This window comes from Chrysemys picta, chromosome 1 (genome assembly GCF_011386835.1).
Source record: "Chrysemys picta bellii isolate R12L10 chromosome 1, ASM1138683v2, whole genome shotgun sequence".
NCBI lineage: Eukaryota > Metazoa > Chordata > Testudines > Emydidae > Chrysemys > Chrysemys picta.
The window spans coordinates 285,082,987-285,227,165 of record NC_088791.1 but is presented as its reverse complement, the minus strand read 5'-3'; the positions used below and the strand labels follow the sequence as shown (position 1 = coordinate 285,227,165).

The following is a 144,179-nucleotide window of genomic DNA, read 5'->3' as shown; positions in this document are numbered from 1 at the left end:
CTGCCACTTTAAGCACCTGAATCCCAGAACTAGGCCCAAATGGAATATACAAAACCCCTCCTCAGCTGCCGCAGAATGCTGTATGCACCTAAACTTGCTCAGCACTTAAATATTTGCAGTAAAAGTTCCCTAGCTACCTATATTTCTGCCTCTGAGCATGCTCACTGCAGATCCAAGTCAGGTGTCTGGACCCTGAAACCCCAGAGCCATTCATGAACTGGGGAAAGTGAAACATAACTTCACCTAACTCACATGTGGTACACAATCCAGTAAGCGTGCTCAGTGCTTGCCAGATGGATGGGACCCTGTACATGAATTTATACAATACGACAGGAGCGAAGGCAGTTCCGTGTAACTTTTAGCCCAGTGGTTAGGGGACTCACTTGGGATGTGGAAGACCCCTGGCTCAAGTCCTGTCCCCCCCTCACACACACACACACGCACCTGAGAGGCAGAATGGATATAAAGCGAGAGAACTCATCATGCATGCTCTAGCCACTGGGCTATAGGACATTCAGATATGGGACTCCCTCATTCTTGTAGCCCTGTGGGCTAGTTTGCCTTTATTATATTTACTGCTTTGCATTATATTCTGCTTTGCCTTCTATTCATCAGTAATGCAAGAAACCTACAGGCCTGTATCCTGTAAGACATTAGCTTCAGCAAGTTAGCATATGGCCTATGAACTTTGAACAGATAAGTTTTGCACAGCTAAACTGCCTAATGGAAAACCCCAAGTATTTGGGGAGTTGAAAATAGAGTTAAAGGGGAAGTTCTGACCACAGGCACATGAGTCAACCACAGAAGTGTCCTGGCAATAGATGAATCTCATGTACATGTTATGTACGTCAGTTTAAGGCTAGCCTGCTTGCTTCCCTATATATTTTTTATGTTTTGTATTTTCTGATGGATTTGATTGTTTTATTATCATAGGTTTATAGATTTATATTAGAATATATTTTGGATATAACACAAGGGACCTGCAGGCCACATCCTGTATGTTGAGATATGGCAAGGTTAGCATACATATGTTTGGGATCTTTCAACTAGATACATGGTAATGAGCTAAAGCCTAAGGTCCATATATGGCTGTGACATAGAGGTTGCAGGTTGACATAGAGGCTTTCCTAAGTTCAAACTCTTATAAACTTAACAGGTACACTACAACTTGGAACTTGGGAAGAACCAAAATCACCAGTTAGAAGAGAAATAACAAATATGATACCTAACCACAAAAGGGCCATGGTAACGAATTAACATATATGATAATAAGTTGAGATCACTGATACACTAACCTATAGGAAAAAGACACCTCAACATTAGTAAGGTGAGGAAATACACATAAGGAAAAGGGGAACAATTCCCTACTTGAATATGGATTGAACATAACGACATCAGCGTAACATATTATAAAAGTGGCACCCTAGCCTAGGGCGGTAGGAGAAGGAGACATAGTCTTTGGGAGGTGCCATAATGATGGCCACTGGTGATGACTGGGAAGGTGATGGTGAGGAGGAAGATGATGGCTAACATTTCAGGTTGTTCTACAAGGGATGGTGGGAGTATATGGATGTGCAGATGTACATTCTGTAGTATCTCTATCTACCTTACTGGTTTGGGGTGTTTGTGACTGTGCTAAATGTATTAATAAACTGTATTTGTAAATAATAAAGAGTTCTTATAGTGTGTGTTGCAATTGTCCACATCAGGGTTCTCAACCCTATATAATAATTTGAATAGTACTGGGCCTGATCTTGGGGCAAGAACCTGTCAACCCTCAAAGTGATAACTGGGGATTCTTAAGTAAGCAATATAATTAATACATAATCTAAAGATCAGGCAACATTCTCACTTCTGTGTATAACTAATTTCAAAAAGTTAGTGGAGTGGGGGACTGGATCCTGGGTCTTCCAGCCATCAGCAGAGTACTCAAATCACCAGGCTACATGGTCATTCTCATGCTGTATAGCTTTCATGATGTCTGTCCCAATAACTTTTCTAATTATTTAGTCACAGTGGAACAGGTATAACTGGAGTAAGTAAGACTGGAGGGAACCCCACTCAGAACATCATAAAACCCAATGTCTAGGGCACTCACCTGAGAGGTGGCAGATCCCTGTGCTAAAATGTATGAGGAAAGTTCTCCTTGTCCTTTCTCCTCCTCTCCCCAGCTTCTTGACAAAGCTGCATAGGTCCTAACACCAAAAGGAGGTTCAGACCCGAGAAAACCCAACAGAGGGAAGTGACTGTCTGCAGCCCCAACTTAGATGTCTTTCTCTGAGAGAGGTGTGGGACTTAGCATACATCCCTTGGCTTGGCACTTCCCATTGGCTAGCTTAGGCTGGACACCACCTAGCACAGGGGTGGGCAACCTCTGGCACGTGGCTCGCCAGGGTAAGTACCCTGGCAGGCCGGGCCAGTTTGTTTACCTGCCACATCGGCAGGTTTGGCCGATAGCAGCTCTCACTGGCCGTGGTTCACTGCTCCAGGCCAATGGGTGCTGCGGGAAGCAGCGCGAGCCGGGGGATGTGCTGGCCGCGGCTTCCCACCGCCCTCATTGGCCTGGAGCGGCGAACTGCGGCCAATGGGAGCTGCAATCAGCCGAACCTGCCAACGTGGCAGGTAAACAAACTGGCCTGGCCCACCAGGGTGCTTACCCTGGCGAGCCGCGTGCCAGAGTTTGCCGACCCTTGACCTAGCATGTTAACATTGTGAATCCCATTCTGAGGTGCCTACCCCTCCACATTCACTGTATAGGGAGCCTAGATGCCAAACTCAAGTTGAGTGAATTTGACTCATTTTCCAGGCTTCTAAAAGTTGAGTGTTGCCACACTTAGCATGACCATACATGTTCCTTTGTGAATCTATTCCTAAGTGACTTGGACAAGGTCACATAGGGAGGCCAATGGAGAGCTTGGAACTGCACCCAGGTCTTGTGAGTTCCAGGATAGCACCTTAAGCACTAGATCATCTTTCCCCAACCCACCTTTATTTGAGAAATGGAACCATTTTTGCATAGAAATAGACTTAGTTTTGACTGCATAATTTACATACATTGATCTCCATCAATAAGACATGATAATTCTAGTTATACAGTCTGGTTTGTGAAATACTACAAGTATCTTCTGCTTTAACTAAAGGGAATACCGTGGTATCACTGATATCCTGGTCCCTGGACTCAAAATTGACTTTTGAATAGGAAGCACAGAAGTCTGAACAAAGGAAACTCAAACAGCTGATCTTTAGTGCTCCCTTCAAGAAGACACTGAAGATACATAAGGAAGTCCTGGGATTCTTGGAGAGGCAAGCTTATGCACAAAGCACGCATACAGGAGGCAAGGAAGAAAATGGTGAGTAAACCAGGTTGCCATCAAGAGGAAAACATATGTAATGGTGCGGGTGCTTCAGAGGAGGAAGTAATATGCATGAGAGTGGGGCTCGTAGGACAGAGCACATGGGAGTGTCCTACTAGGGAATGTGAACAATCTATAGAGTAGCTGTTTCTATGGATAGAAAGAGACATCAGCCATGACACTCTCTCCTACAATTATCCGAATTTCTCGGAGGGTGATGGAACAACTAGTAACTGCCAATCACCCACAGTCGCAGAGCCTACATATTGTTTAGATTCTGTTTTATTCTAGGATTGTAGCATATTTTGGGGAGAGGGGCTAAAGAGAAGGACATGTAAAGTGGAACATTAATCTTTTTCATAATTATCCAGTGGCACATTTTCTACTTATGGCTGCAGAATAAAAAAAACACAATACAATTCAATGGCACATAACTCTATTCAGTTTTGCAAAATCCATCTCTTCCTTTCTAAATTTCATCCAACACTTTTGGATTCCTTTATTTAATATACATATCCTTACTTCTGTCTCTCTTTACTATGCTAGACAGACAGAATTTAAAGGAGGTGAGTGTCAGCGCTTTGACCAGCTACAGTAAAAGATTAAACTAAAAGCTTATGCCTCAACAGTTTAGTATTATATCCTCTCTGTTAAAGCAAATCAGCATTATGGAATTCCTTTCATGTATCAAGATAAATTGATTTCCCCATATTTTTTTACTTCTCATAAATAATTTGTCAGGCATCATTTTTTCATGTAGCGTTATTCTTTTTCTTCCACTGCATTTGCCTTCAAAGCAAAAAATCAATGATAGCAGCTAAAATTGCAGTTAACATTTCAAATTCTCTTGTTTTTGCCAACCTACTTCTGTTTTTCCCATATTCCTATTTGAGAAGTTATCTATTAAAAAGTCTCCAAGCTGGTCCAATAAGAGATATTTCTACTCTAATTTATGGATATTTTGATTCCTATTTCTATATTGACTTCCTAGATTGTGTTCCTAACAAAAGTTGCATTTTCCCTGCCATCTGCAGTTTTAAATATCCCATAGAATAAAATACCCTCCACCAGGTTTTAAATCAAAATTACCTCCAGTAGCCAATTACTGGCAATCAGTACGATCTAATTAATTCATTATGGCAGCGTTGTGTGTTCTCCCTATGTTTTTATTAAATAATTAAAGTTTATAAATCCCATCTCTTTATGTCATTCTTTTTGGTTACAGTCAATAAAAGTGGCCCCAAACTTTTTATGTCACGTCCCACCCTACCCTGTCTGCGACCCGTCCCCATGAAGCCATGGTTGGAAGCCAGGCCAGGAGTGGAGCCACGGCTCCTGGGGGTGTGTGGACAGGGATAAGGTGGCTGAGGTTGGGGCCAGTGCCGCAGCTGGTCCAGGAGCCAGGGGCTGTGCCAGAGCTGCAGTGGGAGTTGGGTCTGGGGCCGGGAGCAGAGCGGCCTACAGGTGCAGAGGCTGGGGACACGGCTGGGGCCAGAGCTAGGGCCAGGAGTAAAGCCATGGCCAGGCTATGGTCAGGGCTGGCAGCTGGGGCTGCAACCGGGTGTGGAGCCACAGCCAGACAGGGATCCAAGGTCTGGGGCCGGTGATCGGAGCAGAGCTGTGGCCTGGTGCCAGGGCCGTGGCTGGGCCAGAGCAGAACTGGGGACAGAGCAGGGATGGGTGGCAGTCCCTCCCTGCTCCCCATGGGGGCTGGCCTTGGTGCTACCACACCCCCAAAATGTTCCTCCATGACCCCTTGTGGGGTGTGCCCCAGTTTGGAGACCACTGGGGTATAGTGCGTCAAGAGGTTTTTAGTCCTGTGTTATGGTAATAAACATTTTTATTGTTCAGTACTTCATAGTTAATGATCTATATATAAATTATATACAATCCTCCAACATACACTTTGAAGCAGAAATATAATTGTAGCCACCTTGCATTAAGCTCGTTGATAATTTACCACTATTTCCATTTTAGACAACCATAAGTAATAAAATACCAATACAGCTTCTTAAGTGAATTTCTGTGGCTTAGACTACTTGCAACAAAACCAGTTGGCTAGGGAGGTAGGGAGCTGAGACTTCTACTTTTATGACAAACTCTGTTTATTTATGGTTACCTCTTGCTTTTAAACCCAAGCCTGCACCATTTGTCCATCTCCATGTGTCTGTCCCTTCTATCCATTGTGCAGTATCTATAAGCTTTCTGGGGGAGGCATTGTCTTTTTTTGTTAGCTCTTTGTACAGTGTCTAGCACAATGGAAGCCTGATCCTGTTTGCGATTCCTAGTTCCCGCTGTAATACAAACTATAAATAATGTAGTGCAATATGTGCTGCAGCTAACAGGGATGTAAATCAGGGAAGAATTTGGCCTATACAATTTGTGTGTATAGTTAGGTGTAAGTGAGTCTCTGATCATGTGTTTCTGGCAGCAAGTACTTACTGCTCTTCATCTCATTACTTAGTGCAGTGCAGGAAAGTCTCTCTTTTCATGCTCTTATATATAAAAATCATGCATTTTTATTTAGCCATAAATTATTCTCCATGCTTTTCCCAAATATTTGGTCTCAGCAACAATTTAAGGAAATGTTGCTTTTTAACAATCCCACAATAATATTCGTTCTTATTCTGCATTCTTATGTTTCTGAAACATTTGTAATTTACCTTTGACAGGGTAGCAGTCCTGATTTGTGCCTTTGTTAGACTACTCCCACACCATTGTAATCCAGCTCTCATGGAGCTTCAGAAGAAATCTATTCATCAACTGCATCTTGTTCAACATCCCATAGCAGGATTCTTAAACCACAACAAAAACCACATTTCAACCCATTCTGTCAGACCTTCACTGGTTTCCAGATTGCAACAAAATTGATTTTATGGGGCTTTATACAACCCCCCTTCCCCTTTCCTTACTTTACTACCATATGTTTCTACCTTCTCACTTTTAATCAACCTCACAATATACTCTGAACAATGAAAATCCAAATTGTTGTTTGGCTGTTCAGTCATACAGAAGGTTGGTTGGGGTCCCTCACTGATGCAGTTTTCACCATTATTGTATATAGATAGCATTTTCTGAAACAATAAGTCTCCATGACTTCAGCTAAATTGACAGTTTGATTTTCAGCTTGATATTGATCTGATATCAAATTATACTTCTATGATGTGAAACACTTTATTGTAAAGTATGTCAATGGAAAGCAATGTCCCGGGCTGTTTATTTACTGGTACAATTAAAACAATCCATAATATGAGAAGGGGTGAAGGGGGAGAGAGTGAAGAGAAGAAGGCCAAGGACTGCCCAAAGGAGGCAAGAGGAAAGGACTAGAGAAATATTCAGCAGAAAATATTGGAAATGATTTCTAAATATAGCAACTACATATGCACCGCCCTTAGCACTATCACAGAAACAATGAATCAGTCAAGGAAGCATTTTGAACAACATTGAATTAATTGAGAAATTTTGTTATGAAGAACAGACACTGTAATGTTAGAGCATCCTATTTAATGAATGCTTTGAAGTATAGTTACATGTGAAGACACAAACAGCTTACTACTTGGCATTGATAGTAAATATACTTTATCCTGAATGACTGCGGGGGTTGTGTGGCAGAGGGATTAAGATAATTGGCAAGACTCAAAAGTAGCAAATCTCCAGGATCAGACAGAATTCAAGACAGGGTACTTAAAGGACAGCAGAGTGTTTACCAACAATAGAGAGCTTTCAGGAAGGAGCTTTGCTGATTTTTCATAAATTGTGCATTCCCAAATAGGCATTACTTTCTCCATTCAGGTTGTTTTTTCTAGTACAATCTATATACACAATCTGCATTATATAATAAGTGCTTCTGAATATTAGCGTCTAAAGCACACGACAAAACACAAAATACTTACCAGACTAATTTAAAAAAGAGTCTTGCCAAATCTAACAAACAAGAGGGAGTACTTTGTGTGGTTTTGGCTAAATTGCTTTGCTGCTTTAAACATATTTTATTGCAACGCCTGATAAATATTATGATTTTGTTATAATAATAGCAATATAGACATGGAGCAAAAAACGAAGTAACAAGAATCTTAACATTATGGAGCACTTAATAATTATCACTTAATCAGTTCCCTGCCATTGTGGGGGACTTGGACATTGGTGCACTTTGCTCCCTCATATTCTCTTCCAGTGAGCTGTAATATTTTGGTCTCATTTCAGTTGATGGGTTTAGAGCAGTAGTGGGCAACCTGTGGCCCACAGCCCGTCAGGGTAATCCGCTAGCGGGCCGTGAAACCATTTGTTTACATTGACCGCCCACAGGCACAGCCACCCGCAGCTCCCAGTGGCAGAGGTTTACAGTTCCCAGCCAATGGAAGCTGCAGGAAGCGGCGGCAAGCATGTCCCTGCAGCCTGCGTCGCTTTCTGTAGCTCCCATTGGCCGGAAACGGCAAACTATGGCCACTGGGAGCTGTGGGCAGCTGTACCTGCGGACGGTCAACATCCGCAAAATGTCTCGCGGCCTGCCAGTGGATTACCCTGATGGGCCGCATGTGGCCCCCTGGCTGCAGGTTGCCCACCACTTGTTTAGAGGGTGAGTGCGGAGTGGTGTTGATGGCCAGCAATATACAGGGGGTATACTAGCAATATACTAGATGATCTGGTTTTCCCTTCTGGCCTTAAACTCTGATGGTATGACTCCATGATTCTATTCTGTAAATATGTCAGGGCTCAACCCCCTGGAGAGAACAACAAATTAAAGAAACTGAAAAGAAGTCTGAAAAAATCCACAAAATTTAGTCAGCGTCTCATGAGAATATTGTGTTCCTAATGAAAAACTATAGTATGGATAATGATTAGGTAGTTGGCAAGTTGTGATGACCACAGCAATATAGCTGTGCCAGTACACCAAGGACCACATGCTTTGCCTGCAGCAGACCAGAACCAGACTTCTCCCTCCTCAGAGCACTGTTGATCTAAGGTGCAGTGCTACAGCACACTTCCCCTTGCTCAGGGCTCATGGCAAACCCGCGATTTAGTAGTAAATAAATAATACATTTTACAATTTTGTGAGGTGTGCAAGTACATGTCCATGTAGCACAAAATAGTTACAGGACGGTAGAAGAAATTAATTATTTTCAGACATGCATGTTGTTGCCTTTAATAAGTAAAAATAGAAGCTCCAAGTTAGTTTATATGAAATGGCATGTAAATCAGTGTACTTGTTTCACGAAAGCCTTGGCCTCTAACTCATTGGCCATTTTTTGCTTGTGATCTGATTGCACCTAAAACTCCCACTGGTTTGATGAGTGGAGCAAACCTAATAGTCATACACATTCACCAATGGGAGTTTGGCATTAATTGTGAAATAAAATTTCCAGCATATATTTCCAATGGTTCTGCTCTAAACTCTCATTATGTTTGCAGCATAAATTCAGGTTGTTCAAACTGCTCATACTGAAGTCCTAAAGTGTATGAAGGTGGTTTCATGCCTAGGTCACATTTGTACACTATATGTGGCCTGATTCTTCAACATCTTTCCGTTCATGTAGTCATCTACACTTGTGCAAAATGAATGTAAAACCCTACCAAATCAAAATGGTGTAGCTGACAAAGGGTGAGACAGCAGAAAAATAAGGTGTTTTTTAAAATTTAAACATATTATATACAAGTCCACTTTTTAAATCAATGTTGAAAGCACGTTCTTTTACTGGATTTTTTTCAGGTGAAGAAATGAGCAAGCATATCTGTTTGTTTTCCATTTTCACAGAGCATGCATTGCAAACTTCCATCCTCAAGTGAGAATTATGTCTGAACACAGTACTAATATGTTAGCTATGTCATATCTTTACCAATCTGTTATGATAATTCAGTCCGCGATGACTCCAGCCATCCCTCATTCAAATCAAGAAAAAGCAGCAAAAACTGTATTGTTAAGAGAGCTCTGATTTACATTTACCACTGAGAGTTTTCTATAATGGTTACTTATCCATGATGGCTTATATATAATCAAAACATTTCTAAGGCAAGCCCATAATCCTCAGCTCTTTTTTATTATATTGTGCATCCAATAAAACACACACACAAACAACTGACTTTAACATCCCACTATTGATGGTGCATTACATCTGGCATAGCATTTTCATAACAACGTAGAAAATATGAGTTACTGGGTTGTAATTTCCTATTTATCCAAATGTGAATGTCTGTGGAAAGTTTGGTAAAATTAGGTTTGACCATTTCTAAGATGTCTGATCATGAAAACCAACAACAAAAACCCAGGTGTTTTAAACTTGTTTAAGGATCAGAGCTACAATCCTCTGCTGGAAGGACTCCCACTGTTAGCAATGGGAATTCAGCACGGGGGACCTGACATCTAAACCTGCAAGCTATTCCACAAAGTGATGAGCATCTCCTGTTCTCAGTGGTGCTCAATGCCTGGTGGGTTCAAACTTTGAATGCCTGAAACACTCATGAAAATCAACAAATAGTTTATTGTTTTTTAAAATGTCAAGCCTTTTCATGGCATTATTCCTTAAAGAAGTCAACTTCCTTTACTATGCACCATCATTTTCTTTCCAAATTAATACACTTTATTGATTTTTGATCACATAAAATATTCAGATAAAAGCTCCAGCAAAACTTTTCAGGCACGATCAGCTGGGGCCGTCTTTGAATTAGAATAGCATTACAATATACCATTATCATTAACAATATAGCAACTAGTCAAGAGACAAAAAATAAAGCCTAAAAAGAAAAGGATCACGTAGTAAAGAAAATAGACAAGTAAGAATTTAGATCTCTGGATTTTGACGGATTTTGTAATTGATGAAGCCAAAGCTGACTTCAGCTTTGCAAAATGTTGTGAGATACTTAGCATGAGTGAACAAGGGTAAGCATGATACCATTCTAATATAAAGTTTTGTGCTAACATTATATATGATGTGTAATACATATTAACATAGGCATTGGTTAGCCAGCCCCTGCTTAGCCACACGATTATTATTAAATCAGGATGGCACTTTTTCTAAATTGATATATGAGACAGATATAAGAGCATTTGTGTGAGATTTATGTTGTTTTAGCAAACTGAGTAAGCATCCATAAATAATTAAAGCTATTACTCCTTGAACTGGAATAGGAATTAATACAGTGTGACCCACAATGTTACATACTTGAGGAGATAAAACAGAAATTTGGAGTAGTGACACTACAAGTAGGTTTACAAACATATTTTTATAGTTAGATGCTACACAGTACCATTTATCTATATTATAGGTTACCCTTACAGATCGTTGTTGCCAATTGGTGAGCTTCAAAGGACAGAGACAGAAGTCTAGTTTTTCTGTCTCATTGTACTGGTCGAGGCCGTCATGACCACATACTTGAGTTGCAATGTCAAACACATTGCATTTAGATATATATTGATATCTCTTAATAGAACAGCAAGCCATCATCTTAGTGTATGCACAACATGCCTCAGGTGGCACGTGACCAGGATTAATCAGTGAATCCTGAGTTGATTGTATCTAGTTTGCATATCAATTCCAGCTCAGCGGTCTCTACAAGCTATCAGGAACCTATCCTTGTAACAAAGCCCGATGCCAACTCTGTCCACATATCTATTCAAGTGACATCATCATAGGACCTAATCACATCAGCCATACCATCAAGGGCTCATTCACCTGTACATCTACCAATGTGATATATGCCATCATGTGCCAGCAATGCCCCTCTGCCATGTACATTGTCCAACAGTGGTTGGATCATTAGCTTCCCTACCCCGGGCCAGGTATTGATGGGGAGTGCGACGTGAACATGTGTGGATCCCAAAGGTTTGTGTTGGTCAGTAATGCACAAGTAGATGAGGTACATCCAGCCGTTCCTTGTAGATGCTGTCTTCCAGGAAACCTACCGAATAGACAGTAGCCAACATATTAAATTTTGAGGAGTCAGGATCCAATAGGGTTAAAAATACTGCAGATGAAATATATGTGGTATCCAGCACTGAGCACACTTGTATTAGAACATAAGTATGGCCATACTAGGTAAGACCAATGGTCCACCTAGCCAGTATCCTGTCTTCCAACAGGTTTCAGAGTAGCAGCCATGTTAGTCTGTATCCGCAAAAAGAACAGGAGTACTTGTGGCACCTTAGAGACTAACAAATGTATTAGAGCATAAGCTTTCGTGGGCTACAGCCCACTTCTTCGCATGCATATGTGGAACATATATTGAGGAGATATATATATACACACATACAGAGAGCATGAACAGATGGGAGTTGTCTTACCAACTCTGAGAGGCCAATTAAGTAAGAGAAAAAAACTTTTGAAGTGATAATCAAGATAGCCCAGTACAGACAGTTTGATAAGAAGTGTGAGAATACTTAGAAGGGGAGATAGATTCAATGTTTGTAATGGCTCAGCCATTCCCAGTCCTTATTCAAGCCTGAGTTGATCGTGTCTAGTTTGCATATCAATTTCAGCTCAGCAGTCTCTCCTTGGAGTCTGTTTTTGAAGTTTTTCTGTTGTAAGATAGCCACCCGCAGGACTGACATTGAATGGCCAGACAGGTTAAAGTGTTCTCCCACTGGTTTTTGAGTATTATGATTCCTGATGTCAGATTTGTGTCCATTAATTCTTTTTTGGAGAGACTGTCCGGTTTGGACAATGTACATGGCAGAGGGGCATTGCTGGCACATGATGGCATATATCACATTGGTAGATGTGCAGGTGAATGATCCCCTGATGGTATGGCTGATGTGATTAGGTCCTATGATGATGTCACTTGAATAGATATGTGGACAGAGTTGGCATCGGGCTTTGTTACAAGGATAGGTTCCTGATAGCTTGTAGAGACTGCTGAGCTGGAATTGATATGCAAACTAGATACAATCAACTCAGGATTGAATAGAGTATGTATTCTCACACTTCTTATCAAACTGTCTGTACTGGGCTAGCTTGTATGTGTGTATATATATATCTCCTCAATATATGTTCCACTCTATATGCATCCAAAGAAGTGGGCTGTAGCCCACGAAAGCTTATGATCTAATAAATTTGTTAGTCTCTAAGGTACCACAAGTACTCCTGTTCTTTTTGTCTTCCAACAGTGGCCAATAACATATAACTCAATTAGGATGTGATGTCACTTAAATTCTGAGTGGTGCTAATGTAATTTGCCTGCATGATTTAACTCATTGTAAATTTACAACAGCCTCTATTATACACAGAGGACATGTAATTCTGCTAATTGCTTATCATTAATAAGATCCAGCAACTTCCCCCTTTTTCAATATTTCTAATGAACTGTTGTTATGGTAGCTAATACATAATTCTTTTAACCAGTGCAAATAATTGTTCTACCCACACAATTTTCCCTTGTTTTGCTCTATTTTATGATTAATTTATTCATTTTTACTTGTGTTTGGTTAAAAAATTTAGCAAACTTGACTTGTTCAGCTGTTGGATTTTGTGCATGTTCCTAGTAAAATGGTATTATATCAATTAACAATGACACATTTGCTTTTACACATTAAACGAATTCAGCCATATTTCAGTGATAGAGACTTAAAGTGACAGGTATATACATAAACTCACTTTGCTTCATAATATACAGTTTAAATAATCGACCTGGCCCGGTTAGTGGTCTTTATAATGTCTCTATAGCTGATTGCTTTAACTATGTCAAAATTGAGGGCACCTTTCAGTAACTTGAGGGTAAAAAAAAAAACATAAACAAGAGAGGAGAATTGTAATTATCTGAAAACCAAGCATTACATCTGAAGGAAATACCAAGTTAAGGTTACAACAAAAAGACATCCAGACCTTTTTTTAAATATGGACATGCCCTGTTAAGGCCCTAAAAAAATCTTAACTCTGACATGTAGTGACATCATTACATAATCACAACTAAGGCACTTTTTTCATCCCAGATTGGATGAGTCTGATATTTAAAGGCACATTAGGGTTTGTTTGTTTGTGAGGGCAAGGTGTTCATTTTTTCCCCTCTTATGGTGTTCACATTGGTGCTACATTATTAAATAAACCAGTTTTTAAATTCATTTTATATATATATAGTAGGGCTGTCAATTAATCACAGTTAACTCACACGATTAACTCAAAATAATTAATCATGATTAAAATAATTAATTGTGATTAATCACAGTTTTAATTGCACTGTTAAATAATAGAATACCAATTGCAATGTATTAAATATTTTGGATTTTTTCTACATTTTCATATATATTGTATTCTGTGTTGTAATTGAAATCAAAGTGTATATTATTTTTTTGCTTACAAATATTTGCACTGTATAAATGACAAACAAAAGAAATAGTATTTTTCAATTCACCTCATACAAGTACTGTAGTGCAAGTTTGTTGTGACAGTGAAACTTACAAATATGGGGGGGGGAGGTTGTTACATGACTGCACTCAAAAACAAAACAATGTAAAGCCTACAAGTCCACTCAGTCCTAATTCTCGTTCAGTCAATCACCTGTTTACATTTGCAGGAGATAATGCTTCCCTCTTCTTATTTACAATATTATCCGAAAGTGAGAACAGGCATTTGTATGGCACTTTTGTAGCCAGCATTGCAAGGTATTTACGTGCCAGATATGCTAAACATTCGTATGCCCCTTCATGCTTTGGCCACCATTCCAGAGGATATGCTTCCATGCTGATGACACTCATTCAAAAAAATAAGTGTTAATTAAATTTCTAACTGAACTCTTTGAGGCAAAATTGTATGTCCCCTGCTCTGTTTTACCTGCAGTCTGGCATATAGTTCTTGTTATAACAGTCTCAAATGATGACCCAGCACGTGTTGTTCATTTTAAGAACACTTTCACTGCAGATTTGACAAAAAGCAAAGAAGGTACCAATGTGTGATTTCTAAATATAGCTACAGCACTTGACCCACGGTTTAAGAATCTGAAGTGCCTTCCAAAATCTGAGAGGGATGAGGTGTGGAGCTTGCTTTCAGAGTCTTAAAAGAGCACTCCGATGGGGAAACCACAGAACCCGACCACCAAAAAAGAAAATCAACTTTCTGCTGGTGGCATCTGACTCAGATAATGAAAATGAACATGCGTCGGTTCGCATTACTTTGGATTGTTATCGAGCAGAACCCGTCATCAGCATGGACACATGTCTTCTGGAATGGTGGTTGAAGCATGAAGGGACATGTGAATCTTTATCACATCTGGCACGCAAATATCTTGCAACGCCGGCTACAACAGTGCAACAAGAACGCCTGTTCTCACTTTCAGGTGACATTGTAAACAAGAAGCGGGTAGCATTATCTCCTGCAAATGTAAACAAAATTGTTTGTCTGAGCGATTGGCTGAACAAGAAGTAGGACTGAGTGGACTTGCAGGCTCTAAAATTTTACATGTTTTATTTTTGAATGCAGGTTATTTTGTACATAATTCTACATTTGTAAGTTCAACTTTCATGATAAAGAGATTGCATTACAGTACTTGTATTAGGTGAATTGAAAAATACTATTTCTTTTCTTCTTTTTCAGTGCAAATACTTGTGAACAAAAATATAAAGTGAGAACTGTACACTTTGTATTCTGTGTTATACTTGAAATCAATATATTTGAAAATGTAGAAAAAACAAAAATATTTAAATAAATGGTATTCTATTGTTTAAAATGCGATTAATCATGCGATTAATCATGATTAATTTTTTAAGCGCTTGACAGGCCTAATATATACTATTTAACAGATTTATCTGTAAAGTCTCAGAACATTTATGCTGTACAAAAGGAGTGAGCCGCTATACTTCTGGGACAGATAAAGTATTTTTTATACCTAACAAAGAGGTTGAATCCTTGCATTACGTGCAAAATGAAATTCAGCTTTAACTATGGAGCTCCAACCAATGCCTCCCAGATTGTGCAATCAGTCATAGTCTCCTTTTTTTTTCTTCAAAATAAGGAAAACAGGGCTATGAACTGTAGAACCTCAGATTAAGAGTCAGATACTCAATCACCTGAGCTATGCTAGTGCCAGCACAGATAGCGGCCATCTCTACATGAGAAAATGCAGCTAAGGTATTGCCAAAGACTCCTCCAGACCCCAAGCCCAACATAGTGCCAGCACAGGAGTGCCTCTGAGATGTCAGAGAAGAAGACAATCAGCTTTCACTGCCTTTTGTGAGGGAGGAACTTTGACTGGACAGCACAGGAATGAGGAAATTCCTACCTCATGCATGGCTATGTGATGGCTGCCTCTGCAACCTGCCCCTTCTCTGGTTCTGCTTAGCCATTGGCTGGGTAAGTGGGAACAGGACCAGCTGACTGGTTTCTGGGGACACCCCTTTGCCTGTATGAGCCAAACCCCAGGTTTGCAAAAACCTCTTATCTTCAGTTAGCTCAGGCATGACTGGAACCAGGAAACAGATTGGCTTACTGGAAGTCTCTGGGGAACAGAGCAAGCACTTGGCGGTTTGGTAGTACCAAGGGCTGGGAGTCTTGCCACATATGGGGCAAGGCATGGTTGAGGTACAATAGGTGTTTTAAAAGAGAGCGGTGGGTGGGGGGTTATGGAAAAAGAAAAACAAGGCTTTGTCACTTGAATCCTTAATTCCACAATTTTTTAGTGCTAGCAAAAGAGAGTGACAAGTTGAATGTTTATTTTGATTTTAAGGAAGGAAAATGTTTTTGCTCCTTTTGTAGATACATGCACACACATAAGCTTCAAGGCTGGCACTATTTGTGTTTGCTTTAACAGATGGACCACTGTGCTGGGATCAGCTCTCCCCTCTGCTGCTCTTGTTCAAGGTTGCGATACAGCCACCTGATGTCTTGATTATTCATCTGGGTGAAAGTGACCCAGGGAATTGCACTGTATTAAATTTAAGAATTAAGATATAAAGGGATATGGACTTACTAACAATTATGACCTCACACATGATTGGTTTGGCCAGAGTTGCTCACAAGATGAGTTTGGCAGGGTAGCCACCGAGCCAGCCTGGGTTGACTGGTCTTGGAAAAATGTGAACCGAGAGGTAGCCAGGATAATTTTGGGTGTTTGGGGGCAGTGATAACACATAGTGACATCCAATACAATGGTCCTGAGCTCTTTAGGGAGGATGAAATGCATCTGTCAGATGCTGGGGTTGACATTTGGCTTTCTGACATTAGGGATTAGGTCAGGCAGGAGATGAGTATCAGGCATTGTGGGTCCAGGGTGCATCCATGCTAATAGCTAGTGCTCCCAGTGGCTGGTGTCCAGTGTAGGGAAAGGCAAAAAAGGACAGCTTCTATAGGTAAATGAGAACTGGGATTGTGCAGTTGGACCTTGAACTTATGGAGAGAGGACTTGATGTCTTTGCAGACTAAGATGCCCTCGAGCCTTATGGGCTCTAGCACTCCATCCCAGTTACACATGGGGAAAGGGGTTTCATAAATGAACTTAGTTTATAGATAGACTGAGAGGGACCTACCCCAAGTTATTGTTTGGTTTGTGGTGAAAGTCCTGTAACTTGGACTGAAACCAATTAAATGCCTGTTATATGAGTGCTGAGGTAGCTAATGTAGGGCCCCTTCCCAAAGTATAATTAACAACGTTGCAGCCTGCCGTTTCAACTCATGCCCTGTGTCTGTCAATCATTTGCCTGCTTGTCTTGGTCAATGTCATAGAATCAAGAATTTCTTCCTTCTACTTTTCTCAAACCAGATGGGCTGAGTCTGAGTCCTGCCACTCGTAAGAAAAGGGTATGATGACAGCCATACTTTTTTGCAATTTAATGGCAACTGTTTGAGGCATAAGTAGGCTTCAGCTGTGATGTGACCTCCACTGGCATAGTTTTCCTGTGTTTTTTGTCCTTTCATCTTTTCATTGTCTATTAATTTCTTTTTAGTTTACTAAACACTTTAGAGATTTAATTGTCCCACCTATCAGGTGAATTAGATATATTACCTGCAGTCTTTAAAACACACAAAGCCACAAAGTTGGATCTTTTATCAAATAAAGCAGTCCAATACTTCCAGCAAATACTCATATGTTCAGTGAGATATTTTACTAGGAAAAGACTATTTAAGAAATATAAATTTCAGTATCACAGCTCGAGATTCTTGGCCTCCTCAAAACTATCAACAGCACTTCTTAATGTCTGAAAAAAATACAATGAATACATTAAAAATCCTAATTCTAATTTCAGTTTGAAGATGGAATCTCAGACCATCAAGATCTTTTAAAACATCTGTTTGGTTAACTATGAGTGAAAAACAAAGAACAGTAGCTAAAATTCTGGCTCCGCGAAAATGAATGGAAGTTTTGCCACTGGCTTGCATGGGGTCAGGATTTCACGCAGTGTAAAGGACTACACTGAAATGCTGCATGAGAACTTTTCACGTCCTGTTTCCCATTTTGAAAGACCTATATAGTCTAACTAACTGTATGGTTATTACATTCATAGAATTAAGGTTTCATGCCCTCAGATTTGGGCCTATACTAATTGTATATGGAAAATTATGTGAGCTTCCCGCCCCCCCCAAACTAAAATTAAAACTCCAATCCTGCAAACAATGGTACACAGGAGTAACTTATTAAAGTAAATGTTTTTGGTTCTGACTAATAACTTTTATAAAAATCTTGCTTGGAGGTTACTTGAGAAAGTAATATGAACTATTAAAGGGATATTTTATTGAAGAAAAATCTTAATTGATGTTTAATTATTCATTTAATTTATATGGTAAAGGTATAATTAACCATATTATTAAGGCACTTAGTTAATTTAAGGCAAATTTTGCCATTCTTGCTAAACCGAGTATTACCTTACTCTACAAGTGGTTGTGTGTATTATTTAGCCAAAGTAATGATATCAGAATCTGGCCATTAGAGAATTAATATTAAAATTCATCATTAAATACATTTTTTTTACTTGAGCAAATCTTTTTTTAAAAACACAACCCATTATAACTAAAAATAGTCAGCAAGATTCCTCATGGGTGGTATTTTCAACCCTGAATCTCTGCGTGTAACCTCTTTCTCTGCATGTTCACCTATTGATTTCAGTTAGACTATTCAAGAAGTAAGTTACTACACACTGTGAAGTGACATATGAGTAAAGTTATGTGTAATTGTTTCTAGGAGTGGGCCCTAAGACATATCAATGCTTCTCCAACTGTTCCATAGCAGGACCTCTTACTTCAACTATCTCAACCCCACACTACCATTAGCAATATGAGAAGGACATGATGTTTGCATTTGTGAAATCTCTGGGGATTTGACCCTTTGGTTGAGCACCCATGGCTTAGCTCAGGGATCGGCAACCTTTGGCACATGGCCCATCAGGGAAATCCGCTGGGGGGCCGGGACGGTTTGTTTACCTGCAGCGTCCGCAGGTTCGGCCAATCGCAGCACCCACTGGCCACGGTTCACTGTTCCAAGCCAATGGGGGCTGCGGGAAGCAGTGCAGGCTGAGGGATGTGCTGGCTTGGAACAGTGAACCGCGGCCAGTGGGAGCTGCGATCGGCCAAACCTGCGAACGCTGCAGGTAAACAAACCGCCCTGGCCCGCCAGCAGATTTCCCTGACATGCCGCGTGCCAAAAATTGCCGATCCCTGACTTAGCTCATTACTATTGAACTGGATGTAAAGTTTCAGTGTGAATATACTAGTAAATCCCATTGTTCTTACAATGCCAATTTTGTTAAAAGAATATTAAATCTGTAATTTTTCTTTTAAAGCCTGAAGAAACTAAAAACAAATAGAAAAAAAAATCAAACCTGTCTTATTTGTCAGGGTTGGCCAAGGAAACCTTGTGATCCATGACCTTCATGAGCTGAGTAAGACTGCATATTTTCCTTGCTGAGCCTAAGGCAAAGCTGAATATTCTCTCGGTTCCCCTTTCCTCTTCTGGTTTTTATGTTAAATTGCTACAATATATTATGTTCAATGACACTTGAGACTTGAATAGTGGATTCTTAATGTCTACAGAGGGAAATAGATATGTAGAGAATAATAAAAAAACCCACACTTCAATATACTAAGCATAATATTCAAACAATTACATAGAGAAATTAAAAAGCCAGACAATTACATTTCTCTATTTAAAAATGCAGAGACACAATGATTTATTATTTATTTATTTCTCCGGTTAGTCCACTTAAATTTTGTTTAGGAGATTGGCAATGGGAAACTAATGAAGTAAAGTCTAAGGCGTGTTTGAGTGCATGTTCCTACACTAAAGAGGTATTGTAGAATTCTGCTACCAATAAAGACAATAGCAAAGCATCCATTGACTTCAGTGGAAGGAGGACCTGGTCCATAATCTGACTGATCTGTCTGGATATATTTTCATGGAAAATTAAATTTTAATAATATCCTTGCTTCACTTTTATCAGACCAAACTGGAGTGCAGCTGTTCAGTGTTTTGTGTCAGAGTGAGAGATTTCTCTGCCACCAGTTTTTCTCCATAGACTAGGCTAATTAAATACAATGGAACAGAGATTTCAACCCTAATAAATCTGCCTGTGTGTTAAGATACTGTGTCACTTTGGTACTTCTTTCAATAAAGTCAGGAGGGATTGATCCTAAAGACTTTTTAATCAGTGTTCATGACATTAGTAATATTTTTTCAATCCTGCGCTATTAAATGGATTGCTTAAACATGAACATCTACTACACTATATTAAGCAACATGAGCTGGACGGTCAGCACATAAAACTGACAGTCTATAGTATAAAATTCACTTATTTTTTTTTTCTTGGAAGTGTCACAAGAGAGACTGATTTTCATTGCTGCAGTGCCTAATAGATCATGACATTTTACCACAGTGTATAGCTGAAAATGTGATGCCCAAAAAGGAAGTACACCATTTTTTCCTTCTTGCTGATTTTAGAAAATGCCATTCAAAACACAGTGCAGAAAGTCCCTTTTTGTCCTTTTTTATAACTCAGTTTCACATTTATGATTTGATTGTATGTAACTTTCACTCTGGTAAAGAGACAGCTGTATGCACACTATTATGATATGATACCTCAAGGCCCTGATTCTACAAACACTTCTGCATGTGCTTAACTTTCAGCCTGGCAAGTAATCCCATTGACTTCAATGAGGGAAGTGACAGTGCCTACATTTAAGTACGTGCATGAATAAACCTTTTCAAGATTGGGGCCTAATTCTACAAATTCACAGAATACTTTCATTACGTTTCATCAATTAAAATTGTATCAGGTCGGTGAAATGCATATGTTATTATGTTTGTTAATTAAAAGGTTGCCTTTCAGATATTCCCAAATAAACCTGAATCAAGATTTTTGTTCAAAGGCCCTTATTCTAGAAACTGCTCCACAGTAGGGCACACTTTACTTGCAGAGTTTCATTCGCAGAATAGAAACCAAAAAGGTTAATCCAGCACCAAAACACAGTTGTCTTTTGGAACGCCGTAAGTGTAAGTCCTGAGTTTTCTTTTGTTCTTATTTTATTAATCAAGCATTGTGCTGTGTGCCTAGAAGGTACAGTAGCAAGAAGGTCTGAATAAAAATTCACACAGCTGAAGTGATGTTATTAACAGTTCTTCTGTTATCCTGTAGGTCACTTCATTTAGAGGACAAAGCTGTAAATCTAGTCAGGATCCCTCAGATGCTAAGTCAAAGGTTAAAACAGGCTATGGAAAATAAATGGCTAAACTGCTCCTGTGGGAGCTTTCTGTGTACAGTATGAGTTTCTATGGCTACCACTGAGCCAGTTCCTGAGTTTAATCCTAATATATTATGCTACATTACCTATAATTGGGCTTGGCAGAATGTGATTTTTATTTAATAATTTTGACAGATAATATCAATTTTTATTTTTAAACTTTTTTTCAATTTTTATCCATTTTAAATTTTCAAAGCTATGGGAAATTAGGGGGAGGTCAGACAATGGGAAGAGTTAGACCATAACTATTTCATGACAGTAGACACTGAAATTCAACAAGTTAAAGCTTTATACTTGTTAAAACACATTGTGAATATCACGTCAAAATATACAAAGTAAATATCCTTAAATCAGTCTCCAATAAGTTCTCAAGAAGCATTTTTCTTATGTTGCCTATCTGTCACTTTTGATTATCATTGATGGAAATATTTTTATAGGTTTGTGTGTACAGTGAAATTGATGTTTACTGACATTTACTGATAAATCTAATCCTTTCAAGCCTACCTATGATTTATTATGCCAAGCTAGTGTATTTGCATGGCCTCCTCACCCATTATGATATTGCATCTTTTTTTTTTTTACTTTACTTGTCTTACTTTACAAGTGGACTTTTAAGGTGCCTTATAAGCTGCATGAACTGTCAGATTTATGTATGTGACTAGCACTTACACAGCAGATAAACCAACATATCCCCCTGACCTTGGCAGCTTCAAGGACAATTTTCTTTACATGAAAATAAAATGTGTTGGAATAATTTCTACGAAGTATGTACTATAACCCATAGAAAAAAGGAGAAAAGCAGGTGTTTCTGCCCTTAAACAAATTTGTTGGGGACAAATGCCAGCTTACGGCAGGGGAAAACTATAATTAATATTATTGTTGATTTATTTATATAGTATCATAGAGGTGCATGGAATGTTATAAGCAAAGGGAAACACAGACAGGAAAATTAGATTCTGTTCTCTACTACATTGGTATGAATTTGGAACAGCTCTATTATCAAGATCTATATCACTAAATGAAATCAGACTTCAGCCCATAGTAGTAGCTTACCAAAAAAAAAAAAAAAAAAAAAAGTCCCTGATCCTATGAACACAATATTATTATGGTGCCTAAAGGCACCTACTAAAAACTGGAACCCCAATGTACTAAGTGCTATGCAACCACATAAGAAGAGGTAGTCCCTTCCCCCAAGACTTTTCAATGGAAAGAGAGAAGATAGACAAAGTGAGGAAGAAAAGAAGTATTGTTATTCCCATTTTGCAGCTGAGTGGCACAGAGAAAAGTGAGGCATGCATAGATAAGTAGCTTGATTAGACAAGGTTATGATCATGCTGGTCTGATCCAGTGAACTACTTAGGCTCATGCCTAACTTTAATTACTTCCAATGAATATTCCCATTAAAATCCACTGTGTAAGGTGGCTCATGATACAGCCCTAATGGTGAAATCCATTCCACTTGCACACAGACGAAGTGAATTTGATCCTCCCAACACAGCAGCAGTGACCAAGTGGGGATGACATGCACATTATTTGGGGGCACAGATCATGTGGCCTCTTCCCGGGAATATCCAGAGCACACATCCATCATGGCCTATGCAAGGTGGGCAAAGAGATCCTTTGAGTGGCACACAGGGAATACACAAGTATGACTGCATGTCTGCCACACCCAGCTCTACCCACATAGCACCATGACAGGATGAAGTGAGGCAGAGGGCAGAGCGAACAAGTGAGATTAAAAATATGCAGGAAATAGCAACATGAAATAAAGTTAATTTTGTAAAAATGCAAACTAATATACATGGGAAAAAACAATCTATAAAACCTCTACAAAATGGAAGAGAGAAGCATCAGTTCTGAAAGATCTACACTTTGGAGGAATATAGTAAATTAGACATTTGATAGACAAGGTTATATGATGATAAAACGAATCAGTGATTTTTTTCACTGTATATGTAAATATAATAATGTATTATATCACAAGGCAGGAATGCTATAGTCCCTGTCTAGAAGTTTCTGCTGTGGAAGTAACTGGTATATACTACATCCATTTCAGAGTGTCATATTAGTAAAAAGTATTGAACAATTAGAGAGAGTTCACAGAAAAGCTTCATAAATGACCAGGTACATGAAAACACTGACTGAAAGGAAAATTAAAAGAGCTCACCATAAATAGTTTGACTAATAGTCTGATCCAAAGACCACTTCAGTAAATGGGAGTCTGTGGCCTCCAGTAGAATTAGGATCAGGGGCTATAAGGCATGCAAAGGCACATTATAACATTTGAAGAGTTTGATTTCTAAATATGGAGATGTATAATTTAGTGTGGTCCATATATCCATTTTGGCCCAAGTTTCATTGACTTTCTCCTAAGAGCTTAAGTCACTTTTGGGAATGGAATTTAGGCTCCTCAGACACTTAGGCGCATTTGAAAATTTTACCCAGCATCCAACTGCAATATGCATTCCTCAGTTTATTCATTCAGGGTAGCACTTCTGAAATGTTGGGATGTCAGTCTAAAAAAATGGGCAACATTTGCTTGCTCCTTACATAAATTGAACAATGTTGGAACAAGATTATATCGGTCACAGATGAAAATACTATATTTATATCTCATTGTATCTATTCATCATTGTACAGGGATGAATCGTCAAGGGAGTATCATAAATCCACATAATGTTCTTGGATGCTATATTTTCCATTTAGATCTCTGATTTAGCTGAGATTCGTTAAAATCACATATTGCCAGAAAAATTCCCTAGCTGCAGGAATTTAAGTGTGAAATTTATTCCATTTAAGGTTGGCACGAACATATTCAGATTTACATTTTTGGGTGGTATAGTGCAGTTGTTTGGAGCTGATTCACTGCTAGGAGCATTTGCTTGAAAACAGTGCAATAAGTGTTAATGGGTTAGGTGTGTTAGATTAAATAAATTTGGACCTAGACTAAGTGAACTATGTCTCCGAGAGTATAAAGGGAGAATTCTTTCTTGAATATTCCTTGATATGACAAGGCCATTTGCTGAAACTTCCTATGGCAAGAAAGAGTCTTTTATCATTCCATTCTATATGGGATAAGGGTTTTTATAATTGTGTATGTGAATGTTTTTTGTTCACAAAGAAGTAGAAGGAAGTGGTGGCTCAGCTAATTTATTAAAGATAAATCTTGTGATGTAAGTTTTGGACTGGGACTTCAGAGACCTGAGTCCAGTTCCTGGAGTCTCTACAGACTTCCCATGTGACCTTGGAAAAGTCCCTCAATTACTAAATGTCTCTGTTTCCCGTCCCCTGCTTGTATTTTGTATCCCTTTCTTGCACTCTTTATCTGTTTTATCAATTTAAAATGTAGGCGCTTGAGGACAAGGACTGACTCTTACTATGAGTTTGTACATTTCTTAGCACATTGGACTCCTTATGTAGGTTGGGATCTTTAGTCAAAATTGAAACCTTTATTCACTGCTGCAGTACAAGTAATAAAACAAACAATAGAGAAGGAGGGAAATAGAACTCAGTGAGAAATAAATAAAATCTTGAACAGGAGACAGGAAGGGGACCTCCATGGGTACATCTACACTGCATGCAACTGGCAGTGCCATGTGGGATATGTGTAGTGACATGTTGCAGTGAAAAGCAGTCTGTGTCCACACTGCGGTGTGTAGGTAAAAGCAACTGGAATGGGGGAGACAGTGGGAGTGGGCTACAGGAGCAGGACACTACACTACTTAAAATATTAGTGTAGATGTGGGAGCTACTCTATGGGGGTGTAGCGAGCCAAATAGCGTACATACCCTACGGTTCTGGTGTGTCTGTACTCTACTCACCTAAGCAATCCCTCACTGTCTACATGAATATTTATACCCGTGCTAGTGGTGTGCACAGTGTATGTACTCTCCATGCCGCCATAAGAGTTGTGCAGTGTAGGCATATCCTGTGTGAGAATGTGAATTTGAGAGAACTGATCAAAAACAGATGTTGTCTCAAGTTAACATACATGCAGCTACAAAAGTTTTCATGTAGCTAAACAACAACAAAGAGAAGGAAAATGACAAATGTAGGTTGACAAACAAAAATATTCCCCCCAAAAGAATATGCTCAGCAAAGTCTGAGAACTGGTAACTTGGGGAAATACCCAATTTTCAGAGAAAGACACATCTCTACTTTATATTTGACCTTCTTTGAGGTGTTGCCCACTGAACCACAGAGGGAGCCAATCCAGTTCCTAAGGCCCAAAACAAGATGTGGGTGACCAAGACAAGGCCTGTAGAAAGAAGAACCCTGAATACCCTCTGTCTCCAGCCGAACTGCTGTTTGCCTTTGTGCCAATGACAAGTGTCTCTGGAGGGCTCACATGAAGTATATCAACACAAACATATATTCAAGTAAACATGTCTAGGTGTAACACATCTTGCTCAGACTCAAGTAACGTTTGGTAAAACAAAACAAAGCAAAACCACTACACAGCAACTCCACTTCCTCAGTTGAACTCTTACAGTTTTCAGAATCAATGAGAGACTGCATAAAGTAGTGCTTATGTTTAATCCAGCTGATTTGTTGAAATAACTCAAAAAGTTTTTTTTTTTTACATTTTAATAGTCACTTGGTTATTGGTATTTAAGTCTGTTAAGATGAAATCCCTTCATCCAACAATTATACTGACTTCATAATTCATGTAATATGTGATGTAACTCATGGGTGCAGGATGGTTGATTTTGCAATATGAAGACTGCTTTTATTAAATTATCTTTATTGAGGATTTGCCTTTTTATTTCTTGCTGTCTGGTGAGTGTTAATAAAGATAGAACCTTCTGTCTTGAATTAATATTCAGAAAATTTGTGCTGGATATGTTGGTGGTCTGCGGTATGCAGGAGGTCATATTACATGATATGGTGGTCCCTCATAACCTTGAACTCTATGACTCTAATTTGGGCTTCACTGCAGAGAAATCAGCCTACTGATAAAACTCTTCAAAGTTTAATAAGACTTTGTTTAGTTTAGTTCCCAAGTAACCTCCAGCACCTATTCCATTCACTTCTGGTCAAATCTCCCCCCCCACACACACACACCCTTTGGGTCCCTCCCAACACAATGGTGAAGATGTGCATGTCTGGAGAGGTTTCATCTATAATGGAGGAGAAGAACACACTAGTCAATCTTCAGTTAGATCAAAGGTTGATGTCAGCTTCTTAAACACATAAATAAAGCCAAATTTCAGAAATGAATGGTGCATATCTATGTGAGATTCACTGCTATGCAAAGAGCTAGCACAATGTCTTTGCACCTTGAAGACCCACTTAAGCAATATGTTGAGGTCTTCAGTGAGATTTTTGTGGTATATATGCTTTGTGCAGCCTGGGGTGTGGTGATTTTCTCCCATTTCTAAGTATTATTTTTCTAATATCTACACAAACTTTATGAGAGACAGAAGGCAAACAAGATATGATATTTTATTGGACTAACTTCTGTTGGTGAAAGGGAAAAGCTTTTGAGATTCAAAGAGCTCTTCTTCAGGTCTTGAGAAAATAATCAAAGTGTCTGAGCTAAATACAAGGTGAAACAGATTGTTAAGCATAAGGATTAAACATGTGCTGTGGGATACCACTTAAAATGAAGTGGGACATAAAGTATTAACAGGCAGCATGGCATGTTATACATTATTGTAATGAGCCATAAAACCAGTGGCTCTGTAAAGTTCATGTTTTTTACTGTCCTGCAGAGTTATGAATTTAAGATCCCAGGTTTGTCTTTTAAAGGTGTGCATATTTATGTTTAACAATCATATTTAGCTCTGACACTCTGGTTACTTTCTCCAGACCAGAGGAAGAGCTCTCTGAAGCTAAAAAAGCTTTTCCCTTCCCCCACAGAAGTCAGTTCAGTAAAAGATAATGCCTCACCTAACTTGTCTTTCTTATATCCTGGGACCAACATGGATACAACTACACTACAGACCACAAAGTTTATGTCAGGCAGTTTGCAACACATACTTTCTGACTTGAAAAAAAAGCAAAGTGAAATAAAATTTCTCAGTCTCCAGAACCTTTTAGAACTAGTAAAGATCTAATCAGCTCATATTGATAGTATGGCACAATATCCTGCTGCTTAATGACTAAGTCTGGTAGATTTCCACTTTATCAATCAAGACAAGGTAGTAAAAAAATAAAATAAAACAACTTTGTTTTTGCTTTGTGTCGCTGGGTTTCTACAATTGGAAAATGCTATGAAAAATGTGACTCTAAATACATGAGAAACTAAAATTGTAAGTAGTTAACTGTTATAATCATAGTACATTTAGAAGACAAATGAAAACTTTGATCAGTTAAATGTAACAGAGGGCCCTGTAATTTATGGACAAATCCTGAGATGCTGAAGGCTGTAGTGTTTTCCTGAAAATTCCCATTGATGTTAATGGGAGTTGCAGCTGCTCAGCAGGTGCTCAGGATTTCCTAGGATTCGGCCCTTAATTAGTATCTTGGACTATTTACTCCAATACACTTTAGTAAACCACCAAGTGCATAGGAAAAGGTACTACTGAACAGCTTTTAGATTATGATATTTTGTGGACAGGAATGGAATAAAACTTTTAATTAACTTGTTTTCCAGATGCTGTTGTATCAACAAATTTAAGAAATGGGGAAAGTAAGTCTGTAAATTTGTTTACAGATGAAGATTTGCTTCAGACTACTGAGATTATTAACATTTTATTCCATATCCAGTCAGGATCCAAATATAGACAGCAATGCGCAGAATTTGGTATCTGACTCCTTGGTGTCCTAAATTATTTACTTATAGATGGAAGCTGCACTGTCAGACAGACTTGGAATCTCAAATGGAAGGTATTCTGCTGACATATCAGTCCTGGGCTAGGCATATTTTTTTTTAAATGTTCAACCTAACAAATCAGAGTCTTTCCCTCTGATTTATTTCTGGAAGGTCAGCCCTGTAAAGTCATTCTTAAACTCTTCAAATGAGGAAAATACTTTCTGGTGCAAATTCTCTGCTTCACATCTTTCTCTTCGCATTTGTCAGGGTGCAAAAGGACCCCAAAGTTCTTAGCTGGGGAATAATGCTGGTTTGGAGCGGTCCACAGTAAATGGATTCTGACCAAGACAAGTAACTGAAACAACAGAAAGGATGTGGAAAAATTGGAGAGAGTCCAGTGGGAGGGCAATGAAAATGATCAGGGGGCTGGGGCACATGACTTATGAGGAGAGGCTGAAGGAACTGGGATTATTTAGTCTGCAGAAGAGAAGAGTATGGGGGGATTTGATAGCAGCCTTCAACTACCTGAAGTGGGGTTCCACAGGGGATGAAGATCAGATGTTCTCAGTAGTGGCAGATGACAGAACAAGAAGCAATGGTCTTAAGTTGCAGTATGGAAGGTCTAGGTTGGATATTAGGAAACACTATTTCACTAGGAAGGTGGTGAAGCACTGGAATGGGTTACCTAGGGAGGTGGTGGAATCTTCATCCTTAGAGGTTTTTAAGGCCCAGCTTGACTAAGCCCTGGCTGGGATGATTTAGTTGGTGTTGGTCCTGCTTTGAGCAGGGGGTTGGACTAGATGATCTCCTGAGGTCTCTTCCAACTCAAATCTTCTATGTTTCTATGTGTTGTCTTGGCAACTATACTGTTTTTGCTTTTTTTCCACAGTTGTCTGGAACCTTCTGTAACTTGTTTACTACATTCCTCCTCCTCCCTCTCCCCCCACTCCCCCCGCTGGTTCTAACTAGTCTCACCCAGTTTTATAATGTAACCTTCTGTAACCTAGCAGGCCCTGGACAATTTAGAGTTAGACTAACCCCTTTTAACAGTCTCCACTGGTTGAAAAAACACACCCACAATTGTTTCAATTCAGTCAAAGTACACTTGAATTGCTTGCTGACACTAAGCTCTCACACAGCTGTACCCATGAGTAACACTTCCTATCATCTCCAGTTGGCTAGGGGAGACAGCGTCATCCTGGTAAATGATGAGTTGACCTAAGTTATTCACACCTCTGTCACCTTTTGGCTGAACTACATCAATGTGATATACCAGGACATGAAGCTTTCAGCACTCAGGAAACTCCAACTAGCAGAGAACACTATAGTGCATCTCCTCAGCAATACAAGGTACCACAAGCAGATCAATCCTGTTGTCCAGTCTCTAAATTGGCTGCCCATAATATATCCAATCGAGTTCAAGGTCTTGGTTCTTATTAGTTCTTATTAATTATTATTATAATCATTATTACTACTACTACATCTAGGATCCCCAGTCATGGACCAAGACACCATTGTCCTAGTTGCTGCACAAACACAAAACAAAGAAAAACAGTTCCTGCCCCCCAAAACGTATCTTCAAGGTGTTCCATGAACAGAATAAAGCTCCAGTGTGAATAATGTGGTTGAAAACTTTGCTCCACAGGCACAATGGGACTCTCTACTATAAGGGTGAAGGAGACAGAGCATTTGAGAAGGAGACAGGTTCATTCCAAGACTGTGGAATGAACTACCCCAGGAACTAAGGACCATTTCAAATCTCACTATCTACGGCTTCAAGGCCCATTTGTTTGACCTTCCCTTCTCTAACATAAATACATAGCAACATGTGTGTGTACATATATACACATATATTAACAAAGCACCAAAAAAAAAGCCCTACCAAAAACAATATAGTCCACTGCACACACCTCTTTCTCTGGGGAGAGGATGAGAGAACAAACAACATGTGACAGATGCATATTCACATTGCTTAATGCACTATGGGAAAGCAGTTAGATATTATGGTGATGAGTGTGGTATAAGAACCCATAGAGAAGAGAAGAGAAGAGAAGAGAAGAGAAGAGAAGAGAAGAGAAGAGAAGAGAAGATCTATACAGCTAGCACAGCCAGTTACTACACCTGCTTCCACACAGCTCCTAGTGCAGGGAGTTGACAAGGTAGTGGTGGTGGTGAATGAGTGCAATGTGCTCTGGTGATCCTCATCTCACAGATGGTCCTTTGTGGGCCATTTCCAACTGGCACATGTAAGAGCACCTCCCAGAGTCAGGTAGAAAATCATGGAACTGTATCTGGCTCACTGATAGCCCCCCTTCTCTGATGTGCTCAGGAGAGGCTGGTTACAGCAGAGTATCTGGCCTTTTTACTACAAGGAGAAAAGTGAATGATTGGCATATCTCCACTTCTGTCACTATCCTTCCAAGTATTTCTAGTGCATCCATCACTATGGAATCAACACATGTGCCCTAATTCTTCAATGAAAACTATTCCATTTCCCTTTTGTGTGGCTATGTTGTTGCACACAGCCCTCTTCCAATTGTGCAGAATATTTAAAAGAAAAGTGGCAGAGTTCCAGCTACCTAGAGAGCAAAGAAGACTGGAGATTTGTGAGTTTCATGATGGGTTCCATCCTTATGGAAAGCAGTTGAGTGTGCTGGAGCAGCCCCAATGAACAACGCTTATGTGAAAAGAGTGTTCAGGGTTATATTGGGGGGCAAAGAAAGAAAACCTGCACAAGGCTGAATGAAATTGAATGTAAATAGAATTAGTGAAGGTTGAAATATACATATGCATGAACATGCAGATGAAGTGTGGTGGATTCTTTAAACACATTCAGACAAACAAGAGGCAACCAACTGCTGCCAAATCATCCTTGAAGTATTCCTTCCCAGAAAAGTCTCCTTCACTTCATGTGAGTAAATTCTGATTGCTTCACAGTGCTCTTTACCTTTCTGGTCTTTTAATCATTTTTTTAGTAGAAAACCATTCAATGTATTCTAGATATTTGTTGCACAAAATATTTATTCTGTTTTATTTATGATATATTTATTTTACAGGGCTTCTTTTAGATGAAAACTGAGTATTGTCTACACAATAGAAGGATCCACTTATCAATAGATGTACTATATCTAGGGCTAAATTCATCCTAGAGTAACTCCATTGACCACAGTAGAGTTACACCAGGGATGAATTTGGACCTTGGATTTAATAAATGACTTGATACAGTGCCTACTTGAAAAAAATATTTAAATTAGTTTGGATTCTCTCTACATTATTATTATTTATTATTTGTATAATGTTAGTACTAAGAGATACTAACTGAAATAGGGCTGCTATTTTGTTAGGTTCTGTTCAAACATATAATAAGAGACAGTCTCTTCCCCAAATAACTGACATTCCAAATAGCAAATCAGATGAAGAGTGAGAAGGGAAACAGAGGTACTGTGAATTGTCCTGGGCCACATAGCAGATCAGTTCCTAAATTGGGACTACAACATATGCTTCTTCAGTCCCAGCTCAGTGTGTGATATCTTTTGGATCACAGTGATGCTTTCTTATTGACTAAAGGACAGTAAAAGGGGTAGTTAAAATGGTTGTGGTGAAATATTAGTGCATTCTGTAGGGATCAATGTAAAGTCCATTATATATATATATATATATATATATATATATATATATATATATATATATATATATATAAAAGATCTGGAATTAAAAATATATAGAACATGCATAACATTATTGGATGATGCTTGAAAACCAAGATTGCCAAAGAGAGATCATCGGGCAATATGGGAGAGAAAACAGAGAATGACTTGACAAGAAATAGAGGGTCCTGTGGCACCTTTAAGACTAACAGAAGTATTGGGAGCATAAGCTTTCGTGGGTAAGCACCTCACTTCTTCAGATGCAATCTAGATGCAATCTGAAGAAGTGAGGTGCTTACCTATGAAAGCTTATGCTCCCAATACTTCTGTTAGTCTTAAAGGTGCCACAGGACCCTCTGTTGCTTTTTACAGATTCAGACTAACACAGCTACCCCTCTGATACTTGACAAGAAATATTATGTCTTAATGAGGTTTGGGATTACAAATTCATGAACAATGGTCTATCTCCATGAAGACTTGTATACTTCATCATTGTGTGACTCTGAGTTCCTCAGAACCAAAAAGTAGTCTGAAGGAAATTCAATTCCCCCCTCCCGCATCTATATGTAAGTAAATGGGGGGATGGTTTGTGAGGAAAGATAAAAAGCCATTGATTATGAATAGTGTGGCTAGTCTATGCTTGGGATATGATGATGACAGGTATTTGAAGGGTCTGAGGACTAAAGAGATAATGTAATTATTGAGGTTAATTAAAGGGGGTATAACTATGTGGAATAATGTACATGTGAACAAAGTAAAGTTTATACTGAATACAGAGTCAGAACTGAATAATAGAAATAGAAATTTGATCATAGAAACGTATCTTAAGTGAAATGGCAGCCTCATCACTTGAGTCATTCAAAACTACCAGAGAAAAACCACTCAAGAATCTATTATAGGGAACAATCTTGTACTGGCAGTGGGATTGACCAGATGACTGAATATTGAAGGTCATGCAATTTTTGATTTCTAAGAGATCATTTCACATTTCTCTACATTCATGGTCTTTATAGTTTGATGGGCTATTTTCTTTTTGTTATAGGTCAGCTGCATCATTTTCCTTCCAAGCAGCCCAAATCATTGACCCCCAAGGATATTCTGACATACAACTTCCCAAGATGGAACAGTCTTAACTTCCCAAAAAAAAACACCTTTTTCTACCTGACAAATCAGGAAAACCACAGAACTTCAGGTTTCTTGCTCTTTTCCATGGAAAAATTACTTCATTTTCTTCTCACAATCTGCAAGATTAAAGGGAATTGCTCAGGCCTGGCTTCTTTATGAATTAAGACTACTAAGCACATTTTTAAAATACTAACAACTACATGCACATTTTTATAGAGATATAAAAAAAAAAGCTGCTAATTTTTTTTCCTTTCAGCTTGGCCTTGGGATATTTTTAAAAGCTATAGAGTATAAAGATAATTTGAGATTTTTCTAAACATGACATAACTTTTGATGAAATTTCAATAGCTATCAATGTATTAGGAACTGAAAAGTCAACTGCTACCAAGTCCTGCAAAACAAAAAAAACCCAAGAACTGCGCACAGAAAACATAGTGTTCACTGCTTTGCTCATCCCCCAATATGTCTGCAATTTGAACATTAACATAAAAAGAGTTAATAAAAGGTAGAACATCACACAAGGAATGACACAAAGGAGGCAAATCTATGCATCTGAAATTTACTAAAATCTGTAAGGAGGTAGGAGACTTAAAGAAATTGTGTGAAGGTGATATCTAAAAGTGGGCAGGTAATTAATGAATAGATACAAACTTTTGGTTTTTATATAATATGTAGCTTCAAATTACAGCTCATCAAAAATGAAAAGAAGAAAAAAAAGAAAGAAAAAGGAAAGAAGGTTTTATTCCAGCGTCACATGAAATTAAACATGTAGTCCTGGCTTGACATGAGTAATTGGACATAAGAGAAAGCCTCATTTCTTGGAAAACTGGATTAGAGAAGTAAATAGGTCAGCAGGCTGAAAACAGAATATCTGTGCTGGTTAAGATAGGTAAATGGGTCAGTAAGCTAAGAGACAGAACTGTCTCTGTACTATCTAAGATAAGGGGGAACACCCAGAGAACCATTTACAACACAGAAAATAACAAGGAATAAGATAAGTCGGAAACGTAAAAATAAGGTAAAGAGTAAGTTATACATAGACAGTGTGTGGACAGAGCATGTTATACAGGGATTGGTTCCTACAAAGCAACCAAGACAAACTCAAAACTTGTCATCCAATGTATAATAAATATGATGTGTTAATGTATATTAAAGGAAGAGGGTTTCTGTGTAACTTTGTATATGCCCTATACCCACCCCCCTATATTTGGGTCTGATCAACTCAGTGTAGATTTGCTGTATGCCAAATAAAGGAACCTGAGTGATGAGACTGCAGTTGGACTGAATTCTGAGGGAACCGAGTGGAAGAGGTCTCAGGGGAACCCCAAACATGGCAACATAAAGATAATTTTAAAAACAAATCTCATCAAGATGAAACAATTTGGTAAGAGCAAAAGAAGATCACCTGCCACAAAGACAAACTGAAGGGGGAGGCAAGGGTGAAATGTTCCTTACCCTTCAGATTCATGCACAGATGGATTTGACTTAACAGAGGGATTATGATCCCTGTCAAACCTAAGGTAGAACTGATTTCCAAAAATGTTGTGCAATTGTTAAGTTCTGAAGCTCAGGCAGCAATCAGCCATAAATGATGAAGTCTGGCAACTAATCATAGAATCATAGAAGATTAGGGTTGGAAGAGATTTTAGGAGGTCATCTAGTCCAATCCCCTGCTCAAAGCAGGACCAACACCAACTAAATCATCCCAGCCAATGCTTTGTCAAGCCGGCCCTTAAAAACCTCTAAGGGTAGAGATTCCACCACCTCCCTAGGTAACCCTCCCAGTGCTTCACCACCTCCTAGTGAAATAGTGTTTCCTAATATCCAACCTAGACCTCCCCCACTGCAACTTCAGACCATTGGTTTTTGTTCTGTCATCTGCCACCACTGAGAACAGCCGAGCTCCATCCTCTATGGAACCCCCCTGTCAGGTAGTTGAAGGCTGCTATCAAATCCCCCCTCACTCTTCTCTTCTGCAGACTAATCATTTTCATTGCCCTCTGCTGGACTCTCTCCAATTTGTCCACTTCCCTTCTGTAGTGGGGGGATCAAAACTGGATGCAATATTCCAGGTGTGGCCTCACCAGTGACAAATAGAGTGACAAATCACTTCCCTCGATCTCCTGGCAATGCTCCTACTAATACAGGAATAAGGAAAGATGGCATGACATAATGTAAAGTGTATAGTTCGGAAAAATTCATTTGAAGACTTAAATGTGTTATAGAATTCAAGCATAAAAAGTAGTAACACTAGAGTGGTGTGAGCTTTATTGTTAGGCAGAGTCCATAATATATTACTAACACAAAAATTATGAATTTAAATATAACATTGGTTCAGACACTCTGGTACAGTGGCAGACAACTTGCAGCCCATCAGGGTAATCTGTTGGCGGGCCACCAGACAGTTTGTTTACATTTGCATGGCTGCCCACAGCTCTCAATGGCCATGTTTCATCACTCCCAGCCAATGGGAGCTGCGGGAAGCAGTGGCCAGCACATCCCTGTGGCCTGCGATGCTTCCTGCAGCTCCCATTGGCTGGGAACAGCGAACCACAGCCACTGGGAGCTGAGGGAGGCTGTGCAAATGTAAACAAACTGTCTGGTGGCCCACCAGCGGATTACCCTGATGGGACAGGTGCCGGACCACAGGTTGCTCACCACTGCTCTAGTAAGACATCACACACAGAGACCTGGTTAAAGCGAAGGCCACAGCTTTTATTAGGGACAACATAATAAAACTAGACAAGGAACCACCAACTGGTCCCTTCTCATACAAGCTACTTGGCAGGATAATTCCAGTGCAAGAGGAGCAATATTTCCCCCCATACAATATGGGTGTGATCAGGCCAATGAGGTGCCCACATGACCCATAAATGGTCCAATCAGCATGCAGGTTTGTGAACTCAGGGTACCCCGGGCTATGCTCAAGCCCAGCTCCTGCTCTAGGTTGCCATGCAGAGCGGGAGGGAACATCATTGATTCCTCTCCCTCCAGCCAGGATCCCATGTGTGTCTTTCCTCTGCCTGTTCAGTGAAATTTTGCTCTGGCAAACAGGGAGATCATGATGTGTGTGTGTGGTAGGGGAGCATAAGCATTAAGGCCCAGATTTTTTAAAGTATTTGGGGTTGTTGCTGCACTCAGCATTTCAATGAAAGTTAGGAGCCTAAATCTAATTTAAAAAGGGATTTAGGCACTTTGGAGCCTATACCTTATTGACTAATTTAGGGTCAGCAACTTCTAAAAACATTAGTACTCTGGACCCAAGTCCTTCAAAATGTTTGTTGGGGAGAAAAATCATACAGAAATGTTCTTCAAGTCTCTCAGGAATTCTGGGAGGTTTTCTCCTGCAAAACACCAAAATCAACATTACAGATCAGTAGCTTCCAAAATTTCCACTTTAAATATAAATCATGTCTCAGTTTTGAATGCACCAAAAAGCCTGATCAGCTGATCCCTCTGAATGCTATACCAGCCTCGTGTTCTGCATGCTTCTAAAACAAAGATGGACAGTTGGGGAGGCGGGGGGGGGGGGGAGGGGAAGCACCCATTTGCCTCTTTCAAAATCACTTCCAGATGGAAACTCAGTCTGCCAAGCTTAAGACTGAGGGTTCTGTAATTTTCTCTTTGAAGTCAATGGCAACTTTCTTAAACATTTCAATGAAAGCAGAAACAAACCTTTAGTGTATAAGTTTGACAGTCTGGAAGTATTGCCTGTGCTTGCAAATCCTGGACCACACTGAGGTTAGCTTCTGAGCAGATGTGCAAAGGGGGTGAAGATGCAAGAACTAATCGTATCCCTACCCCATCATACCTCCCAGTGCAGGGATCACCCACAATTACTATCCTGTTGGTACTAGCATCTCTAAAAGAGCTAAGGAGAAGACAGAGATGGGCCATAGTCAGGAATACTCTGCCCATTCCTAGGTAACAGCAGAAGCTGTTACTCCCCAGGAGCGCTGGGAAGCAATGATATTAAAAAAAAATAAAAAAAGATAAAGCAGAGGAGACCTTTTGAGAAGGAGCATGACCATTAGGGGCGGTTGCAGCCATAAATCTCACCTGCTACAATGGCTTGCTGAAAACTACATAAAAGACAAAAATGAGTCCAGAGGTGAACTCTTCTTATTTCAGGCATGTGCAGCTCAGTGATTCTCTCACTTTATGACCACCAGGTCAGATACTGTTGCTTGCCTTGAAGCAGCCACTCAGGCTTATACTGCAGATGATTTTGACGATGTCCTTTTATGATTTTCCTTTGGGCCTTGGCTACACTTACCAGCTAGTTCGACGGCTGGAAATCGAAGTTCTGGGTTCGACTTATCGCGTCTAGTCTGGACGCGATAAGTCGAACCCGGAAGTGCTTGCCGTCGACTGCGGTACTCCAGCTCGGCGAGAGGAGTACCGCAGAGTCGACGGGGGAGTCTGCCTGCCCAGTGTGGACCAAGGTAAGTTCGAACTAAGGTACTTCGACTTCAGCTACGTTATTCACGTAGCTGAAGTTGCGTACCTTAGTTCGAATTAGGGGGGTAGTGTAGACCAAGCCTTGGAGGTTTTTTTGGTTCGCTCACATCTGGATGGAAGATACAGTACAGCAGCTAAATTACTGTGAAGAAATTTCAGATGATTTGGGATTCAGAAATGGGACTTCTTTTTCACTTACCACAATATCTTGTCCAAACTTTTTTCCATTATAACTTGATAATAGATCCAGTGTTCCCCTGGTAATAAATTTTCATAATTGTTATGGACAATGAATAGCTTTACTTTCTTCTCCTGACAGTGTTGCACTAAGTACAAACAGTGTAGCATGTATAATATGTTCTGTAATTATTAAAACAGTGTTTATGGACTGCTGGCATACCTTCTTGCTAAAGCCGGAAAAAAAAGAGGGGAAGAGAAATAATTTTGCAAAAATTTCAATGTTATTTTCATATCAAAATGGAAGAATTTGTATTTCTTATTTTAAGAAAGAAAGAAAGAAAGAAAGAAAGAAAGAAAGAAAGAAAGAAAGAAAGATTTAAAAAACCCACAACTAATCAAAGATCAAAATGACCATTTCGATGATAATAGAAAATTTTGAAAAAGTTCCTGGTTTTGGAAAAAAATAATGCCATTTTAAATTTAAAAATGTTTTCAGTTAAAAAAATTCAACTAGTTTTACTTTTAAGTGTGATACTTTCTTGCAATACCATGGAAGAAATTAGAATTTAAAATGGGAATTTAAAATCTTCCCTTTGGCGCTACTTGGTTCTTAGCACCTTTGAAAATGAAGCCACTTAAACAAATATTTAGGAGCCTAATTTTAGGCACTAAATTAAAAAAAAAAAATTGTGTATAACCTTATTATTCTCTAAACTCCCCCACCAAAAACATTGCTCCGATTAACGTATCATGAAGCATATCAGTAAGTCCTGTATCCGAGGAGTATAGGCCTCATCCAAAGCCCATTAAAATCAAAGGATAGACTCTCATTTACTTCAGTGGTCTTTGGATCAGACCATAAATTGTAACTTTGCTGAGAGAAGGTCTCAAGGATAGAACTTTATGCATCTATTATTTCAATGCACACTAGTCTAAAACAAAAGAATGCCCATCCTAAGTGATGAGTATCACAATACTCCCTAAAAATAAACTCTTAACATAAACATTCTCTGTTAATAACCCCCTAATTTGTGCCTGGCTTGCCAGGGCTGAGTCCCGGCACCTTTAGGCTTGGCAGTTAATAGCCCCGGCACCTTTGGGCTTGCCTCCTCAGTTATGAAAGTAATAAAATTGCTTGAGCCCCAGCACCTCTTTCATTACAAATTAAGCACTGCCCTGCAGTAACATAAACATGACAAATATTCCATTTAAACTTCCTAACAGAATCCTCACCAGAGTTTTTTTCTATCTCTAAATACTATGGTTCTTTATCACTAAATGTTTTTATGTTTTATTACTTTGTATTTTTTGTAGTCGTTAAAAATATAGAAAACTTTTCTTTTCCAATGTATGAGTTAGTTTAAATGTATCGGATACGCTTAGTGTCAGATTCTGTATAAAAATGGGGTTACACAACAACAGTCACTGTTATTGGAATCAGAAGACAGGTTTTATTGGTTTTGTTTTTTTGTGTTTATATTGAATACTCAAATAACTAAATTTTAAGAAATGCAAATACATTCTCTTTATGTCATTATAAAGCTAGCAATATCAATATAATAAAAAGGTGAAAGGCTTACATTTGTAGACTACTAATTCAGTATTATACCTTCTGGAATTTTTTGTCATTTATTTCTGCTTAAGAATTTATAACCTGGAGTAGGCTGGTAATAATGGGCTCTAAACCTTACAAACTCCCAAACCACTGGATTAAAGAATCTACTGTATATGATGTAGTCCCTGAAGCACGTTTTAATGGTTTTGTTGAAAGGGGATCAATCATGGAGCAACCTCTCTATACATACAAAGTTGCAACCAAGCAGTCTAGCATGGCTGATAGTTCACATTTTTCCTAGTGTAATACAATTGTAAAATTAAGCACAGGATGCTCAACAATCAATAATAGCCTTAATATCCAAATTATTTAATCTGTATAATATAGTTCTTTTATCTATTTAATAAAATATCTGTGTTGTTTGTGTTGCTGTTATTTAAATATATTTATTAAGAGATATTTCCATAGGTTACCCCAGCTAACCTGGATAACTTGTTTCCAGATTTTCTAGACATAGCTGTAAATTGAAACTCAAATTAGATTTACTGGGGGTGATTGGGTTTTTGAGTATTCTTCACTTGTATTGGTCTCAAGCACATGCTTCCATTCTTACATTCTTGCCTAGTTCAAGGTTCCCCAAGTGAAATTTTGCAGGCTCTCAAACAAATGCTAGAGAAATACACATCTGCCCAGGGAACCTTTATCACCGTGACAGTTAATCTTCCAAAGGGGATTGCACACATCAGCACCATGGGTAAAATATTTTAAATGGGAGAAGCGCTGTGAAAATTTCATTCCTAATATGATTAAAAATGTAATACTTGGAAAAATACCCTCCATGTGGAATTACTCCCCAATAGCCCTCACAGATATCCCCTAAAGAATTTTCCAAAATATACAGTTTTTAAAACTTTAACTTTTTTTTTTATAGAGCATGAACAGCTATAATCCACCATAGTTCTGGGACATGTCAGGGTTGTGATATCAGTTCTCAATTACTAATAAGGTACTTACAAGCAGTTTAGACCTTTAATTTAATCTACATTATCTTGATGGGGTTTGTTCTCTGAATTCCCAATTCCATAGCTCTCTCTAAAAATTATACACCTCTCTGGCACTGACTCATACAGCACTGACTCATGCTTCTGACAATAATTACAATAGTGACAATAAAACCGTAGCCAAAGTTTCCAGTGAATGGGATGAAAATTATTTTAAACTCTGGCATTATAGTGTCAGCGAGATCATAATCCTATCCAGAGAGCTGTGGTGGTGAAGCTACTACTGATTTCTAATCTGTGAAGTAAGTGAAACAGAGCCATGTTGTTTAACCTCTTGAACCTTATACTTCTTACAGGGTTTTACATTAAATCAATTCACAGTGACAAAAAATCTATTTTAAAATATAGGTATGTAGTCCTAATTAAGATGTTGTTGTTTTTTAAATAGTCCCTTTGGTTCAGTATATTTCTACATTTTATGTTAGGTTCACTCCCTCTGGGGCACCTGGCATTGGCCACTGTAGGTAGACAGGATACTGGGCTAGATGGACCTTTGGTCTGACCCAGTACGGCCGTTCTTATGTTCTTATGTTCTTAAATAGTTGCATGTTCCTTTTGGCTCTGGGAACTGCCATCTCAGGAATGATATGCCCATTTAGATTGATGTACAGAAGGCATGCCAAACCAGTCAGTAACATTGAAGAGACCTATTGACACTTAAAACAGACCAAAGAAAGAAACCAAGCCACACCTCAGAGAAGGAGTCCCAGGAGTCTTTGCGTGTAAGCTAACTTTAAGGAGCTGTCTTTTACTAAGCAGTAACTTTAGCTTATTTTGAAATTGCTGCAATCAATATTTTAGTAACATTAGTCACAAGGTATGTGCAGAGGTATAACACATAACATCACCCCCCAAAAGGGAATAAACAGTGACTAATCATAAAGTGTTGAGGAAGCTGGAAAGTGAACAGGGAACTTGGAGAATAACCAAAGAGATGAATAAACATGGTTGTACCAAAAGAAGGACATAGATAAAGATTAGAATGATAAACAATAAAGAATAAGGGTATAATTACCCTTCCATACGGAAACAGGAGGGAGTCAGTCTGGAGATAGGATGCAGGCTGTCAGTGAACTACAGAGGACCTCTTCCATAGCTGTTGTCAATTGTACCCTTCTCTTTGCATGTGCTGTCTTTACTAAATGTTAAATCAATTAATCTAATCGAAGTTGACTTATCCAAGGTTTGTTATTATTGAACCAATCTGGATTTGAGTTATCCCCTCTCATTAAACATACAATCACAGTTAAAATTGTATCATTTATTGGTGATCAGTTATTTGGTTATTGATTATCTGCAATTACTAATGACCAATTATTAATTATCAATAGATCACAACTCCACATTGGATCACTTACTTCCATAGATTTTTTTTTCCTACTGGAGCTTACTTTTACCATGTTTCTCTGTTACTCTATAATAACACTTTACAGTATAAATCTCAGATAGCACTAATGTTATTCCTAATGGGCACAAATCGATTCAATTCAATATCTACAAGGATTTGAACTATGCATTTTTCTTTTGCTATACTATTCCATACAGATGTTGATTTGCACAGTCTAAAGTATCTTAAATTATTGATTTAATCCATCTGTGCACACTTGGAATTATACTTCTCTTCTGCTGTTTAATATTTTCAATAGCTAATTTCCAGCTGCAACAACCCTAGATTTTTTTTTATTGTGCTTTAATTATAATAAAATATATTTTCTGACCTGCTTTCTTCCTGAGGCTTCAGCATGGACTTGTCAGTAAGTGACAGAATGACTGGGGAAGTGACTTGTCAGCTCTCTCCATTTTATGAGAATGAGGAAAATTCCTACTACCTAGTGGTTATAGAATACATTTTTAAAGAAAAAAACTGGTCATTAGTTGCTAATCCCTCCTTGACTTTCAGAATATATTTTCCTTGCCATTGGTTTCACAATCTTCCAACTTTTTTAATTCTAAAAGACTGTCCTTTGTATTTCTTTGCACAAATCCTATAATTTAGGCCCTGATCATATGTTGGTACCCGTTAAATTAGTTGATTTCAATTGCAGTTGAAGCACTCATCAATCCACAGAGGAGCTGAATATGCACGTGATGAGAAACTTCCATTAAAGTCAATGGGTGAGATTTTCACTTTCATTCTAGTCCCTTTATGCCCCTAACAGCCTCAGATCTCACTGGTGGACAATTCCCCTAGTGTACAAACTATAGAAAACACCTACAAGCTATCGAGGACCCAGTCACAAGCTCTTGAGTAGGGAGCATTGTGGAGGTAGGGATGTGGGTCAGAGGGTTTGCTGGGCATAAGGCTTCATCACCTAATGCCGGGGTGATTCCAGACAGAGCTGTGGCCCACTGGACAACCTCTAGAAGCTGCTTTTATGTAGAGAGTCACCCCTTTATCCTTAGAGCTTTGAGGCACAGCACAGAATTTCACCCCATGGGAACCGAGGGTACTTAACTCTTGGCAGGATCAAGCACCACATTAGGCATTAAGGATGTAAAGAGGTTCTTTGGTACTGCAGTCCAGTGCTCCACTGTCACTATTATCATCATTTTCAAGTGACCATTCCTTGTCTCCAGGAATTATTTTGATCAGAATATTTAACATGTTGAAGTCATTTAAAAAGAAGGATTGATGGGCTAGTTTGAATGAAAAGAAGATTAGAACTGAATGTTTAATCTACTTTTATACTAAATATGAAGCCTCTCTCAGCACTTAAAAAAATAATATTCCTATGCTTAGTAAATGCTGTAAAATACCCTAACCACCCACAACTAAGGGATATGATTTTTCTGCTCATTTTGAAAATGGTAATTGTGCATGCATGCACTTTCAGTTTCAACACATAGGAATTAGTAGCAATTAAAGTATTCTGCACCTGGGTGAGGAAGAAGACACACCTGGAAGGTCTACACTTGTGGTTGTTTAGTTTATGGCTGCAATCAAATTTTCAAGATAATTAGCAATCTAATTGCACTTACTAATTAAGGGTCTGACTTGGGAAGCACTTATGCATGAAAATAACTCTACTTGAGTAATACCACATGGAGAATCGGGCCCTTATCTAAACTTGTAGCTACATTTCTACTCAGTCTAAGATAGTTTATTGTGCTACAGCAAGGGATCTGAAACAAACAACAATTTCCCAATATCTTTTCTGTGGACTTCTGCAAATTTGTAATTGCTTGTAGGTGTAAATTATAAAGTACATTCAAGAGCATATCAAGGTTTTTCTTCTCCAAAGAGATCAGATTTTTCTACCCAAATGCTCACTGAAGTGTTCCCCCTCCCCTAAATAAAAGGCCTGACCTGGAATATAGACATTAACATAAATACCAGATTAGAGCAATAATGGATTTAGCTTGTTAATGTGTTACCAACAACTCTGCCAGTACAGGTTGCTTCAGAAAGTGCAAGAAACATGCTGGTGGACAATTGTCAGAGAAGAGTTTTCCCTAAAACTGAACACCTAGTGGTTGACATATTCGCCAGCAGGATGGCTAACTTAGTGAGGAGGGCTTTAAACTAGGTTCACTGGGGGAAGGAGACCAAAGCCCTGAGGTAAGTGGGGAAATGGGATACCGGGAGGAAGCACGAGCAGGAGAGTGCAAGAGGGGAGAACTCCTGTCTCAGGCTGAGAAAGCGGGACAATCAGTGAGTTGTCTTAAGTGCCTATACACAAATGCAAGAAGCCTGGGAAACAAGCAGGGAGAAATGTAAATCCTGGCACAGTCAAGGAACTATGATGTCATAGGAATAACAGAGACTTGGTGGGATAACTCACATGACTGGAGTACTGTCATGGATGGATATAAACTGTTCAGGAAGGACAGGCAGGGCAGAAAAGGTGGGGGAGTTGCATTGTATGTAAGAGAGGAGTATGACTGCTCAGAGCTCCGGTATGAAATTGCAGAAAAACCTGAGAGTCTCTGGATTAAGGTTAGAAGTGTGAGCCACAAGGGTGATGTCATGGTGCAAGTCTGTTATAGACCACCAGACCAAGGGGATGAGGTGGACGAGGCTTTCTTTCAGCAACTAGCAGAAGTTACTAGATCACAGGCCCTGGTTCTCATGGGAGACTTTAATCACCCTGATATCTGCTGGGAGAGCAATACAGTGGTGCACAGACAATCTAGGAAGTTTTTGGAAAGTGTAGGGGACAATTTCCTGGTGCAAGTGCTGGAGGAACCAACTAGGGGCAGAGTTCTTCTTGACCTGCTGCTCACAAACCGGGAAGAATTAGTAAGGGAAGCAAAAGTGGATGGGAACCAGGGAAGCAGTGACCATGAGATGGTCGAGTTCAGGATCCTGACACAAGGAAGAAAGGAGAGCAGGAGAATATGGACCCTGGACTTCAGAAAAGCAGACGTTGACTCCCTCAGGGAACTGATGGGCAGGATCCCCTGGGAGAATAACATGAGGGGGAAAGGAATCCAGGAGAGCTGGCTGTATTTTAAAGAATCCTTATTGAGGTTGCAGTAAAAAAGACATCCCGATGTGTTGAAAGAACAGTAAATATGGCAGGCGACCAGCTTGGCTTAACAGTGAAATCCTTGCTGATTTTAAATGCAAAAAAGAAGCTTACAAGAAGTGGAAGATTGGACAAATGACCAGGGAGAGTATAAAAATATTGCTCAGGCATGCAGGAGTGAAATCAGGAAGGCCAAATCACACTTGAAGTTGAAGCTAGCAAGAGATGTTAAGAGTAACAAGAACGGTTTCTTCAGGTATGTTAGCAACAAGAAGAAAGTCAAGGAAAGTGTGGGACCCTTACTGAATGAGGGAGGCAACCTAGTGACAGAGGATGTGGAAAAAGCTAATGCACTCAGTGATTTTTTTGCCTCTGTCTTCACGAACAAGTTCAGCTCCCAGACTGCTGCACTGGGCAGCACAGTATGGGGAGAAAGTGACCAGCCCTCTGTAAGAAAGAAGTGGTTCGGGACTATTTAGAAAAACTGGACAAGCACAAGTCCATGGGGCCGGATGCGCTGCATCCGAGGGTGCTAAAGGAGTTGGCAGATGTGATGGCAGAGCCATTGGCCATTATCTTTGAAAACTCATGGCGATCAGGGGAGGTCCTGGATGACTGGAAAAAGGCTAATGCAGTGCCCATCTTTAAAAAAGGGAAGAAGGAAGATCCGGGGAACTACAGGCCAGTCAGCCTCACCTCAGTCCCTGGAAAAATCATGGAGCAGGTCCTCAAGGAATCAATTCTGAAGCACTTAGAGGAGAGGAAAGTGATCAGGAACAGTCAGCATAGATTCACCAAGGGCAAGTCATGCCTGACTAAGCTAATTGCCTTCTATGAGGAGATAATAGGCTCTGTGGATGAGGGGAAAGCAGTGTGTTATTCCTTGACTTTAGCAAAGCTTTTGATACAGTCTCCCACAGTATTCTTGCCAGCAAGTTAAAGAAGTATTGGGTGGATGAATGAACTATAAGGTGGATAGAAAACTGGCTAGATCGTCGGGCTCAATGGGTAGTGATCAACGGCTCCATGTCTAGTTGACAGCCAGTTTCAAGTGGAGTGCCTCAAGGGTCGGTTCTGGGGCCGGTTTTGTTCAATATCTTCATTAATGATCTGTAGGATGACGTGGACTGCACTCTCAGCAAGTTTGCAGATGACACTAAACTGGGAGAAGTGGTAGATATGCTGGAGGGTAGGGATAGGATACAGAGGGACGTAGACAAATTAGAGGATTGGGCCAAAAGAAACCTGGTGAGGTTCAACAAGGACAAGTGCAGAGTCCTGCACTTAGGACGGAAGAATCCCATTCACTGTTACAGACTAGAGACCGAATGGCTAGCAAGCAGTTCTGCAGAAAAGGACCTAGGGATTATAGTGGACGAGAAGCTGGATATGAGTCAACAGTGTGCCCTTGTTGCCAAGAAGGCTAACGACATTTTGGGCTGTATAAGTACGGGCATTGCCAGCAGATCGAGGGACGTGATCATTCCCCTCTATTCGACATTGGTGAGGCCTCATCTGGAGTACTGTGTCCAGTTTTGGGCCCCACACTACAAGAAAGATGTGGAAAAATTGGAAAGAGTCCAGCGGAGGGCAACAAAATAATTAGGGGGCTGGAGCACATGACTTATGAGGAGAGGCTGAGGGAACTGGGATTGTTTAGTCTCCAGAAGAGCAGAATGAGGGGGGATTTGATATCTGCTTTCAACTACCTGAAAGGGGGTTCCAAAGAGGATGGATCTAAACTGTTCTCAGTGGTACCAGATGACAGAACAAGGAGTAATGGTCTCAAGTTGCAGCGGGGGAGGTTTACGATGGATATTAGGAAAAACTTTTTCACTAAGAGGATGGTGAAGCACTGGAATGGGCAACAGAGGGTCCTGTGGCACCTTTGAGACTAACAGAAGTATTGGGAGCATAAGTTTTCGTGGGTAAGAACCTCACTTCTTCAGATGCAAGTAATGGAAATTTCCAGAGGCAGGTATAAATCAGTGTGGAGATAACGAGGTTAGTTCAATCAGGGAGGGTGAGGTGCTCTGCTAGCAGTTGAGGTGTGAACACCAAGGGAGGAGAAACTGCTTCTGTAGTTGGATAGCCATTCACAGTCTTTGTTTAATCCTGATCTGATGGTGTCAAATTTGCAAATGAACTGGAGCTCAGCAGTTTCTCTTTGGAGTCTGGTCCTGAAGTTTTTTTGCTGTAAGATGGCTACCTTTACATCTGCTATTGTGTGGCAAGGGAGGTTGAAGTGTTCTCCTACAGGTTTTTGTATATTGCCATTCCTGATATCTGACTTGTGTCCATTTATCCTCTTGCGTAGTGCCTGTCCAGTTTGGCCAATGTACATAGCTGAGGGGCATTGCTGGCATATGATGGCATATATAACATTGGTGGACGTGCAGGTGAATGAGCCGGTGATGTTGTAGCTGATCTAGTTAGGTCCTGTGATGGTGTTGCTGGTGTAGATATGTGGGCAGAGTTGGCATCGATGTTTGTTGCATGGGTTGGTTCCTGAGTTAGAGTTGTTATGGTGCGGTGCGTGGTTGCTGGTGAGAATATGCTTAAGGTTGGCAGGTTGTCTGTGGGCGAGGCCTGGCCTGCCTCCCAAGGTCTGTGAGAGATCATTGTCCAGGATGGGTTGTAGATCACTGATGATGCGTTGGAGAGGTTTAAGCTGAGGACTGTAGGTGATGGCCAGTGGAGTTCTGTTGGTTTCTCTTCTGGGCCTGTCTTGTAGCAGTAGGCTTCTGGGTACATGTCTGGCTCTGTTGATTTGTTTCTTTATTTCCTTGTGTGGGTATCGTAGTTTTGAGAATGCTTGGTGAAGATCTTGTATGTGTTGGTCTCTGTTGGTGTTGTGCCACTGGAATGGGTTACCTAGGGAGGTGGTGGAATCTCCTTCCTTAGAGGTTTTTAAGGTCAGGCTTGACAAAGCCCTGGCTGGGATGATTTAATTGGGAATTGGTCCTGCTTTGAGCAGGGGGTTGGACAAGATGACCTCCTGAGGTCCCTTCCAACTCTGATTATCTATGATTCTTTGCCCAGAAATGGAAGGGTTTATATCCCATGTACTTCTTTACAACCTAGAAAAATGTACCTTTGAATAATCTCACTATCCATATAAACGTCTAATCCAGGGACCGGCAACCTTTGGCACGCGGCCCGCCAGGGTAAGCACCGCCAGGGTAAGCACCCTGGCAGGCCGGGCCAGTTTGTTTACCTGCTGCATCCACAGGTTTATCTGATCGCAGCTCCCACTGGCCGCAGTTCGCTGCTCCAGGCCGATGGGAGTTGCAGGAAGCGGCGCGGGCCGAGGGATGTGCTGGCCCCTAGTCTAATCCTCTTTTTCCCCAATGTTACTAAGCCTTCAGTTCAATAATATCTTTTGGCAATGGGTTTTACAGACTAATTTGTTTTGTAATATAGTAAGATAGATAGTTAAGTTTAAAGATGACTGCAAAGACTTACAAAGGGATCTCACACTAACTGGGTGACTGGGCAACAAAGTGGCAAATGAAATTCAAAGGTGATAAAGGCAAAGTAATTAACATTGGAAAACATAATCCCATAAACATACAAAATGATGGGGTCTAAATTCACTGTTACCACTCAAGAAAGATATCTTGGACTTGTGGACAGTTCTCTAAAGCTATCTACATAATGTGCAGAGACAATCAAAAAAGCTAACATACTAAAGACATAACAAAAGCCAATGGTTCGAAGTTGAATCTAGTCAAATTCAGATTGGAAATAAGGCATGAATTTTTAATAGTTAGGATAACTAATCATTGGAACAATTTACCAATTGTTGTGATGGATTCTCCATGACTAGCATTTTTTTAAATTAAGATTAGATATTTTGTTTCTAAAAGATATGCTCTAGTTCAAAAAAGCATTATTTTTGGGAATTCCTCCAGCCTGTGTTACACAGGAGGTAAGAGTGGGTGATCGCAGCGATCTCTTCTGACCTTAGAATATATGAATCTTTTCCCCATCGTTCATTAGACATAGGAGTAACCCCGCACCTCCCCCCAAAAGAAACACCCAAAAAAAGAATTTTAAAGAGTATAACTAACAATTACTTCCTTATTAATTACTCAACTGTCAGTCTATTGTGATGTTATAGTTTCACTAGTTTTCTAGTCATTGTAGAGAGTCTTAGAGTTTTAGGTGCATTTAGAAATAAGCATGAATAAATATATTAATATGTTAGTTTGTATGTTAAGAGTAAGTTTGCTTCATAAAAAACTCTCTTATTTAACCTGAGGTTCTAATGTAATGTATAGGTTAGATTTCAGTTTTAGGGTTTTAATCTTCTGAGTAAGATACTCCTAGGGCTCATCTGTGTCTTTGCCATGACCCTCACACATAAGGCAATGTGTTAAACCTATTAATGGTGACATCTGAGTGCATAGAAGAGTATGACAGTGCCTGTTGGGAGGATAATTTGGGTTTATATGTGCTGAACCCTTCTGGTTTATCCTTTCTTTCAGTATGACATGAGAAGGTCACAAGAATTGGAAGTTCACTTCATGGTCTCATTGGTGTGGCAGATCAGAATCAATCTAGATAAAAGGGTGCTCTATGGGGGAGCAAGGGAACGAGTCATGAGAGACAATGTTTGGATCTGTAGGCACTGGGCCTCAGGCAGGTAACCAGTTCCCCTGGAATTTCACATTTCTGTCTCAGTGACAAGGTGAGTCTAAGTTGGCAGGGGCAGGGGGCATACCCTGCGACTAGCTGATGCTCCTCAGACACTTTGTGTCAGCTGTGAAACAACTGAAATTATTATTGCACACTTGGGTGAAAGCTTTGGGAATTTTTAAGGGAGGTGACTTAATCAGGACAAAGAGATTTATGGCAAATCCACAATACTTTCCCTGGGTTGACTGTAAACACGTCTGAAGTAATAGTATGGAGGGGAGCTGCCATGCCTCCACAGGTTGACAAGTCCAGAAGATATGAGAATCATTGGACACAGAAAGGCTTGGTTATTACCCATCAAAATTATAATCTTGGGTACCCACGTTATTCAGAGACAAAGGGATACACCTATTTGATAGGGAACAGATATAATTTTTGACAGTGTTAGAGAGACAACTGTTAACTATCTGGGAACCCTGCTGGATGTAGGGAGGGAGGCAGCCAAATTTATTGCTGATGCCTCCTATGACAGCTGTCCGATACAAGTTCTATAGGGGGTTGGATTCCCTGATCAACCAGAACTGGAACTGGATTTAGAGGAGAGCATCTCCTAAAGAAACTTGAGAGTAGGACTGAGGTTCCTTTCTCCAGTTCCTTCATCTTTATAGAGAGGGAGAATGGTGGGGTCCTAGCAATGGGCTGAGATCAACTGTGGCAGGGTGGGGGGTTGAGAGCAGCCCTAGATCAGATGGAAAAGATTAAGGAAGGAATCACGACCTGCACCGTTCAAGTTATTACCAAGTAGTTCCTAGATCAGTTAATAAAGTCGCGGCCTAATTAAACCACATCTTTTGCATCTTGTCTTTCTTCTTGCTTGTCTGGAATAAACAAACAAGTGTATATCTTACTAACAGAATCATGCCTGCGTGACAAGTCTATTTTATTTCGTTCTAACACAGCTGGCTGTTCAATTAAAGTGTTTGCTTAGGACATTCTGTACTGGATATTGCTGCCTTTTGAAGAGAATTGTTAGGGGGTAGAAGGGTAAGTTGGTGATTATAAGGTTATTTAATGAAGGAGTCTAGTTATTACTTTCATACAGATATTGTTGTTTTAAAATGTTGTTTCAAACCAAGTGCTTGAAAATGCCATGATAAAAGTTCAATAAGGAGCATAGAGGGAAACACAGTCCAGTTAAATTAAATTCAGAGTATGAAAATTAAACTCAATTTTTTTTCAAGGAGAACAGGGGTGAGTTTGATGGAAGGGTGGAGAAAGAAGGTCTCTGATCTACGGTTTCACTGATTGGAGATTTTTGTTTGTAGCTTCTTTAGTACACAATTATGCATCAAAGCAGTCATGCCTCAAAGGGCTTGCAAAAATAACATTAATAAGAGTCAGTGTAATAACAGCCATTAAGATCTACATTATTGGAAACAGGAGAAAGTAAAGAAGCTTCACGACGAACAAAAGAGAACAGATACTACAAATTTCACATCTAAAAGGCTTTGCAGAAATAATTTTATATATCATCCTTTTCAAGAATTGACTTGAGAAACACATTTTAAATATATACATCTGTAAAGTCTCATCAGTTTAATTTATAACTACCCAACAACAACATTCTAATACTTCAACCTGTCCTTGCAAGTTTCAAGGTTACCTATCAACAGATTACAGCTGTCAAGCCTCTATATAGTGCTTATAATGTAGTGTTCTGTTAAGGTTGCCTGTGAAACTATTAGCCTTTTCCTTTGACATTTCCTGTTCTGCATGGTTGAGTGTGTTTATGTTACTGTAAACCTAATATTGCTTCAAAGATAGTTTTAGCAGTGTTCAGGTTAAATTAGTTGCTAATAAGTTACATTTATTGAATTGTTTTTGTTTACACCACACACACAAATGTTATCGATGGTGGTTTCAAGGTTTCCTTTCAAATAGTTCCTGTATATATTTATTAATAATTTTACTCCTCATAGGGCTATTGAAAAATTATGATCTGGATGCTAAGAATACAGCTACTGAATGAATACATACACATTAGAAAAGGATTTCATTATATTGTTTTAAATTTGTTTCATTTAGATCTTTGGGGTATGGGGCAGGGGTGGAAACTCATTTCAAAGGCACATTCACAAGAAACAGTCTCTAGGAAGCTTCCTGTTGGGATCTTAATAGATGTTATTTTTTAGCATTTTGGAAAGAAAGGAAAATAGAAAGCAAAATACACTTATGAAGGGGGGAGACAGAACATTCAATTTGTACTGTTGTACATTTTATGTCCACCTGGAATTTGTTTAACAAAATATTTACAAGGAAACATGTTTCTATCTATAGCTTGAGATGTTTTTATGTTTATTTCCTATACATAATAATGGGAAATACTAATACAACCAGTGGAAACTTTAATAACAATAGGGTTTTTTTAAGTGTAACTACTGCATTCATTTTAGTAAAATAAAACAAACATACAAGAATCTTAAACAGATATGAAGTTAACACTTAAAATTGTGCCTCCTTAAATTTATATATATATATAGGCCCCGATCTTGCAGTCCTAAATCAGGCAAAACTTGCAGGGGCAGATTCTCCGCTGGTGTAAATTGTCATAGCTCCATTGACCTCAATAACACTATGAGAATTTACATTTAGTTAAGCATCTGTGGTGAGATGATTCTCTGGATCAGGAATGCAGGATCAAGCTTACAATATAAGAAAAAGTAAAATATAATTGTATTAACCAAGTCAGTGGACTTACTCTGACTGGCAACCATTTACTAACAATCTTCATTAACCTAATAAATGATAAACTCACTATAGTTGTTGCTTTCCTAAAGCTTTATGCTTTACTAGCATACTATTTGTAATTCTTCATGCCTTTGCAAGAGGCCAGTAGGTTTAAGCTACAGAAATCTTCATGTTTTGCACACGCTCTGGCTACATGTCATGATTTCAATATTTGCCTCTGTCTGTATTCAGTAGGCAATAATTCAGTGTGGAAAATTACACAACGCATACAGGTTGACACAGTTTAACATAATTGATGAGCTGCTGAGTGGCAGCCCCAGCTGAATTAGTTTGCACAGGGAGTAGCTCTTGTATCTCAAGGTCAAGCTGAGAACATTTCTGAAACCACAGTATGCAGAGGGTACAATAACTTTGCAGAGAAATTACCACTGTCTTTATCTTCACAATAAGTATCAAGTCTCCTGCATCTATTGTCTGAACAGTTAAGTGGCATAAGACATAAACAAATAAACAAAAAATGTAAATAACTTCTTTTATTAAAACATAAAGCTGTCTAGTGCGGGATTAAAGTAGTCATAACAAATTCATAATGTTTCTAAAATATTAAAATATTATTCAGCGGTTGGCACCAAAATACTGCAGGAGCTGCAAGAACCAAAGAATATATAGTGCCTTTTATTCTACATTTTTTCTCAGTAATTATATATCTCCTGTTCATGCATGAGCTCTATACTACATTAATAGTTGTATGTCTTTTGACAGTGCATAAAAATGAAAGGAAAGAAACATAATCAAAACCAGAGACATAGGAACTGCAATCATTTGGAAATGTTCTGTCATGTTTTATCCATCTAAATTAGAAAGGAAAAAAAAAAAACTTGGGCCTAGGGATTAACAACAATCTATACAGAGACTATCATGGGAAATATGTCAGGAATTATTTAAAATAGCTACTTTTTTAAAGCAATAGCAAGGTTAAGATGTGTGGTACCTATGTAAATAGTAAAGGTGGATGAACACCAAAAAATGACTCATTATTTTTGTGACTGAAATCCCCCAATTCAGTTTGATTTAAAGGCTCATATGAAAAGTGTTAAGGCAGGCATTACCACAGGGTACTCTTACACGTAGTCTTATGAATTCTTTTTCTTAGCATGTAAGCAAATGTTCAGTATTGGGAAGACATTATGTGTTATTGTTTTTGGTTGTGCAAGAGTCTGTTTAGAGACAGTGGGAGGGAGTTGTGCTAGCATTAGTCAAGTACAGTCTCTTCCTAAAGACAATGCTTGAGTCAGAGTTGCTCTCTGCAAACTGGACATAGGTGTTGGGTTGAGATTCCTGGTGGAAGAGATTGTCCTGCATTCTGCTTAACCACCTCATTTCAGGATTGGTATATACCTACAGTAAAGGAGGAGAAGCCTTGTACCCCTAAGGCTGGGAGGTCTGCTGCCACCACTGCGAATAGGAAACGTAGGGTAGTGGTGGTAGGAGATTCTCTGCTGAGGGGAACGGAGGCGCCCATCTGTCACCCTGACATTTCATCTCGGGAGGTATGCTGCCTGCCGGGAGCCCGTATCCAAAATGTTATGGAGGCATTGCTGAGGATTATCCAGCCCTCTGACTACTACCCCATGCTACTCATCCATGTGGACACAAATGATACTGCGAGGTTTGACACTGAGCGGATCAAGAGTGACTACAGGGCTCTGGGAGTATGGGTGAAGGAGTTTGGAGCGCAGGGGGTATTCTCTTCGATTCTTCCTGTCAAAGGTAGGGGCCCGGGCAGAGACAGATGCATCATGGAGGTGAATGCCTGGCTGTGAAGATGGTGTTGCCAGGAGAGCTTTGGCTTCCTTGACCACAGGATGCTATTCGAGGAAGGACTGCTAGGCAGAGATGGCGTTCACCTTTCAAGGAGGGGAAAGACCCTATTTGGACACAGACTGGCTAACCTAGTGAGGAGGGCTTTAAATTAGGTTTGAAGGGGACAGGTGATCAAAGCCCACAGCTGAGTGTGGAACATGGACACCTGGAAGATGGGTCAGAAACAAGAGGGAGTGTGGGCTATAATGGCAGAGAGAAAGGAGGGTCAGGGCAAAACTGGGAGGCAAGATCAAACCAGTATCTTAGATGCCTATATACAAATGCGAGAAGTATGGGTAATAAGCAGGAAGAACTGGAAGTGCTAATAAAGAAATACAACTATGACATTGTTGGCATCACTGAAACTTGGTGGGATAATACACATGATTGGAATGTTGGTGTGGATGGGTACAGCTTGCTCAGGAAGGATAGACAGGGGAAAAAGAGAGGAGGTGTTGCCTTATATATTAAAAATGTACACACTTGGACTGAGGTGGAGATGGATGAGGTGGAGATGGACATAGGAGATGGAAGTGTTGAGAGTCTCTGGGTTAGGCTAAAAGGGGTAAAAACCAAGGGTCATGTCATGCTAGGAGTCTACTACAGGCCAGCTAACCAGGTGGAAGAGGTGGATGAGGCTTTTTTTAAACAACTAACAAAATCATCCAAAGCCCAAGATTAGGTGGTGATGGGGGACTTCAACTATCCAAATATATGTTGGAAAAATAACACAGCGGGGCACAGACTATGCAACAAATTCTTGGACTGCATTGCAGACAACTTTTTATTTCAGAAGGCGGAAAAAGCTACTGGGGGAAAGCTGTTCTAGACTTGATTTTAACAAATAAGGAGGAACTCATTGAGAATTTGAAAGTAGAAGGCAGCTTGGGTGAAAGTGATCATGAAATCATAGAGTTTGCAATTCTAAGGAAGGGTAGAAGGGAGTACAGCAAAATAGAGACAATGGATTTCAGGAAGGCGAATTTTGGTAAGCTCAGACGGCTGATAGGTAAGGCCTCATGGGAATCAAGACTGAGGGGAAAAACAACTGAGGAGAGTTTTTCAAAGGGACACTATTAAGGGCCCAAAAGCAAGCTATTCCGCTGGTTAGGAAAGATAGAAAATGTAGCAAAAGTTCACCTTGGCTTAACCACAAGATCTTGCATGATCTAAAAAATAAAAAGGAGTCATATAAAAAATGAAAACTAGGACAGATTACAAAGGATGAATATAGGCAAACAACACAGGAATGCAGGGGCAAGATTAGAAAGGCAAAGGCACAAAATGAGCTCAAACCAGCTACAGGAATAAAGGGAAACAGAAGACTTTTTATCAATACATTAGAAGCAAGAGGAAGACCAAAGACAGGGTAGGCCCACTGATTAGTGAAGAGGGAGAAACAGTAACAGGAAACTTGGAAATGGCAGAGATGCTTAATGACTTCTTTGTTTCGGTCTTCACCAAGAAGTCTGAAGGAATGCCTAACATAGTTAGAACGTTAAAAATCACTTAGAAAAGCTAGATGTCCGCAAGTCACCAGGGCCTGATGAAATGCACCCTAGAATACTCAAGGAGCTAATAGAGGAGGTATCTGAGCCTCTAGCTATTATCTTTGGAAAATCATGGGAGACGGGAGAGATTCCAGAAGACTGGAAAAGTGCAAATATAGTGCCCATCTATAAAAAGGGAAATAAAAACAACCCAGGAAACTACAGACTAGTTAGTTTAACTTCTGTGCCAGGGAAGATAATGGAGCAAGTAATTAAGGAAATCATCTGCAAACACTTGGAAGGTGGTAAGATGAAAGGGAATAGCCAGCATGGGTTTGTAAAGAACAAATTGTGTCAAACCAATCTGATAGCTTTCTTTGATAGGATAACAAGCCTTGTGGATAAGGGAGAAGCTGTGGATGTGGTATACCTAGACTTTAGTAAGGCATTTGATACGGTCTCGCATGATATTCTTATCGATAAACTAGGCAAATACAATTTAGATGGGGCTACTATAAGGTGGGTGCATAACTGGCTGGATAACCGTACTCAGGAACAATCAATTTCACACATACAGAATGCGAAGAGACTGTCTAGGAAGGAGTACGGCAGAAAGGGATCTAGGGGTTATAGTTGACCACAAGCTAAATATGAGTCAACAGTGTGATGCTGTTGCAAAAAAAGCGAACATGATTCTGGGATGTATTAACAGGTGTGTTGTGAGCAAGACACGAGAAGTCATTCTTCCGCTCTACTCTGCGCTGCTTAGGCCTCAACTGGAGTATTGTGTCCAGTTCTGGGTACCGCATTTCAAGAAAGATGTGGAGAAATTGGAGAGGGTCCAGAGAAGAGCAACAAGAATGATTAAAGGTCTTGAGAACATGACCTAGGAAGGAAGGCTGAAAGAATTGGGTTTGTTTAGTTTGGAAAAGAGCAGACTGAGACGGGACATGATAGCAGTTTTCAAGGAATCTAAAAGGATGTCATAAGGAGGAGGGAGAAAACTTGTTCACCTTAGCCTCTAAGGATAGAACAAGAAACAATGGGCTTAAACTGCAGCAAGGGAGGTCTAGGTTGCACATTAGGAAAAAGTTCCTAACTGTCAGGGTGGTTAAACACTGGAATAAACTGCCTAGGGAGGTTGTGGAATCTCCATCTCTGTAGATATTTAAGAGTAGGTTAGATAAATGTCTATCAGGGATGGTCTAGACAGTATTTGGTCCTGACATGAGGGCAGGGGACTGGACTCGATGACCTCTCAAGGTCCCTTCCAGTCCTAGAATCTATGAATCTATGTGTAAATAAAACAAGTTATATTTAGGGTATACCCAGATGCCATGTCACTGATTTTTCGTACACTGGCAAACTGACTTGAAAAGGCCCCAAAGATCTGCTATCTCTTGGGAAAAGAGGTGAGGTGTCAGAACAAGATGCTGGTGTCCAGAGAAGGTGAAACAAATATTATTTGCAAACATTCTATGTCTACTGGGTATTCATGGAAATATTCATCAATCTCAGAAATTTCATGTATGATTCTTCGAATTTAGCCAGAATAAATGGTTAAAGTTTCATTATTTGTTATTTTTCTGTTTAAAACTTTCCATCATCCAATCAGGGAGTGGAAACAGTTCCTTGTGACTTTGGCAAGCAATCATAGATTTTGAATAACTAATAGTCAAAATGATAGTTTATGAATAACATATTGGTTGAAAACTATTCATTAAAATATTATGCAGGGACTTTTTTTTTTTTTTTTGCTTTTGTAAAGAGCTTAACCTCCTCTGTGAAACAGCCAGCATTAGCTTCTCACAACAATGCATAGTAAACCAAAAGCCAAAACCATACAGGTTGAGACATTGGCCCCACTGAAGTCAATGGGAAAATTCCCACTGACCTCAATGAGACCAGGACTTCACCCACAGCATTTTGCTGAAAGTGACTTTTCCTTACTAAGCTTCTGACTTTTTGGCATCAGTTTTTATTATTATTATTCTTTTTTATGGAATTACTAGATTGAGCATTGTATAGATATCCTATGTAACTGGTCAGGTGGACTCTAAAGAATAGGAAATAAAATAATCAGGTCATGCATTTAGGAACAAATAACAAAAGATTATGCTACAAGCTGGGAGCTCATCAGCTACAAATGACAGAGGAGAGAGATCTGGATATATTAGACAATAACAGGGTGAGCTCTCATTGTGATGCAAGTGAGATCCTAGGATGTATCAGGCAAGACAGTACCACTAGAGACAGAGAAGCATTAATGCCATTGTACAAGACACTGGTAAGACATCATCTGGAATACTGTGAACAATTCTTATCACCCATGTTCTAGAAAGATGAATGCAAACTGGAACAGGTGCTGAGAATGGCTACTAATGTGACCAGGAAAAGAGCGCTTTTATTTTATGAGAATAAAGTAAAAGACCTTGGCTTGTTTAGCCTACCAAAATGAAGGCTGAGAGGGGATAAGATTACTCTCTATAATTACATCAGAGGGGTAAACACCAGAGAGAGAAAAGAGCTATTTAAGTTAAAGGGAAGTGTTGGCACAGGAACAAATGCGTATAAACTGCCATGAATAAATGTAGGTTGGAAATCAATAGGATTCTAACATCAGAGGAGTCTGGAGCAGCATCCCTGTAGGAGTAGTGAGGGAATATAACCTAATTTGTTTTAGGACAGAGATAGATAAATGTGAATGGGATTGCCTATGGTGGCAGGAGCTGAGCTCAATGGCCCATGGGGTTCTTTCCAGCCCTATGTCTGTGACTTAAATCTCACTATTCAGGGCTTCAGCTGGTCTCCCTCAGGAGTCAGGAAGAATAGGTTTTCCCCTCCCCCCATGTATTCTGTGTTTTCTTTTTGTTTTGTTTTTTTGTCCTCCTCTAAAGCATCAGAGATGGCCACAGCTGGAGATAGGACACCAAGTGGATGCTGAAAGGTGGTACAGAGAGTTCTTTTTCTTAGATACTTTGCTGGTGGCTCTTGTTTACATGCTCGAAGTAAAACTGATTGCTATTTTCAGGGTCAAGAAGGAATGTTCCGTCAGGTCAGATTGGCAGGAACTTTGAGTTTTTTTCCCCTTCCTCTGCAGCATCGGATGTAGGGTGACCAGACAGCAAATGTGAAAAATCGGGACAGGGGGTGGGGGATAATAGGAGCCTATATAAGAAAAAGACCCAAAAATCGGGACTGTCCCTATAAAATCGGGACATCTGGTCACCCTAATCGGATGTAAGTTGCTTGCTTGTATCATCTGGTAAAACTCAATTAATCAGTTCCCTACTATTTCACAGACATTGGTGCACATCCGTTCCTCCTGTTCTCTGCCTGTGGTACAAAATAGTTTAATCTCCAAAAGGGATGTAATACTTAAGACTATTCCAAGTTATTTGGCTCAGCGCAGAGAGGGCTGATAGATGCTTAGAAGCCTGTTATGTGCGGGTTACATCTGGTAGTCTCTTCTGGCCTTAAGCTCTAATCTCTGTGTCAGTGGTGGGCAACCCACAGCCCGTGGGCCACACACAGCCTGTCAGGGTAATCTGCTGGCAGGTGCAAGACAGTGTTTACATTAACTGTCCGCAGGCACAGTCGCTGGCATCTTCTAGTGGCCATGGTTCACCATTCCCAGCGAATGGGAACTGAGGGAAGAGGCCTCCAGCATGTCCCTGCTGCCCACACCACTTCCCGCAGCTCCCATTGGCCAGAAACGATGAACCATAGCCACTGGGAGCTGTGGGAGGGCATGCCTGCAGACGGTCAATGTAGACAAATCGTCCCGCGGTCTACCAGCAGATTACCCTGACGGGCCGCACGCGGCCATGGGCAGCAGATTGCCCACCACTGCTCTATGTGCAGCTTATTAAAATTAAGGTTAAAATTCCTGTGTTTTGACTACATCATATTTTCTTAAATCAATACCTTTGAATTCTTTTTTTCCAATTAGGAGACCCATTATGTATAGCGGGGAAAAGGCCTGATACCCATACTACCCAGAGCTCATTAGCGAAGTAATGTTCAGAGGTATACAAATCTCAGTAAGTAGTTGTGCAAACCTCTAAGTGCTATGCTACATTCCAGAAATGTCAGTCATATTCACTAAGACTTTAAACAAACACAATGAAATAGAAAAAGACAGTCATTACAAACCACCAAACACATTTTCCAGTTTAAAAAGTTGACTTTCCTAGTAAGGTATTCCATGCTATTAGTTCAGGGTAGGGTAAGATATGAGTAAAAATCCATGACCGAGAAGCTGCAATTCTCATAGATTTTGTTTAAAGAACATGTCTACAGTATATATGTCAGAGTACCTAACTGCTAAATGACCGTTTTGGCTAAACATGATTTAAAAGGGTGTAGGAAAACCTAAAAGGACCAAGGGGGAAAAAAAAAAGTTAATGGCATGTAACCTAGAGAAACCAAATTCCCAATTAAAAGATATGTATATGTGGCACCACAAGAGGATATAATTGTGAATTTCACAATTATTTCTAAATGTACACTTTTATATGCCTAAGTGGTATAATGTTGCTGTTAAATGAGGGACGAAAAATCAGGTACCCCGCACTGTCGATTAAAAACTATATGTTTTTATAGGAGACATCACATTCAAAAAAAAGATATGGATCGTAGTCCCTGTGAAATTCAGAGAAGAAACAATTGGTCTAGTACACACAGTACCATTAGCAATACATTTAGGAATGAAAAAAAAAAAAAAGACAGCAACAATAATTCCCAAATTATTTTGGCCAAAGACCTATGTCTTGATTAGAATGTCAGCTGACAGCTCCTGTACAACCAAGGCAATCCAAAGAGTGTATGATTAATTTGCCTCTGGTAGGGTGCTGTTTCGGGAAATGACCTTAGAAATAGTCAGACTTCAGAGAGACATGTAAATGGCAATCACTCCATCCTAATTATTAGTGATCATACCATTAAGTTATCCAGAAGCAATGTCATTATGAACTGTAAGGGCCAAATCAATAGCACAGACTTTCATCCACTTTTTCAGAACTATGAGATTATTCAAATATATTGTAATAGGTTTAGGGACTAATTCACCTCTCCTTCTATGGGAATATTATCAATTTGTAGTAATTGCATCCCTTATGAAATTTTCCCTACAACAGCAAACTCCTGAGTTAGCTGAACTATTCATCAGAATAAGTAACAAGTTAATGAAATGTATCCAACAAAATCTAAAGCAATTAAATCACTTGTTGCCATATTTAATATTTTTTATCCATAGAGGTGCTCAGCTGTAGGCAATCAAAGTGATTTATGGGCTACAAAATATGTTTGGGTTATATTTTCATGTAGTACATGTGGCCGTGTTTCCACCTGAAGTTATTCAGAGGAGGATTGGGCCATTATATGATAAAGTTAGGAAATCCAACCCAAGTAAATGCAATTGAACAAATTTTGGGAAAGGATTTTATACTAATAGATTGTGTTAGATATTTTTTACTTCCCTATTTTTATATTACTTTATGTTAATGTTATGTTCTCACCAGTAATAAGGATTCTGCAGATGAAATTCTGCCACCACTTACAACTATTGTAACCAAGTCATCAAATCCATCTAAAGTTACATCTGTGTAACCTCAAAGAAGATGTTTTAGATTGTTCAGGACAGACACTATATTTTCCTATGTGTTTGGAAAGTGCCTGGTACATTTTTAGCAGAACCACAATATAAATAATAACCAACAATAGTAAATATTGACAATAATAAAAACATGGGGCATCATATGTGTAAATGGAGCAGAATTTGGTCCTGTAGTTCAAAATTAGTTGGAAATTCTACTGATGAAGCATGAACCAGAATAGAATCCAGGTAATTCATCTAGAGCTGTTTGTTCTATAGGGTTAACAAAAGTTAAAACTTATTTCAGAGAGAGGTTTTGTAATCCCCACTTAGGTTTCCCAGCTCCTGCAACTCTGATCTAAGCCTCTAGAGGGTAGCTCTTTATTCACAAAAGGTTTCCCACCACCAGTTCCCAACTATATACAGGCTTCCCAGCTAGTTTGCCTACAACGGGCCTGGCCAACAACAGGCTAGAAGGCTCCCACTTCCTTATGTGCCTGATCTTTCTATTTTCCCCTTTCTCTGGCTTGTCCAAGCCTTTATAGCTCTGGGCTAATAAGACTGGCAGGTGCAGCCAGTTACCAGACAGGGACAGGGCTATTCACCCAGCCCTAATCCATTCCCCTTCATTGGGGCTGGAATAGCAGGAGCTGATAAAGGGCTTCTCCACCAGCACCCTGCTACAGAAGTCAGTGAGGTTACATTAGTGTAAAAATATTGTGAGGAAAGGATCAGGCCCATCTGTCTTAGACTCAGTGACAGACTGAAAGATTTTTCCCTGTGTGCAAAGCTAGGAACTCATGGAGTGAACATATGATTGAGGTTTAATATGCATGGTTCTCATGGTGGTTCAAATAGGAATTAGTTTTCAGATACTACACAGGCACTTTATGCAAGTGCATTTCCCCACATCCTTCCCACACATACAAGAAAAAATAGTACACGGCTTCTGAATACTGCTTGTATCTGAAGGCACAACAGTCATTCACAGATATGAAGGGCTTTTTAATCCTTATGCAAAAAATATATGTAAGTCTAGTGACTGTAATACCATTGTTAAGATAAGTATTGTATTTTTATTATGTTTTATTATTATTAAATAAAATGAAGCTATGGACACTCTGAAGTCTATGCTAGCACATTTTGCCTTGAGCACTACCTAGAAGCAAAAATCCATTTCAATAGCTCAGTGATTAACAACCTTGAAACATTCAGGAACTGGAGCATCATTATCATCACAAAGGGCCACTCTTGTCCTTTCTTCTCCTTAGCAAATTGTGGACATACTGAGACTGAGACTTGATTTAAAGCTAACAAGAACTAAACAATTTGCAAAAATTTGCAAACGATTTGCAGCACCACCTGTGCTTGCCTTATTCCGGGAACAAACAATCTCCTCCTCAAGAGCCTCAGCTGTGGAGACCTTACAATGACTTAGCACCACTGGGAACAGTGAGGACATCATCTCTGATTTGAGTACTAAGGCTATTGTGGATGAAGTTTATTAACATAATCTAGATGGAGTGTTAAAAAATCTGTAGAGATACTGCACAGTGGTCTGGGGACAAAGCCATTATAGGTGTGAAATATATGGAGTGTTAACTGAGTAGAGAGTAAGATTAAATAAGCAGACCAGCAGCTGTGCACTTTGGTGTTTTGTTTTGTTCGTTTGTTTCAGAGCGGTGCAAAATGCCATAATCAGAAAGACAGGTTCAACTTTATAATTCCATGCTGCACTCTTTGTTTCAATTAGTGCCAGATGAGCACTCTTGTCAACTAATGTGGGAGAATCTCCCTCCAGACATATCTAGCTAGTGAGTTCAGAGTCACAGAAGTGGGTGGCAAATTATACATGGCTCTACATTGGCATGGCTGATACAGATTCATTTGCAAAACACACCACAGGTCACATGAGTAGGTTGGGAGGGAGACTCAAAGGAGGGAAAAGGCCAGATATAATTAAGAAATAACCAGCTGAGCACATTTGTTTTCTACCTTAATGTTTTTCCACTTAAAAAAGAATCTCTGTTGAGCTGAATCTTTCCATAACTATCTGAGCAAGAGCTACCTGAATAATTCAGAATGAGTGAGTTATTTGATGAATTCTGCCTCTTTTTCAGTTTGTACATTTTCTGTGATCATAGTGCAGTTTCTAAAATGGATTTGCTATTTGAAATTATTCACTGGATCTTTTCTGCAAATAATTCTTCGTGGCCCTTTATGATTACCAAGAATTATTTTCAGAAATGGTCCAGTGAATAATCATTGTGAATATTTGAAATTTGAAACTCAAGCTGTTTTCATTGACCATGGAGGTCATGATAATGTATTTCTCTGTTCCTGGAAAGGACAGGGGTAACTCTAGAATGTAATTTCTAGGGTGACTGCTCAGATTTACCAATTCAGAAATTCATTGTATTATTATTTATTTGTATTATGGCAGCACCTATGAGCCCTAGTCATGGACCAGGACTTCATTGTGCTAGGTGCTGTACAAACACAGAAAAACAAGATGATCCCCATCCCAAAGAATTTACTTTCTGTCAATATTCTGAAATATTTACATAAAATTTACTATTTTGTCACACACATTTTCTAGAATAGACATTGTGAAGAAACATATTAGGGAAATGGACACAGCCAAAGTGCTTTTTATTTAAAATATGTATATATTTGAACAGAAAATGCTTTGCAGTATTAACTCTGCTTTGTGTGAGTAAGATGAATAGAAAAGGCTCTTCTAAAGTAATGTTGCTTTGTCGAGAAAATTTTACCTTAAGGGTAGATTGGCTGGCTCACAAGCCAGAATGTGCAGACCAGAGGGTGTGTGCTTCCTTTTCCAGTTCAGGAATTCACCCATATGAAGTGCTTGTCCTGGATGCTGGTGGTTAACAATATTGGGATTCAGATACACATCGTGAGGTAGTGGCCACTGATATAAAAGTGCTGTAAGTTGAGGTAAGTGATGGGCTTTTGGAATGACATCTTGAAACTCATTAGGAATGAGTCTTGGAACTAACAGGACATCTTAGATAATCTAGTAGCTCCCAAGGCATCCAAAGTTAAAATGTCCCTCAGATAAAAACAAAATGAAACAACAACAACAACAACAAACAAAAGTGTTGGCAGAAAGGACTAGAAACTTGAGATGTTACCTAGGTTCAACCTCTGAGTGTGTGAGAGGGACAGTGGGCAATTCATCTCTGATTTAGGTAACGTAAATGGAGGGGAAAGGTGAATGCAAGAACTTTCTAAAAAAAAGTAAAAATAGATGCTGCATCAGAACTGAGATTTGGCAGGTGAAGTTATACCATTAAAATGTACTTCTAGTACTAACACTGGAAAATATTTTTTAAAATTGCATCTATGAAAAAAATTATGTATAAAGCAACCCTAGAAAATGAAATTTTAAGCACATTTGGCTTCAGTGAAAGACAAAACATGGACAAAATCTTCAGATGTGGATTACTAAAGTTTGGCCTCTTAGTGTTTATTTATGTCAGTCAATGAGATCTCTTTGAAAATCAGGCTGCTCATTTGGTGTGGAGAATGAAAACAGGAAATGAAACAATTACAAAAATAAGAGTACCGGAGGAAACAAAGGAAAAGCTGTGTGATGGGTTCTTCTTGGTGTGCCACCTGGAATTGGGGTACCACCGAGCCCTCTGACCCACCAGCCTGGGCTCCCTCTCACACTGTGCTGCTGTGACAAGCAGCAGACATGCTCCCAGTCTTACACTTCCACCAGCATATAAACAGGTGGGGACAAATCTAGCTGCAGTTACATGCAGGCTCTCTGACTAGCCACTGTATGAACCAACAGTAGAAGGGCTACAGCCAAGGTAACTCTCAGTTCCCCAGGCATGCACCCCTTCTGGAGCATAAACTCAAAATTATAACATTTTGTGCTGCACAGGGAACTGCACAGTATAAGCTCATAGAGTTCTTCTCCACCCCCTCAATGTGAAGAGGAATATGCAACAGCCCCACCCCTTGAGCTAAGATTTCCAGGCACTTCACTCCAAACTGGTTTAGATTAAAACATAAAATAAGTATATTAATTACAAAAAGATAGATTTTACGTGATTATAAGTGATAGCAAACAGATCAAAGCAGATTACCTAATAAATAATCAAAAACACAAACTAAGCCTAAAATACTAGAAAGATAGGATATGAATGAGCAAATTCTCACCCTGGCTGATGATACAAGCAGGCTGGCAGATTATTAGGGAACGAGCAGCACTTGCTTTGTAGCTTGGAATCCACAGGTCTTTGCTACACAGGCTAGAAATCCCTTTAGAATGGGTCCAGCACTTCCCCCAGTTCAGTCTTTGTTCCTCCGGTGTTTCCACGAGTCTTCTTTTGTGGGGAGTATAGAACTAGAGATGATGTCACTCCCTGCTTTATGTAGCTTTAGCATATGGCAGGAACCCTTTGTTTCAAAATTTGTTTCCCAGATCGGTGTGTGAAAAAATACTGACATCCAAAGATGGAGTCCAGAATCATATGTACTTATAGAGTCATAACAGCCATTATTTACAGGCTGTCTGGAGTGTTCTCAGGAAGGCTAACCAGGTGGGAGATAAGCTTCTCCTAAGGCCTATTGTTTTCTCTAATGGCTCAATGCCATAAATAGACCCTTCCCAACCAATTATCTAGCCTGAAAGCATCCTGTCCAGTGGGCATTACCCAGGTGTAACTACATTTGAAGTACGGATACATAGTCAGTATTTATAACTTCAGATACAAAAGTGATACGTGCATATCAATAGGATAATCATATTCAGCAAATCATAACTTTTCCAATGACACCTCACATGACTTATCTTGTATGAAATGCATCATAATTATGCCATAACCATATAATAATAATATTACTATGATGAATATGGGATGCAGTGTCACAAGCTGTTTATTGGGGAATACCCCCATCTGACTAGAATTATTTGCTCTTCATGGGGATGAGCCTAGGATCAAGGGGTATTCTAAATTTAAGAAAAAAATGCTGGCTTTGGGAAGGAGGAGTTGGGGCGTGAGTTGTTAGCCTATGGAAGTGACATACCGATTGACAGAAACAAGGGATCATGCTGTAAGCAGGACTGGCTGGCTCTTTCTTTTATTGTGTTAATTCATTTTTCCTAAGTGCTTTATACCTTTGGGGAACGAATAAGTAATGCTTTGTGTTGAAGATGCCATTTTTGTCACTGCAAATGTATGCTGTTCCCGACTCTTGGGTCTGTGTTTTTAACATGGTTCCTAACCAGCCAGGCTTCAGATTAGAAATCCAATCTGACAGTGCTTGGAAGGTGAGTTTCCACCCAGAGCAAGGTGCAGAAAGCCTGTCCTGTCACTCAAAAGGGACTAAAAGGAATCTAAGAACAGTTCACCCTATATCTGAGACTCTTGGGCATCTAAATAAAGACTTAAGGTCTACATTTTCAGATGCTTAGACTCCTAATCCCATACTTAGCCACCAAGTGAGAGAATTTCAAAAGCACCCCGGAGACTGTGAAACACAAGATTTTCAGTTGGATTCATGTTTCTAAATCCTCCTAAATTAAGTATTTTTGAAAATATTGCACCTAAGTAAAAGGAATTCAGCTTTGCCCCAAATCTACTTTTTGGCCAACATGTTTTTGAAAATTTTGATGTAAGTACAAAGTACCCTTTTCAGTCACACATGGGCTTTGTGCATGTAGATTAGATTTCACGAAATAGGAGGAAACATTTCCAGGCAGTGAATTTTCTTAGTCTGTGGAATAATCTCTCAGGAGAATAGGTAAAATTCCACCATTTATGATATTTAAAATGAAACCAAACAGTTTACTACTTAATGTACTCTAGAGAAAATTCCTGCATTAATAGAAATATTAGTTGGGTGATTTACTGGTGTCAGTCCTCAGGTGATTCTATTCACTGGCTCCAGCTCTGTGGATCCCCAGTCTAGAAGCAATTTCCCCAAGGCTCTTGTATGCTGTACTTGCCTGGGTATGGCCTCAAGGGCTCTCCAACAGCCAGGAGATACCAAAATGCAGTGCACTCCCACTACACCCACCTGTGAGAATGTCCCTGGCATGCCTCCTATGCTAGAGTCTGCACACAAGTGGCCGAAGTACTGGTTTATATCAGCTTTATGCAAGATGGGGACTCTCCCATGCCAGAGGAATTCCTAGTTGGAGAAATCCTGCTGCTTTCTAGCCTCTTTATGTCATGGAAGCAATTCAAAGGGAATGGAGCGGGGCTTGGAACAGAGCCTAAGGCCTTTGTCATCTCTATGGGCCAGACAGTTCCCTTGTTGTGGTAGGAAAACAGTGTGTTTGGACAAGCAGCGTTCCCCTGGCATTCTTGTAGTGGGGAGAGGTATATTGCCCCATACAGAAACTGTGTGGTTTTCATCCCCCAACCCAAGAATGTCAATTTTGGGTGATCCTCAGAGGAACAGGCCCATTCACACATATCTGTGCTCTGCCACATGGGTAATATCCCTATTACCATAGTTCTTAAAGAAGCCCTGCTCTCAGTAGTTCCCCAAAGGCTGGTGCTCCCAGAAACCCCTGAGGAGTTGACTCCAAAGTGTGTGAGTGTGGAAAGATACGTAGGTTAATACTAACAGCATGTAATAAACCCCATGTCCCAGGGGTGTATATTATCACAAAAAGGAAGGGGTGAGAAACTGGGGAACCTATTCATTTTCTGGTCAACATTTTTCAAAATTCTATTTAAAATGTTGGATTTTTTAATGTAAATATTTGCAAACCTTGCCCCATGTTTTTACCACTTCTACTGAAAATGTTTATGCTTTCTTCCTGAAACATCCCCGGACTATATTGATAATGTAGCACAGGGTCCAATTCGTGTAACTTGAAAGAGGTGGCATAAAAACCTTGTCAGGAGAAGTACCCTGCCCTAATAGCATTTTTGGACAATAGCAGACATTTAGGCCCCAATCCTGAAATCAGTTAGGCACGTGGTTTACTATTGTTAATAATCACAATTGAAATCATAATAATAGAATTAAGCAGGTGTGGAAATGTTTGAAGGTTTAGAACCTCCTTAGTGTGACCTGGAGTTTTGCAAAAGGAGGACGTGAATGTTATTTAGAAGTATTTTTAAGAGCCCAAGGATTAAGTTCTCTGTACCTGGGGTAACTGAGCAGTATAGAGACAATGTAAAGCCCACTAAAGGCAGGGAAATCAGCACAACCCTCCCCAGAAATGTGTTGGCAGAATTTTAACAAGAGCTTCCCTCTCCACATTTTCCAGATAGTACATCACTGCTAATATTCATATTTGTGTTGGGGTGTGGCTGGATCAAAAGATCAATCTTGTTTTGTGCTAGTCTCTCTTGGTAACAAAAATATTCATCTTCCATGCACTGGAGGCACAAGCCATAATAGTATGAATGAGTATAAAATAATTATTTTATAACCTAATGCTATTGCCTTGGATGAAGCAGTTTCCATACTATTATGATACCCACTTTCATGACTTTCATACAAGCAGACTTGAGACTTACCCTTTAAAAAACATGACCCTTATGTCATTGCATTTTCGCATTTGTGTGTCATAATGAATAAAGCCTTAGCAGTGACTACCTTTTTTTCTCCTTAATTAACAATATCACAAAGTTCAGGATTTATAATGTAGAGAGATTGTTATTAACCTTTTTAAAAATAGGCTGCACATATTGTGAATGCTATCTTCAATGCCACGTTACAGAATTAAATACTGTTATGTTCATTTCAGTGAATTTACCACTGTCCCATAAATTAATAGATAAAGAATTTATATGGTAAAATAGCATCAACATAATTAAACCATGGAACTTCTAATTTCAGATGACATTTTGATAAATTGAAATTCTAATTACTTTAACTTTTTGGACAGAACTGATATTGGGCAGAAACCATGTTTTCTTCGATACAGAAACTACCTCTTTACGTTAGCTCTGCAGAAGAGGGAAGGTTATTATTTGGCAGGTTAGAAGAGGTAGTACAGCATACTTACCTTTCACTAGTTCTTTTTATCAGAGTAAAAATTCAATACCACTGCAAAAAATTAAAGTGAGATCAGCATCTGACATAAGCGATAAACATGTCAGTGTAGGTAAAAGAAATTACATTTCTGATCTTGGCTGGATTTCTCCTGACAGATCTACATTATTTGTCAAGACAGCCCGTAATAAGTTTAGCATTGTCCTGGCTCCATTTTTTTTTCTATTTACTATTTCATGTCATGTTCAGAACGCCGTTTAGTGTTTAATGAGCAAATACTAAGATTATAATCCTCTGCCAACATTTTGTAAGGTCATAAAGAACAAAGTTAATAAAAATGGGATGTGTAACTTAAATTTATCTATTGCTGAAATAAATTCCTTCATGCTGTCTTAAACAGCTTCTTTTTAAAACCAGTATGCACCAATTTAACACAAAGCAATTCTTGCTTTTGGGAACAAAGAGGAAGGTGAGAAGAGTAGAATTCAGCATAATAAGCTTGTTTTAGAAAATGTGGTTTGACATTTTTGAAATGAGAAAAGTATATTTTTTCCACACACACTTACCTCATTTTGCTCAATCTTGCAAATCAAAATGATTTTGGGCAAAGTCCAAGGATGGAGCATTTCAGCTCCAAAATTCAATGTTTCAGAAAGTTGTCAGTATATGGAAACTAATAGAGGATGTACAATGGAAACTGGTTTGCAACCTTAGTTTTAGTGCTTGCTGTTTCTTCATCGCCTCGTACTATACACATTTTGAGCAGCTTTTTGCTTCACAAATATCGCTGAAGCAGAAATGAATAACAGCGAAGCTTGTATGTTTACTTTTTTAATTTCAGCAGATTGCCAAATGGCAATCTGTTGTGTAACCAACAAAAGCCATACAATTCAGAATTCAGACCATCCATATCTCACTTCATTGTGTTTTGTGGTAGTACAGAGCCCCATCAGCAGCTCCTAGAAGCACTGTTCCTGAGGGTATGTCTCCATTACAAGCAGCACTGCAGCTACACTGCTATAGTATAGATACTTACTACAGCGACAGAAGGGTTTTTTCCCATCACAGTAGAAAATCCACCCCCTCAACAGGTGGTAGCTTGGTTGATGAAAGAATTATTCTGTCAACCTATCTGTTTCTAAAATGTGGGTTAGGTCAACCTAATTACATAGCACAGGGAGTGAAATTTTTCACAGCCATGAGCAATCCACCTAAGACTACCTAAGATTTAGGTGTAAACAAAGCCTATGGAACTCTGATAGTGCTGTAACTTTAGGACGGGTTCACCTTAAAAGGTAGATTGAGAAAGCAAACATAGCTATGCTGACCTAACCAACAGTGTTAACGGACGAACGCTTCTGTCAATGTAGATACTATTGTGTGGGGTGGTGGTGTTTCTACACTGAGAGAAAAACCCTTCTTTCAGTGTGGACTGAGACTATACTACAAGGTTATGCTGGCATAAGTATGGCAACGTAACTATGCCAGTATAGTCTCCACAGGGTAGGCATGTCCTGAGCGTATGGAGCTGGGGGCGTGATTCTCAGCTCGAGGAGTCATACTCGCACTAGTGCTCATGAAACTAGTATGCTAAAAATAGAATGTAGCCACAACTGTGTGAGCTACAGGATGGGGCTAGCTGCCCTGGGAACATTTTATTTCCTGTTTGCCCAGCGTGGAGAGCACAGGTGACCACAGATAGTTCATCAGCACAGGTAACCATGCAGGCCGATAATCGAAAAAGAGCACCAGCATGGACCGTACGGGAGGTACTGGATCTGATCGCTATATGGGGAGAGGATTCAGTGCTAGCAAAACTTCGTTCAAAAAGACAAAATGCCAAAACTTTTGAAAAAATCTCCAAGGGCATGATGGAGAGAGGCCACAATAGGGGCACAGATCGGTGCCGCATGAAAGTCAAGGAGCTCAGACAAGCCTATCAAAAAACAAAGGAGGAAAACGGTCGCTCCAGGTCAGAGCCATGGACATGCCGCTTCTACGCCGAGCTGCATGCAGTTCTAGGGGGGGCCGCCACCACTACCCCACCTCTGACCGTGGATTCTGAGGTGGGGGTAATCTCATCAGCTACACCTGAGGATTCTGCGGACGGGGAAGAAGAGGAGGAGGAGGAGGAGGAGTTTGCGGAGAGCACACAGCACTCCGTTCTCCCCAACAGCCAGGATCTTTTTCTCAGCCTGACTGAAGTACCCTCCCAACCCTTACAAGCCAATATCCAAGACCATGACCCCATGGAAGGGACCTCAGGTGAGTTTACCTTTTAAAATATAAAACTTGTTTTAAATGCAAGCGTTTTTTAATGATTACTTTGCCCTGAGGACTTGGGATGCATTCGCGGCCAGTACAGCTACTGGAAAAGTCAGTTAACATGTCTGGGGATGGAGCGGAAATCCTCCAGGGACATCTCCATGAAGCTCTCCTGGAGGTACTCCAAAAGCCTTGCCACAACGTTTCTGGGCAGTGCAGCCTTATTCCGTCCTCCATGGTAGGACACTTGACCACGCCATGCTTGCAGCAAGTAATCTGGTATCATTGCATGACAAAGCCTGGCTGCGTATGGTCCCGGTGTTTGCTGGCATTCAAGCTTTTCGCGTTTGGCTAGCAGAGATCTTCCCTGATACCAGCCACGTGGTGGGGGGAGGGATAAAGCGATCATCCAGAGAATTGGAGGGGGGGGTAGTTTGTTTTCTGCTGCTGCACGTTAACAGGAAAACCGCAGCACTCAACAGGCTTTGCTTGGTATGCGAGAAAGGAGGGCGCAGAAGCCGAAAGACAATGGCTTACCATGGCCGCATGCAAGCCGAATTCTGTTGCCCAGACCTGCATCTGTGATCTCTAGCAGCAAAGCCACAGGCACTCAATATTAAGAGGCAAAATGTGACCTTCCACAGAAATCACATGTGCTATGTAATGTGAATAGTGTTGGTCACCGTGAAAGAGTATAAGCATTGTTCTGCAAAATGTATCTTTTAAAAATATTCTCTCCTTTTTTCCCTCCCTCCAGCAGCTGCAAATTTTTCAAGCCTCCCTCCTCCATCCCAAAGGCTATCTCAGATAAGGCAGCGAAAAAAACGGACGCGAAATGAAATGTTCTCTGAAATCATGGAATCGACCCGCAATGAAAGAACTCATCTGAATGAGTGGAAGGACATGGTATCAAAGTACAGGAAAGATGCCAGTGAACGTGAGGACAGAAGGGATCAACGTGAGGAGAGGAGAGAAGCTAGAGATGAGAGGTGGTGGCAGGAAGATCCGAGGAGGCTGGATGCAACGCTGGGGCTGCCGCGTAAGGAAATGGACATGCTCCGGTGTCTGGTGGAGTTTCAGGAATGGCAGCAGGATCACAGAGTGCCGCTACAGCCCCTGTATAATCGCCCTCCCCGCTCACCATGTTCCATAGCCTCGTCACCCAGACATGTAAGAACACGGGGGGGAAGGCTCCGTACACCCTCCCATTCCACTCCAGTGGACAGCCCAAGCAAAAGGCTGTCATTTTTTTAACCTTTTTTAGTGGCCTTTTCCTTCCCGCCGATCCTCCTCCCAAACCCCACCTGGGTTCTCTCCCTCTTTTTATAATCAATTAATAAAAAATAAATGATTTTTAAATGATAGTGATTTTATTTCCTTTGAAAGCAAGCTGGGGGAAGGGGGATGGTAGGTTCCTTACAGAGAATGAGTCAATAAAGGGGGCGGATTTTCATGAAGGAGAAACAAACAGAAATTTCACACTGTAGCCTGGCCAGTCATGAAACTGGTTTTCAAAGCTTCTCTGATGCGCAGCGCTTCCTGGTTTGCAATTCTAATCGCCCTGGTGTCTGGCTGCACGTAATCAGCAGCCAGGTGATTTGCCTCAGCCTCCCATCCCCCCATAAAGGTCTCCCCCTTACTTTCACAGAGATTGAGGAGCACACAGCAAGCAGCAATAACAACGGGGATATTGGTTTGGCTGAGGTCTGAGCGAGTCAGTAACGAGCGCCAGCAACCTTTTAAACAGCCAAATGCACATGCTACCACCATTCTGCACTTGCTCAGCCTGTAGTTGAACAGCTCCTGACTCCTGTCCAGGCTGCCTGTGTATGGCTTCATGAGCCATGGCATCTTCTGGGTCCCCAAGAATAACTATTGGCATTTCAACATCCCCAACGGTTATTTTCTGGTCCGGGAAGTAAATCCCTTGCTGCAGCCATTTAAACAGATTAGTGTTCCTGAAGATGCGAGCATCATGAACCCTTCCCGGCCAGCCCACGTTGATGTTGGTGAAACGTCCCTTGTGATCCACAAGTGCTTGCAGCACCATTGAAAAGTACCCCTTGCAGTTTATGTACTGGGTACCCTGGTGCTCTGGTGCCAAGATAGGGATATGGGTTCCATCTATCGCCCCACCACAGTTAGGGAATCCCATTGCAGCAAAGCCATCCACTATGACCTACACATTTCCCAGAGTCACTACCTTTCATAGCAGCAGCTCAGTGATTGCTTTGGCTACTTGCATCACAGCAGCCCCCACAGTAGATTTGCCCACTCCAAATTGATTCCCGACTGACCAGTAGCTGTCTGGCATTGCAAGCTTCCACAGGGCTATCGCCACGCACTTGTCAATGTGAGGGCTGCTCTCATCTTGGTATTCTGGCGCTTCGGGACAGGGGAAAGCAAGTCACAAAGTTCCATGAAAGTGCCCTTACACATGCGAAAGTTTCGCAGCCACTAGGAATTGTCCCACACCTGCAACACTATGCGGTCCCACCAGTCTGTGCTTGTTTCCGGGCCCAGAATCGACGTTCCACCGATAGAACCTGCCCCATTAACAACATGATTTCCAAAGCACCGGGGCCCACGGTTTGAGAGAATTCTGTGTCCATGTCCATCTTGTCGCTGCGCTGCTGTTGCCGCCTCCTCCTCGCCTCATTTTTCTGGTCCTGGCTCAGCATAAACTGCACGAGAATGCGCGAGGTGTTTACAATGTTCATGACTGCTGTCTTGAGCTGAGCGGGCTCCATGCTTGCCATGGTATGGAGTCTGCAGTGTTCACCCAGGAAAAAAGGCGCAAAATGGTTGTCTGCCATTGCTTTCATGGAGGAAGGGGTGAGGCTGTACCCAGAACCACCTGTGACAATGTTTTTTGCCCCATCAGGCACTGGGATCTCAACCCAGAATTCCAATGGGTGGAGGAGACTGCGGGAACTATGGGATAGCTATGGGATAACTACCCACAGTGCAATGCTCCGGAAATCGACGCTAGCCCCGTGGACGCACACCGCCGAATTTATGTGCTTAGTGTGGCCGCAAACATTCGACTTTATACAATCTGTTTCCAAAATTCGAATTATATAAATTTGGATTAATCCCGTAGTGTAGACGTACCCCAAGAGTGGGATAGAGAGCCTTGAAAGAAGAGAGATAGAGTGCATGCCAGGAATGCAGGCCCCTCCTTCTCCAAGGGGTCTCCACCTTTTATTGGAGATCTGAGTGCTTATTGGCCCTTTGCTCCGAAAATCACTAATTTAAACCTTTCCCCAGGGTTTTAGAACACAAGAATGGCCATACTGGGTCAGACCAATGGTCCATCTAGCCCAGTATCCTGTCTTCCTTTAGTGGCCAATGCCAGGTGCTTCAGAGGGAATGAACAGAACAGTAATCATCAAGTGATCCATCCCCTGTCACTCATTCCCAGCTTCCAGCAAACACAGGCTAGTGATGCTTCAAAGCATGGTTTTGCATCCCTGCTTATGCTGGCTAATAGCCATTGATGGACCTATCCTCCATGAATTTATCTAGTTATTTCTTGAACCCTGTTTTGAAGCATCTTTGTCCCCTTTAGCTGCCTCTTCCTTCTTGTAATTCTTGGCATAGGAGCTGTATTTTCAGGATGCTGTTATCCTGACCAATGGCTTGTTTTAGGATCAGGAAAAAATGTTCTCCATGGGACCAAATTTTCAGCGGCCTGGTGAGGGTTTTTCATCCTCCTCACAACATCATGGAGATACAGTTAGGCTAAAGAGGGTAAGACTTGAAAATCTAACATTACAAAATTGCCATCTCCTAGAGGTAAAAGAGATCTGGAGTTTTGCTGGTGGACCTTTTGCCTCTAGGACAGGGATGGGCAAACTCTTTGGCCTGAGGGCCACATCTGGGTGGGGAAATTGTATGCAGGGCCATGAATATAAGGCTGGGGCAGGGGGTTGGGGTGCGGGAGGGGTGCGGCGGGGCTCAAGGCAGGGGGTTAAGGGTTCAGGGCAGGGGACTGGGGTGTAGGAGGAGGTGCGGAGTGCAGGAGAGGGCTCAGGGCAGGGGGTTGAGGTGCAGGAGGGGTATGGCGGGGGCTAAAGGTAGGTAGTAAGGGGGCTCAGGGAAGGAGGTTGCCGTGCGAGATGCAGGAGCGGTTCGGGGTGCGGGCTCCGGCCCGGCACTGCTTACCTCGAGCGGCTCCGAGGTGGTAGCAGTGCCTAGCAGGGCTAAGGCAGGCTCCCTGCCTGCCCTGGCCCTGCACCACTCCCAGTAGTGGCCAGCATGTCCGGCAGTGGCTCCTGGGGGTGGGGTGGAGCAGGCAGGTCTGCCGCATGCTGCCCTCACTTACGGGTACCACCCCAGAAGCTCCCATTGGCCACGGTTCCCCATTCCTGGCCAATGGGACCTGCGGGTGGCAGTGCCTACAGGTGAGGACAGTGCATGGAGACCTCCACCTTCCCTCCTCCAGAGGACACAGGGACGTGGTGCTGGCCTCTTCCAGGAGTGGCACGGGGCCTGGGCAGGCAGGAAGCCTGCCTTAGCCCTGCTGCGCCACAGGGCTGGCAATCCCACAGGCCAGATTGAAAGCCCTGACAGGCCAGATCCGGCCTGCGGACTGTAGTTTACCCTCCCCTGCTCTAGGAGAAGGAGAGACATGAAGTCTTCTGAGATGGAGGCCCCACTTTGACACTCTCTCACAGATGCAAGGGTGAGAGATTTGAAAAATAAGATGAGTCTGAGGAGTAGGCCAAGAAGGATTTACCCCACATTATTGGTTATTGGGTGGGAACCCTGTAACCCCACACTGGACCCAGTTAAATATCCGGTACATTTGTTGCAGGGGTGAATATAGCACCCATCCCAAGTGATAAGTTATTTAAGTTGTGGCCTGCCACTTGAATCCAACCCTGTGTCGGTCTTCATTCTCTTGTATATCCCTATCAACATGTTCCTGCACTGAAGGGAGTATGAGCACTGCAGTGTTGCTTGGCTTCCTCTACATACAGATTCCCAGTCTCTCACCGTCTTGAACACCTGTACAGCACTGGACATAATAGAGTGCATAATATTTTATTTCACCAAGTGTAGTGAAACAGATGGCATAAAACTCAGCAGCAGGAGAAGCTAAGGATGGAAGGCCACCATTAGCCCGGAAATAACTTGCTTTAGTTAGTATAAGTTAGAACCTTAAAATTTTAATGTAAGTTTCATATTTAATTATGTAAAACCTTTATGGAGTGTGTGGATTTCTTCTGTGTTTCAGGGAATGCATATCATCTTTATTTGATAATGTTTATAATCAAGCCTCGGTGAAACTGCTTGCAATACAGATCTGGACACTTTTTCTCATATTCGTAATTGATTTTCTGCTTCTGTATCAAGTATCATCAGACCTCTTCCATTGGTAACAAGTCTCTTTTTTGAGGTTAATAGCATAAGACAATGCATAAAGTCAAGTGAAAAGGAGAACACATTTTGATATTACAGTATTATTTTCTACAACATGCAATTTCATAGTTGAAAGTAAATGAGTTAAAATGATGCCTTTGATATAACCTGAAAGAAGCTTTCATAGCCATATAATTAACTGTATATGTACTTTTGATTTCTCATTGCACAGTCATCTTTTCCTCTATCTTCACTATACTTCTGGAGTAAATATATCTAGTACTACTACACTTTAGTTAGAGAACATAAACACACACAGAGACACACACACACTATCTATTATACACCAAAAATAAGTTGTTCTATTAATTAACAATAAGATCCTTTCAGACGATGAAACAACTAGTGTTTGGGGGAGGGGAAACTTTTTTCCTTTCCCCACCCTTTTTTTTTTCCTGTAGTCTTTTCCAACTTTTAAGGCAGATAGTGCCAAATGATAAAGCTGGAGTTGCCATAGCAAAAGCCAGCCCTTGTTGGCAGATTGACTTTACAAGTTGAACATCACATAATTTATTATGCATAACTCATTATGTGAATGAAGCAAATTCCTAGGTGCCATTTGTGGAGATGAATTGTTTGTCCACACAGCAGTCACGGGAATGCAGATGGATACCATCAATAAAACACAGGTGTAAAACAATTCATGACAAACGGAAATCAACCACAGAATTAAATACATGGCATCTCAATCATCAGTGGATTTTTGTTTGACTGTTTATTAAAAGACTTTAGGCTAAGCCAATTTATTGTGCCAACGATTAGTAGTTCAAATTTACAGTAAGCAATAACAAATGAAAACTTAAAACAGTCTTAGAAAGTAAATGTGGGTCATATACTCGCCTTCATGCTGAAAGCTACGTGGAAGGGAGCATATGTCTCCTGAGATGCACTGGTCTTGAAAGCTTCTAGTCCACTACTTTGTACCCTCGGGGCTGGTGGTATGCAATGCAAGAGGTGCTATGCAAAGTGGCAGAGGCTCAACTCTATGGGAATACACAGGCAAGACCCTATGAATCTCCAGCTACAGGAAGTATCCCACTTTTTGGTCTTCTTCACCCCATGTCCTACTTACTCATGTGAAGCAGAGATCCTGTGTGGAATTAATGGAGGGAGATAGGCAGCTATTAGATAGTGATATTAGCTGCCCTGAACTTCTGCACAGTCCACTCTTCCCATTTGAGATTAGGGTCTTTCTGTTCCCCTCTATGCTGCATAACCAGAGTGGAGCATCTGGCTCCATTCTAAAGCATCTGTGTTTAAATGAAATTTATTGCCCTTTCATTTTCCCTGACAGTCAATTATATTTTACATTACAGTTTGTCTTTTTTCATGATTGCAATGATGATGATTAGAATCAATAATAAATACTATGCTCTGGGAAAGTACATTTTGTTGCACTGCTTATACTGCACCAAGCTCTCATAGGAGTCTTACTGTTGAAGCCCCTTTTTCCCTAGACTTTTAGAAAATATTGCCTGTCTAATGAACATGCTTCCAATGAACTCTCACAGGAGATGCATGCACATATGGGATGGAATTCAACCCATCAGTACAAAAGCCCCTTAATACTCCTGCCTCCCTCCCGGCATACATACACCTTTCTTGTTTTTCCTTCTGTTGATCAGCACATGATTCTGCATGAGAAATATTAGAGGAAAAACATGTTTTTGCATAAATTTGCTCTCCTTTACCTCTGTCTATTGTACATGTGTATTTCATGTTATGACACTTTTCTATTGGCTGTTAAAAATGATAGAAAGATTATTTAGAATAGTTAAAAGGAATTTGTTTAGACACCCCCAACTAAGCATTCAAAGAGGAACAGCCTATTGTGATTTTGGTGTCTATGTCACAGAGACTTAGCGGTGGGACAGCTTGTAAAGAAAGCAGGGGCCCCAATTCAGACAGAAAAATAATTTGCATTTATTAGCCCTCTCCACCTTGGGGGAAAAAGATGAATTGTGACTATCTGCATCACAGTTTCTCTCCTTATCCAGGGAGGGAAGTAAATTACCTCTCTTTTTTGGGGGTGCAACTTACACCCTCCTCATGCACCCAGACTGCTACTCAAGATGATGATGAGGCACTCAAGACAAATGCTCTTCCCTCTCTCTAACCACTTGATATGTGAAAGAATAGCAGGCAGCCAGAGTAATAAACTTGACTGAGCAGTTGGGCCCATTACTCTCCTGTGTAGCCAAACAATGGCTAGGGACACTCTAGACCTATATGTTCTGATGACTCAATGAAATATGTTTGACTATTTTGGAATGTTTATTAAGCTCTTGAATTGTACAAGGTACACATGTCACCCCAGTAGTATCAATAGAAATTATGTGTATAATAGAATCATAGAATCATAGAAGATTAGGGTTGGAAGAGATCTCAGGAGGTTATCTAGTCCAACCCCCTGCTCAAAGCAGGACCAACACCAACTAAATCATCCCAACCAGGGCTTTGTCAAGCTGGACCTTAAAAAGTAATAAGGAAGGAGATTCCACCACCTCCCTAGATAACCCATTCCAGTGCTTCACCACCCTCCTAGTGAAATAGTGTTTCCTAATATCCAACCTAGACCTCCCGCACTGCAACTTGAGACCATTACTCCTTGTTCTGTCATCTGCTACCACTGAGAACAGTCGAGCTCCATCCTCTTTGGACCCCCTTGTTGAAGGCTGCCAACAAATCCCCCCTCACTCTTCTCTTCTGCAGACTAAACAAGCCCAGTTCCCTCAGCCTCTCCTCGTAAGTCATGTGCCCCATCCCCCTGACAATTTTTGTTGCCCTCCACTGGACTCTCTCCACCTCCTTTCTGTAGGGAGGGGATCAAAACTAGACGCAATGCTCCAGATATGGCCTCACCAGTGCTGAATAGAGGGGAAAAATCACTTCCCTCGATCTGCTGGCAATGCTCCTACTAATGCAGCCCAATATGCCGTTAGCCTTCTTGGCAACAAGGGCACACTGCTAACTCATATCCAACTTCTCATCCACTTTAATCCCCAGGTCCTTTTCTGCAGCACTGCTGCTTAGCCAGTCGGTCCCCAGCCTGTAGCGGTGCATGGGATTCTTCTGTCCTCAGTGCAGGACTCTAAACTTGTCCTTGTTGAACCTCATCAGATTTCTTTTGGCCCAATTCTCCAATTTGTCTCAATCACTCTGGACCCTATCCTACCCTCCAGCATATCTACCTCTCCCCCCACCTTAGTGTCATCCGCGAACTTGCTGAGGGTGCAATCTATCCCATTGTCCAGGTCATTAATAAAGATGTTGAACAAAACCATCCCCAGGACCGACCCCTGGGGCACTCCGCTTGATACCAGCTGCCAACTAGACATCGAGCCGTTGATCACTACCTGTTGAGCCCGACAATCTAGCAAGCTTTCTATTCACCTTATAGATGGGGGAATGGCAAACTGCTGCCACTGGGAGCTGCAGGCAGCCAGGCCTGCAGACGGTCAATGTAAACACTGTCTCGCAGCCCACCAGCGGATTACCCTGATGGGCTGTGTGCAGTCCGTGAGCCGCAGGTTGTCCACCACTGCTTTAAAGGGAATTTCCAACCACAGAAACATGAGTCCAACCACAAGACGGCCATGGCAATGAATTGAGGTATATGATAATAAGTTGAGATCATTGATATGCTAACCTATAGGAGAAGGACATTTCAACATTAGTATGGTGAGAAAATACAAATAAGGAAAAAAGGGGAAAAAACACTGAATATGCATCAGACATAGTGGCAGAAGTATAACATATTATGAAAGTTGCATCACAGCCTATGGGCAGTAGGAGAGAGAGAGAGAGAGAGATGAAGCCCTTGGGAGGTGCCAGAATGATGGCCACTGGTGATGTGGGGGAAGGTGATGAGGAAGACGATGGCTAACATTTCAGGTTGTTCTACAAGGGATGGTGTGAGTATCTGGATGTGCAGATGTACATTCGGTAGTATCTCTATCTAACTTACTGAGTTGGCGTGTTTCTGACTGTGCTAAATGTATTAATAAACCATTTGTAAATCTAGGAGAGATCCTATAGCGTGAGTGTTGCATCTGTGCACATTGGGGTTCCCAAATATAATTTGAATAATACTGGGCCTGATCTTGGTACAAGAATCTGTCAGTCCTCAAGGTAATAATTGGGAAGTCTGAGGTAATCAATATAATTAATACATAATCTATAGATTGTCCCTCCAAGCATATCCTTTGTAAGGGAAAAGACCAGAATATCCACAGAAGCACTGGTCTTTGAGGCCCAACTCTCCTCTTTACCCTGACTCAGTTTACTCCCCTAATCCCACTGCATAATTTCATAATGGAAGCTACCACAAAAATTGTGCTTTCTATGTTTCCACCAGAACTGTGGTGGTAATTATTCCTAATTTACCCTAATTGCGAGTTCAACTATAAAGAGTGAGAGGAAGTTTATAAAATATCACAACAACCTCTAACAACAGATGCTGGTGGGGAAAAAGTGCAAAAGGGAGACAAAATTAATCCATACAAAAAGGCCTGCTGATACAATTTATGGACTGTGTTAAGATCATAACTGGTAAACAAGAGAAGTGTGGGAGTGGAAATCAATGAACCGAAATTGGTGTGTCAAAAATTAGGCCTCATTGGTGAGCAAAATAATGAAGCAATTGACTTTTCCACCCACCACTCCCTTTGGGAGTACTTAAAAGAAAAATCTTTGTGGAGAAAATCCGATATGAATACTGACTGAAAATCAGGGAAGGAGCAAGCTTTCCATTACGGATGCTATCCCCTCTGTCTCCTGGATCCTTGGAACTACTGTAACACAATCAGACCTTCTTTGTGCTGATCTTGAGATATGTTCTGACCAGAGACAGGAACCCAGATTACATCTCCAATGGCTTTTGCCAAATCTCAAAGCCCACCTGGGATGCAGAGTCTTGGTGTATCCTTTCCTTCCCCACATTATTTCTTCTCTTTCCTGCTCCTTTTGCCTTCTGTCTAATAAGGATCTGGCTCAGCTGGCTAAGACTGTATGTTTTGCAATACTACTGTAAGCCTGTGTCCAGAAAGGCAGATACAAGCAATGCCCAAAACAGTTGAGTGGCTGATAAAACCATGTACTGTGGTTGTATTTTTCCAGAGTAAGACTGCAAGTGAGAGTCAATGCTAGGAACAAAATCTGCCTTTTGTATCTTTGCTATTCTTTTCTCTTCCCTTTTTTATGTGTTTGTCTTATTTTGTCTTCTAGGAAATGGGATTAGACCCGAACAACAGCAGCAGTAACAACAGGTCCAGCCCATTTCAACGTACTACTTCCTTTTCCCACAAAATGGACAGTTATTAACATTGAAGAGACTGTCAAATGGGGTGTGGGGAGGAGCTTCTAAAAACTTTCTCCACTAAATGGAAAGGGAACACAGAATGCCATTAAAACGTGACCCTTGTTTAATACTTTATTTTCAAATGCTTTAACTATTTTTTTCTTCTTCTTCTTCTGTATATTTAATAACAAGCTTAAAAGAATTTTTAATGGTGTTTGGTATGATACTCAGCAGGACAAGGTTCCTATATACCAAACCCTGAACCTTATTTAATCTTGTTTAAAGTTGGACAGTGACTGTATCATGTTATCAACTTTGCCTCTCTGCCCATTTATTGATATAACAGAACTGCAGCATTTCCTCTGACAGGAAGCACTCCATACTCATGGAGGAGTAGGCAGAAATTACCCCAATGGTCACATCATACAATATTATGCGGTCCTTACTCATGAGAGATTCCTGTTCCAGTCTGTGGACCTCTAGCCAGAATGAGGACTGCAAAATTTGGCCCTAAAAGAAGAGCAGACCACTTTGACACTACTATATTGGCACCACTTTAAATTAAGTGGGACCCATTAAGCTGTAAATGTTCTAATGAGAACAAAACTACATTATACATTTTATGTAATTACATGGATAGATTAACTTTAGTCCTGTTACATAAATGAACCATGTAATTATACTTCCCACTCTCACATTTCAGGATAAATTAAGAACAAAAGTGTAATCGTGTATGTGCCCAACTAAATTCTTAGAGACACTGAATGGCCTCAGACATGCACGAACACAGAGGCATTGACATATATAAGTGTGTGTGTGCATGCTAATCTGGAAAAATATCATGGATGACAGTTTACCTTCCCAAGTTTAGACCACACCTTGCAGAACTTTTGCTATCACTAAGGGCAGGTTTACACTGCAGCTTAAGTCGATCTAACTTACATCACTCAGGGTATGAAAAAGCTCCCCCCGAAGTGACTCAAATTTCACGCTGTCCACACCAGCACTATGTCCACAGGAGACACTCTCCCACTGACATATCTTATGCTTCTCGCCAAGGTGGAGTAATTATGCCAATGGGAGAGCGTTCTCCCATTGGCATAGCAAGTCTTCACTGGGTGCACTACAGAGGGGCAGCTGCATTTGTGCAGCTGCACCGACGTAGCACTGTAGCAGTGCTTCTCAACCCGCGGCCCAATTAGCACACAGCTGCGGCCCATTTTACATCCTCAGGTAGTATATATATTGTGCGGATGCGGCCCACTTAACACATAGAGTGTTGTATATGTGTTCCACAATGGTAAATAGGTTGATTACCACTGCGTGTAGACTTGCCCTCAGAGATTTCCTAAAGAAATATATTTAGTATCTTACCTAATACAGCTAGAATCACCTAAGGGCATTTGGCATTGTATGGCCTAACTTTAAGTGATCTGTCAAATAGTGGAAGCAACAGCCTTGAGTTAAGCACACAGGCGCCATATAAAATATATGGGGAGAGTTACGTACCTAACAACACAGTAAGCTGAGTAGGGACTCACCTGAATTAGCCAACAGGAAATGCTGAGGAGAGTGGTGTGTCCTAGGACCCACCCACCCCAGGATATTAGGCACCTCACTACGAGTCAGAGTATGGTAGCTATATCCACTTCATATTCACAGCCATGAACCCTTTCCTGGAGTTATGTGCCTAAGAAAGATCAGTCTGTAATATCTTGGATATTAGGAAAAACTCTTTCACTAGGAGGGTGGTGAAAAACTGGAATGGGTTACCTAGAGAGGTGGAGGAATCTCCACCCTTAGAGGTTTTTAAGGCCCACCTTGACAAATCCCTGGCTGGGATGATTTAGTTGGGGTTGGTCCCGAGGTCTCTTCCAACCCTAATCTTCTATGATTCTATGTTTTTCTATTTTTCGCAAAGAACTGAGGAGGAGGAACCCATGCCCCCCAATACCGTACTAGTTAGAGCACTAGTTAGGACGTAGAAGACCCAGGTTTAAATCTACCTTCTGGATAAGAGGAGCAGGGACTTGAATCCAGGTCTTCTTTGTCCCAGGGGAAGGTCCTAACCATCACAGCATAGAGTCATTCTTACACTTTTTGGCCCTGTGAATATTTAAGTATTTCATACAAAGTGGAACTGCTTCAGCAGGAGAGATGGAGAGAGCTTCTCCCACAATACTGCATATCCCAGAAATTAGGGTATTTCCCTGAGAGTTAGGTGATCTGGATTCAAGTGCTTGCTCCTCTCAAACAGAGTGGGGATTTGAAGCTGGGATACTGGCTGACAATACTAGTTTCTCCTCCTTGGGCTGTGTTTTGTGCAGGGCCCAATCTCTTAGGCATGCCGTAAGCACACCTACCGACTCAGGTGATAGGAAGAGGAATACCTAATCTGATATCACCAATGGGGTTTAGGAGCTATATGATGGGAGTCAGATCTTAGGCAGCTATGCTCATGCTCAATTGTGGATTTGTAGATGCCTAGGGTATAGGGTGACCAGACAGCAAATGTGAAAAATCGGGACGGGGCAGGGGATAATAGGTGCCTATATAAGAAAAAGACCCCAAAATCAGGACTATCCCTATAAAATCAGTACATCTGGTCACCCTACTACGGTATTTTACCAGCGGAAACTTAGGATGCCTAGGGAATTTAAGAGCCTATGCTGATAGATGGCAACTGAGTGCAGGTTTTGAGGCCCTAATTTTTGTATTTAGTTACCTAGAGTGGCAGTTAGGCACCTCCACCAAAATGAAATAAATAACTACCAGTGAAGGGACAAGCACATTGTTACTACTAAGGTACATATAGGTAAAATTGCAAAGGAATGTATCCAAGAGAGGGGTTGAGGCTGGTACTAAAAGTTGGTAGTTTGTGCAGTACTTATCTGCTGTTTATACTCTTCTGCTGTCAGCCAGTAGTTTATGCATCCACGCCCCTTTCATCCACAGAAAGAATCTATGCATAGATTATAAAACAAATATACACAACTGGAGCTCCAGATAATTAACAATTCTCTGGATCAAGTCCTTGAAGTGTTTGTGTGTGTGTGTATGTGTGTGTGTGTGTGTGTGCCAGCTAAACTCTTTCCCATGTGGGAATCGCTTTGGACTAGGATATCATCTTTTAAATCACTAGTCTAATTTATTGTTACTGTTCCTTAAAATTGTTTTGGAACTCTGGGATTATCTCTATGGGCACTGCTCTGTTTGTTCACAGAGTTGACAATTCAGACCGACAAAATGAATCCTATTTTCTTCTGACTGGTCTTCCAATTTCTACAATATCTCACCCTCAATCAGTGCTGAATGACTAATTTTGGAGTGATTCTAGACATCATCACCATATTACACCTGTACTGTACACTTTACTGAGTTCCAATCAAATACAGAAGCACATTTAAAATCCTCTTTATAATATGTAATGCTTTCAATTGTGTTACTTTGGTTGAAATTTGGTTTTTATTTTCAAATAATTTAACTATTGTCTATTCCTGAAATCTCACAGCTAAAAGGGGAGAACTTTACCAAATCTTATATGTGATGTCACTGATATAGACAAATATCTATACATTATTAGTCTTAGCCTCCTGGTGTACTTTGTTATTAATGGTTGTAGTATCATTAAATATATACCATCCATAGAGTTGTATATACATATACCATGTACCTTAAGAAAAGGAGTTGATCTTTTGCCAGTTGAATTTTTGCATTGGTTTTACCATGTGCAACAAAAATTTACAAACCCTTAAAACTATTCAAGGACATAATATATAAATAACCCACAAGTTAAGTGGCTGGGTGAAGAATGCAGAAATTCAAGATCTTGCCCCTGGGGAAGGTTCTGAGTTACTACAGAGAATTCTTTCCCAGGTATCTGCCTGATGTGTCTTACACATATGCTCAGGGTCTAACTGATCACCATATTTGGGCTCAGGAAGGAATTTTCCCTAGAGTCAGATTGGCAGAAACCCTATGGGGGTTGCCTTCTTCTGCAGCATGGGGCACCAGATTTACACTAATATGAATGGTGAATTCTCTGTAATTTGAATTATTTAAATCATGATATGCGGACTTCAGTAACTGAGCCAGAGGTTATGGGTCTATTACAGATAGGGGTATGGCCTAAGATGTGCAGGAGGTCAGACTAGATGATCAAGATGTTCCCTTCTAGCCTTAAAGTCTATGGGTTTAACTTGAGAAGGAAATTAGTTTAATTAATTTGCTTTATTCAAGGTATTTTGAAATTCTATTGACTGGTTTTTAAAAAGTTGCTATCAACACAGGCCTTGTGTTGTTCAGGAAGTTTTTTGAGTATGTTTATGGATTTTTTGTATCATTCTTGTCAGTGTTTCTATTGACATGAACATTTTAGAAATAGGTATTCTTCATACCAATACATGTATTTGCATGCAAATATGGATATTTACACATGAACAAAAGTATTCTCTATATATTATTCAATATTTGACATTTTGCCATTTCTTAAACTATTTAAAAGTTTCTGTCACTCAAACAAAAATCAGAAACAATACCATGTGACCTAAATGACCAATAATACCAAGAATAACAAATAACGAATAGTCAAAGACAGGGCTTTCAAAAGTTCAGACCATCTATTTTAGGGAGTCAGTATGAATTTAGGAGTCGAACTTGGATAGCCATTTTTGAAAATCTTAGCAAAAGTAATCAATTCTCAAACAACCCATAGTTTGAAAGTTGTTCATATAAATCATTTTTTTCAGATACAGAACATTTAGATAAATCAGGATAAATTCAAAAGAGGTTCAAAAACAGAATAAAGGGCTAATTCATTAAGAATTTATTCACAAAATTGTTATTAACCATTAGCAATTTGTCACAATTACTAATATATCCATGGCTTTCCTTGAGTTGGGGATTTAAGTGAGTGCCTGGAGTTCAATATTTATGTGTGAACTAACAAAGCCCGAAGACAGCTAATGAAAATTATTTGCAACTATTGTTCAAGACAATTGTCATGATAAAGGAACTAAACATAAAGAAATGAGTAATCAGCCACCTGCACTGCATAGTATCTGCATTGCTGGTAAATCTAATAAATTGGAAGCTTTAAGAACTTCATTTTAAGAGCCCACTGATTAGAACCCATCCTGTTGTAAAGATTCCAAGGATCAGAATAGACTGCAGTTTTATCATGTTGGGTTTTTTTAATGGGTTTTGTTGACCATCTGCCACAAAGAAGAAACAATTGGGGCTTTGGAATAATAGACTACGGGAAATTTTGAACTTCTATATTGGAAATGTTATTTTAAAATTCGAATGTACAGTGCAAATATATATTTTTTCTTGTGCCTTGCTTCATATTATGGTTCATATTCAAGGGAGTCACTCAAACATAATTTTATATTTTACATTAAAAGGAAATATTTACAAGTAGACAGAGATATCTGCATGGTCACAATGGATGGAGAACCATGTAATAAATTGGTCACCTTTGTTGTCCTTATGTAATTTTTATTGGGACAAACTAAGAACCATGTATATACGTGTACTTATATTTATTCCAGGTATCACTGCATATTTCATCTTCAGCCTAGTTCTGCAACCATTACCTATGTGAGTTACTTCTGATTTACACTAGGGTAAGGGAGCTCAGAATCAACTCCAATGTCCAAAGGCCAATTCAAGTGCAAATTAGACAACTAAATAACATTATTTGTGCCCATAAATAACAGTGGTATAGTTGGGTACTCACAATTAGTTTTGCTCACTAGATCTCATACTAAAAGAGAAAATGTTTTCTGGAAAGTTGTAGTAAAAAAATATCTTTCATTGAAAAACTTTTGAGATATGAACTTTTTTGAACAGCTCTTGATATTCCCCAATAGAGATGCTCTTCATTTGATGGATATTATAAGGGAGGTACAAGTTTTGTTTTGGAAATATTGACACATGGTTCTTCTGAAACTAAATTTGGCCCCTGATACTGGCAGCTGTTTGGTGAAAATGACATTCTTCAGTTTTTATGCTGCCACTGCCTTGGGAGTCGGGTAGCCTAGGTAACTAGCTAGCCTGAGAGTCTAGAAGCCCCGGGGGACTTGGCCTTGGGTCAGTCTTTATGGCCTCGTGGAAACACTTCCAGGGACCTACAGGTTCCCAGTTCCATGGTAGTAAGCCTGGAAAACCTGAGAGACCTCAGGATTTCCAGGCTCCCTGCTATGGAGCTGAAAGCCTAGACTCTGAGACGGCTCATTAGAGCCAGGTCTCCTTGGGCTTCCAGACTGCCTGCCATGGAGCTGGGAGTCAAGCCCCAGCTAGAGTTGTGGCTCCCAGAATTCCCAGGCTTCCTGCCAGCAGCCTTGCAGCCTGAAAGTCCTAAAAGCCCCAGCTCGAGCTTGGTCTTCCAAGGCTTCCAGGACTGCCAGATTCTCAGCTCTACCAGAAGAAGCCTGGAAGTCCTGGGAGATACCTGGGCTTCCAAGCTTCTGACTCCACAGCACAAAGCCAGGAAACCCTGGAAGCGTCGGGTTTCCGATCCCAGTGAAGTTCACATGATGGGCTGCTCAGATCCACAGACTATAGAAAACTGCGGTCCCCGGCACCAGGGCAGTCTACATCATGGGCTCCCCAGCAGCTGACCTGGAGAGCTGGAAGGTTTGTAAGAAAAATCTGCCTGCCAGCTAGGTTTCCATCAGAATCTTTTGAGGCAGATTTCTGCTGGAACCCTGCCTGTCATTCAGCAAAATTTTATCAAACCCAGCTTTCTTTCATGACAAATTTCTGGTTTGGTGAACTGGCATTTTCCAATTCAACTCTGTTCAGTTCCTGCTCTCCAAACCCTCATATGAAGGAAAATGATATCAGTGAAAAAGTTAATCTACTAAAATCTCCTAAAACTGTAAAGGCAAAGTATCAGAGGGATAGCCGTGTTAGTCTGAATCTGTAAAAAGCAAAAGAGGGTCCTGTGGCACCTTTAAGACTAACAGAAGTATTGGGAGCATACGCTTTCGTGGGTAAGAACCTCTCTTCTTCAGAAGCAAGACTTGCATTTGAAGAAGTGAGGTTCTTACCCACGAAAGCTTATGCTCCCAATACTTCTGTTAGTCTTAAAGGTGCCACAGGACCCTCTGTTGTTTTATAAAGGCAAAGTGACTTTTGTGGCCCATGTCTACAAAACAATTCTTCCCTTTTCTCATGTAAAGTGTCCATCATTGTACAATTTAGGCTCCAGTTTTGATACACCTATTAAAGTTCAACTGTTGCCCCGTTTTATGTGGAGGAAGTACTTATTAAGTGCATTTCCAAGAGGATTTATAGAGCTCTCTAGTTTGTAGAGTTGTCTGAAACAATTAGTAAGAAAAGCAAGTGTAATATTTAGTTGATATGCGGATCCTGTAATCAGGAGTCCAGGAAAGATGTGACAGCTATGTGTGGAGGACAGTAATGCATAGTCAAGCTCCAAACAGACTCTATACTCCCTTTAAATAATAAGTATTAGATTTTTTAAATCAATATGATCTTTGCAGCACTTGATCAGTGCAGTTTATGTAGAAAGTATTGTGTGCCACCATTACAGATACATTATAAGCTTTCTCTTCCTCAAGGGTGTGTTTTTTTGTTTTGTTTTTTGGTGTGCACACATAACCAATGACATGTCATCAATTTATTTTGTTACAAAAATAAAGAACTGTGGCTATGGAGACAAATTGTCTTGTAAATACATTCAAATTTCTGGAGTAATATAGGGTATGCATAGTAGAATGGAAATTAGTGTATGTAGATAAATTCACTATTGAAGGTGATATTTTAATATTTTAGCTATCCAAGTACACATAATAATGAAGTAAGGTACCTAAGCTTCACATAGCTTTATTCAATTTCCTCAGTATATAGTAAACAGAAAATATCAATGTTAAACTGTTTATCAGTCATTACCTCCAAGGAACATCTAGATTTTTCATTTGAGTGGAGAGTAGAAACTCTTCTCTTTTAGTCAGTGTAGCATGATGGAGTACTGTGCTGATGTAGAGTGTTGTCTTCCAGCTCAATCTATTCTATTGTATATACATAAGCCCCCTTGGGGCAGGGGCAGTCTTTTTTATTGTGTTTGTACATCCTCTAGCACAATGAGATCCAAGTCCATGACACTGGCACTATACAAATAATAAAAATAATAACAAATCCCTCCCTCACTCTTCTTTTTTAATCAGGAAAAACTACCACAGTATGTCTCCAAAGTACTTGCACTTAAGTGTAGGTGAAATGATATCTGTTCTACATACTCTATACCTATCACGAAGGGATGCTGTGCAATTGTATTAGTTAATATTTGTAAAGCGTTTGAGATACTCAAATGAAAGGCTCTGTAAAAGAGCCAAGTATTAATTCTCTTTGGAGAATTCATTTATATAACCGTGTTTCTGAACAATTCACTCCAATATGGTACAGCATAATTTGATATTTATGAAATGCCAAATTTCAATAGAAGGCTTGTCAATTATCAACAGAACTATATTATTTATCAGCTTGTGAATTTTAACAGATAAGAATGTCTTTTTTTGTTAAAACTAAAAAAAACCGCAACCTGAAATTTTTCTTATAATCCCATTGATGGATCATGCCCTTGATATTATGTTAATATAGTTATTTGGATTTATTTTCTTCATGTATTTGATAATTTAGTGGGTATGGGACATTTGCAATCCCATGCTACTATCAGGAAATGAGATAAATAGTGCAACTGGCATCCCAAATGCTCCTTTGAAAATTCATACAATGTAAACACATGGAAAACTGCACACCTGCCAATGATATGGTATGATCCACATAGATCTCAGTGAACTACTTTCTCATGTTTACAAGTGGGAGTTGCAGGCTGAATTCCTTTCTTGCCCATTGTGTTGAATCATTTTTCTCTTTAAAATGCTACCAATACTACTGTGGTGTTTCTCCACTGCAGCATTACTTGCTTCTAGAGCTGGACATGTAGTAAGAAAAAGGATTCACAAATATTTTTGCAAAATCCAATTCATGATTTGATCATGTCAGAACATATTCTTTGTTTTGCTTTCCCACAAATATTTGTATAACCATTTTTAATTCACACAAATCTGGTGGGAAGCATTTTTTTTGGTGAGAATATGGATATGTGTGTGTGAACACCTGTATTTTTCCTGGAAATGGTCATCTTAGTAAAGAGTGTTTTCAATTCATTTACTTTCTCAGACAGAAATAACAGCAAAGTCAGCAGAATCAATGAGGAAGACAGGAATACAAGAATGGGGGATACTCAAACAGCAGAAAGATCCCTACACATGATCAGGTCTGTACAGTGTAATCAGATATTGAGATGCTGAGAAGTCAGGGATATTCCAACGTCTTTACATGTCGGACAAAGTTACATAAATAAAATACAATTAATTTGACAGATATATGAAATAGTGTGTGTTGTTGCATATGATACAAGGTAATACAAAGCAGTTCTCTGAATCGTTGTGGCCAGACTTGGCAGACAGGAATTTAAATGTAAAGGATCTGTTTACAACTTTCACATCTAGGATCATGAACACCTAGACAATATTTTTGTATGAACAGGACAAAAGAAAACTTTTTGCAAAGTCTGTTGGATGGCAAAAAAAATCTGGTTTATTTTTTTTCTCCCTCAGTCAGGAAAGCTCTACCAGGCAAAGAAATGGTCCATGTGGGATGATATAGCTTATTCCACAACCAGCAAAACATGGAATCAACTACCTTCTGGGTTCCCAGCAGTTGCTGTCCTACTCCACTCACCTGGGGGAGTGCAATGAGGGTCGAGAAAAGGTAAGCTTAGGGTACGTCTACACTACGAGAGTAGCTCGATTTTACTTAATTGAATTAGTGGAACCGATATTACAAAGTCGAACGTGTGTATCCACACTAAGAACAGTAATTCGACTTTGTGAGTCCACACTAACGGAGCAAGCGTCGACATTGGAAGCGGTGCACTGTGGGCAGCTATCCCACAGTTCCCTCAGTCCCCGCTGCCCATTGGAATTCTGGGTCGAGCCCCCAATGCCTGCTGGGGAAATAAATGTGTCGAGGGTGGTTTTGGGTAACTGTCGTCATTCAACCGTCACTCCCGCCCTCCTTCTCTGAAAGCGCCAGCGGGCAATCAGTTCGCGCACTTTTCTGGTGAGTGACAGAGCAGATGGCACAGCACTGTGAGCATGGAGCCCGCTGCGACCATCGCTGCAGTTATGGCCGTTGTCAACACCTCGCACCTTATCATCCACCTTTTTCAGAGGCAGATGCTGAGAAATCGGTCGAGGAGGCTACGGCAGCGCGGTCAGGACATTAAGTCTGAGAGTGGCACAGACCTCTCGCAAAGCACAGGACCCCACGCCGTGGACATCATGGTGGCAATGGGTCATGTTGATGCTGTGGAATGGCGATTCTGGGCATGGGAAACAAGCACGGACTGGTGTGACCGCATAGTGCTGCATGTCTGGGATGAATCACAGTGGCTGCGAAACTTTCGCATGCGTAAGGGAACTTTCCTGGAACTTTGTGAGTTGCTGTCCCCTGCCCTGAAGCGCAAGGACACCCGGATGTAAGCAGCACTGACTGTCCAGAAGCGAGTGGCCATAGCCCTCTGGAAGCTTGCAACGCCAGACAGCTACCGGTCAGTCGCGAACCACTTTGGCGTGGGTAAATCTACCATGGGGGTTGCTGTGATGCAAGTAGCCAATGCAATCATTGAGCTACTGCTCTCAAAGGTAGTGACCGTGGGAAACGTGCAGGTCATCATCGCTTCGCCGCGATGGGATTCCCAAACTGCAGTGGGGCTATAGATGGAACTCACATCCCTATCCTGGTACTGGAGCACCAGGCCAGCCAGTACATTAACAGAAAGGGCTACTTTTCAATGGTGCTGCAAGCACTGGTGGACCATAGGGGACGTTTTACCAACATCAACGTCGGGTGGCCGGGCAAGGTTCATGACGCTCATGTTTTCAGGAACTCTGGTCTGTTTAGACGGCTGCAGGAAGGTATTTACTTCCCAGACCACAAAATAACTGTTGGGGATGTGGAGATGCCTACAGTGATCCTCGGGGACCCAGCCTACCCACTAATGCCCTGGCTCATGAAGCCCTATACAGGCACCCTGGACAGTGAAAAAGAACTCTTCAACTACCAACTGAGCAAGTGCAGAATGGTGGTGGAGTATGCATTTGGACGTCTCAAGGGAAGATGGAGAAGCTTATTGACTCGCTCTGATCTCAGCGAAACCAATATCCCCATTGTTATTGCAGCTTGCTGTGTGCTCCACAATCTCTGTGAGAGCAAGGAGACGTCTGTGGGAGACGTTTATGGCGGGGTGGGAGGTTGAGGCACATCACCTGGCTGCTGATTATGCCCAGCCAGACAGCCGGACAATTAGAAGAGCCCAGCGGGATGCGCTGTGCATCCGGGAGGCTTTGAAAGCTAGGTTCCACAGTGAGCAGGGTAACCTGTGACTATTACGTTTGTTTAAAGAGAAGCTGAACCTGCCCCCGTTTCTTTACCCACTTAATGTTGACAATCCTCTCCAGTTACATACCCCCTTCAACCCGTTGCCTCCCTTCCAACACACCTTTAAAAATAAAATAAATGGAACTTTGTTCATTAACACAATTTTCTTTATTAAGGGTTTTGTGGTAAACGGTTGAAACTGGGACACAGACTGTGGTGGGGAGCGGGTGTAGTGATGGAAAGGACGCTTCTAAACTCGAGGAATGACAGGATCCTGCTCCTAGAGTGGTCCGCAGTGGTGGACTGGTTGTTTCAACGGAGCCTGCCACCCCTCCTTTTCGGAACTCTGTGTGTGGGCGCTATGTGACTTTGTGGCGGGGGAGGACGGTTACAGATCCCCCGCTGCGTGGCTCTGTCATCCAAGCTAAGGACCACGGCATAAGATCTGTAACCGCCATCCCCTGCCACAAACTCACATAGCCCCCCCACACAGAACAGGAAAACCACCTCCCAGACTGACCAGGGTGCCTAGTGACTGCAATGTGTGTGTGAACTGCTGCTGAACCTGCCCCCGTGTCTGTACCCTAGTAAAGGTGACTGTCCTCTCCAATTACCAACCCCCTTTCCCCTCTTCAATCACACTCTCCTCTAAAACAACATGACGGAAACAGTAATGAACAGAAATGTATTTTTTATTAACAGCTACACAGTTAGTGGATGACACTGGGACGGGGGGTTGGGTGAGGTGCTTTTGGAGTGAAAGAAAGGACTTATCAAAACTTTGGGAATGAAAGCCATCTGGTACTTGAGCAGTCTGCAGGGGTGGAGTGACTGTTTTCACGGCCCCTGCCGCCCCTCCTTCTTGGGGCTTTGGGTGAGGGGGGGATGGAACTTTGTGGCGGGGGAGGGAGGTTAGAGATAGACTGCAGCGCGGCTCTGTCCTCCTGCCTCCGGTCCTGCAGAACATCTACAAGGCGCCGGAGCGTGTCCGTTTGCTCTCTCATTAGTCCAAGGAGCGTTTGAGTCGCCTGCTGGTCTTCCTGCCACCACCTGTCCTCCCGTTCGCTGTGTGATCGCTGGTATTGCGACATGTTCTTCCTCCGCTGGGTCTGCTGTGCCGCTTCGGCTCGGGAGCAGCCCATAAGTTCGGAGAACATGTCGTCCCATGTCCTTCTCTTTTGGCGCCTAATCTGCGCCAGCCTCTGGGAGGGGGATGCCGGGGTAGGTCGGGAGACACTCGCAGCTGTGGGATGGGAAAAAGAGAGTGAATTCCTAACAAAGATACATTTTTCTGAACAATGAACATAGTCTTTCTCTGTGAACAAGACCATGCACAGCACCTATCACATGCGCACTCAGGACAAGGTCGAATTTTCGGCCTTCGCATTCAGTGCCTGGGGTCTTGGAGTACAGATCACACAAGCAGGGCAGGACAGCGGAATTCGGCTAGTAGGCAGACATGGTAAGCCGTAGACTTTTGGCTGCTGAAAGCTTAATTTATAGCAGTGCCCTCCTTTCATGTTCAAAGCAGTGCCCCCTAGCGTTGGCCAGTTCCTGCTGCTGGCAATCCGGCCAGCATGAACTCTGCCCCTGTCCCACCCCCATCGCGGCTGTCCCTGGGAAAGATCCCTGTATGCTGCCCCTGTCCCGCCTCCACCGCATGGCTGTAAACTGCCAGTTACAGTTATGGAAAGGAACAGGCAATCAGTCCCAATACTAACATTCCTCAAATTTAAAGCAGGTCACCATGAGTGATATCACTCTGATGAGGATCTTGGACACAGAGAAAGACCGCATGCTGCGTGAATGCCAGCAAAAACCGGGGTCGTATGCGGCCATGCTGTGTGAGGCACTGATCCCGGAGTACTTGCTGCTAGCCTGGCACGGAAAAGTTTCCTACCATGGAGGATGCAATAAGGCCGCTCTCCCCAGGAACCTAATGAAAAAGCTTTCAAATTACCTCCAGGAGAGCTTCGTGGAGATGTCCCAGGAGGATTTCTGCTCTATCCCAGGACATATTGACACAATTTTCCAGTAGCTGCACTGGCAAGGACTAAAAAGTAGAGCGCCTAGGGCAAAGCAATCATGCTAAACTGGACATTTTGAGATACTTTTGCAGTAGTTGCACTGGCAAGGACTAAAAAGTAAAGTGCCTAGTGCAAAGTAATCATGAAAAAAACATTTTTAATATTCCATTCCTATTCTGATCAAAATAAATGTTTACATGTTTAAAACACTTACCGACTGATCCTTCCCCTGATTCAGGGTCAGGGTTAACGCCTTGGGGGGGTTGGTAAGGGATCTCCGTGAGGGTGATGAAGAGATCCTGGCTGTCGGGGAAATCAGCGTTGTATGCGCTGTCGACTGCCTCGTCCTCCTCATCTCCTTCCTCATCTTCCCTGTCCGTGAACATCTCCAAGGAAGCGGCCGTCGACAATACCCCATCGTCAGAGTCCACGGTCACTGGCGGGGTAGTGGTGGCGGCCGCACCTAGAATGGAATGCAGTGCCTCGTAGAAACAGCATGTCTGGGGCTGGGATCCGGAGCATCCGTTTGCCGCTTTGGTCTTCTGGTAGCCTTGTCTCAGGTCCTTGATTTTCACATGGCATTGCGTTGCATCCCGGCTGTATCCTCTGTCCGTCATGGCTTTGGAGATCTTCTCGTAGATCTTTGCATTCCGTTTTTTTGATTGCAGCTCCGAAAGCACGGACTCATCGCCCCACACAGAGATCAGATCCAAGACTTCCTGATCAGTCCATGCTGGGGCCCTCTTTATAGTCTGTGATTGCATGGTCACCTCTGCTGGAGTGCTCTGCATCGCTGCCAGTGCTGCTGAGCTCGCCACGATGTCCAAACAGGAAATGAGATTCAAACTGCCCAGACAGGAAAAGGAATTCAAATTTTCCCGGGGCTTTTCCTGTGTGGCTGGTCAGAGCATCCGAGCTGGTGCACTGTGGGATAGCTCCCAGAGCTATTAGCGTCGAATTCCATCCACACCTACCCTAATTCGACATGGCCATGTCGAATTTAGCGCTACTCCCCTCGTCGGGGAGGAGTACAGAAATCGATTTAAAGAGACATCTATGTTGAACTAAATAGCTTCGTTGTGTGGACGGGTGCAGGGTTAATTTGATTTAACGCTGCTAAATTCGACATAACCTCATAGTGTAGACCAGGCCTCAGACTTGTGTTAGACTTGAGAGCTCCCAGCATCTCAGTAATACTAATCTTTGGCCAGACCTCTCCTAGGTCTTGTGCTTAGGTTTATCCAAGGAACTGGCCCATTGAGACTCTGTCTTGCAATGGACTATGGGGCACTAGCCACAAAGTTGTAACAAACTAACCTCTAACTATTAAACCAGGCCCCTCAGAGGTGCTGTGAGGAAGCTAGAAAGCTGTTAGTGCATTGCGTAGTTTTCCCCTGGAGGGAAATTTCTTCCCATCTCTCCTGAGGGGCTATCTGCATAGAACAAAAGCAGGCCAATTCTGCCACGCACAGGACCTAATAATATACAGGGGGGACAGGACACAATGGAGAATGGGACAAGTGCCCAGGCTCCCCCTCAGCTCCTGTCTGGGCCAAATTTGAATGGCATTGCAACCATGTGAGCCACATCACAACACAGCTCACTCAAGTTTGGCCCATCGTGATGGAAGGGAGGCTGAGAAAAACTTGAATGGTGTTTCAATCCCATGTGCCACTTTGGCAGCCCTTCCAGAGCTTATGGGCAGTGGGCTCCTTCAAACTCTGGGGAGAAGTAGAGCAAGGGACACTGGGAACCTCCTCCCCCCAGTCATCAAGTGGTGTGAATACTGGATCCTGGCTTTAGTGTTTCTTGGGGAAGAGCAGAAGCAAGAGGAGAGGATGGGGTCTGGGGCTCCCAGTACTACCTACCTCCTGGTGTGGATAATGCTCTTCAGTCTGACCACCTCTCTGAGTAACAGCACGGTGGTGGGTGTTGGAAAAGGAGACTGGGGTGCTGGGTTCAGAGGGGAGAGCTTGGAGCTGGATGTTGGGCAATGTAGGGGGAAGAGTGCAGCAATAAGGGAGTTTGTGTGGAGCTGGATGCAGAGGCAGCAAGAGAGAGCTCAGGACTTGGTATGGGGGGAAGTGGCAGGGGAAGAGCTTGTGGCTGGGTAAAGGGCAGCAGAGGGAGAGCTCCAAGCCTTCTCTTTAGAATATTTCGGGTTACTGGCAGGGAGGGTGGGCAGTGTGGTATTCCCCTTATTAAAACATGTGCAGTCTGTATTAAACATTTATATTATTTGTGAGGGGCTCAGCAAACCTGCTCGTAAGACCAGCAGCAGCAGCAGGGCACTTGTTTGCTCCTGCCTTGCTTCACTCTAGATAACCCAGCTCTGACCCTTGGCTCTGGCCTCTGACTCAGGTTCTGAAGCTGGGATCTGATTCCTGGCTACTGATTCCTGTTCTAACCACTCATCCTGACTCCTATTCTGATTATTGACCCTGATTCCTGCTCTAACCACTGCCCATGTCCTGAACCTCTGATACTGTAGGAACCCCCAGGGAGTCCCCTTCACTCTACTAGTCCAGTCAAATTCTCTTGTTACCCCAGACAGCTGGGGTCATTGCTTTATAAATGTTACTCTCTGTGAAATTTATAAACAAACATGTCAGACCGTGATGGAGAATCACTGGCCATCATCTTAAAACCCTACAGAAAGGTTCTTCATTAGTAAACATTAACTTTTCCTAATTATGTTGTAAGGCAATTTTGAGTATCAGTTTATGATCCAGACCATTACTGGGCTGGAAACGACAATAATAATGAATCAATGAATGACACTTGCTATCACTAGCAGGACAGGATCTAAACAACTTGTTTAGAATTTCGTATTAATAAAATAAATCAGTCTAGGTCCATGTCCTTCCAATTACCATGCAACTTTAGTTCAGTTTCTACTGTGGATTAAGAACAGAGCTTTCTGTGTTTGAACTGTGAGTGGTGGAAGTAAAGGCTTTTGACAAATCTGAGCTCTTGCAGATAAAAAGTTCACATATAACTATTTTCCAGTGAAATGTTAATAATGTGAAGAGCTAAACAGACTTCAATATGCATCAGATGATACAACAGAAGTCATTTTATATGTCTGGGGCATTGTATACCATTACCTTCTCAAATGGTCATGGTATACAATTAAACATAAAGGCCTAGATTCACTATCTGTTTCTTCAAGGAAGATCAGTAAGCCTATTTACTTCCCGTTAGGTCTCGAGGGGCACCTCCCCATCTCTGTTCATCAGAAAGCCATGCATGCTTCTGTCTATTTAGGTATTTATAGTTTCTATCACTGTGCCTCCTGGCCAGCAATGTATGTATTCTCACAGCATCCCTTTGAGGTAGGAAATTCCCACTTTCCAGGTGTGGTGCTTGGATAGAGTGAAATTAAGGGATTCAGCCAAGGGCACATAGGAAGTCTGTGGCAGAGCTAGGAACTCAATATACGTCTCTGTAGTCCCAGGTCAATGTCTTAAACCCAAGAATATCCTTCCTCTTTGGTTCATCCTTTTTGTCACTCTTTTGGAAATTTTAGGTTTTCTGATTTCCTTAAGGGTCTCCCCTGTATGCCCCCATTCCCAGTTTAATTTGTTTGTGCTCTTTGCCCATTTCCCAATATCACCTATATGTTCTTCATGCCCAATAAATCAGTCCCCACAAAAAAAATATTTCAGTTTTGTCTCCCCAAACTCACCTTGTATTTGGAAATACAGGTATTGGTGTAACATGCTCAACACGCCCCAACCTTTGCAAAACCTTTGCATTTTACACTGATATTTGATGGACTACCATATTTTCTACCTCTTACTTTTCCCCCACAAAATCTACCCCAACCATCTCAGTTGTCTTCAAATGCCAACTCCGATAGGTAGGCTTTGTAATGTGCCCTGCAGGTCAACAAATTCTGGCTATTTCTGCCCAAGGTGGGAGGGAATAAACTTGACCAGAAATTCCATGCCTGGCTAAAACACATTTCAGAAGATGAATCTCTTTTTCACTCAGCTTATCCTATAGGAGACTCAACTCTGAGTATCTGCAATACGAATCCACTACTGATATAAATTGTATTTGCCTTCAAAGTAAAATAGGTCAGGTCAATCAATATATTTTGTCAAGGTCACTCTGGTGCTTGCTGAGGATGTAATATTTCTCTAGGCTGTTGTTGTTGATACATCTGTCACACTGAACGTTTTATAACTATACCAGCAATCTGTTTGTTCATATGAGACCAGTAAAGTATTTCTCTGTCCTTTCTTTTGCATAATTCCCATACACAGATGTCCTTCAAAAATGTGACATGGCATTTCTTTCCTCATGCTCTATGGAATTACATTTTTTTTTCTTTATGAATTACATTACCAATAGCTGTTAACTGATTGCAAACAGACTAACAATGATGAACTGGATATTTGACCTCTCTCTTTGCCTCACACCATCTTTCAAGTATATCTGCAACTCTATGTTTCATCAGTAAAGCTAGTAATTGGCACATGCACTTGTGCCTTTATATCGTGTTCCATAGTAAAAGTGCTCTAGACAGCTGCACCAAATGTACTAAATTCTTATCTGACACATGGTTCAGGTTAAACTGGTACTTTTGTAATCTCAGCAGTATTATTTATATTCTGGAGGCTGTTCTAAATCAACGGCTATTAAACAATGGATTTTAAAGTTTATGGTCAGTTTTTATCTCAAATTCTTTACCCTAAGCATACTAATGAGACCCAATTATGCCAAATACTACAGCTAACATCTCCCCCTCCCTCCACACCACCAATTGGGTGTACACATTATCAGAGTGAGCCATTGTTTTGGAAGCAAAAGCACTATCCTATACTGAATTGATACTCAGTACACATGTTAGATATTAAAAGTCTATTGATTTATATCAATTTAAATATAGTGAAATGGAAAAAGAACATCTCCTGGGCTCCAGTCACCCTTGCCATCAATTAAATAGAATACAAAACCCATTACAAAACCAGAACAGCAACATGCACCGAAACACCCCCCCGCACCAATACATACTGCAAATCCATTTTTTTCTGCCTCTTATTTTTCCCCTACAAAGTCTACTCCAATCATCTCAGTCCTCTTCAAATGCCAGTTCGGATAGTTAGGTTTTGTAGTGTGTCCTGCAGGTCAACACATTCTGGCTATTTCAGCCCAAGGTGGGAGTGAATTCCAAAACTATTAGAAAATGTTATGCCAGCAGCAGCCTTTCTTACCTAGCAATGGAGGTCCAGCTTGAGAGCCTCTGCTGATGTCAACTATGGCAGTATAGCACTGGGAGAGAGGCCAAATTTCCCAAGGCGTTCAAAGCTTTAGAAATTAAAATCAACACCTTAAATTCTATCCAGGAGACAAAGCACTGCGAGTACAGACTGCCATATGCCGGTGTCGTGTGTTCATATTCACCGTGGCAGGGATGTCATATAACTTCCACTAGGTAAGATGCAGATGGGAAAAAAAATCACCGTTCTACTGCTAACTGATCATCTAAAAATGCCCCCAAGTGCAACTACACATTTTGATTCAGGTCAAATGAAATGTTTTGTTCAATCTGAAACAAAATGTCTGTTGATTTTTCTAACTGACCAATTTCGTTTTGGTTTAGAATTTTCAGTTTTGGTTAGTGGCTGTGGCATTCACCTGGGGAGTGGAAGATCCAAGTTGAAGTTCCCAATTCAATGGTTATTTATACAAAGTGTAATAGCTCTAACAGAAGGGATTGGAATACATTATCCCATAACCCAGTTGTTAGATCACTGTCTTGAGATGTTGGGGGGGAATATTTCCCCAATCCACTATAATAACTCAGTCTCCACCAGCTAACTCTTACCGAAGCCTCAGTCTTGCCCTGACACAGAAAGGGACACTTGACCTCACTCTCCGTGCTGGATGAAATGATTATACAAATCTGGGTGCTATTGGCATACTGAAAGCACTTCACCCAATATTTCCTTGCTATCTTTCCAGGTGACCTCACATACCCATAGAATAAGAGAGGTGGCAATTGACCTTGTGCTATTGACCATTAGGGAGTCCTCATTACTACTTTTTCCATAATCTGAATCAGAAATAGAAGATTAGCGACCGAACAATATCTGTGTCGATTGTCAGTGGGAAGAGATTGCTTTCTGAGCAGAGGCCGAAAAGTTTCCTTCAAAGCAATGAACACCTTATACTTCTTTAGCCAAGGACTCAATATTCTTCCCTTGACCTTCGCCATCCAGGGAGGAAAAGGATCCTAAACTTAGGTTGTAGCACAAATTTCCGCCGCTGCACTGGGAACCTTCTTATGCAACACTGGTTGAAATAGTGAGGAACACCCATCCTCTGATGATCAGGCCATTTCAAAGTGTCTCACATTGGAAACAGAAAAACTGAGGCATCAAAAATCATTAGTGACTTTTGAAAATCTTGGCCTTGATCAAACATAATGCTCCTAAAAGAGGCTGAGATTCCACAGTACTTTGATATTCCAATTACTAGTAATTTCTTTCCACTGTATGTTGACATTAATTTAACTTTGGTTTTCCATTCCCAATTGTCTACATTTTCTATTAATACCTTTTCTTCAGCTCCTATATCATATTTAAATGTTACAGAACCTTCCTTTAGCTACACACTATTGGATTTTTTACGTATACCTTACTCCTGGGAGATTCTGTGGGACTCCATGCCTGCAGCAAATGCCCCCTGCCCCAGATTTCCTGTGTTTCCCTGCGGGGGGCGGGGGGAGTTGTGGGGGGTGACCGTGAGCACAGGTTCTTCTGGGTGGTTGCCCCCCTCCAAAGTGGCGAGGCATGTGGTGTACACGGAGTTACATGCCACTGCCCCCCTCCTCCCTCGTCCGCAAGCGCAGAGCTTCTGCAAGCGCAGATCTGCCCAGCCGAAAGAGGCTGTGTCTCCGCTCCCCTGACTCTGCAGCTGAACGCCACCTCTTGAGTCCTAGTTCCAGTTGTTCTTCCCTTATGTGTGCTGGGAGCCTTCCTGTTTTCTATTCTCTGCAACAGTGAGTGCCCGTGGTGGGGCTGGTAAGGGGGAGTGGGGGGATGGGGGAAGGGGGGATGGGGTGGGGGGATGAGGCTGTGGGGAAGGAAGTGGGGTGGAATAGGGCAGGGGCAGGGGAGTCTGGGAGTGAGGAGAGGGGGGTGGAGAAGAAAAGGGATAGGGGAATTGTGGGGTGAAGTGGGAGCCCGGCATGCAGCGTCCCCTCAGCAGCAGCTGGAGCTCCCCCATTAAGCAGGCCCATCAAACCCTCACCCTGACAAGCCCTACCCCCTACAACTGAACCCCCCAATGAAGCTCCACCCCTAAACCCCCACCCCACTGATCCCCAACCAGCTGAACCTGGACCCCCACTCCATCAAGTCCCACTTCCCCAGCACCCACTGAGCCCCCCAACCCAGACTCCCCCTGAGCCCCAACCACGTTCATCTGGATCCCCTGCAGATTCCCATTGCCCCTGCACCTGGAAACCCCCAAAGAGCCCCCGTGCATCCAGATCTCCCACTGAGACGCCTACACTGTGATTGCCCCACACAGAAACCTCTCACCCCCCACCTGGATCCCCCCACACTAAACCCCTCCACACTTGGATCCTTCTGGGCTGAGCCTGCCCACCCACACCTGGTGTAACTGGCACAGAGTGGCAGGGGTCCAGGGTGTTTCTGGGGCAGGCCCATCCCTTGCATTGTGTCAGGGTCAGGTGCAGCCTCACTGCTGAGTCCTTGTACTGGGGGAGGTGGGGGCTTCAGGGTGATTGTGACATTCCCCTCTGGTGTTGTCTGGACTTGAAATCTACTAGCTCACTCCAATCCTTGACTCTGGGAACCAGCCTTACCCTGCTCTGCTGTGAGAACCCCCAGTCCTGGGCTGTTCATGCACAGCCTGTGAACATAAGAACATAAGAACGGCCGTATCGGGTCAGACCAAAGGTCCATCTAGCCCAGTATCCTGTCTACCGACAGTGGCCAATGCCAGGTGCCCCAGAGGGAGTGGACCTAACAGGCAATGATCAAGTGATCTCTCTCCTGTGATCCATCTCCATCCTCTGACTAACAGAGGCTAGGGACACCATTCCTTACCCATCCTGGCTAATAGCTATTAATGGACTTAACCACCATGAATTTATCCAGTTCTCTTTTAAATGCTGTTATAGCCCTAGCCTTCACAACCTCCTCAGGTAAGGAGTTCCACAAGTTGACTGTGCGCTGCGTGAAGAAGAACTTCCTTGTATTTGTTTTAAACCTGCTGCCTATTAATTTCATTTGGTGACCCCTAGTTTTTCTATTATGGGAATAAGTAAATAAATTTTCCTTATCCACTTTCTCCACATCACTCATGATTTTATATACCTCTATCATATCCCCCCTTAGTCTCCTTTTTTCCAAGCGGAAGAGTCCTAGCCTCTTTAATCTCTCCTCATATGGGACCCGTTCCAAACCCCTAATCATTTTATTTGCCCTTTTCTGAACCTGTTCTAGTGCCAGTATATCTTTTTTTAGATGAGGAGACCACATCTGTACGCAGTATTCGAGATGTGGGCGTACCATCGATTTATATAAGGGCAATAATATATTCTCAGTCTTATTCTCTATCCCCTTTTTAATGATCCCGAACATCCTGTTTGCTTTTTCGACCGCCTCTGCACACTGCGCGGACATCTTCAGAGAATTATCCACTATGACTCCAAGATCTTTTTCCTGACTTGTTGTAGCTAAATTAGCCCCCATCATATTGTATGTATAGTTGGGGTTATTTTTTCCAATGTGCATTACTTTACATTTATCCACATTAAATGTCAGTTGCCATTTTGTTGCCCAATTTGTGGCATGTAAGCTGCTTGGATTGTGAAACCGAATGACACTAGCCAATATCTCCATTCCCAGACACAACTATAGGATCCTCCATCTTGCAGTGTCCAGTTATGCCCACTGGATGCTGAAAGCTTATATGAGTTTGTCAATTTAAGAAAGTGATTGATATGTACCAGGCTTGTTATCCCAAGGGGAGTCTCTGACATGCTTCAAACCAAATGCACTGCTTCAGGTAGAATAAACAAACCAATTTATTAACTACAAAGAAAGAATTTAAGTAATTATAAGTCAAAGCACAACAAGTCGTATTTGGTCAAATGAAATAAAAGCAAAACACATTCTAAGCTGATCTTAAGACTTTCAATGCCCTTACAAACTTAGATGCTTCTCACCACAGATTGGCTGGTTGCCCTTCAGCCAGGCTCTCCCCTTTGATCAGCGCTTTAGTTGTTTGGTGGTGATGTCTGTAGATGGAGGTGGAAGAGAGAGGAAGAGCATAGCAAACATCTCTCCCTTTTATCACATTCTTTCTTCCCTCTTGGCTTTGCCCCCCCCCTTCAGAGTCAGGTGAGCATTTACCTCACCAGAGTCCCAAACTGACCAAAGGAAGGGGGGTGACTCACTCCAGAACCCAAATGATCCCTGTTGCTGCCTAGACCAGTGTCCTTTGTTTCTGTGAGGGTGGGCTGGGTTTGTCCCATACATGCCCTGATGACGTGTGAACTGCCTCTCTGCTCTTGGAGAGTTTTGCCTGGGCCTGTTTTAAGCCACGAGGACACATTTTCAGCCTCATAACTATATACATGAAATTACAACCTATATCATTACTGAAACAACAATTACTATAACATCACTATGAAATTTGTAGAATTTTGCAGAATTTTAAAATATTGTGCACATCATTTTTAATATTTTGGCAAAGAATTCCCTCAGAAGTGCTTTATTCCTCCTTGGTTATAACCACAGGACTCCATTCCAATTAACAGTTATCTAATACTGCAATTGCATCATCAGATTCTGTGACTAAAAGCACATTGCTTGTTTTATGGGTTGGTTTTTTTGTGTAAAATGGTCCCATAACACTTATTAGATTACACCAATGTGCAGGTGTACTACATCTCCACAGCCTAGCTTTTGCCTTAGTTTGCTGCTCACAGTGACTCTTCAAAACACTATTCCTATGAACTATTTTTTTTAAACAACATCCACTCCAGTCACTTTTTTATTTTCTTCCTGGTATTTGTTTGTGATGTAATATGTTCTTCAGCTTAGCAGATATCTGGTGATTTCAGAACTGATTGGATAACTTGTAACTAACACTTTTGGTGTAGTTTGGCATTTGTTCATTAAATAATATTTCATGGATTTTTTTCCCCACTATTCCACGAGCTCTGTCTGCCTTAGGCTATGTCTACACTAGAGACATTACAGCAGCACAGCTGTACCAATGCAGCTGAGCCACTGTAAGATCTCTCATGTAGCAGCTCTATGCCGACAGAAGAGAGCTCACCTGTCAACATAATTAAACCACCCCCATGAATGGTGGTAGCTAAGTCGGTGAGAGAAGCTCTCATGCTGACAGCGCTGTGCACACTACCAGTTATGCTGGCTAAATGTACGTCACTCGGGGGTGTTTTGTTCATGCTCCTGAGCGACATAAGTTTTGCCAACATAACTGGTAGTGTAGACATGGCCATAGTCTAGTACACAGGGACTTATTCTGCCACTCTAACTCATGTTGGTGAGCAATTACTCTGAGGAGTAATTCCAGTCAAGTCAACACTAAGGAAGGGTGGCACAATCAGACCTCTAGCAAACCGTCCTCCAAAGAGCAGTCATTCATGCCATAAACAACACCTCCCATCAGAGAATCATTGTGTATGTTTATCTTTTATATGAAAGATACATTCGTAAGTGTGAAAGATACATTTTTAAGTGTGAAAATGGATCAGTTTATGAATTTGTCAGTGTGCCAATTAGATTTTACAGATGAAATCTATCAAACTATGTTTGCCAATAGATAATAGAATCCAACAGGACAATCCCTTTGTATTGAGTCCAGGGAGTGTTAGCTTACTAGATTAATGCTGGGTTCTTGACAGGTCTACTTTTAACTTGAACAGTATTTTTCAAATCTGGACACTTTCTTATTCTTAACCAACCAACAATTTATTAATTCACCCAGAACCACAATAATATATAATCAACAATTCAGCACTCAAATGTAGACACAACAAATTGTGGGTACCACACACACTGTATAGTCTTGCAAGCAATTATCAAAGTTATATCACAGCAATTATACCGTTCAGGCTCAGCAGTTATACCAAGGAACAGTGCAAATTACCAAGGTTTCTTATTACATTTACCTATGATCAACAATTCTCAAATTTTTAGTAGCTGACACATATATCACCCTTCCAAAGATACACTTGTTTTAGTGTCACTTTGAAGAGTGTGGTTACATCTCTTTGACTAGATTCGTCCAAAAGGGACAAGTTTAAAATATTTAACAGTAATTTTTTTAACGTTTTTTCCAATTTCTCTTTGGCCAATTTGCTTGGATTTATGAAGGAATTAAAATCTAAAATATAGTTACTTGAGATCTCACTAGCGAATGTAGACTCAGCAAGTTAACCTACTATTATTTATGTTAAAGAAAAGAAGAGGAACTGCAATCTCTGAATTAAAATCTCATTGTAGCAGGGCGGACACCTGCTCCTGCCTGGAAGGGCCTGAGATAGGCCAGGGAGCAGGCAGCGTGAAGACTGAGCTGATTGGGGGAAGTGGCTGCAGCTGGGGCCACGCCCCAATCAGGCTTCAGCTGGCCTATATAAGAGGCTGGGAGCCAGGAGCTCAGTAGAGTCTCTCTGCGTTCAGGGAGAGAAGGGCCTGGCTGCAGTGAGCTAGACACAGCGTACCTGTAGTGGAGCAGGGCTGGGGAAAGGCTGGGGAGCTCCAGCCTGGAAAGCCCCAGGCTGCGGCCTACTATTAGGCCAAGAGGTACTGGGGGTTGCAGAGGGCAGCCCAGGGCTAGGCCAAGGCAGCAGGTCCAAACCCCCCTTGCCAGTGATGAGTGGCCTATACTGCAGTCTGCCCCAGGGAGCGGGGGTTACTTGGTGACTGGCAGTGGCCTAGTGCTGAGGCAAGGTGGGGATAGTGGGTGGGGGTTCCCCAGGGAGGGGAGAACCAGATCTGTGGGGTACTGCCAGGGGGCAGCATCCCAGTAATAGGGGCACCGGGTCCTGGGAGGGAAACGGGTGCCAGCAGAGGACAAGGAAGATCACCAGCCTGCAGAGGGCGCTCCAGAGGCTGGTAAGCTAATTCCCTGGATGACCAGTAGGAGGCACTGCAGGGGTGAGTCCGGACCTCTACACTCATCAATTCTTCTTTTCCACATAACCGTGGGATAGTGGAGAGGTCTTTCCACCTGACTGGTCCAGGCATGTGTCAGATTAGGATTAGCAGCTTCTTGTTGGGTTCAGTCAACTCTCCTGAGCATATGGTGACTTCACATTATATACCCTTGTTTCATGACTTGTAGCAGGGGGCAATCTCTTATGCTCGTTGGACATATGTGAGATGAGTACTTAGGTTTTAGTTATTTGAGTTTTTTTGAGGCTTCCATTGGAATCTACTAGATGGCAATGTTGTGTATATATATATGAAATTTCTTCGATCATTTTCTTATCAGAGGCTTCTGTAGTTTGCTTATTTAGCAATCTTGAAATGAATGAATCTTGGAAACGTTAGCAGTTATCTTTGAGAATTCATGGAGGATGGGTGGGGTCCTAGAGGGCTGAAGAAGAGCAAACATAGTACCTATTTTAAAAAGGAGAACAAAGAGGACCAAAGAATTATAGATCAGTTATCCTAACCTTGATACCTGGAAAGATACTGAAACAAATTATTACAAATTAATTTGCACCATCTAGAGAATAATAGATTTGTAAGTAATCGCTAGTGTGGATTTGTCAAGAACAAATCATGCCAAACTAACCTAATTTCTTTCTTTGACAAGGTTACTGGCCTAGTGGCTGGGGGGAAGAAGTAGATGTGAAATATCTTCATTTTAGTAAGACTTTTGACACAGTCCCACATAACATTCTCATAAGCAAACTAGGAAAATGTGCTCTAGATGAAATTACTGTAAAGTAGGTGCACAACTGGTTAAAAGACCATACTCAAATTGTAATTATCAATGTTTTGTGCTTTGTAACACTGGGAGGGCAAATCTAGTGGGCTCCTGCAGAGGTTTCTTCTGGGTCCGGTACAAATCAATATTTTTATTAATGACTTGGTTAATGAAGTGGAGAGTGTGATTATAAAATGTGCAGATGACACCATGCTTGGAAGGTTTCAAGCACTTCGGAAGACACGATTAAATTAAAAATGACATTGACAGATTAGACATTTGGTCAGAAATTAACAGGAAGAAATTCAATAAAGAAAAGTGCAAAGTACTACACTTAGGAAGAAAATATCTAATGCACAAATACAAAATGGGAAATAAGTGGGTAGATGGTAGTATCACTGAAAATGTTCTGGGGGTTTTAGTGGATCACAAGTTGTCTGAGTCAACAATATGATGCAGTTGCAAAAGAGGCTAATATCATTTTGGGGTTTATTAATAGGAGTGTTACATGTAAGGCATGGAATCTCACTGTACTTGGCACTGGAGTGGTCTAAGCTGGAATATAGTTTCCAGTTCTGGGAACCCCATTTAAGAAAGATGTAGACCACTTAGAGATAGCCCAGAGCAGGGATCGGCAACCTTTGGCATGCGGCCCATCAGGGAAATCCGCTGGTGGGTCGGGACAGTTTGTTTACCTGCAGCGTTTGCAGGTTTGGCCAATGGCAGCTCCCACTGCCCATGATTCACCGTTCCAGACCAATGGGGACTTCCTATAGCCCCCATTGGCCTGGAACAGAAAACCGCGGCCAGTAGGAGCTGCGATCAGCCAAACCTCAGGATGCCCCTACTATCAATTGGGATTCCTCCCCCACCCCTCCTAAGCAATTTCTTTTACTATCCCAAAACTATAGCCTGGTTTATATTTTAACATTTCTTTTTCTTGTAGCAGACAATTCCTATTACTTCTAGAGTGCAATAATTATTTACAATGAAAACCAATAAAATCCTTATAATCGTCTCAATTTGGAGGAAATACTCCATACATTTTTTGATTGTACCTAAGCATTTCATCTTATTTAGGAGCTACAATAGAACAAGAGATATTTCCCACATATGGAAGGATGTAGACCTGACTCACAAGGCAAACAAATGTTCAGATTCTAATTTGAAGTGAAAGATTTTTCCCAGTATATCTGATTTACAAAGAACACAATGTATAGTTTATACCTTGGGATGAAAACTCTGAATAGAAAAGCAGCATGTGACCCTTGCTTGGCAACTTGGAGTTCTTTTCAGCTAGGCTGGGAGGGAGAAAGAGGTTTTATATATATAATTCCGAGAGAGTCTTGCCTAGGTGACTAATAAAAATCTCATTTAGTTAGCTTAGTTTCAATTGGGGAATAGGAACTCCTGATCGTGGCTGATCTGTGGACCTGAGGCAAAGTGTCTTACATAATGTGAACCTTTTAAAAACATTTTTTTAATTGTCTTTACTTCTTTGGTGGATCCTATTTGGGGATAAACAGAGGTAGATAGCTTTTCTAATTTTATGATGGCCAGAAGGAATCAATAGTTATTAATCATTCAAGTCATATCTGTCCCATATGTCCCTTACATATCGATCTATTGTTTCATCTGCCTGTTGTCTACAAATGAAGAACTATCACCTTTCCTATGTTATATTATTTTTTGTGGTATAGAGTTAATCAAGTTTCTGTAAAAATATGCCCAGATAATTTCTTTCAACCTCATTCTCAATGGTGAATGTTTTACAAACTTTCAGTGCTGATCCTTACACCATATGTACCACAAGTGCATTAAAGACACATATTTATCAGTATTCTCTTTTATAGGTGTAGCCATCTGAAATAACTGTTTAATTCCCTTCATTGTTCAGCAACATTTCTGAGAGTTCTAGCTTTGAAGGTTCATTAAGCTGCCATTTTGGGTCACTATTTATTAGGCAGCATGTAGGTTAAGCCACAAGTATTCATGAAATACTATAATTCTATAATTCCAATTACAGTGTGTTTTATCACAATAAGTATTAGCATAAAATATTGAATTATGCTACCTATCATTACGGTTCTCAGGGGAGTGTTGGATATAGATGCTTAAATCACATGGTTCAAAGCCATATGGAAAGCTCCTTGGGGCAAGCATCTCTTTTTCCTGCATTTGTACAGTGCCTAGCACAATGGGGCCTGGTCCATGACTGGGACTCCCACGTGCTACCTTTATTCAAATACATAATAATAATCATTACTTTGGATCTGAATGTATTTGATCTGTTTTCTTTCCATATGTAGCACGAAGTATATTTATATCAAAACATGCCTAAATCACATGGCTAGACCTGGTTGGAAAATTTCTGATGAAACTTACTGTTGCTGGAAAATGTCAATTCAGTACAGTGAAAGTTTTCATCAAATTTATTACAGATTCAACAAATCTTTCATTAAAACACAGGACGGTTTCCTGGTTTTCCCCTCAGCTCGGGGGATGTGTAGCACTTCTTCAGCTTACGGAGCTGGGAGGGCAGTGGAGTAGTAGAGCACCTGAGCTCTGTACCTTTCCAGCAGCCATTGGGAAGACAAAAACTTCCAGTTTGGTTCCTCTGAATTGGAATCTCATGTTTTTTGTTGTTTCATCCCACTACAGGACAAAACTTATTTTAGAAAACTTGAACATTTTTTGTGGAAAGGGATTCCCTTTTTCTGGCCAGCTTTACACATGACCTTCTTTCAACTTCTCCTGTCCATTTATCCCAAATTGAATCTAGCCATGGCAGCCCACGCTTTTGTCACTTCCAGACTTGACTATGGTGACTCACTCTAACAGGGTCAGGTGTAATCAGAGCAAAAGGCTGAAGATGGAGTGCACATCACCATGCCTCATAAGCAACATCTGACTTGCAACTTTGGTGATTCCCTATTGAAATCTGAACAGAATTCAAAGCCCTATGGCCAGATTCTTGGCTGGTGTAAAACCACATAATTTTATTGAAGCTTGAGTATTTAAATGATGTAAATGGACTTTGCCCCTAGTCCTTTGTACAAGGCATGTAAGCCCAAATCCTCCCACTGATTTCAATGGGAGATAGACTCCTAAATCCCCATGAGGATCTGGGCATTGGGGCCCTATTCATAGAATCATAGAAGATTAGGGTTGGAAAAGACCTCAGGAGGTCATCTAGTCCAACTCTCTGCTCAAAGCAGGACGAACCCCAACTAAATCATCCCAGCCAGGGCTTTGTCAAGCCGGTCCTTAAAAACCACTAAGGATGGAGATTACACTACCTCCCTAGGTAACCCATTGTCAATTGGAGTAAATAATATTCATCCCATTGACTTAAATGGGCTCTGATCTTAATGAACTGGAACCTATCTAACTCAGGCTACTTTACCCTCTATTATCCCACAAAACAACTACACCGCACAAGATTCAAAGCCGCTGGATAGTCTCAAATTCTGATTATCAGCAACTGGGAACAAAACATTCTCAGTGGTAGGACTCAAGCTATGAAACACCTTGTCTGAAGAGAACAGATAAAGCCCAAGCCAGATGGGATACAGATGAAGATGTAGATGATGGACTTTTTTAAATTAAACCTTCACCCAGAATCCCTGCTCTTTAAATTAATTAATTAATTAATCCCTGCACACAAAATTACACTTCTCTGCTTGGAAGACCAGAGAGAGAAAAATTGCTCTTTTATCCCTGCTATATTTATTTATTTGACTTTTATGAGTAAAAAGACAGACAGAAAGGCAGATATGGATATGTTATCCTGAAGTATACAATAGTAAGACTATAGTATAATAGTACAATATATTGTGTTACATTCTATATAGTCACTCATTCTGTAGAGATAGAATGTTATCTTGTATGTATTATATGTAACTGAAAAATCTGATACAACATACAATTATTAGTTTTTGGCCTTAGAGGGAAATCCATCTAAACTCATAACATTCTACTAGGAACAGGCAATTAAACTAAATAATCTAATTTTCACAAAAACATGATCAGTTCACATAACTTTCATCATGCAGTGTCATTAAAATTCAAGTTATTATAATTTAGCAATATGCAAGAAACTTACACAGAGCTCAAATGCTAGTTCAGTTATATTAAAAGAAAACATTTCTGTGGTATTTAAACCAGTCAACAACGAATGTTTTTGGCCATTAAAAATACATTTTAAAAGAAAACAAACTGTTTTGTCAGCTAGCTGATGATGTGAATGTTAATTGTTTCACTAAATTTATTTTATTTTTATTTCATGGACTTAGTTTAGGTATTTAATTATGGAAAGATGGCTCAAAAGAAAAGAACTGTGATGCTACAGTTTAATTTTCTCCTCTCCCTGTATAATTTCTTCTTCTTCCTTCCATATTTGTCCTGCAATAGCCTCATAATAGCAAAACACAATTGCACATAGCCTGAATTAATCAGCTTTAGAAATGAACTTCAATTATGTCACAATTCCTAAGTATTGGCAATTGTTTTATATAACACATTTAAACAGCAAATTAAACCCTATACCCCCTCACAGTGTATCTTTCTTATTCTCTTTCAATATAAACAAAAAAACAAGAACAACAAAATCCCAGAATGAAATGTATTAACTTTAAATACCATTGTTATCAACAGCATTATTTCTGATGGGTGTGAAATGCTCTGGATTAAGGCCACATTATTATTGTCACGGCAGTTGTTTTTTGTTAGACAGCAAAATGCACACTTCAATTAAATGGCAAATACTAACATCTTAGCAAGATGGGAGAGAATCCCATTCGCTAAAACTATGTATGAAGTATTAAAAATTGAGGTATAGAGTAGCTATGATCTTGACCTATCTGATATTATGTATTTGGATTGTAATTGCAATAGCTATGCCATTTGAAAGAAACCATCCTTCATTTCTTAAGTCTTTTTTTCAGAATCATGTATGTATAATATATCCACAGAAATTCTATAAAAGGATGAAAATCACAGTAGTCTGAAGGATATAAAGGTCAAAAATGAAATAGATTTTAGTGGCCTTGATGAAAGCTTTATCAACAATCTCATGTGGCACAAGAAAATAATGAGCAGAAATATTTTGCTAGTATGAGCAGTTTGGCTGCTGATGCGAATTAATGGACTCTTAAAAAGAAGTCACATTTTGGTCAAGGCAAAATACTAGTCTGTGTAATCTGTCTTTAATATTAACTTTGGGAGTGCAAAATATTAACAGACACAGAAGCAGATATAAGAGCACAGCTACTAGACAGGCCAGCTCCAAGAAATCACAACCTTTGCCACCAGTTAGCCGCTAGAAAAGGGACTTTTTTTTAATGATTACAGGAGAGAGTTCCTGCTCTTATTTCAACTTTTATCATTCAGCATATACATTGAATGCTAAGTGCTCTTTTATTAGGGATTTTCTCTTGTCATATTCCCAAACAGTTAAATGATACTGTTGAGTGCAATGAAACAGGTTGTGACTAAATACAGTTCTGAGCAACCTGTAGTGTGTAAGCTGCACTACTTCAAGGGTATCCCCGGGAGACAATGTGACTCCTAGATGCAACTCTGGCTTACAGTTCCTTCCCTACTTTTTTCTTGCTGTTAGACTGGGTGGGGAGAAGGAAGGGAGAAGGAGAGTAGGCTGGATAAGGGAAAGAAGGAAGGAAGGAAGGGCTAGTAATTTTCTGTTGGGCTACACCAACATAAACGTTGACACCATTGCACTGGTTCAGCTGCACTGGTCAGTGAATAAAAGGAACAGAGCCAAGACTCTACCCATTCCCTGTCCCACCTTTGCCCATTTCCTGCTCACTTGCTTCAGGATGGGGGAAGAGACTAAGAAATTAGGCAAACTTCCACAAAGGGACTTAGGCACTACAACACCTATATCCCAGGTTTAGGCACTGATGCAATCCATAAAACCTCTGCTTCAGTGCTGCCTAACCCTGTTGACACCTAAAGTTCTGCTGTAAAAATTCCCTAAGTGCTTAATTTTCTGCCTCTGGACGTGCACCCTGCTGTCTCAGGCAGGAACCCAGATGCCTATCTCATGGCCAAGCCCCAGCAACCCAGTGATCCTCAGAAAAGGTGAAGATAAGTAGGGCAATGCCTATGTCACCTGCAGGGCCATATCCAATAGGTATACTCTGAGCATGCCTAATTCCACACAAGACAGCCAGGGTTGGGGGGAGGCACTGGTGCCTAAGTCCCTTTGTGGATGTGGGTTGTAGCTCTAGTTGAGATGTTATCAATCCCTCTTCCTCCCTAATGTGAGTGTATAGCCAAGTCACAGTTTAGGCCCATGTTATCTGGCACCCTTCTTTAAGTAAGCTGAGCACAACTATTTCTAACAAAAACAAAATCTATACTATTACTTTGGTTATTTTTAAGAAAATGAAACTACATTGTCATATGTGGGTTTTTCAAATCAAGGATGGTTTCCACTTTAGCACTTCCCTTTAATCTTTAAAATGTATGGTGATGTGATACTTAGCTTTACTTTGTTGTTCCACTGTTGGGATTTACTATCTCTGCTTCCCTGTGAAAGAAATGCTAGGCAAGTTGTGTTCATAGGGTTTTTGTATGTTAGCTAGGATGAATTTGAGAAGTTAAACACCCTTGGTAAGATCTGAAAGATACTTTGGGGCCTGATTCTGTGACAAATTTACAGTCATTGAATTGGAACTTACTTCCTGAGTAACCCCAATGATTTAAATGAGTAAGATACAATCAGTCTGAGTAAAAGGTGGAACCTGGTTGTGAAAGAAAAAGACATATGGATGTGTAAATTAAGACATCTTTTAAACTCTTATATCAACAGTGACACATACTTGAGACTGTAAAGCTCCATGTAACCCAGGTATTCCAGAATGGCTGTGAATTGTTGTTCAATCTACATACAAAGCTAAAACAAGAATAGTTTTGTGGGTTTTTTTTTCTTCTCCTCTTTCTTTTTGGTAATTGTTCTTAGGCTTATTTTGCCTTTATAATGATTGCACATGTGAACATTTATTTTATCTTATTGCCTATATCGATGAAGCTGAATGGGGAGTTAGGCCCAGGTCTCCCACATCCTATGCAGTTGCACTGGGCTAGAAGATGTAAGACAGAGCAAGGAAAGCAGTAACATCATCATCACCTCTTCCTCCTTCAACAAGATTTTCTAATTGGACCCAATCTAATAGGCGTGCTCTGAGCACACCTACTGGATCAGGTCCCATAAGCAGGGAAATGCCTTTCTTCTCTTGCTTTGTGGGTCATACGTGGGGATTAGGCATGAGATGGATGCCTACAGCAAAGCAGCAGTGCATGTTCCCAAAGGTAGGAATTTAGGTGGCTAGGGATTTTTTACTGCAAAATCTTAGACTTCTAAACCTTGTAGACATCTAAACTCAATCAATGCCTAAGTTCTTTTGTGTATCTGGGCTCAAAAGCCCAAATCCTGCCATTCAAACTCACTGGATTCATCTTTACTCATGCAGAGTCAGTGAATAAGGATTTGTGGGACTGGACTTAAAACAGAAGCCCTGACTAATAATGTAAACTTGACAGCAAGCCATGAGAGGTTTCCAGCACTTTGGGGAAGAGGATTACAATTCAAAATGATCTTGAAAAACTGGAGAATTGGTATGAAATCAATAAGAGGAAATTCAATAAAGCCAAATTCAAAATACTTCATTTAAAAAGGAAAAACCAAATGCACAAATAGAAAATGGGAAATACTTGTCCAGGCAGTAGTACTGCAGAAAAGGATCTGGGGGCTATAGTGGATCACAAATTGAATGTGAGTCAACAGTGTGATGCTGAGGCAAAAAAAATGTCATTCTGAAATGTATGAACACAAGTGTCATACATAAGACATAGGAGGAAACCGTTCCACTCTACATGGCACTGATGAGGGCTCAGATGGAATACTATAACGAGTTTCGGGCACTGCATTTTAAGAAAGATGTGAAAAAAATGGAGACAATCCAGAGGAGAGCAACAAAAATGGTAAGTGATTTAGAAAACTTGACCTTTGAGGAAAGGTTGAAATAATTGGGCATTTTTAGTTTAGAGAAGAGAAAGCTGAGAGGGAGACATGATACCAGTCTTCAAATATATAAAAGGTTGTTATGAAGAGGATGGTGATCAATTGTTCTTAGACTTGGCAAAATTCTATTTTTAGTGTTTTATAATTTTGAGAGAATATTCGTGTTTATTTTTAAGCATTTGTAGTTTATTTTTTACTATTTAAGTTTTTATAATTGCAGGAAATTAAGGGAGGGGTCAGACAACAGCAATTTAATGACAGTAGACATTGATTTAAAAAGTTAAAGATTTATAACTGTTCAAATAGAAATTGTCAACATCTCATGTCAAGTTATACAAAGTAAATATCCTTAAATCAAATTCTATTGAGTTCTCAAGCAGCATTTTTCTTACTTTGCCTACCTGTACATTTTAATTATTATCAGTGGAATATTTTTTTTCCACTGCATTGTGCATGTATAGTGGAAATTGACATTTATTGATATTTAAATCCAGAAGCATGGGAGAGATATTAGGAAGAACTTTCTAAGGATAGTTAATCACTGGAACAGGTTACTAAGGAAGGGTGTGTAATCCACATCACTGGAGGGTTTTAAAAACAGGTTAGACATACACTTCTCATGAATGGTATATTTATACCTGGTCCTGCTTCGGTATTGGTGGATGGGCTAGATGACCTCTTGAGGTCCTTTCCAGGCCTACATGCCTATGATTCCATGATTCATTGGGGAACACAGTCTCTGACCTTGGTTAATGGCCTCACTGTGTATAAACTAGCTACTGGAAAGAAGTAGCAGACGAGCAGGTAAGAACCAGAACTGTGGGCTCACTCCCATCCTCTGCAGTATCCAGTGCAGCAGAATGAATCTGCACCTTCTTTAGAGTGCTAGAGCTACCAGTCTGGCATGCAATCAGATGAAATTCCTCTTAGGGACTTGAGCTACAATGCAGCTCATAAACACCCATCTCCAGTATGCCTGAAGGACAGTATCTTGTCCTATTTACTACAAAACTGTCAGCTGAAAAAGGGAGAATGTGGATTCATCATCAGAACTATAAAAAACACCAACTATTAAATGAAGGGCAGTTGTGGCTCTAACAATCCTGAATGTTTCTCTTTAACTGCTAAGAATTTAACGCCATAAATATGCCACAGTTGTACCAATGAATCCTTCACATGAGACTTTTATAACTTTGTTCCAGTTTGGATTAGATTGAAGGAAACACATTAACTACCAGATAATGAAAATGTCACCTCAAATTCTTCATATATACTCAAGTCCAATTCTTTCCAATGCCACTAAATTGCAGTTAGATATATTTCATCAGATTCATTATCAGTTTATTTCTGGGATCAAAATTGGGATTACTAAGGAATGCAGTGTGAAAAAAGTTGATTTGAAATTCTAATTATTTTCTAATCTTAAGAATCATTTTGATTCTAAGTAGGCTATCAAATAGCAAGCAGCAAGCCTGTGTATAATAAGACAAACATTATAAAGTATAATCAAAATAGGAAAATAGATTATTCCTTAGGCATCTGCCATGTTCCTTCAACTTCTGTTAACTGATAAATTATTATACCAAAGGAAACCTAAAATGTATGAGAAAATACTGTTGTGACTCAATGCAATCGAAAAATATACATAAGTATTAAAATCTTTCTTATGAAACTATAACATTATACTAAAAGAAAGTCCTAAATATTAAATTAAATAACTCCTATCTAACTAATGTCTTAGATTATATTCCCTGTGAGAATAATCTCTTTTCATAACAAAAATTATGAAAAACCCATTGTGAATTTAGAATTTCTCTTCAACAGAAACATAATGCTATTATTTGTGTCTTTAGTTTAGTACAGAATATATGTTTGCATAATTAATATATTTACTTTTCCGACTAATTTCAATTGTTGTAGTTGCTCACTTTAACTGTTCAATTACTGAACAACCAAAAACAATATGAATGAATGACAAAGTGAGAGCATGAAAACTAAATACAATGTTTAAACTATCTGGCAGTCTACCGTTATGTTATATAACAACCATCATATTAGATCAATTGTCCATCTAGTCTAGTCCACTAGCTACTTCAGATGCAGGTTAAAAAATCTGATAATAGATAGTTTTCTATAAGATATCTATAGGAAAAGTTTCTGCCTGAAGCTCATCAGTTAGTGATTCGTTTATGCCTGGAAACATTAGCTTTTATAATCTCTATTTTTTTTATCCTGGCTAATGTAACTGTGGCTATTCTCATTATCTATATAATTGTCTAATCCTCTTTTGAATCTTACTGCATTTTTAAATTAGAAAATTCATTTTAAATTATTTAGAAGATACTTATCAATTATTGTTCACAGATGAGTGCTGCTAAGAGTCTTGAATGAGGTTGCCTTTATTCCCTCCTGGCCCAACATAAGATGAGAGGATCAAGTTGATATATAAAAATAAGGGTTGCCCTTTAATAAGGGACATGGGATCTATAAATTCAGACCCTTTGGGAGGAGACTTCAACTAAAGAGTGTAAAAAACCATTGAGAACAGAGCTGGAAATGGAGCATAATCTCCCTCTTTATCAAATTGGCATTGGTGGATAGTTGGGACTACAGTAAACCAATGGAGCTAAAACTAGTCTCCTGATTAGCCAAAGTATAGAGGAGTCAGTCTTGCAAGGAACATCTTGCAAGGAAATATAGTGTAACAGTTGTCACTGGACTGTATTCTACATATGAAGGACATTGAACATTTATTTTAAGCTTTTAATCTGTATTGTGTGGTGATAACAAAGGAAAAGAAGTTGAAATTTTTTACACAGCAAAGATTCCGGCTGAAAAAATGAAGGAGTTTATTGAAAAACTTTTCCACAAGGAAAAGGTGTGGTTCATTTGTTATTAGTTGTATTATTATTATTTATATTTAATTTATTGAGAAAAATAATATTTTTCTTTAGTTTCAAATTCATTGTTTTCATTTTATTTTGGTTTTAGAAAATGAAAAAATGATTTGATAGGTTTTTGAATTTTTGTCCCCCCAGTTCCTCATTTTATTCCTTTTCTACCTTCACTAATTTAATTTCCAATGAGAATATTGTTTTTCCCCTATTTTTTCTCCCTTTTCTCGCTTGCTCACTGTGGGGAAAAAAGGGGAGGGGGAGGGATTAATAAAAAGGAGGGGGGATCCAGAAACCAAAAACAGATTTTTTTTCAAAATTGAATTAAAAATTAAACTTAAGACTCAAAATGAAAGAAACAATTTTTTTTTCAAATGTTTCATCCAAAATTTTGAACAAATTTGGCAAGGAAACAATATCATTTTTTTCAACCTGATCTTAAGATTGGAATAAGAATCTGACAGGGGTAGTGTAAATTTATTTTCTCTCCTTCAGTAACAGGGGAATGTCAGATCTTCAGCTGGGCTGAGTTACAGCTCACTTGCAGGTAATGTAGAGCTTTCTCTAGTATAGCTGTGGGGCTGTGACTTGAAATCTCAGAGAAGACTGATGGTTGAGGAGGCAGAACAGTCTGATGTCCGTACCTTAAAGTTTTCCACATTTTCCAGTAGTTCATGGACAGTTTTAAACAATAATTACCCAAAATGTTAGTGTCTTGTTTATTGTACAACTTTAGTGAACTAGAATTTGGTATTTTCCTCACTTTTTTTAATACGGCTTTGTATACTATTATGGGGAATATAGTGTGGATGGAGTCACTTCAATTTGGAGTAGGGAGCCATCAGGGTGCTTTGTGACCATTAGAAAGTCATCTGGCAGGCTTATTAAGTCAGCAGGAAGCACCTTCAGGTGTTTATGAACTCCTCATGTAGTTTCCGGAAATACTTATTAACTCTGTTGGGAGTTAAAGGGTTCCCTCAGGTTTCTATTAACTTCACAGGGAGCCTTGCAGTGTATAGACTGCCCCAAGACTATAATGTGTACATGTGAAGCTTTAGAGTATTTGAGTTTTACAAAAATGAAACAAGAAACATAATTTGTTTTCCCAAATGTCCCAAAATTGCTCCAAGGAGCACCTCCTTACGCCAACCCAGTTTTTAGATAGGACTTTCCAAAATCCAGTAGAATAATTTTACTAAAGTGAAGTAAGAGACTTTTCAAACCATCATTTCTCATTAACATCTTGTATAATTACATCTCAATTTCATCAGGATGTTTTTATTTGTAAGAAGATCAGACAAGAAATGTCAAGTTACTTAGTTCTATTCTGGCCAATACAGGGGAATAAAAGATCAACATCAGGTTTGTAACAGAGAATCACAACCTTACATGTAGATACATGCCCACCTCAAGCATAAAGACAAGCTGAGTGGAACCTGTAGTTTAGCTTCTATGAGCTTGTCTTCATGTACAGTGCTGCAGCGGTGCAGCTTCACTGTTGCAGTTGCACCACTGTAGCGCTTTAGTGAAGACGCTATTACACCAGTGGGGGAGCTTCTCCTGTTTGCATAGTTAATACATCTCCCTGAGAGGCAGTAGCTATGTTGATAGGAGAAGCTATCCCATTGACATAGCACAGTCTCCACCAGGGATTAGGTTGGTATAACTATGTCACTCAGAGGTGTTGATTTTTCACACTCCTGTGTGACGTAGTTATGCTGATTAAGTTTGTAGTGTAGACCTGGCCTATGTATCAATCAAGGAACTTTATGTAGACAAGGATAAGGCCCTTACTAATGTCTCTAGCTAAAGTATAGACTAAACTCTGTATTTGGTTCCACCCTATGCAGCACCTTCAAGAATCATGCTGAAGGTGAGTGATAGTTCCCTTTGTTCAAATACACAGCAATTAACCCGTATGTTAAATAAATTCCAAGAACTTCACCTAAAAATATGCAGATATTTCTGTCATTTTCTCTGAGGGAAACTTGCCAGCATGATATATTTCTAGTTTACACAATTTGTTATAATTTGTTGCCAAAACAACATGACTGAACTTGTTGAACAAGAAGGGTCAGATTCAGCCCCAATGTAAGCAGCGACATCTCTTATTGACCTCAGTGGGAATTACATCTGGGTACTCTAGGGACTACTGTTTTGATTTGAAAAGTCTAGAGTAAGATCCACAAAGACAATGCCTAAACCCCTTTGTGGATCTTGGTCTAACTGACTAGGCCATAATTTATAGTTCGAATAATTGTGCTACATATATCTTCCAGAATCATATCTACTAGTCATTTTAATGTGTAGACTCTGACACCATGAAATCACATGGCTTGTATCAAAATGCTTTCCAATGATTATTGTGGGTGAGAGCATGTCTTATTTATCAAGTTCGGTTCCTTTTACTACCATCAACAAATAGATATGTAATCTCCTTACAGCAATATTTGGACTTCTGGTTTGAAAGTCAGTCCCCACTGGTAGCATTTTTACACTGATTAGGGAATTTAATTACTGCTGAAATTAAATGTTTTGTTGGGATAAACTTGGTTTACTATTCACTTTCCCTACAATATAAAAGGAACATTAGAAAACTTCTCTAAAAGGTGGGAGACCCCTGTTAAAATCCTGTCTCGCCCTCTGCCAGCGAGGAGGAAATTGAACCTAGGTCTCTGTAGTGGGGTGGTTGTCCACTCCTGAGGAACAGGGGTTAAAAGAAGCCCTGGAGAGGGCTGCGGCTGGGGAAAGGATAGGCTGATTGGGAAAGGAGCCACAGCTGGGGCCACGCCCCAATCAAGCCACAGCTGACCCTGTACAAGTGCTGTGAGCCAGGAGCTCAAGAGAGAGTCTCTCTCTCTAGCTTCTGCGAGAGAAGGACCTGGCTGCCTGGGAGCTGAGAAGGGTACCTGAGGTGGAGCAGTGCTGGGGAAGAGCAGAGGGAGCTGGGGAGCTCCAGCCTAGTCAAACCCCAGGCTGCAGGCCTTTCTAAAAAGTTCAAAAAGGTAATAGGGCTGCAGAGGCACCAGACATTACTGGTGGCTTTCAGCCTCAAATTTCTCCCTCAAGGAATCCCTAATCCTTGCAGCCCCGCGCTGGGCCTCTCTAATAGTCCTGCTCTCTGGCCTCCAGGTGTTGAACCTCTGACGTCCATGCCTGAGTGAAGCTTTCACCCTTCCCTTCACAAATGTTATGGAGGGTACAGCACACGGATATAACCGTGGGGATGCTGTCATCGGCCAAGTGCAGCTTCCCATGCAGAGAGTGCCAGAGGCCCTTTAAACAACGAAAAGCACACTCCACAGTCATTCTGCACCGGCTCAGCCTGTTGTTGAACCACTCCTTGCTGTTGTCAAGGCGCCCTGTGTAGGGTTTCATGAGCCACAGCATTAAAGGGTAAGCGGGGTCTACAAAGATCACAGTGGACATTTTGACTTCACCTATGGCGATCTTCTGGTCTGGGAAAAAAGTCCCGGCTTGCAGCTTGCTGAACAGGCCAGTGTTCCGAAAGATGCATGCGTCATTCACCTTTCCGGACCAGCCTGCATTAATGTCCATGAAATGCCCATGATGATTCACAAGCACCTGGAGAACCATAGAGAAATACCCCTTCTGATTAAGGTACTCGGAGGCTAGGTGGGTTGGTGCCAGAATTGGAATATGCATCCCATCTGTTACCCCTCCGCAGTTAGGGAAACCCATTTGTGCAAAGCCAGCCACAATGTCATGCACGTTACCTAGAGTCACGGTTCTTCTGAGCAGGATGTGATTAATGGCCCTGCAAACTGGCATCAACACCATTCCAACGGTAGACTTTCCCACTCCAAACTGTTTAGCGACCGATCGGTAGCTGTCTGGAATTGCCAGCTTCCAGATTGCAATAGCTGCTCGCTTCTCCACCATCAGGGCAGCTCTCAATCTCATGTCCTTGCGCCGCAGGGTGGGGGCGAGCTCATCACACAGTCCCATGAAAGTGGCTTTTTTCATCCGAAAGTTCTGCAGCCACTGCTCGTGTCATAACTATAAAGGGAAGGGTAACAGCTGTCCTGTGTACAGTACTATAAAATCCCTCCTGGCCAGAGACTCCAAAATCCTTTTCCCTGTAAAGGGTTAAGAAGCTCAGGTAACCTGGCTGGCATCTGACCTAAAGGACCAATAAGGGGACAAGATACTTTCAAATCTGGGGGGGGGAGAAGGCTTTTGGTTGTGTTCTTTGTTTGGGAGTGTGTTCGTTCTCGGGACTGAGAGGGACCAGACATCAATCCAGGTTCTCCACATCTTTCTAAACAAGTCTCTCCTATTTCAAACTTGTAAGTAAATAGCCAGGCAAGGCGTGTTAGTTTTCCTTTGTTTTCTCAACTTGTAAATGTACCTTTTACTAGAGTGTTTATCTTTGTTTGCTGTACTTTGAACCTGAGACTAGAGGGGAGTCCTCTGAGCTCTTTAAGTTTGATTACCCTGTAAGGTTAATTTCCATACTGATTTTACAGAGATGATTTTTACCTTTTTCTTTAATTAAAAGCTTTCTTTTTAGAACCTGATTGATTTTTCCTTGTTTTAAGATCCAAGGGGTTTGGATCTTGATTCACCAGGAGTTGGTGAGAGGAAGGAGGGGGAATGGTTAATTTCTCCTTGTTGTAGATCCCAGGGGGGTTGGAACTGTATTCACCAGGAGTTGGTGGGAGGAAGGAGGGGGAATGGTTAATTTCTCCTTGTTTTAAAATCCAAGGGGTTTGGATCTGTATTCACCAGGGAATTGGTGAAGGTTTTTCAAGGCTTCCCAGGGAGGGAAAATTGATGGTGGCAGCGGAACCAGGGCTAAGCTGGTAGTTAAGCTTAGAAGTTTTCATGCAGGCCCCTACATTTGTACCCTAAAGTTCAAAGTGGGGATCCAGCCTTGACAGCTCGTCATCCCAGACTTCCATGATGATGTGATCCCACCACTTGGTGCTTGTTTCCCGAGCCCAAAAGTGGTGAGCATGTCTGTGAACGCCACAAGCAATCTCGTGTCGTATGCATTACTCGAGTCGATATCATCATTGGAGTCCTCACTGTCAGTTTTGATCTTAAGGAGTAACTCGACTGCCAAATGTGACGTGCTGGCGAGATTCGGCAGCATATTCCTCAGTAGTTCAGGCTCCATTCCCGCAGACTGAAAGGGAAGACAGAGCGCGCAGCACAAAAAAAGTTGAAAGATGGCACCAAATGTGGACAGAAGCAGAGGGATTGCTGGGATGCGAACCGATACATCACAGAGCATTGGGACAGGACCCAGAATGCCCTGCCCCCTTCCCACAAGCCAGAATGGGAAGAGGTGCTCTGTGGGATAGCTGCCCCTAATGCACCGCTCCCAACGCCACTGCAAGTGCTGCAAATGTGGCCACACCAGTGTGCTTGCAGCTGTCAATATGGACAGACTGCAGCGTTTTCCCTACTGCACTCTCCGAAGGCTGGTTTAACTCAAAACGCTCTACATCTGCAAGTGTGGCCATGCCCTCAGCATTGCAAAGCCTAAGGCCAAGTCTACACTATAAACTTACACTGGTATAACTATGTCACTCAGTGGTGTGAAAAATCCACACCACTGACTGAAACAGCTATACCTACGTTACCCCCGGTGTAGACAGTGCTATGTCGACTGGAGGGTTTCTCCCATCCACCTAGCTAGTGCCTCTCATGGAGGTTGATTAACTACGCTTAGTCCCTTCCTGGATTCTATCCTTATCGTTTTTTTGTTTTTTTTTCCCACAGGAAAAGCCATTAGCAAAGGTATGGGGCTGCTGTTAATTATAGCTGCAATGATCTGTCAATTAAATAAAGAAGAATGTTATCTGTTGCAAATACTGATCTTCACTAATCCTGTAGATATAAAGGCCTTTGTTAAATAGGCAACCTAATTTAAAATGATCAATCAAACTAAATTAACCCAGAGTTAAAATAAAAGATTGTAGAGCTTGTGATATGTGACTGACAGGTACTTCATAGTAAATTAGGATTTCAGGATATTTCTTTCATTACATTTAGATAAACACTTTTGTTTCTGCTGGAATTTTATAGGAGGGTTTATTTTAAATTAGCTAAAGTATAAACTTCATAGAATTGGAGTAGTACTGATAATAAGTTGATGATTCTCATTCTTCCATTTTGCTTCATATATGATTGCTTGGCTGTACCTGTAGCCCTTTAATTCTAGGCACAACTCAGAGCTCACCACTCAGCTGAATAAGTGTGTTAAAAATAAAGAAATGCAATAATCATAATTTTATGAATTTTAAATTATCTATAAAAATGGGACTCTGAGACCAATGAGTAGATTCAGAAAATTCATGCATACTCATTCCGCAGATGGAGTGGATGGATATGGATAAGTCACTTATCTGACTTAAATGACTTAATTTTGGAAAGTAAAAATAGTTCCAATATTATTATATATACCATACTGTACTGAATATTGATGGGACTTTAAAAAGATCAGCCAAGTTCTTGATATTTTCCAGACAGTGGTAACCACAACATAACTACTTCCTTTTACTTCAGTCAGCAAATAGATGTATAATCTCTTTACCTCAATATTTGGATTTCTGGTTTGAAAGTCAATCCCCAACAGTAGCATTTTTACACTGATTAGGGAATTCTCTTAATTGCCTGTTGAAATTAAATGTTTTGTTGGGATAAACTTGGTTTACCATTCATTTACCCTACAATATTACAGGAACATTAGAAAACTCCTCTGAAGTGACATCATGACACCAGCAGACTAGAGCTCTTAATCATTCTTGGAAGTACAGCTTTTGCACAGTGAGCCAGATTCTGTCCTCAGTTACACAGATGCAAATCTGAAGTAAGTCCATTAAAGTCAATGGAGTTATTCTGGTTTTACACTGGTGTAACAGTGTAGAATTCAGCCTAGTATTCCTGATAAAGATCCAAATATCATAGGCATGCCTATTTTGGTAGCAAAAATCCTCTCTTATTGATGATAGAGATGGTCAGGCTATGGCTACAATTAAAATGCTACAGCGTAGACACTCTCTATAGTAATAGGAGAGGTTCTCCCATTGCTGTAAGCAATCCGCCTCCCTAAGAGAGTAGACCAGGCCTCAGACAGGCTTCTGAGGTCTCTCCTGCTTTCTTCTGCCTGAGGCATTTATTAACACAAGCAGCATTGGATAAACTGCAAGTGAAAAATAAAATCTTGCATTCTTTTGTGAAAGATTACAGAGACATATTGAAATAATTTAACAAAATCCTCTGCAGAAACCTTGGCACTTTTGACCCAGAAAATACAAGCTTCCAATCAGCCGTGCAATTGATCTGAATGGTGTATCCATCCCATTGTTAGACTGTAAAGCACATAGGTTCATATATCCAAACCCTGTAGGTTTTCCTCCGTAGCTGCAATGGCAAACATCATTATCTTTTCAGAGCAGTTCAAATATGACGATCATTAACTTTGTTTGTGCAGCCAGCTCTAGCTGTTATTGTGACAGGATCGATATATGTTGCAGCAAATTCACAATGAGGATATTGCTTAAGTTAAGGGGAAAATCTACTCCAAATGTATTAACTCTTTTAGTGTGTGTAATGAATAAATGTAATTAAAGTTAACAGCAAACATTTTCAACATCTCAGCAATTTAATTCAGAAGCATAATGAACTTTGTAGTCATAATGCAATAACCAGAACTAGAGTTAGTGGTCAAAGGGAATAGCAAGGGAATGGAAAAGCAAATTAAAATAAAGAGAGCAATTAAAGAGGTTAATTAAAGGCAGCAAAATCTGGGTATTGTATTTAATTACATGGTAAAATTATTTTGCATTTAGGCCTTGAACCCACATGCACTGAATAGTGCACAGAGCTTTTATCTTCCAGCACAAATCCGAGTGGAGATGATTGGTACCTTCACAAAGGTTACTTAGACTCAGTGTTGCAACACCTAATGTTTAGCACCTTGCTACTTAGTGAAATCCACAGCCCTACGTTAGGCACTCAGATTCTCTATACAATGTGTGGTGAGAGTTAGGTGCCTAGGAATGGGATCTACAAAAGCCAGCAGACTGAGTGGGAAGTCGACTAATCTATCTGAAGAAATGCTGTGAGCAGAGATGACTCATGCCTGCCAGTAGTGGAGTAGGGGTAGGGTAAAGTAGCGGGCTTCATCAGTGCTACTGAGCATGCTCAGTCTCTGTGAACATTCTCAGTACAAGCCAAGCAGCAAATCTGGGGGGAGCACATGACCCCCCACACCCCCCAGGTGTCGCCTCTGGCTGGGAGGTGGGTCCTAAGCATTAAATCTTAATTGGAACAGAAATTTGACCATAGGTCTCCTGCATCCTAAGTCAGTGCCCTAAGTACTAGGCTATGGAGTCATTTTTCTCTCTCTCTAAACCATTAAATGTTTGTTTATACAAAGTGGAGCAGGTTCAATAGGAGATTGTCCTGTCCTAGAATGTCCTACAGTCCAGTGGTTAAGGTCCTCATCTGTAATGTGGGAGATCCAATTTAAAGCTCCTGCACCTTGTCTGGTATAGGGGAGACTTGAACATGGGTCTTCTCCATCCTGGATGAGTGCATTAACAGTGCAGTGGATTAAGTAGGGAGCTATTTACTGTACTGGCTTTTGTTAATCCCATTCTGAGGCACCTCTTTCTCCCCATTAATTGCATAGGAAGCCTAGGCACCTAATTCAGGATTTGTGAATCCCAGTTATTTTCTAGATTAATAAAAGTTAGGTCTGGAGACACTGAGAACTGCTATGCCTAAGTTTCTTTGTGAAAATAGCCTCCCATTCCTTCCCATCCTCTGGAAAAAAAAATGTTAACTAAAGAAAACATACTTTTTCAATAGCCAGCCCTAACTACCTAGGTAACAAGCATTGTATTGGGAAGGCCATCTCTTTTGGAACATAGGCTATGCCTTACTGGATCAGACCACTTGTCATTCAGCTCTTAGATCTTGCTTCTCCCAGCAAAGACCAATACCTGTCTCTTCAGATCAAGGCAGTATTTCCCACCCCAAATGGCTCTGGGAAATATTGTTCATGAAGACAGGGAGAGAGTGTGATTATTCTCTGAACTTTGCAAAAATCAATTTATGCCTTGAAGAATGAGATAGAATGATCCCTATTTTACCATGAACACCTAGAAGTGTAATTAAAAATATCCATTCCCTTGTTAAAGGCAGCTGGGGAATGCATTTTTCAACACTGAGTGTCTAGTTCTTTATGTGAGGATTTAAATAGGGTCTTAGAAATATGTCCACACTGCACGTAGTACTCCAAAATGTAGGAACTTCTTGAGGTTATTTTTATTTCTATTTTTTTTAAAGGGGGTCAGATGTGAATGTGATGAGTAGGATAAAAATGGCCTCAAGACGTTTGTATATTTACACCTTCATGCATGTAATCATTTGTGGTTTTGATTTTCATTTCCACTAAGACCTGTTTACATTGCTCTGCCAATGTTAAGTGACCTTATTGTTAAATATCTGGAGGTAGCCGTGTTAGTCTTTATCCACAAAAACAACGAGGAGTCTGGTGGCACCTTAAAGACCAACAGATTTATTTGGGCATAAGCTTTCGTGGGTAAAAAAACCACTTCTTATGCCCAAATAAATCTGTTAGCCTTTAAGGTGCCACTGGACTCCTCTTTCTTATTGTTAATGAGAATCAGGACCCTTTGTTTACTTTTTTTTTGGTATGCTTTATGAGTTGCAAGAATAAATGATAGAATGAACAAGTGCTAACTTCATTTGCATTAAGTTTGTCTGGGGAAAATAGTTTACCATGTAAAAACTGTATTATTTGATCTCACAATTAATAGTGGGGTAAAATATTATCCATAAATAAGGCTACGATTTAGTCACAGGCATTTTTAGTAAAAGTCATGGACGGGTCACGGGCAATAAACAAAAATGCCCCTGTTCTCTCCATGGCTTATACTATAAATACCCCTGACTAAATCTTGGGAGGATGCTACAGGAGGATGGGGACAGAGGGCTACTGCTGCTGAGGGCAGGAGATGGGACCAGGGGCACTAGGTGCCAGGGGCGCCGAGCAGTGGCTGCTTCAGCCGGTGGGGGACCACTGCCAGGGACCACCAACAGTGTCTGCTCCAGCTGCCCGGGACCGCTGCCAGGGGCTATCCACAGCAGCTGCTCTGGCAGCCCCGGGATAGCAGCCGGGGCCGCAAACAGTGGCCGCCTGCAGCCTGCCAACAATGGCTGTTCTGGCCGCCCAGGCACCGCTGCCAGGAGCTGCTGACTGGAAGGCCTATGAATGGAAATAAGAGGGTACATGCTTAGTAGAGTTGGTAAAAAAGAACAACAACAGGAAAATGGTTTTGTAAACTACTTCAGTCATTTTCTTTTCACACAGTTTAAACTGGAACAGTTTTCCATTTCCCACAAAATTTCCATGATATTTTGTATTGAATTTTTATCATGTTTTTTCAAAGAAATTTGTTACCAAAGTCTCATTTTTATTGAGAAACCATGATTTGTTTAGTAAGCAAAAGTTTTTGATAATGATTTCAGTAAGAATTTTGATCAAAATATTACAGTACAAATGTCAGTAATTTTTTACTAAATTTCACTTTTGAGTAAAGCCATTTTTTCAACAACATCAGCAATAAAGAATCCAAAATATTAATGATGAGGATCATATTTCTCTTGGACATGCCCTGACCCCTTTTTTATTTTTGTACATTTATGAATAAAGGATAAAGCATACATGAGTCCTTGGGACTTACCACTACTTTGTGCAGAGGATTGTGCTTAACATTTAACCTTCCCTGTCCCAACACATAGGAAAGGATCAACAAAGGTATTTAGGCATCCAACTAACACTTTAGGTGCCTAAACCCAAAATTTGATCTTCAAAGCAAAGAGCCCACCTATCTCTGTAGACACCTACATTTCTTCCAGTAAAGTCCCCTAGATTTTTGTTGTTGGGCATGCACACTGATACCTAAGTTCTAATGCTCACACACCTAACTAATGCTTAAGCAAACCTATCTCACTTGTGGGGCCTGATCCAATAGATGTTCTCAGAGGCCACCTAACAGATATGGTCTTATGAAAAACTGCAGTTGTTGTGCCCCCTTATAATGCTTATTTATTGGGGCCTCACAGATGAGTTAGGCAGAGGAACACCTATCTCCCCCCGGTCTGTGCATCATTCTGGGGATTAGGAATCCGGACACCTACAGTGAAGTTGCAGAGTCCATGCTTAGAGGTAGAAAGAAGGTTCAGGGGCACCTGAGCAGAGGTTTTATGTATCCCAGTGGGGCCTGATTCTGAGATTTAAATGCCTAAAGTGGCAGTTAGGCACCTAAATCCTTTTGAGAATCTAGCCTTGTGTTTATTGATCTTTTAACTATATTCTTTTACTAGGTTACTTTACTAAACTCCATCACTTCTTTTAAAACACTTTATCAGATGGAGTTATTGATTGTTGTTCCAAATTACTTTAAGTCCTATTATTATTTTTCTTATAACAATAGTTTATGCTTAGAGTTCAAACAATAGCTTCATAATAAGATATTACTATCATTTAAGTGCCTACCATTTACTGGTTTCAGAGTAGCAGCCGTGTTAGTCTGTATCCGCAAAAAGAACAGGAGTACTTGTGGCACCTGTTCTTTTTGCAGAAACAGACTAATACGGCTGCTACTCTGAAACCTGTCATTATGCAAGGCACTGCATTTAGCCGTATGGAGTGGAAATCCATCAACCTCATGAAAAAAAAATTGTTAGTCTCTAAGGTGCCACAAGTACTCCTGTTCTTTTTACCATTTACTGTTAAGATGTAACACATTTTTTAATTTTTTTCATTATTAGTATAACAAAGAGAATACTAGGTATAGAAGGAAGGTATAGGAACAGATGACGTTTGGCAAATTCCTGGCAGAATCTTTTATAATGAAAAGTTCAAGTATATTTACAAGAATGATCTTTGCTTCTGTGTCCATTTCCTCAGTCAGGCAATTTGGTTTTAGTTGTGGTATTCCTCATTCCTTAACAGACAAAGTTTGACAGAGTTTGGTTTGCAAGACAATTAAATAGGGAGAAGAGAGATAAATCAAGAAAAATCAAGGAAACCAGTTTCTTTTAAATCTTTGGCAAGCTTGAAACTTGCTTTTTATTTGACGTGTTAGAGCCATTTTCTGTAAATGACTATGTCCTTTTAATAACATACGTTTAAGGAACAAAATGCATATCCTACTTTTATTCAAGTCTCAGATTTCAAATTTGGGAACAGTAACCTGGGTGCTTTTGAAGAGAAAGCATAACACTGTAGAGTTAAAGACAGACTGCAGGGGCACTTTAGCAGCAACTCCAAATACAATTAAAAATCATGCTTTGTTTTATGCTAGGTTTCATACATAATTGCCAATTTGGTGTTGGAATCTCTAAGGTGTCTAAGCAAATTCTGCTTTCCAACATCCTTGTGAATATAGAGTAACACCAATGAAAGCAGTGGATTCACTCAGAATTTGCATAGGTGTATCTGACAGCTGAATTTGTCTCATTGTGACTAGAACCGCATTCCACCATACTCATGATTTTTCTGTGCAGATGGAAGCTTCAGATTGCAGCAATTCCCTTCTTTTGAGTATCTGGGGGAGACTGAATCTTCAGAGCTTCCATGGTCCATGCAAATCTTGGGGTTCCAGTGCAGGGGAAAACAAATCTTCACAAAGGTTCTTAGGGTCTGTATTGCTGCCTGATCTCCCTAGGAGCTACTGGAATAGAAATAATATTACAAACATTACATGATTAATAATAATGTGTTTCTGATGGCTGTGCCAAAGGATCAAACAAGAATTGGGCCCATTGTGCTGGGCATTATACAAACATAGTATTTGACAATACCTGCCCTGAACTTCTATAGAGCCCTGCTGTTCAGGTTAGAGAGGCCCCAGTTGAGATTGTTTTCCATTGTATTAGGCACTATAAATACCCAATTAAGAGACATTCCCTGCCTAAAGAGACAGAGATTGAGAAGGGAAAGTGGTACAACTGAGTACAGAATCCAGGACTCCCTAGATCACATTGTCTTTCATTTCTACTTGTTATTTATTCTGATTTTCAGCCTGGCTTTCATTGTACCTCCCTTTTTGTACACTTAATTTTATTTTCACAATTAACTATGGGTAGACTTTAAGCAATTTATGCATCTAAGTACATAATGTATGCTGCAGTCTGCAATGAATGGAGAGTTCTGCTTAAAACTTACATGTTATGGTCCAGAAAAGTTGAGACTTTGAAAAATACTAGAAAATATATGGGGGGGGGGGGGCGGCAGAGGGCAGATAGGAGGAATGCTGTACCAAAGAAATAGATAAAAAGCTAGATCCTGCATTGTTTACTTGGGTAAAACTCCCATGAACAGTTTCAGTTTTGACAAATGAGCGTTTTCAAATGAAAAAAAAATCATCTAAAATTACCAACCATCTATAACTAATAGTCCTTTCTCTCTATAATTTGTAATTGTACAAAGTGATTCTGTAAAGGTATAATCTGTTTCTTTTGTCCAAATAAAATAGGAGGGGGAGAATATCATAAGTACCTTTACTTAACTTAAAAAAAAAAAAAAAAAGTTGACACCATTCATTACCAAAGGAAAATATATAGTTGACAAAGCCTGGAAAGCTACATGCCTTGAGTTTTAAATTAAGAAAATCCAATAGTTATTTCTCAGTGGTCTATATTAATCTTACCCAATAATTAATCTAATATTTGTGGGTTTTCCATGTGTAATTCAATCAGAACACTTGTGCTTATGGTATTTGTTCATGTCACAGCACCAATGTTCGTATTAATTAATGACTTAAAGAAATATTGGTAGAAATTAACTCCAAAAATAATATTTTAATCTTAGAAAATTGAGATAAGAGGTCACAAGTTGTAGATCTGCTTCAGCACCGATACTGCTTACCGAAGTAATTAAGATATCTACAGGAATTGCATATTAAAATGCTATTTTTAACATTGTAATCAAAAAGGGAACATGTTAGCCTTATCAGCAGTCATTGTAAATATTTAGAACAAATAAGACAGTCCCATTTAATGTCTTATACATTACATTTGAAGTCCCTTCTTCTGAGAAATAATATAGCAAACCTATCTTAACAGTTATGATTCCAGTAATACTTTTAGACTGTATATTTTGCATACTTTTTCTGCACTGATGATTCTAGAGTTTATTGCATTTTAAAGGGCTTTATATGCCAGGGTAAAAATCTACCCTTGCTTCAAATGTGACATACATTTTCATTTTAGAGAATAAATTTTTGTTAGTTAAAATAGTTTGAGATTTGAGGACAAACCTTCAACAATTTGTCTAAAGATAGTTTTCCCCCCCCCCCCCCTTTCATACTGAGTGGTACACTAGATTCTTTTGTTAAATGAAACTGCATCAATTTTATGTGTATATGGTGTAACTACGCATATGTCACACTTGTATTCATCCTGTAGGCAGTAACAGCTTCAAAGGAACTGCCTGAGAATCAGAAATGTGTAGTTGCATAAAATAAAATAAAATAAAAAATTAAGAAAACTCAGTCAAGCTAAACTGTAGCTAAAATGCTGCCTGACACAAAATAATACAATTAAAGACACTGCCATGGACGACTAGTAAGATAAAATAGCTAAGTGTAGTAATATGCATCATTGACCAATTTGAGTCACCTTATTACAATTAGTCATATGCGCTAAGACTTCTATACAGCCAAGCAATATCAACAGGAGTACTCACGTGCTTAAAACTGCACACATGCTTAAGTGCTGTGGGGCTGGATCCAAAAGGGGATTTAGATACCTAGCTGCCATATTTAGGTACTTATGTCAAAAATTTAGACCACCAAACATCCTGCTCAGCTGCCACCTGTACCTGTAGGCACCCAAGTTCCGTATGCACCTACATTTCGGCAGGTAAGCATGTGCATGGCCATCTAAGTCCTCATGCCCAAGTGTCTGAGCTCATGCTTAACTCCAGTCTGGAACTGATAAACTAGACATTCCCCAAACTATCTCATCTGTGGTACCCAATCTGATAGGCATTCTCTGAGGTCACCTGGGGACAAAATTACTACATCAGGCCTCTCCTCTCTCTCTCATACACACACACACATCTGAAGGAGGCTCTTCTCATCCTCCTGCTTGATTATATCTTAATGATTAAAGCACTCACCCAGGCTGTAGACCAGTGGTTCTCAAAGCCGATCCACTGCTTGTTCAGGGAAAGCCCCTGGCAGGCCAGGCTGGTTTGTTTACCTGCCGCATCCACAGGTTCGACCGATCGCGGCTCCCACTGGCTGCAGTTCGCCATTCCAGGCCAATGGGGGCTGCGGGAAGTAGCGCAGGCTGAGGGATGTGCTGGCCGCCCTTCTCATAGCCCCCATCGGCCTGGAGTGGCGAACCGCGGCCAGTGGGAGCCGCGATCAGCCGAACCTGTGTATGTGGCAGGTAAACAAACCAGCCTGGCCTGCCAGGGGCTTTCCCTGAACAAGTGGCAGACCAGCTTTGAGAACCACTGCTGTAGACTACCCCTGTTCCATCCCCCATTTGTCTGATTCAGAGCAGGGATTTAAGTACCCTTTTATTAATAGAGATATCCCATCTCCTAGAACTGGAAGGGACCTTGAAAGGTCATCAAGTCCAGCCCCCTGCCTTCACTAGCAGGACCAAGTACTGATTTTGCCCCAAGTGGCTCCCTCAAGGACTGAATTCACAACCCTGGGTTTAGCAGGCCAATGCTCAAACCACTGAGCTATCCCTCCCCCCGCTGTGTGAATGTTTTAACACCTGGGCCATGAGGTATTCGGAGGGCTTCCTCAGATTCTCTTTTTGACGCTGTTCCGCTTTGTATAAATATTTATTCATTAGACCAGAAAGAAAACAAGAGTGTCTATAGCTCACTGGTAAGGTCACTCACCTGGAATGTGTAAGATCACTCATCTGGAATGTGGAAGAGTCAGGTTCAGTCCCTACTTTAATTATTTTGTACAAACTGGAACAGCTGCAACTGGGGAGACTGAGGGCAAGTCTACACTGAAAATGCTGCATCGGTGCAGCTGAACCAATGCAACTGCAGTGCCATAGTGCTTAATGAAGACGCTTTACACCAAAGGGAGAGAGTTCTCTCATTGGTTTAGTTAATCCACTTCCCTGAGAGGAAGTAGCTATGTTGGTGGGAGAAGCTCTCCTGTCGACACAGCACTGTCTAAACGGGTGGCTAGGTTGGTATAACTATGTCACTCACGGGTGTGGATTTTCACACTACTGAGAGACATACTTATACCAATCATAGGTCTGCAGTGTAGACTAGACCTGAGAGTTTTGTAGTATCTAATGCTCCACAGCCTAGTGGTTGTGACACTCTCTTGCGAGGGGCAGATTTAAGTTCAAGTGACTGCTCTGCTCAGACAGTATGGGGATTTGAACCTACATCTTCTAAAGCCTGGGTATAAGGGTACATCCAGCACCCAGAAATAGGTGCCTCCCTCTGGCCCAGAGTTAACCACCAAGTCATTTTAGGGCTGAAGGGAGACTTAAGCCATGCCTACACTACAGTGTTAAGTCAACTTAACTTATGTGGACGATCATAAGCCACTTTAATTACACCGGCCACAGTCGGTGCTCTTGCATTCACAGAGAGTGTGTTGTATCACTGGTTGCTATCCTCTGCTGCTGGGAGATCTGGGAACAGATTGGAGTGGATCTTGGGGACATGCTCACCATCCCATGATGCAGTTCTTCCCATACCATCATTTCATGGGCTTTGGACTTCATTTTGTGCCATTTTTGAACAGCCCCAGTAAATTGTGCACCTGCCATCTCTGCCTGAAAGCATGGATCCTGAACAGCTGACCAGTCTGGTGATGAGTGTTATGAACACAACGTGGCTGGTCCTTCAATATTTCATGAGCTGTGAAACAGAAAGTGAATCTGTGGTGCCTGTCCTGCTGTGTGCAATGGAAAGAAACAATTCAAGTTTGCTGCTGGCATTCAAGGAGCAGCTGCGCACAGTGGACCATCTGTACTGTGAGTTGGAAACAAGCAGTGAGTGGTGTGATCACATATGTCATGATGCATGTGTGGGATGAGGAGCAGTGGCTTCTGAATTTTTGGATGCGCAGATCCTCATTCCTGGAACTGTGTGTGGAGCTCATCCCAGCCCTGCAGTGCAAGGACACCAGAATGAGATCTGCCTTAACAGCGGAAAAGCGAGTGGTGATCGCTGTGTGGAAGTTGGCAACTCCAGACTGCTACCAGTCAGTTGTGAATCAGTTTGGAGTTGGAAAGCCCACCATGGGGGTTGCAGTGATGCAAGTGTGCAGGGCCATTAATGGCATCCTGCTATGAAGGACTGTGACTCTGGGTAATGTGCAGGAAATATTGATAGCTTTGCGACAATGGGATTCCCTAATTGCAGTGGGGTGATAGATGGCACAACATTCCAATTTTGGCCCCAGACCGTCTTCTGATGGAATACATCCACTGAAAGGGCTACTTCTTCATGGTCTTGCAGGTGCTGGTGGATCACCGGGCCCATTATACTGACATCAATGCGGGTTGGTCAGGGAAGGTTCATAATGCATGCATCATTAGGAACACTAGGCTGTATAGAAAGCTGCATGCTAGAACTTTTCTTCTGGACCAGAAGATTCCAGTGGATGATGTGCAAATGCCCACAGTGATTCTGGGAGACCCAGCCTACACCTTGCTCCTGTGGCTTATAAAATCTTACATTGGGAACATAGACAGCAGTAAGGAGCACTTCAACAACAGGCTCAGCAGGTGTCGAATGACAGTTGAATGTGCCTTTGGCTGATTAAAAGGTCACTGGTGCTGCCTTTTTGGCAGGTTAGACCTCAATGAGGAAAATATTCTGATGGTCACTGCAGCCTGCTGTGCTCTATATAGCATTTGGGAAGTGAAGGCGGAAATGTTTCCCCAGAGGTGGATAGGCTGACTACTGATTTTTAGCAGCCAGATACCAGAACAATTAGAGGGACTCAGCAGGGGGCTATTTGAATCAGGGAGGCTTTGAAGGAGCATTTTGACAATGAATCCCAGTAACATGTCATAACGTGATGCGTTTGGCCAGGCAATGTTTACTTGCCACCTTGAATGACTCTTGTAAAGGTTGCTTCCTGAGTTTTAATTGTAGTGAGCAAATGTTCCTGCCACTGTGTTTGAATTTTAGCAGCAACTACCATATGCAAATAAAGTTTCATTTTGTTTCAAAGAGTACACTTTAATTAAAGGATAAAACACATTTTTATGTATGTATGTATTTATTTATTTGCGAACAGGGGACATGGCAATGAGGGACAGTCTCTTGGTTAAGGTTCTCATCGATGTGTGTAACTCCAGCTTTCATTATGAAACCAGTCTCTAGGGGTGGAGTGCCAGGGGTACTCTGATGGAGTAAGAATATGCAAGGAATATGTTTGGAAAGTTTGGGGAGGGCATGGAACAGCATTGTGTATTGGCTTCAGAGGGAGTTGTGCATGGATGTGCTCCCACTGCAGTGCTATGAGGGACTTGAGCATCTCTGTTTGGCCCTACAGTAGCTTTATCATCTGCTCCTGCCAATCTATCATCCACTACTGCCCCTGTCTCCTTTCCAGGCTACCCAGCCTGAGTTTTTCATTAACTGTCTCCCTCCATGCGCTTGTCTCACTATCTGCTGTATCTGTTGACTGCAGCACTTCACGAAACATTTCGTCCTTACTCCTCCTGGTTTGCCGCCTTATCTGATGGAGGTGCTCCACCAGTGAGTAGGAGTTGGTCCTCAAGGGCACATCTGTAGAAGCCAAAGAAATAATGAATAGAGACAGTATTGTGAGTATACTCACAGCCGTGAATCACAATCATCGCATGCAGCTCTTTCTTACTGTCCCTTGGCTAGCACACAGCTCGGCAAGCATCCCAAATATGGTGATTTTGGTGGGGGAGAGGGATTTAATAGGGAAGGGAGAATGCCCAAGAGGGGACAAAAGATCTGGGTTGTTTGTGAAGAGAGTCACTACATATGCCTAGGGAGAGTATTCTGAATATTAGGACTTTTTTCCACAGGCTGGGATAATCAATATCTCACTCCTGAGGGTAACCCAGGATGCAAGGGTGCATCTCTTGCATGAGTCCAGCTCCAGACCCTATGCTGCTCTCCTGTGTGCTGCTTTGGTCCCTGCAGAAATAATTGTAGCAAAGTTTCCTACAGCAAGGGGATAAATAAGGCAGCTCTGCCAAGGAACCTTCAATAGGGGATTGCAGAGTTTCATAAAACTACACAAAAGTTTCCCAGGACATCCTGATGTACATTTACAAACTTGTCTGATGGGCCCCTACAGTGTAGCTGCATAGGTTCTGTTGTTAATTTCTATCCTTTATCCCTCGTCTACCATATAACAAAATAAATGAGACCTCAATCTCCTATCACTGTGCAGTCACCTTGATCACCTTGATCGCTTGGTCCTTCAGCCCTCATATATATTGCGCCGATCACAACATGCCTTCCATTCTTCTCTTATCCTGGCTTTCCTTCTCCATGTTGGCCATGCCTTTTCACAATAAAATCTTCCCATCTCTTTTGAGGTCGACTGAGTGGTCATTTCAGTTCCTGTGGGTACCACTTGGTGACAGCTGCAGTCCATCGATTGTCAGTGAGCCTAGATATATGTCTAGGCCATCACATTTTACTGTACCTGCTTTCACCAACGATGTCCTGCACTTCACTGTGCTATCTGATCACTTCCTTGGGAACTCAGTCACAGATTGAAATCCCCAAAGTTCTTCCTTCCATCACCCTCTTCATGACAGACAGTTGTTGCTCTTCAGTCTTTGTCAGTGCCCATGTTTCGCTGCTGTACAATATTTTTCTGGAAGTACTGTTGAGTTGAAGAGATTTGTGCATGTTGCCTTGTTGATTTTTCCTTGTAGGCCATTCTCGATAGAATTGAATGTATGCCAACCAACTTTCTTTCTTTGCAAGAGTTCACCTTTCTGATACTGTGCAGTATCAAAGCAAAATGCGTGCTTACCAGAGCTTACCTCTCTTCCTTCATGCACGCTAGAGCCAGAATGTTTGGACTGGCTAGACCATTACAGAATCAAAAATAGGTCATGGCTTCCATGACATGGGACAACCCTGTCGCATGTCCCACATACTCTTCTAACTCCACTTCCTAACAACCAGTTCATCCATGGGGTTGACTCCAGTGCCCCAAAGTATCCACAGGGCTCTTGGCAGTGGCAGTGGGGTTGCCTACAAGGATGGCATGCAGCTCCTCGTAGAAGCAGCATGTCTTTGGCACTACAACAGAGTGATGGCTGGCCTCCCTTCCCTTCAGGTACGCTTGCCTCAGCTCCTTGATTTTAGCATGGCACCGCTGTGTCCTTTTTGTGTTCCTTCTCCTGCATGCCATGAGCAATCTGCCTGTAGATATCAAAGTTTCTAAGGCTTGAGTGAAACTGCGACTGCACAACCTCCTCTCCCCACAGACCCAACAGATCCAACGGCTCTGGTGTACGCCAGGGGGAGCACGTCTGTTGTGGAAAATCTACAATGTCAGCTGGGAAGATGCTGTGTGAATGGTCCATGCTAAGCAAACAGGAGAGCAATTTCAAAAATTCCCTGGCCTTTAAACAGGAGAGGGGCACATGCCTGTGTACCTGCAGGGCAGCGGAGTTCAAACTGCTTACCAGTGATCATGATTGGCATTGTGGGACACCTCCTGGAGACCAATTAGGGCAACATAAGCAAGCACAGTGTCTACACTGATGTTGTGTCACTCTAACCACATTGCAAAAAGCTCTATTCCTCTCATCAAAGTGGTTTTATTTTGTTGGCATAGTGGGGGAGTTACATCGGCAGTAGGAGCATTTCAGTGTGTATACATCCACTGTTTTGTCAAAAAAATTGACTGTTGTCAACAAAACTGTGTAGTGTACAGAAGGCCTTAGTCCATACTTCTTGGCATTTCTTATTGACTATCTTAGGTGTCTCCTGTTCAGCATGTTGGCCCTTTTTGGATTCCATTCTTAGCTACCAAACTCTCCCCCGGCATTGTATAGAGATCCTGGGTTCCTGAATCAGTGCTGTGAATTCCCCTGGCCATCAAGCCCGTACTGGAATGGGATCAAAATAGCTGATCAGGCAAGCTTCCGCATATTTCTACTAAGGTGCTACATGCTCTCATCCCTTGAAGTTGATAGGCATTAAAAGCACTAAACAGTGCAAAATAGGTGTACTGCACACTACAGGTTTGGGCACAAATGCAGTGGTGTCTAAATAGAAGTTCTGTTGTCCACGTTCTCTCATATGGCAGGTAGAACAGGAGACTTGTTAATATTGTTGGAAAATGATTCAGAATAAAGTGAAAGCTCATGTTTTGGAGGAGGAATGTGCTTCAAATGCTGCTGATTGTCAGGCATTGTATACTAGCTGACAGCTATTGAAATTGTTTGTGCTTAATGAGGAATCTCCTCATGAAGGCTGATAATGTTACTGATGCATCCATCCTACCATAGCCAAGTGTGTGTTTAGTTGTTGCATGTGCAGCAACCTGGTTGTAAATTCCCTTAACTAAAAGAGAAGGATTAATACATACCGTATTATGATCAAATCTGATTTAAAACAAAAAAAAATACCTCTGAACTGTTGAAAGCACAGCAAGATTTCTAAACAGATAAAACTAAGAACAGTTTGTTTAAACAAAATTAATTTTACATTTGCTTATTTTAATCATTATTTATTTTTATATAAGTATTTGTTTTATTTTATGACAGTTTAGTCATCTATTATTCCGGAAGCTCTGAAAATGCAGCAGATATTTTCAAGGCAAACTATGAGATTTTATTTTTAATAGGACTTGAAGGTCTGAATCCTTTATGCAGCTTTGAAAATCTCAGCCACTTCAATTAAAAATTTAATTTAAAGTGAATAGTGTTTGATTTTGAAGCCTACTCCAGGAATGGTCTGAAAAGAAAACTGTGGGTAAGCCTATTGGCAAGTGAGAGTGGAAAAACGAAGGGAAAAGAAGAAAATGAAAATGAATGCATTGAGCTACTCTGTAGATGTGTGGATTCTACCATCCTTACTCATGGAGGTAATTGTAGATTATGATGCTATCCCAATAAGGGTATTAGAATCTGGCCCAGGAACAAATAGAGAAGCATAAAACATATGGCTATCAAAAAAGATGCAGCTATTTAAGGGGAAGGAAAATAAAAACAGCTGTGAGTGGAAACGGAAGACAGCAGTAAATAAAATGTTTCAAGTAATTCAGTACAAGCTCTTAAATCAGATGTAGGAAAATTTACTGATAAAATGACTGAGTACAAATTTGTGCTACGTGCAAGACCATCTGGAAAAAATGTGTATGGCACAATTCAACATTGGAATCATAACCCAGCTAAGATGAATTTCTAATGGTTACTATCTCTTATTTTGGTATTCTTATATCTCCTTTCAAGTGGGGTGGGAAGAGTAAAAGTGACTACGACTGCTGACCAGTTACATAGAGAGAACCTGGCTGTACACTCACCTTCACATAAAGCATTTCAGGCAAATGAGTATTACTCGAATTGAACTGCACTCTGCCTTCTAGTCATTGCTTCCTAAGATCAAGGCTTGTCTTAGAAATCCACACAGAATTGAAATTGTGGTAGAATAGGTGACCAATGACACTTTAATTAGTTCAGACTCTAGATCAATCAGTTCTTTCCTGGTACTTGACATCTCATGAGCATTTGACATTATTCTTCTCAGTTCATCCATCCTCCCCTAACTTATGTTGGTTGGCTCCCTTGGTCCTGTTTTTACTCTCATCTTTCTAATCACATGTCAGTGATTCATTGTAACATATCTTCCTCTGTTCTGTTTGCTTCTTTTCTTGACATCCCACAATGATCTCTTATTAAAATTGTTATTTTTAAAATTTATTTGCATGTGATAGTGTGTGATTTTCATTGATCAGAATACAATATAGTTGCTCTCTAGCACTTTCTGTGACTACTGCATTTCTGAAGGTATTATAGGAGTTTTTTCCTGAAATTCAACATTGACTAACAATAGTAATGGACTGTATTTCACCCTAAATTGAGCAAGAACAAAATAAGGGGAATATTTTTTCACTGTGCAATTTATACTGGTGATATTTTCTCAAATTCAGTCCAGATAGTCTGATACCAGACACCTCTGTGTTCCTGGGGAACCAGGGTGCAGTATCCAGCCAGACTCGTGAAAGACACCCCCGCCCCCTCCAGCCTCTGCTTAAACCAAAACCCATCAGAAAAAGAAAACTTGCAGAGAGCAGTGAAGGGCGTTGGGAGACATACCTAGACCCCTCCTGACAAGGGTGACAAGATTAAGACATCTCCATTAGCATACAGAATGGAGAGCCAAGACACCTCCCCTAGCCTCATCTGCTTGAAAGATGGGACAGGAAGACATCTCAATTTACATACAGAATGGAGAACCACACTGAATTCTGGGACCAGAAAAAGCAGGGAAGCACTGCACAATGTGAATCTCTGCTCCAGATGCTAATGAATCTATGTCTGCACACACCCAGCTCAGCAATTATCAGACCAATTCTAGCAATGAATCCTTAATTGATATCCAAATACTGAAGCAGCCTAGTTGCATTGTGAGCTCCCTGGAAGAAAACACCACCCATAGCCAAGAGTGATCAGCTCCTATTGTCTAGTCTAAAGAAAACCCTTGAGTCATCAGCTTACCTTTAAACAAATCTAGTGTTCTCCCTTGAAACGTATTTTTTCTACAAAAATCTCTACTCACCCTCTAGTCAGGGTTCTGATGCTTAGATCCAAACTATGCATCAGTTCCACTGGAACTCCATCTTCTGACTGATCATGCTGGGGGCTGTGCCTGTCTCCAGCATTCAGGACTCTCAGCTACCACCATCACCTGGGAACCCCGACCAGTTCAAGCCTCATGGAGTGGGTGAGATCTCCCCTTCTTTCTCTCTCTCTGTTTTCCTTTCTACCTTAGGTATTAACCTTTAATCACGTATGTTAGGTTGGTTTAGTCCTCCTTGTGTAGTTATCACTATTATTCAATAAATAACTTCTATGGTTAAGTTGGTTGCTTCTCTCTCTCTTTTGCTGAACTTTACTCATTTGTGTTTTTAGCTTCCCCCATTCACTCTACAGCAACGCTTCTTTTACCTAAGCTAAAGATCCTGCAGTGCCCAAAATACTGTGGGGTTTGCTCATCGAGTAGGTTACTGCCAATACAATTGTGTTGGGGGAGTGGGGATAGGGATGTGCTGAATCTGGGACACATAAGGGTAACAGCTTGAAAGTGCTGCTTGACCCAGTCCATGGAGCCCAGGGGCATATAAGGAGAGACAGCTTCAAAGTGCTGCTTCCTCCAGCCCAGTGAGTCCAGAGACATATAAGGGGTCAGCTTGACAGTGATGATTGACCCGGTCCGCTCAGACTTGCTCTGTTAATGTACGTGTGGGTGTTCATCCGGTTCTGGGGTGGGAGTAACCCAGCCCTAGGGACCTTAGGTCCTGCAGGATAGCTCCATTGGGAGGGGACTTGCAGAAGGGAGAAGTAGAGCTCCATATGTAAACACAAGTGACACAAGCAGTACATTGACAGGATTACAGAACCCCCTTTCCCAGAGGCCCGAATAAATGAGCATACCCCAAAGTAATGGGCACACCTGGTAACAAGTCACCTCATCACTCCTATAATCTTGCAGTATGTTCACTTATATCCCCGCTTAAGCAGAAATTTGGTGCGCATTAGATTTAACTTTGAGGAGATGGTCAGTCACTTGGATTAATAATAGGGCAATACCATCTTTTCCTTGAACTTCCCTGATTACAGTGTTTGATAGAAAAACAAAACTCAACTGTGATCAAAACCTTTCCCAGGTAGCGCTGGATGAATCCTGTGCACATTGTTTGATCCAACTCTTCCAAGGATAAGTGATCCTGTTTTGTTATCCCAGCTAAAAGAGGGCACTCCACTACTCCCACTCATACAGGGAGAGATGGTCAGAGTACCTGGCAGTTTGAAAGCTACTGAGCCATCAGATCCAGAAGAAAGTACCTATGAAAAAGTGATTCCCCAATTAATGATTGATATGGGGATGAGGGGTGAGCAGGAGGATATTTAAGGGATAAAGAAGGAGGATGATTTTCACTTCCACCAGATGC

General features: G+C 40.9%; 1 long non-coding RNA gene across 1 annotated transcript; it reads left to right on the top strand.

Moving 5' to 3' along the window:
• Positions 1 to 43,189: 43,189 nt before the first annotated feature.
• Positions 43,190 to 93,167, top strand: LOC122174815 (uncharacterized). Its single transcript, XR_010597759.1, has 5 exons — positions 43,190 to 43,343; positions 81,505 to 81,545; positions 90,788 to 90,884; positions 91,228 to 91,381; positions 91,843 to 93,167. It is a non-coding gene; the product is annotated as an uncharacterized LOC122174815 (long non-coding RNA).
• The last annotated feature ends 51,012 nt before the right edge of the window (positions 93,168 to 144,179 follow it).